Source organism: Phocoena phocoena, chromosome 11 (assembly GCF_963924675.1).
Source record: "Phocoena phocoena chromosome 11, mPhoPho1.1, whole genome shotgun sequence".
Classification (NCBI taxonomy): domain Eukaryota; kingdom Metazoa; phylum Chordata; class Mammalia; order Artiodactyla; family Phocoenidae; genus Phocoena; species Phocoena phocoena.
The window spans coordinates 18,567,087-18,710,088 of NC_089229.1; the positions used below are offsets into that span (position 1 = coordinate 18,567,087).

At 40.0% G+C, this 143,002-nt stretch overlaps 1 protein-coding gene and 1 pseudogene across 1 annotated transcript; both read left to right on the forward strand.

Annotated features, from left to right (window-relative positions):
* The first annotated feature begins 61,317 nt into the window (after positions 1-61,317).
* C11H12orf42 (chromosome 11 C12orf42 homolog) lies at positions 61,318-65,817 on the forward strand. Its single transcript, XM_065888146.1, has 2 exons — positions 61,318-61,723; positions 65,369-65,817. The coding sequence occupies exons 1-2, from the start codon at positions 61,318-61,320 to the stop codon at positions 65,815-65,817; spliced, it is 855 nt and encodes a 284-aa protein (XP_065744218.1).
* Positions 65,818-66,065: 248 nt separating this feature from the next.
* LOC136131332 (programmed cell death protein 10 pseudogene) lies at positions 66,066-111,449 on the forward strand (annotated as a pseudogene).
* The last annotated feature ends 31,553 nt before the right edge of the window (positions 111,450-143,002 follow it).

Here is a 143,002-nt window from a genome sequence, read left to right on the forward strand (position 1 = left end):
CTGTCTTTATTTATGACCTTATTTCATATTAATTCTTCAGTATCTTTTAATCTCTTTCTCCTCTTTATTTTTGGGTTTGGTTATTTCAGAGTGACAAAGCCCAACTTGAGAGCCCCCCTTCCCCAATCTTCTGATCCCCTCCCCTTCCCTATGCCCTGGGTCCCACCCTCTGACACACTAGTTGTGCTTGGGGTGATCCTCGCCCCAGAAATCACATGGCTACACCCGCTCTGCTTTAGAGTCTTTGCTTCAGTGTCACCCTGTCCAAGGAGATAGCTCTTACTTCTGTATATAAATCAGGACAGTATCCTCGACATTTTCCCATTCCCTTCACCTTGTCTTATTTTTCTACTGAGCAATAGAAAAATTACCATCTTATATATTATAGATATGTTTATTTATTTTTCTGTCACTGCTACTAGAATGTCAGTTTCATGAGGACAGAGACTTCATCTGTTGTATCCCCAGTTTCTAGAAGAATGTCTGGCATGTGGTATAATTCAATAAAAATTTGTTGAACAGATAAGTTAATTAGCCATTTTAAATATGGGAATGATGTACATGTATAGGTAACTGGAGTAGATTCAGTTGTCTTCGGGATCATTTCATTTAAAGAATAAAGAAAGAAACAAACAAAAAAACCCTTTTAAAATATCACTCATTTAGGGAAGTGAGAATGGCAGGTAGCATGGATTATGTAAATTAAGAAATAATCCCAAGAAAGATCAGAGTTTCTAGAGAAACTCTGGAATATGTATGGGTAAAAGCATAAAGACCTTTTTTTTTTAACATCTTTATTGGAGTATACTTGCTTTACAATGGTATGTTAGTTTCCGCTTTATAACAAAGTGAATCAGTTATACATATACTTATGTTCCCATATCTCTTCCCTCTTGCGTCTCCCTCCCTCCCACCCTCCCTATCCCACCTCTCTAGGTGGTCACAAAGCACCGAGCTGATCTCCCTGTGCTATGCGGCTGCTTCCCACTAGCTATCTATTTTACGTTTGGTAGTGTATATATGTCCATGCCACTCTCTCACTTTGTCCCAGCTTTCACTCCCCCCTCCCCATATCCTCAAGTCTGTTCTCTAGTAGGTCTGTGTCTTTATTCCCGTCTTACCCCTAGGTTCTTCATGACCTTTTTTTCCCTTAGATTCCATATGTATGTGTTAGCATACGGTATTTGTTTTTCTCTTTCTGACTTACTTCACTCTGTATGACAGACTCTAGGTCCATCCACCTCACTACAAATAACTCAATTTCGTTTTTAAGACAAGAAAAAAAAGAAAGAAAGAAAGAAGAGCATAATAATGGTGAAGCCTGGGGCTTCCCTGGTGGCGCAGTGGTTGAGAGTCCGCCTGCCGATGCAGGGGACACGGGTTCGTGCCCCTGTCCGGGAAGATCCCACATGCCGCGGAGTGGCTGGGCCCGTGAGCCATGGCCGCTGAGCCTGCGCGTCCGGAGCCTGTGCTCTGCAACGGGAGAGGCCACCAACAGTGAGAGGCCTGTGTACCGCATTAAAAAAAAATAAATAAAAATAAAAAAATAATAATAATAAAAAAATAATGGTGAAGCCTGAATCCAGCCATGCCTTGAGCCAGTCTACCCCCTTTGATTTATCAACTTCATAAACCAATGGATTCTCTCTTTTGTTGCTATTTTGAAACACAGTTTAAATGTTCTTTAAAAAGGTCTTTTTATGGCTGAGTACATGGAATATACAATGGAATATTGAATACAATGGAATATTATTCCAGGTTGACTTAATATTATCTCCATGTTGACTGAATTCTCATTTGGGGCTTATTTTCAGAATGGATAGCAATCATGGATCCCAGGAGCTGTATGATTTTTAAAATTATTTATTTATTTATTTATTTTTGGCCATGCTGCATGGCTTGCGGGATCTTGGTTCCCCTGAACCCTGGCCCCCTGCAGTGGAAGTGCGGAGTCCTAACCACTGGACTGCCAGGGAATTCCCTGCTCTGTGATTTTTAGACCTTGTAATCGCCAAAGTTAAAAAAAACCCTCTCTTGCTCTGCATTTGTAACAGTCTCCACCTCCTATCCTATTACTCTGGCCAAACTTGAGTCTCATATTCATTCCTGAAACAATCAGGATGTCTGGGAGAACAAAGCATACCAGTCAACCCCTGCATTTAACCCTGACAGCTGCATTTAAATTTCACAGAATATTTGTTTGTGTGTGTGTGTGTGTATCTGTGTGTGTACGTGTATATCTGTGTGTGTGTGTGTGTGTGTGTGTGTGTGTGTGTATGTGGTGGGGGAGGATAGGAGGGATGGATTCCCAAAACAAGTTGATATAGAGCAAGCAAAAAGTGTCATTTGTGCCAAGCCAAAATGATGTGTGGTAGCAATAGTTATATTTTGTACAATGATGGCACCATAGATTATGAGGACAACCTCAGATAATTTCCCTGACCTGAAAGGGTAAATGAATGTCCACTTTTCTACCCAAGAGAAAATAAAGTTTTTAGGATAATTGGTAAAGCAGATAACCACTACGCTTTTGTTTGGATGATTTATTATTTTAGAATGTATTTATTTATTTACTTGTATTTTAATAAAGCTTGTCACAGATGTAGATATCAGAGCCATTGAAAGGTTGTGTTGGTTTTACGATAGTCTCAAAGCCCTGGGGCAATGCAATTTTAATGCAGCTTTTTGAGAACCACATTGTGGTACCCACTCAAACTCTTCTTTCTTTACAAAAATTAAGAAACGAAGAGGGGCTAATACATTCACCTGATTCAAAACCCTGAAATATAAAGAGGTAAAGAGTGGAAAGTCTTGTTCCCACTTCTGCCCCAGTCCGCCTCATTCCCCTTCTTCCCACAGGAAAGCACTTTTTCTGGTTTCATGGGAATGCTTCCACATTTTCTCTGAGCAAATCCAAGTGTGTATATGAACGAATATAAGTGTGCAGGTGAGCAGAAGCATTCCACACTTTGCTGTCTTCACTTAGTGCCATGACTTGGAGCTCTGACCATAGCATTACATGGAGAGCTTCCTCATTCATTTTTCTTACAAGTTCATATAGTATATTTTATGGATATAGCTTAATTTATTTAGCCAGTTTCCTTTATTTATTTATTTAAAACATTTTTCCATGTGATGAGAACTTTTTTATTTTTGATGTGGATGATCTTTAAAATCTTTATTGAATTTGTTACAATATTGCTTCCATTTTATGTTCTTTTAAAAGTTAATTTATTTTATTTATTTATTTTTGGCTGCGTTGGGTCTTCGTTGCTGCATGTGGGCTTTCTCTAGTTGCGGTGAGCGGTGGCTACTCTTCATTGCGGTGCATGGGCTTCTCATTGCTGTGGCTTCTTTTGTTGCAGAGCACGGGCTCTAGGCACGCAGGCTTCAGTAGTTGTGGCTTGCGGGCCCTAGAGCGCAGACTCAGTAGTTGTGGTGCACAGGCTTAGTTGCTCTGTGGCATGTGGGATCTTCCTGGACCAGGGATCGAACCCTTGTCCCCTGCATTGGCAGGCGGATTCTTAACCATTGTGCCACCAGGGAAGCCCCCCATTTTATGTTTTCATTTTTTGGCCACGAGGCGTGTGGCTTCCTAGCTCCCCCACCAGGAATCGAACCTTCACCCCCTGCTTTGGAAGGTGAAGTCTTAACCACTGGACCGCCAGGGAAGTCCCAGCCAGTTTCCTTTAATGGATACTAGTGACTCCTCAAAAAGAATCAATGACATAGGTAGAATTTCACGGTTTAGAGCTTTGAATGCTCCTACTAAAAATTGTTAAAAATTTTGACCCAGTCCACTTTTGTCAGTTTATTAGGAAAAGAGTAATTTAGGCTTAGTTCCAGTCAACTGATGTAATTCAATAAAAGTAAATGCCAACCTCTTAATTCTTTTCAAAATACAATGGAGGAACAAAGAAAATAATTGCCACTATCAGGATCTGAAAAATGTATGGCTTCAGGGTTCTGTATACCAGGACCTTGAGAGGTGGGAGTGCGGGTTTAACTCTGAAGAGTGTCGTGGTTTATTAGTACGTGGATTGCTCTGATAGCTCTAAGTTCCTTGTCATGTGGATATTTATCTTAAATTTGGGAACACAAAGCCCTTAGGCATGCTGGGATTGAGGGGGCGTGGACGTGCTGTCCAGAGATGAGGGGCTCACTTTCTGGAGGTAGGACAGCAGCAGCAGCATTTTGGTTCTGGGAGTCATGTCTGGATAGGAACGAAGGGAGCCCTGGCAGTAGCAAAAGTGGGGTGGTTAGGGGTAGACACTGGGAGAAGAGCCCAGCTAGTTTGGTTTGGTTGCTAAGCAACAGGAACAATTGCCTATTTATTTATTTATTTATGGAGTGATGTAATTCACTTGTACCTAGCAGCAGTCAGAGACAGTGACTGAGGGGGCAAGACTGCTAATAGGGAAACTACTTTTGAGGCTATTACGTCGAAGTAGAAAACAATTCAGGGCAGAAACATGGCAGAGAAGATAGAGGAAAGGGGAAAGAGATATTTAAGAGGTAACATCCCTAAGTTGTGGTCATGAGTTACAGGGGAGGACTGAGGGAGAGGGCCAAGTTGAAGGGAATTAATGGGTGCAGTAAGTCAGGGGTCCCTGGGGCTGCGGACTGCTACCGGTCCGCTGCCTGTTAGGAACCAGGCCGCACAGCAGGAGGTGAGTGGCGAGAGGCTGAAGCTTCATCTGCCGCCCCGCATCTCTCCCCATCGCTCTCATTACCGCCTGGGCCATCCCTCTGCACGCCCCCCACCCACCCGAAGTCCGTGGAAAAATTGTCTTCCACGAAACCAGTCCCTGGTTCCAAAAAGGTTGGGGACCACTGCACTGTCATTCAACAAAGGATGGCTGAGCACCCATTTAGTGACTGGCACTATGCTAGTCTCTGGAGACACAAAAGTGAACATGACAGACAAGGTTCCTGCTCTCTTGGGATGTCCCTTTTGAGGAAGGCAACAGTTAATAAGTAAAGAAATAAATAAACCAGATTATTATGGATTTTAATAAAACCTATGAAGAAAATATGTGGCTGGATTGCCATGTGCCCCTTGACAGTCAGCTGCCCCTCCACCCCAGCCCCTGACAATCACTGGTTTGTTGTATGCCTCTATACTTCTGCCTTTTCTACAATGTCACATACTCAATTGTCATAGTGGTTACAAATCTGTATGTGTTTGAGAAAACTCATATAGCTGGACACTAAAAAGCTTGCATTTTATTCAGTATAAATTATACCTCAATAAACCTGACACTAAAAAAGCTTAGATCCAAAACTTTTAAAAATAAGAAAAATAATGGATTAATGAATGAGAGTAATCCAGGGATGGCAGAGGGTTGGAGGCTATTTGATATGGAGGTCAGGGAAGATGCCTTTGTATATATCTATATATCTATGTGTAGACCAGTGTGGCCAGAATATCATTAATAAATAAGAGAGTGGTGTGAGTTGAGATTAAGAGGCAAGCAGGGTCTAGATTATGGAGAGCCTTCTAGGTCACAACAGAGAGTTTTGGATTTTATCTTAAATGCAGTGGGAGGCCATCAGAGGTTTTAGGTGGTGCTATACCATCTTCTGATTTGCTTTTATGAAGGACCACTATGTTGTCTTTTGGATACTTAATTGTAGAGGGAACAAGTGAGGAAGCAGGGAGACCAATTAAGAGACTACAGAAAAAGTCCAAGTGAAAGATGAAAAAGAACCAGCTGATAGTAATGACAGTAAAGATGGAAATGAGTGGGTGGAAGTTAGAACTAAACTTTAGATGGATAAAACCAATATACCTTGCTAATGGTTATTGTATGGGGGATAAGGGAAAGATAGGAATCCAGGATGATTCTTGGTTTTTGGCTTGAACCAACTGGATGAGGATACTGCCATTTAGTGGGTTGGGGAATTATTCAGAGAGGACTAGTTTTAGAGAGGAAAGTCAAGAGTAGAATAAGACTCTATTTCCCCAATGGACTCAGTCACAAAGCTTGGGAGCTTTTTAAAGATTGCCATCTTGGTCAGGCTAGCCCAGTTGCTCTCATCCTTGAAATGGCTTCTCCCAAATGCTGCCTCTTGACCCACTGTTTCTTGAATAAGTCTAACAATCTCACATCCCTAGGATCTTTCTAGTTTCTATTCTTATGTCTTGACTGAGAAAAATACCATAACATTGCAAAAATGGCCACAATAATTCATTGCATCTTTGGAGGTAACCCCTTTGAAATGTGTATTTTCAATCCTCCTATCAAGAAGTAGAGTTTATTTCTCCACTCCTTGAATCTGTGCGTGGCCACATGACTTGTTTTGGCCACGTGGGACATGAGAAAATATGATGTAAATAGAGAATGGAAAAGTGCTCGTGCATAGGGCTTGCCCTCTCTCACTGTGGGAAACTCTTCATGCTATGAATGAGCCCAGGCTATCCTACTGGGTGATGAGGAACATGAGGTTGTCACGCCAGCTGACAGCAGACATGTGAGTGAGACCCCTCTAGACTAACTAGTCTGCCAGTTGTTAGACATGTGAGTGTGGTCATCTTAAAGTATCTGGCTCGAGCTGAGCTGGCTCAGTCCGGAAGAATTGCCCAGGTGACCCACAGAACCATGGGAAATACTATACGTTTTTGCAAGCCGGTAAGTTTTGGAATTGTTTATTATACAGCAAAAGCTAACTGATCCATGACCCAAAATTTTAGGGGTGGTTAGCAATCTCAGACTTACTTCTGGCTAAGTTTAGTCCATGGATAAGATCACCTGATCTTATCTGCAAATGGATTGTGGAATAAATACAGCACCTAGCCAAACTGGCCAGTGAAAGAGGTTGAAGCTGATTCACAAAAGAAAGAAACTTGCTGGAGTTTTTGGTCATGATCGACCCCATATTGCTCCATTATCAGTGGAGCATCAGCCTTTGATTTTTCATTTCTGACTATAATCATGCAGTCAGATGCCAGGCCCAGTATGATGGCAGTGGTCACAGAAGGAGTTTTTGGAGTCTCGACTGGCCTCCTGAGCAACTGGGATCTTGCCTTCAGCAGACAGGTGGAATGTTCCTCTTGCAACATGCCTAACCCTTCAGTTAAAAGGAACAAATATACCTTTAGTTAAACTAACAAGGAGGGATTAGTTTGCTATTTTTGCTTTAAATAAACCAAACTCAAGTGGCATGAGAAGAGAAACTGGAATATTATAAAGCTAAACCAAATTTCTTATCAGCTGAGCAGAGGTTAGCAAAGGAGACCATCTGTGCAATGGACCTGAGCAGATACAGACATTGAAGTGGGTGTGTACATAGAGGTTTTATTTGTTTGTGACTTAGAATAGAGGTTTTAATATAGAGGTTTGAGCTTGAGGAAAAGGTTATGGAGTCATTCGGGGGTTGTAAGGAAGTCTTGGGAGTGGATGAGATGATCAAGAGAGGGGAAAAGAAATGGGGGTTGGGACTGGAACTCAAAGGAAAACTTTATTTTTTTTAATGGGTATATATATTTTTAAAATATTTATTTATTTAGTTGCACCAGGTCTTAGTTGTGACAGGTGGGCTCCTTAGTTGAAGCTTGCGGGCTCCTTAGTTGTGGCATGCGAACTCTTAGTGGTGGCATGCATGTGGGATCTAGTTCGGTGACCAGGGATCGAACCCGGCCCCCCTGCATTGGGAGCGTGGAGTCTTATCCACTGCGCCATAAGGGAAGTCCCAGGAATACTATTAAAGGGGCATGAAAGGGAAGGAAACTGAGAAGGCACGTGAGCTAGAAAGGGGAGAGAGAGGCAGGAGCTGACAACTGTGGTGAGAAGTGCGCAGTCTGCAGGCAGATTTTTGAGTCTGAATTCCAAGCTAACCATCGACGAGTGGTGTGACCTCAGCCAAGCTACTCATCCTCTCTTCTCTTTCGTTTTCCTAAGTTCAAATGGGGACAATCACATGTCTAACTCCTAGAGTTCATTGTGGGGAATAAGTGTCACAAAATAAAGTTCTTGGAGTGGTGCCTGTCCCCCATCAAATGGCCAATAGCCATTAGCATTACTGTTAGCAACATTCAAAGGAGGTCATGGGTTTTAAAAGGAGAAAGAGTCCAGTTGGCATAAAATAGTAAAGAAAGACAAAATAAGAAAGAGAAACAAGAATGCTCATTTGATTTAACAACTAGGATGATTTGGTAACATTAGCAAAAGTAGTTTTTCAAGAGTCATAGAGCTCAAACTAGGCTGCTGAGACTCAAGGAGGTAAGAGGATGTGAGGCCCTGGCGCCATCATCTGCTGTGTGACTTTAGACAAGCTGCTTAACCTCTCTGGATCAGTCTCCTGAACTATAAAGCAAGAGAAGGAGGAGACTGGATGATCTATTCTCCATTTTTAAATATCTTTCAGTCAACCCATGAGAACCTGGAGGGTCAATCAGCAGAATGTTATAGAAATGATTTTTAAAAAAAATTTTTTCAGAGAGGAGGGTTGATGACCAGCCAAAATTTATGGCCTCCCACTTCTCATTTTCCTTGGTGCTGTTCCTTTCAGAGCCAGAGACATATACCAGTACAGATGTAAATGCAGACAAGAAAATGTGCACACACACATACACACACACATACACACGCAAACACGAGTCATGCTGTCCAGAGGCCCCTGTGACAAGACTGCATATAAGCAGATTGTGCCACAGACCACAGGTTCAACCGCCACTTGCTAAAAACCTACCATGTTCTGGGTGTTCTTCTAGGTATTGGGGGGGCATACAGACAATCTGTCAATGTGATTTTCCTTAAAGACATTATAAGTTCATAGAGGGATTGGGAATTTATCAAAGGACAAGGTAGCTGGCTGGTAATGAGTTCTATGACACAGTTCAACAAATATTTATTAAATGCCAACTCTGCACCAAGCACTGCACTGAGGACTGGGGACAGCAGTAAGAAAAGTCAGGGGAGGGCTTCCCTGGTGGCCCAGTGGTTGAGAGTCCACCTGCCGATGCAGGGGACACGGGTTCGTGCCCCGGTCCGGGAAGATCCCACATGCTGTGGAGTGGCTGGGCCTGTGAGCCATGGCCACTGAGCCTGCGCGTCCGGAGCCTGTGCTCCGCAACGGGAGAGGCCACAACAGTGAGAGGCCCGCGTACCGCAAAAAAAAAAAAAAAAAGAGAAAAGTCAGGGGAGTGTAAAATTATTTCTAACAGGAAGGCCTCATAAACTTTCAGCTTCTTTATGAACTGCAGTGACCGAGAGCGGCCCAGTGACCTTGGCATTCATCTTGGGAGGTCTCCCCCTGCTGACCTCAGTCTTTGCAGTAGGGTTAGGGATCATGGCCTGGAGAAATATGAGATGGGCCTGGGAGACAAGAGGGAGAGCTGGGATCTTGTTCTCCTGCACTCGCCCAGCTTCACTTGCAAGTCACAGTTCTATTTCTAGAACTGAGAGTCACCTGCTTCCCCGGTCCGTAAATGTGCCCCGGGAAGGTTTCCGTGATTGCTACCCCTCACCACCATTCTGCTGGCACTGGCACAGCCTCAGCACAATCCCCTGGCTGGAAAAGTCTCACCAAGGCCGGAGACCCCTGTAGTATAGACCCCAGAGGCTTCCTGGAGAAGACTCACTTTTGCTTCTCCCAAGTACAGTTAGAAGAGATGAAATGGCTTCAAAACGTCTTAGTTTGCTCAGACATACCTCATGTCGGTTTTCACAATTACCTTACAGCCAACTGAAGGTGGGTGAAGCCTGATTGGGCCTTGCCTGGATGACTTACTATTTCCCTGAGGCTTTCTTGCTCTTTTCTTTGCCATTTCCAAAGACTCTTATTCCTTTCACACTAGAACTTGTGAGAAAACTCTTGGATTCTGGCAGGAGTCTTTCAAGCTACTTACCCTCGTGAAGGAATGGTGGTTCCTTAAATGCTGGAACCTTAAATGCTTCTGTGCTGTTCTCGCTACTGTCTTGCAAAGAGCTTGGGGTGGAGTCTACCATCCACCCAGGCCTTGGTGAAAACCACTTTTCATGGGTTGACAGAAATCTGCACTGGGGGCAGGGGGACAATTTCCAGTTGTTTGGCTTTTGGAGGGAAATGATGCAAACACAAACCCAGGGTTTAGTTCTTGGGAAATTCAAGAAGCGTCTCCCAGAAGCGGTGGGGGAAGAAGGATGTTTGTCAAAGTGCCTGTGCTCCCCTGTCCTCACATAAATGAACTTTCTCCTTTGTTCCTACTGGACTCTGAAGAATACAGCTCTAGCACAAAGCCAAGGAGGCACTGGCAAGCGAAAGCAACAGTGTTTTCTAATCTCCCTGGATCAAAACCAGGCAAGTTTGGATTCTGTAAAGAATCTTCCTTAGCATGCTGGATTAATCAAATGGATTAATACGACACAGTCATCTTTACTCAGTGTGCCTCCTAGCCTTTGTACTTGCCACCCTCCCGACCCCCCCCCCCCAGCTTTTTAAAGGCTATGGAACTCTGAGGGAACAAAAGGACCAGCATTTTCTGTGAGTGCCACGGCCATTGGTCCCTTGGCCTAGACCCTCTGGAAGGTAGGCTCCCGGAATCTCTCAGTGTGCAAAGCTCTTGTTTGTACCCCTGTCTTGGGGAAAACTCACAGTGTCTTTTGGACCCTACATTCTGCGTGCTTTGCTGTGAGTGAAAAGTAGCACATTGCTGTCCTTTACATGTAAACCACAGCAAAGACTAAGTGAAAGCCAACTAGTACATGTTGAGGGGTATTAGATAAGGGCCTTGGTTAGATAGATACGCGTGTGTTGGTCTCAACTCTTTTTGGCCTGTTTAACTTTCATAAACTCTCACCTCCCTGTTTTCTGGGATGAGATCCATCTGCCTATGTCTGATTCAACAAAAGCCATAACAACAGCTAACACCTGAAGTATATAACAGCATAACACTTCACCTGAAGTACTCATTTCATCCTCATACAACCCTTATGGGGGCAGTGGTATTATCATCTCCGTTTTCTGACAGAGGAGGTGGCATCAGGGATGCTTAGTATCTGGACTGGGGCTTATGTCACTGCTCAGTGGAGGTGCTGAAACAGCTTAGTCCTGGCACTCTGCAGAGCCTGGGATCTAACCTTTGCTGCTGTTTCTTCTTCCTGGCCTAAAGCCAGTTTGTTTAAGTTTTCTTAACCTTTTTTTTTTTTTTTTTTTTTTGTACACGGGCCTCTCACTGTTGTGGCCTCTCCCGTTGCAGAGCACAGGCTCCGGACGCGCAGGCTCAGTGGCCATGGCTCACGGGCCTAGCCACTCTGCGGCATGTGGGATCTTCCCGGACCGGGGCACGAACCCGTGTCCCCGGCATCGGCAGGCGGACTCTCAACCACTGCGCCACCAGGGAAGCCCCAGTTTTCTTAACCTATTTAAACCATGCCTTCAGCGATGAGGTAGATACTTCTAGGTTGTGTTTTAAGTTTCTTAATGAATTATGCCTTCTTCAAAGTGAGGAAATAAAATGTCAGTTTCCTTTCTCAGCCCACAGTGCATAGTTCTTATCATTCATAAGTTGGAAAACCCTGATTGAAACCTTGTAGGGCAAAACAACATAGAGGGAGAAATGCATGAAGGACGAGGGAGTGGCTAATAAGGGGAGAAAAAGCAACGTCGTGAAATGCACCAACATGTACAGACACTTTGGCATCTTGTCCTTATCTGTCTGAGTGTCACTGTGATGGGGGAAGGGACTCAGTTTTGTCTTTCGTCATCTCTCTTCTGCGCGCCATCCTTCTCCCTCACCTTCCCTCCAGGATGAGCATCTTTTCTTTTGCCTCTGCCCACTTGGTCTCATCTTCAGACTGACCAGCAAGGAAGATTCTGCCCTCCCTAGTGAGCTCCTTGGCCTTGATATCAGAGAAGGGTAATAGGGGAGCGAAGAACCAGAAAAAAATGAAGAACCCAAAAAGTATGCAGAGCAAGAGTAGAAGAAACATAATAATGTCAATGGGGGCAAAGGGGAAAGGGTGAGGAGGGAGCCTGTGGTGCCAACCGGGGTGAAGGAGAGCTCTTGGGGGCTTGTTGGGGGGCGGTACATGGGGAGAAATGGGGGACTACTGTTATATAGGAGAGAGTGGGAGGGGAAGAGGAAGAAGGAGAAGGGGGAGGGCGGGGGAGAAAAGGAGGAAGGGAGTTGGAGAAAGAGGCTTCCAAGGAATTTGTTGTGTGTGTGAATCTAAACCCCATCACTAAAATACGTGGGACATGCCGGTTGTTTCTCTTTGGACATATATGGGATCTATTTATTCACTTTTTGTCCATAATGATGTTTGCAGAGTGCCTACTCTGTGCAAACCTGTAGTGAACAAGACACGGTCCCTGCCCTTTAAAGCTTCCAGGGGAGGAAGCAGAAAAGAAACCACTAAACATAGAACCACATCATTACAGATTGTGAAAAGAACTATAAAGGAGGTAAAGTTGGAGCAACTCCCTGCAAAAGCGACAGTTAAATCAGGATCGGAAACATAAGAAGGACCTAGTTATACGAAAGAGCTTTGGGAAGAAAAGTAGACACTTGCAAATGAAACTTCTGAAAACTCAAGATAAAATCGAGATATTCTGTTAGTTACCCTTAAGTGGCTGGTGTAAATTTTAAAAAGCGAAGATTTAGTGTTTCCAGGGCAGGGATAAAATATGATTGGAGAATTACATAGTGATAACTGGTTACATCAGTAGGATCTGGAAGGAAATATTTGGCACACTTACAAGGATCTCACAGAAAATAATTTAGTAAAGGGACAATACACAGAGAGATGGGCAGGGTTTCGGTTCTGTAAGGTGAGGCACACAGGACTTGTGATAAGCATGATGGGAGGCCGTGACTATTTCTAGGTGTTGTCACCAGCGCCTGGTGGAAATCGGAGCCGTCTGCTGACAGGAATTACAACACAGAAGAACGTGCTTGAACAGTGGTGAGACAAGGAGGGAGAATTACACTCCTTTCTCTTTCTCTCTTCCAGCGCTTTAGTCTCTCAGTGCCTCCCGTGATCCAGACCCATCTGGGAGCCAAAGGGAGAGGAAGACCAGGTAGCGCATTCAGTAGAGACAAGGCTTCTGGGCACAGATGTTGTCAGAGCAGAGAAGAGAGTAGGAGGGACAGTGGCAAATGGAGAATAACCAGCACCCTGTGTGTTGACTCAGGAGTGAGGCAGTGTGTTTTCACTATTAATCAGCTGTGGGACTTCGGGGAAGTCACCTGTATCCTTTGGGCTAAAATGTACTTCTCTGTTACATAAAGGCATGCGATTAGATAATCTTGAATATTATCTTTCAACTCTATGCAGTGTCCTCTGTAGACGTTCTGTGTCGATGCTGCTGGTACATGCCATCTGGGTTTCAGTTATTCCAGAACTGAAGTATTTAAGGCTTAAATACTCCCAGACTACAGTAACTATTCTCTTACAACCCCCAAATTAATTGACCCTCTACTTTCTCCAGGTTCACCAATGTTCTCTGTCTCCTTTATAGAACATTCTGACACCCACAGCGTATTGCTTCTGTGCTACTCTTCATTTTACCCATCCAATCCTATCACCATCGAGTACCGTTTGCCAAGTTGTCTATTCTCTACCCTGTTGATGCCAGTTGTACATGTATTATGATTATATAACAATTAAGTCTTATGTGAGGGCAAAGAGTTGTTTCTTTAAAAACTAAGTGCTTCAGAAATACAGTAGTTTTAAGTTAGGCTTAAAATTATTAATAGTTTTAAGAATTTAGGAGGAAATTACTAAATCTAGAATGAATTTGAATTCAGATCATTTTGGAAGCATCCCACTGTACTTCAGGAGTTGGAAACCAGAAACTGCAGGTAGGTGACTGCAGACATGTATTGTGAATGCAACGTATGCAAGAAAGGAAAGTCGGGCTTCCCTGGTGGCGCAGTGGTTGAGAGTCTGCCTGCCGATGCAGGGGATGTGGGTTCGTGCCCCGGTCCGGGAAGATCCCACATGCCGCGGAGCGGCTAGGCCCGTGAGCCATGGCCGCCGAGCCTGCGTGTCCGGAGCCTGTGCTCTGCAACGGGAGAGGCCACAGCAGTGAGAGGCCCGCGTACCGGAAAAAAAAAAAAGAAAGGAAAGTCGACACTCTTTCAGCTCTTAGGCCCATGCTCAAAGAAAAGGCCTTGGCCCTACATCAAAAGTTTGGTTAAAAATGTGCAGACGTATGTTTTACAGTAAAAAAAAAACAAAAAAACTTAAGATAAAGGAAGAATATTTTGATTCCTTGCTTTTTTTTGATTAACTGACCATTTGTTGGACATAATCAAATCGTGTAAGAAGGCTTGTACTATTCTTGAGCTTTCGCATGTTTTTCTTCTACAAGAAGTAACGGCTGCTAAGCTTGCTTCGTAACCCACTAAAAACAGCATCGTGTGCGTTAAGACTCCATAGCCTGTTAGGTAGTTGATAACTTCTGAGTCTGAGCTAGTATCTTGTTACATTAAACCTAAACCATTTTCTTTGGCACTAATGCATTATGTCTTAAGATTGTGAATCTGCGCTTATCCAGGAAATGCTGGGTGGCCTCGAGGTACAAGTTACTTATTCCTCAGAAACTTCTACGAAATGGAATGACATTTGCTATTGAACAACTTGCTGTTATCACCTGAGTTGAAATTCTCTGGCTTCCTTGACGGACATGTGCTTTTAAAAAGAACTCTTTTGAGGAATAGTCCTTAATTTATTTTCAGTGTGTATGAGAACTAAAGTCCTTTGATACCTGGTAGCTCATTTGGAGACATATCATTGCTTTGTCATGCCATTTGTCACTTCAAATGTCAAATACACTCTGCTATCTCCCTTGGAAGTTAATAGATGTTAGAAGATCTCTAAGACCTGTCTTTCCACAATGTAGACAATCAGAGACGATTGATGTAAAACTGGGTTTGATAGGGGACTGGAAGGGAGAGGGAGAATGTGGGAGAAGGAAAGAGCTGTGAGTAGTTCAGAAATTACAGTCATTGCTATTTATGGTTTTCTAAGAAACCCCATGTTCTGCAAAGTCATGTACAAAAATGGAAAAAATAATGTTGGGCTGATCACTCAAAGCATATGCAACTTTGAAAAGTTACAAAAATAATAACAATCCTAACAAAAATAGTGATGCTGTTAAAAGGATGTGTTGAATTCTTGATAAAGAACTAGAGCAGTAAATACAACTTTTTAAAAACCTTTTAACTTTTGTTTATTGTATTCCCAAAATACAGCAAATGACTTAAATGGCCAAAGAGTACAAAAAACATTTAGTTAAAAAAAAGCAAGTCTCCAGACCCACCAGCAAGGTAGTCCCTTTTAACAGCTTTTTGTGTCATTTTTACAGTTATTTTTTTATGAAAAACAAGCATACGTTTTATCTTTTCTCTCCTTTTCTAATGCAAAAGAGAGTAGATTGCACAAAGTGTCTGCATCTTGCATTTTTCAGTTAATAATCTATCTTGAAGATCTTTCCACATCAATACATACCCTCTTTATTGCTAAATATAGCTTTTTAAAAAATCTTAAGGTAGTTTAATGTAGAGAAATATAAGGAAGTGTGGAGGCTGCTAAGTTTTTTAGGCAAGGGCAAATGCATAAAGATTTAGGAGATTTGCACAATTAGCTTTGCAGGACCGAGCTTGGTCAGACTGAGTAAGAAGTGTGTGATGGTGAATCCTCTGTAACTTGCTGTGTTCAGCTATATCCTAACATAGCTGAAGTTGTATTCGGCTGCTCTTACCGATGGTTCAAACATGAACACACTGGGAAAATTAGGTATGAAAAAATGTGAGTTTCAAACAACTGCATTATATTGACCTCATCCCTTATTTACCAGTGACAAATGAGCTAATTTGCTTTACAGAAACGCACGTTGTAACAGGCCCTATTTGAAGAATTCGAGTGATATTTAAATGTTTACCACGATCCATCTGCTTCATAGATTATGCTTTTCAGGGAGAAATTAATTTCTTATTCTACAAGGTATTAATAGCAAAATAGTGTTATTACATTTTTTGGCCAACCTACATATTGGAGAATTCTTCACATAAAAGCAGAGGCTGTAAGCTACATCTGGTGGGTGACAATTTATTCCAGTATTGGAAAGCTTAGATAGAAGAAATAATAGGTAACATTTATCAAACATTTAATGGTGTCATTAACTCTGCTCAGCGCTTTGATATGTTATTTCCTTTAAACAACACCCATCTAGTCACACAACACACAACTGCAGAGCTAACTTTTCAAACTGGAGTTTGATCTCAAAACCGTCTCTCAACCAAACACTGTACTACTACCTTCAGCAAATGTGGCACATGATGTGCTCGACCATTCTGTACAGCCCCCAAAGACACTTAGCTTTTCAGAAGGATGTGATCAAGAAGACTTTATTCAAAATCCACAGTTCTCACATCTGGCAAATCTTGCCCATCTTGAGATCAATGATGCATTTATTTATCTTTTCTTTTAAAGGTAGGTACTAATCTCTTTGTAACTTTTCCTCCCACCATAACATGGGAATAATAATAAGGTCATTATCTTAGGGCTACCTTTAATATTTTCAAAAATATTTTTTGATCCATATTTGTATGTTCAGAAAATTTATGAAACAAATGTATTTTGACTCCTTCCTTTAGAAACAAGGAATTTAGCAAGCTATGCCTACTCACAGCGCCCTTAACTTCCCAATCTTTGTTTATGTAATTTAGAATTTGGGATGTTATTTTTAGTAAATATTTAATTTAATTAATCATAAATCAATTGACTTTAATTATTTAGCTCCTTTCATGTATTGGAATCACATTATTTACAACAATCATTTCAGGCTAATCTATGTTTAAATTTTTTCTGTGTTCACCACCAGCCTTTAATCATTTTATTTAAATTAATTAATTAATTATTTTTGGGCTGCGTTGGGTCTTTGTTGCTGCGCGCATGCTTTCTCTAGTTGCGGCGAGCGGGGTCTACTCTTCGTTGCAGTGCATGGGCTTCTCATTGCGGTGGCTTCTCTTGTTGTGGAGCACGGGCTCTAGGCACGGTGGGTTTCAGTAGCTGTGGCACGTTGGCTCAGTAATTGTGGTTCACGGGCTTAGTTGCTCTAGGGCATGTGGGATCTTCCCGGGCCAGAGATCGAACCCGTGTCCCCTGCATTGGCAGGCGGATTCTTAACCACTGCACCACCAGGGAAGTCCCCAGCCTTTAATCCTTACTAATCTTTCAGTTTATTAAGGACATTTTAAAGTAAAATTTTAAAGAAACACATTTACTTGGTGTATTTTCTGATCCCTTGCATATCTTAAGACAGCATTTTTCTGTTGTCGTCCCACGTGAATGAAAACTTAACTAGAAGTAAAATCACTTGGTGTTTGTAGACGTTGGCTCATTGTCATTGGTATTTAAAATTGTATAAAAAGAAGCAGATGCCAACTTTATTTATATACAGAGGTGGACATCCTTTCTTTTTCTACCCAAATACTTGCATGATTTTTCTTTATCCTTGAAAGGAAAACCAAAATTTGCTATTATAAACCTATGTAACACCCTTTCAAATTAATTTTACTTAAAATACGGTGAACGCTTTGGTTTGAATTATCAGGATATTTTCATCCCCTATCATTTTTCTTAAATTATATCTTTGCCATTGCTTGAATTTCAGTTGTTCTCTTTGTTTTTATCTGGACACTCCTGTATTTCTTAGGTTTAATTTGTTTTTACTTGTCCGTATCCTCCCTATTTTCTACTCTCTGTTGGTTTTCATTTCTTCGTCCATTTTTTTTCTTGAGAATGGGTGAACTTCTCACATTTGCCCGGCATATCAGGATTCTTTCAGATATCACTAAGAGAAGCCATGCCCAGTGTGGGGACCGTGCCTGCAAGTTAGTTTCCTTCATGTGAGCAAAGTAGCCTCACGTTCCGTAAGAGCAGTCTATCTGTGTGTTGTCACCTTCACGAGCAGACTCTTCGCAGAAGTCCCCAGCAGACTTCCCCTCAGGTTTCATTGAGTTTACCTAAGTCACACGCCCTCCCCTAAACCAGTCGTGGTAAAAGGAATGCGGTTCTCATTCACAGGGATTTCCCCCTTAACTGAGAATTGGGCTACTTCTCTGAGCTGCGGATACTTGAACAAATGGTGGCTTCTGTTTGCAGAAAATATAGTTTCTATTTGTACCAACAGTGTCTGCTGCATCTTCCTTACTGTTGATTTGATTTTCTTGCAGTGTTGCTTATTTTATTTACTCATACAAAGAAGATCTTGATATTGCTATCGGACATTTAATTTCCGTGGAATTGTTCCTTATCTCACCCTGCTCTGTTTCGTCTCTGCTTCTTGGTCTTTGCTGGTCATCCTGGTGTTTTTCAGTCCTCTAATGCTCTTGTCCTTTCATCTTATCCTGTTCTTTTGCAGGTTCCTTTTCGGTAAGGCTATGTCTTATATCCCGTTGAGGATGCCAAACTCTGTTTTCTAAAAGTCCCAAAATAATTGTTTGCGGGAGGTTTTTCTGAGCTTTCAGGACGAGGCACTCTCTTCCTCATTTTGCTCTCTGTGACTACATATCCGTTTATACATAGCATTATACAAGCTCATATTTGTCGTCTTTGAGCAGCAGTAGTAGTGTCTTTTCCTTGGGGCTTTCTAGAAAACACAGCAGCCATTGGTCTCTCTTCATTATCTGCTTGGAAGTTACTTGATCCTTTTCAGGACTGATGCTGGAAAGTAGGTCAATGGGTACAGGGCCAGACCTGCTCCCAGGGAATAACCTACATCCTAATCCCAACCCTAACCCTAACCCTAACCCTAACCCTAACCCTAACCCTAACCCTAACCCTACGCCTACCCCTACCCCACCTCCATTTGGTGCTGCTCTCCCCGATACGGTGGTCCCTCCCTCTCACTGCCTGACTACCTGGTACTCATGGATCACAAGAGGGGTTAAAACTCCATCAAGCATTGTTACCATGAAGCTTTTCTCTGACCTGACACTTGACATGTAGGGTCTGTATCTTCTGGGATAGACTGTACAACTGCCACCCTCCTCTCTCCCTGTGCATCCAGGCAGGGATCTAGGGCAGGGGGTGGAGTACATGCCTTGCCTCAAAAATCAGTGTGTGCAATACATAGAGGAGGCTCTGCTTTTTAAATTTTTCTGTTTCTATTTTTGGCCACAAACCCTTGTTCTCTGGGCCAGGAGATGGACCACTGGGTGGAGCAAAATGTCTACCTCCTATTTTCTGATCAGCTGGGACTCCTTTGTCAATTATCCATAGATTGGTATGGCACTGACGGCTGTTCTCATTCCGTCTGATCTGGATGTAAATGCCTCTTAGAATCCAGCCTAGGGTGTCTCTCAGGCTTAGAGTTTAACAAAAAGTGAGGAGAGGTCACACCTGGAATGATGGCTAGACATTCACATTATTCTTTTTTATTTGTTTATTTATTTATTTTTGACATTCACATTATTCTCTTAATGATGGATTTTCACATGGTATTTTTGAGATTATGGAATTTTGGCCATGTAACCTTACTTGTAGTTCACAGCATCCATAAAAGTGGTAATTACAAAACATGGTGCAGACTCTCAGTGATGCTTGGATGCCATCTCTGGGAGGGGCTGACCAAACCCTCATGTAATTAAGGAAAGTGATCACAGTCAAGCTTTGGAGGATCGTCATGTGCTTCCTCTGTGTTTAAAAACAGCAGGACCTGTTTTCTGTGACTTTTCTTATCCCTTAACATTGGAGTAATCTAATTAATAGGGTATGATGCAGTTATTATGAAACATTCGTTACAGAAGGTATGGCCAACGGAGTGAGAGTCCTCAGGTCCTCTAGCTTGACAAAGCTTATCGCTGCTTCAAAGAGTTATCTGGACTTTCCCCATGTATACAGGTATTATCACAGAGTTTCAATCATGGAATAGGTACAGTTTTATAATCTGCTTTAACTTACCACCACATCATCCTCTGTGTTGCTTCATAGGTCGTTCAGCAAGGCTCAACGGTATTATACCCAGCTGACTTACTTTGATCGAATTAGTCATTTCCCCCTTGTGAGACATTTAGGTTGCTTTTGCTTTTTTTTTTTTCCCATTCACAAATAACTTTGAAATGCTTGCCTAGATAAAATACAAGAATCACATTAAAACGAACTATCGTCACTCTTGCTGCATATTTAATAGGGGTGGTGCCAGTAAAAATAGCCCTAATAAAGCATCCAGGATTTACAAAGTTGTGCACAAAGGCAAACATAATTCCGTAATTTTCTGATTAACTAGCTTAATCTGCAAAAGTGATGACGTTAAAAGTGCTGCCAGGTCCTGCAAGGCACTGGGATGATAATCGTAGTAACATCATCATCATATCAACAGTAATAATAGAGATGATAATAGCAACCGAAATTTACTGAGCCCTTACTATGTACCAGGCACTCTTCTAAATGCTTTATGTGTATTAACTCATTTAATTCTCACAGCAACTCTATGAGTAAGATACTATTATTATCTCTATTTTATAGAAGAGGAAACATTCCTAGAAAGGTTAATAATTCTTTATTATTTCAGAGCTGATACTTCTTGGATGCCTTATGCTCTACATGCATCCTTTATTTAATTCTCCCAAAATCCTTATGAGGGAGTATGATTATTACTCTGATTTTACATGAGATGTATTTGAAGCCAAAGAGCCTTCAGGCAGGTGACTAAGTTCATGGGGCTTGCAAAGATCAGAGCACAGACTCAGACCCAACTCTGCCTGGGTGAAGTGGCTGAAGTCTTAAGATGAGCTGTACAGAAATCATGGAACCCAAATTGAGTGAAGTTGAAGATTTACCTAGAGCTACCTCAAGAGCAGTAGCCAATCCTAGACTGGAATCCATTTCCTTTCTCCTAGCCCAGTGCCCTTTCCAATGCGCTGTTGTACCTTTCTCTTTCTCTCTCCCTCTGGGTACCTGGTCCCCTTCTTACTCTACTATGTGCATCTCCTTCGCTCTTCTTTTCCTGTAAACCAGCTTCCTCTCTCTATTTGCCCTTGGACTATCATGGACCTCCCCAGATGTGCCCTCATCCCCTAGGTCCACCAGACTTTTCCAGCCATTTGATTTACTCCCTGTGTCCGGATTTCAGATTTCGGAGAATGGAGTGTCTGATTAGTCCAGTTTGGCCCCAGGGTTTATCCAATCACCTGTGTTGGGTGTGTGTGTGTGTGTGTGTGTGTGTGTGTGTGTGTGTGTGAGAGAGAGACATGGTACCAGGCTGTGGGTGGTCCCCTTTCTCTCTAAGTAGGGGATATAGGCAGTAATGCAGGGGTTGTCATATTTCTTATTGATTGGAACGAGATAGGCAAAAACCTGAGCTTTCCCAGTAGAGGAAAGGAACGGTGTGGTCCTTGCCACCTTCTAAAGCCTTGGATGATCAGCCCATGCACAGAATTCTTCAGAATTCTCAAGTAGAATTCTGCACGGAGAGATTCAGTGTCCACTGGCTACCCTTCTGGCATCATCATGGCCGTTTCAGCAGCTGCTCCCTTTGTGCCATGAAAACACAGCTTCAAGAAGTTTGAATTAGATTAACTTTCATGTTTGTGGATGAGTGAGGAAGACTTCTTTATCTTGATCCAAGATCCAGCTGCCCTCCCACTTTATTGTATAACAAAGATGAAAATGGCTGAAAACAACTTAATTTTACACAAATATAGCAAGGCTTTCAGATGCATGGCTTTTGCCTGTTTTGATCACATCAGCTGACATCTGGTAACATGCCTGAGCTTGGCTACTGCTTCTTGTCTGGGTTCAAAGATGACAAAGATAAAAATCTTTCCTTCTGGATATATACATTTAGGGCTCATGGATACACTAATTGGTAGCGCTTATTATGGGGCCGATTCAATAAATTTGTACCCTTAAAACTAGCAGCCCTGGAGAAAAACAATGGACTCTCTCCTCATGTTTCAATTCAAGCATTACTAAAAATTCTGGCTTTTGAAATGCCATTAAAAGGCATGTCAGGAGGTATCCCTCAGCTGACTTTATTGCTTCTTTTAAGGTTATTCAACTACGTAATTCCTTTTATAAATATTCTTTAGGAAATGGAGAACTGTGTCCACAGTCTAATTTTTTAAAAAATCTTTGATTTCAGCATGTTTCTCTTTTTAAAGCAATGCTTTAATTTCGCCGCCTTGAATTATGTTTTTCTCAGGGTAAAAAGAAGTCAAACTGAATTGATTTTTGTGATTCAAGTGCCTATGTAGAAACAAATTAAAAGAAGATATGAAATATCTCAATTTTTGTGGGAAGACATGTAGGGGAATCACTTTGTGTGTGCTTGGGTATAGAAGAGTTTTGCTTTCATTTGTGAACATTAGAATTTAAACATTTTGTTAAATCACACTGGCAGCAAACATTGATATTTTGAAAATGGATCATTCCATTTGGATTTGTACTAAAACTCTAACGTGTGCACATTTTCTTTTTTTCAATGTCACAACATCTCTGACAGGTCCTTACAACCCTCTGTGTCCTGGATGCAGAGTGTTAAGTTGTAAACAGGGTAAACAGGCAAAGGGTTCTTAAACAGTACCCTTGAATTTGCCCCCTGCACTTGTCTGGTTATTTTCTTTCTGACATCTGGGAGGGTAGCAGAGACCTGGTGACAGGACAATGAGGTTTTCCTATCAATGCTGATCCTCAGAAACCGACGTCATCTCTCTAATTTAATTCAGTCCAGTCGTCTGTGCGTGTTGTAGCTCCTGTCAAGGAGTTTTGTTTAAGGGTAGACTTGTTTTCATAGAAAGAGAGGGGGAAAATGCATATATAATCTTTAAATTTGGATTTTTTTTACCTTAAAAGAGTAGGATGTTTTCTCATTTACAAGCTCTCTGATTAACTTTGCTTAAAATTCTTAAGGCGTCTATATTATAAGGTCATTACACTACACTTGGACAGATTTGAGGACTAGAGATTGTGTCTATAGAATACCGAGTACAGTGCCTGGCACACCGTAGGAACTCAACGCACATTCATTTTCCCCTGCCACCTCTCTTTATGTGAACACTTTGTAATGGGATCCAATAAGGGGTCATTCCTTGCCTAGATCTCTATTAGAGTAGAATAACATGTCCCAGACTGAATGGGATGAGAGATAAAGTCTGTCAGTGTCAGTTGATATCTTTACAACACTTTTGGTCTTAGAAAGTTGGCTCTTCTGTTAAAAGGAAAAGGTTGAGGAGGCCCATCAAGTAGTTTGAGTATCTGCTGAGTCTTTGAGGCCCATCATGTGCCAGAGGTATCCCCCCCAGTACCCCTCTACCTTGGAGATCTGTAGAAGGGCAGACATGCCTGCAAAGTGATCAGCTTGGGTAAATACTCCATCCATCCATCCATCTGCCCCTGTCTTTCTTCTCCTTCTTCATCAACATCATCATCACCTATTTATTTATTTATTTGGAATATTGATTATACAACATACCCAATGGATGCATTGTAGGTAGAGAATATTATAGAACAGGAAAAAGCTGAGAGATGATGGGCCTATAACATCAAAGTACTTTCCCCCTAGTCTAAGGGATCTTCCTTTCATTTAAAAATGTAAAATAGACTTTAGCCAGGCAACTCTTTAATCAAGGCATAATAGGCATAAAATAAACCGCTCATATTTAAGGGCACAAATATAAGTTTTGACATACACATACACACCTATGAAACCTTCACCACATTCACGATATTGAACATATCCATCACCTCCCAAAGTTTCCTCATTATATTGTAAATAAGGTTGGTACAGACATTTGTGTACAAGGCTTCATATGGACATACGTTTTCATTTCTCTTGGATAAATACCTAAGATGGAAATGGTTAGATCACCCCATAGTTTAACTTTCTTCTTAACAACTTTAACTTTTTAAGAACCTGCCGAATTGTTTCCATTGTGGTTGGTCTGTTTTAAGTTCCCATCAGCAGTGTCTGAGAGTTCCATTTGCTCCCCATCTCGCCAACCGTTCAGTTGTTTTAATTAGCCATTCTGATAGGTGTGTAATGGTTTTAATTTGCATGTTAATGACCAATGTTGAGAATCTTTTTACATTCCAACTCGCTGTTGACATATCTTCTTTGGTGAAATGTCTGTTCACATCTTTTGCCAGGGTTCCACTTCCCTGCCGTGGCCTGGAAGGTCTTGGAAGGTGGGAAGCTAGACAATCTTAGTGATAACCTCATTCTCGCATCTCTCTAGGTTGACTGTCCTTTTTGATTTCCACGTTACTTCTTTCCTAGCAAATTTTAAGAAGTCTTCCCCTCTTTCCAAGAAACACTGTTAAATGCATTTCATAATAGTCTATTTTATTTAAATTCTGAGTGAATTATTTGAGTGCAGATGATCTGAATATCACCAAAAGTTCTGAAATACCATGACCTTACTAGAGTACAAGTGGCAAATAAATGAAATATGAATTCAAATATTTGAATTTACCCAATAATATATGTATCTTAATATGTCATCCTGCCTTAGAGACCCCAAATGCAAATACAGCTGACCCTTGAACTATTCAGGGTAAAGGGTGCCAACCCTTCCTCACAGTCTAAAATCCACGAACAACTTATAGTCAGCCCTCCGTATCCATGGTTCCTTCATATCCGCAGTTCCTAATCCACAGATTGAACCAACCAAGAACCGCGTAGTACTGCAATATTTACTGTAGAAAACATATTTGTGTGTAAGCGGACCCATGCAGTCCAAACTTGTGTTATTCAAGGGTCACCTGTAACGTTTATGTCTTGAATTGTTTTTATCGTGAAGGTTAAGAAAAGAGAAGTCTTCTAAATCTAATCTATTTGTAGTTTAAAAATCAGTCAAATGATGAACCATGGGCATGTTTATGTTGAATATGAATGAATATCCCGATGGTTTTTATAAAACTGTGCTTTTCTATGTATCTTTCCCACAAAAGAGAGGTAGGCTCATCCCTTGAGGCTAGGTGGCTGTCTGGACAGACTTGGATTTAGCTAATACGTTGGAAAAAGTACTGAAATCAGTCAGAATGCCTGCTGCCCTCCTCCCGCTGCACTGCTTCCCATTCGTACCCCTTTCTGCCAGTGCACGCATCGCCAGCATTTGTGAACCAAGAATCAGCTAGAGACTCCACAGAGCATCTCTCCTATTTGACAAATGTTGGGGATCTGGGAACTATAGGCAACAGGATGAAGCTGTGGTCTGAAAATTGAAAAGGATAAAAGTGTTGGGGGAAAAATAAAAACACTTTTGGAAGCTTGTACCTTGAGGAGGGGCTTTACAGAGAAATCTAGTCTGGGAGGAGAGGATTGTAAAGATTGAATACAACAGAGCCATTGCCAGTGACCAGGAAACACTCCTTTGGGCCTCCTTAGAAAAGCTTTTAGAAGCCAGATGTTGCTCTGAGCTTTCCCGGGATGACTTCTGTTTCCAGTGCATCAGTACAGCAGTAAAATGCAGAATCCCAAATGTCGAGTTCCAGGTGTTGGAGAAAGAACTGGTATCGATTTTCAAAAGGAACCTGGAAACACGGGTCTGTTTCTTTGCCCTGTGAATAAGCTTTGGTTATTCTCTGCATAGACAAGATAGGGAGAGCTCTGGGAGAGAGTGAGTTCCTTGAGAGAGGATGCACACAAGAAGAGACAGAACTTTATGGCTGCACTGCTTAATATGCTAGGCACCAGTCCCATGCAGCAACTCAAATGTAAATTAATTAAAATAAAATAAAATATTAAATTTAGTTCTTCAGTTGCACTAGCCACATTTCAAATATTTACTAGCTACATCTCGCTGGTGGCCACTGCCATAACACAAATATAGGACATTTCCATCTGTGCCAAAAGCTTTTGTCCAGTGCTGTTTACGGGGATGCTTACATTTTAGAGAGGTGGATGGTTAGGGATGGAAGGAGAACCAGTAGGCAGAAAGTAAGAAGATCAGAAATATGGATGGAGAGCCAGAGAGGGCAACGTCTAAAGAGACAAGAAGAGTTACGGAAGTAGGGAATATACGAAATCGGGAAATGCTTTCTGGTGGACAAGGTGGAAGAGGACACAGAGGCGGTCACTGGATTCAGTGCTTAAGGTTTGGTGATGACCGTCTGGGGAGCATTTTCAGTAGTGGAGGCAGAATTCGAATAGGAGGATTAAGGAGTAAGTTGGGGGCGAGAAAATGGAGGCAATCAGAGTAAACCATCCCCTGTTTTTCCAAAAGTCTGGCTGTAAAGGGAAAGAGAAAGATAAGATAGCAACATTAGAGCTAAAAGATCTGAGTCATTTACAGGTATAGAAGAAGAGATAGAAATTCCCAATAAAAACACGGACAATTAACACAATACGGTGTAGGGAGAAGTGGCAGGGGACAAAATGAAGAGGCCAGGTAGAGGTTGACTGAGACTTAACAAAGAAAAGAGGACAGGAAAGGGTTGGATGGGTGGAGACAGACAGAAGAGGCACACGATGGTGGATGGCTTTGTCTTCTCAGTGGTGTCAGGGTCATGCTGGGAATGGGTTCTGGGCTTGAGGAGATTGGAGAAGGTTCATATGTCTACCATGGCAAGTCCACAGAGGTGAAGAAGTGAATGCTAGAGAATTAATGTGGTATCCCCTTCCAAATACAACATAGGATTTTAAATGGAGAACTTCTGGAGACAACATCTTAACTCCAAACCATGACTTCAAGAAAGGATAAGAATTTCAGGGTAACCTAGTAAAGTCCTAAATTGGGAAAGGAGGGGAGACTCTGTAGCACACCTCAGCTCACCTCCCATGGGTAGGGGTCTACTCCGCCCTCCATAGACTTAACCCTGATTGTCACTTCCTGTTTGCCCAACCAGCTCATTTGAAGCAGGGCAGCTTTTTTCAGGGGGATATTTAGAGAATCATGTTAACAAAGCAGTCACTTAACCGTTGATTAGGGAGGCTGGGTAAGGTGAACATGGAAAGGAGGAGGAGAGCACTGTCTTAGCTTGGTACCAGGGTGCCAGGGTGTGTGTGGTGTATGAGGGGTTATCCAGCACGAGGGATATGGTCCCGAGTGATACGCCATGTCTTATTTTCAAGCTCCCTGCCCCTCCTAGTTTACTATAGGCTCCCCCTCACAGTCTCACACCCTTGTCCCCAGCCCTACAGCTGGGACTTACAAGCTGCCGGGGGGGAGCAAACTTTTCAGACGTGTACAGAGGGGTCGATGGCACTGGGACAGACCATTCCTGTAGGCAGTTACCTCTTCATTTACAACAGTTGACTTTTCCCTTTTGGCCTCTCGTTGAACATATGTCTTGACTATAGACCAATCAGAACAACAACTCTGCTTTAATATTGAGGTTTCCAGCTCATTTAACTGTAACTTTGTAGGAAATCATTTTTGGTTATGCAGCAGAAGTACTTCCCTTAAGAACAGTTTCTTGGTGAAGCACCCCCATCCTTCCCTCAAGGGCTACACCTTGGATCAGTTTTGATGCCCACCAGCAAGATGAAGGTAGGATGCCAGAGACCTGAGAATCCTTTTTCCCCTCAGAACAGGGAGCAAAAGGAAACTTGTTTCTAATACATAGTTTAAGCCAAGAAGAGAGTCACTTTAGGCTGTTTATTTTTCCGAGTGATGCATTTTTAGTGCTTTATTTTGAGCAAAAAAAGATTTCACTCAAAATAAGAGGGTAGATCCATAATCAGCTCCCCTCATGTTTCAGGTTAGTGTTTATTAATGGTTCCTTCAAATATGAAGCCCCAGGATTAAGTAGATTTGATACTTTGAGGGTTTAGTCATTGATTGTATCTAAGAATAACCACCTTTCGTAGATGATAAACTATGCGTTACGCACCATATTAGGCAGTTTGCACAACTTACTTTTTAATCCACAAAATGATGCAGAGGAAGTATTATCTTCTCCCTTTCTCTTCACCATTTATAAACACATAAGGAAACTGAGGCTTAAAGGAACTAAGCGGGAACTAGTCAGTGGTGAAAGCTGGCACGAAGCTCGAGATGTATGGCTTCCAAACTATACTGTTGCCCCTACATTTTCTGACCAAAAGTACACAGGAAACACCATAGCAGGTGCTCTTTGACCAAAAGTGGAACATGTTTTTCCTGCAATTGGAACTTTAGAGTAGAAAGACGAAAGACTATAATTATAGGCCAGCGGTAGTCAGAGGGATAATGCAAATTAGATGAAATGGAAGATTCCCCTAGGTGCTATGTTCAATATCAACCTCCAGTGCCTGCTGGCAGGGATTCTCAAACTATGATCAACCAAATGCTCATGGTTCCTAGGCTGCTTTTGTGTAATATTCAAGATTATTTAAAGTATTTACTCAACAAGTGCATGTTGAGAATTTATACCCTGTAGCTCGAAGCATCTAGTTGGTGCTGAGCTCTAGGTACTGAGGATATAGTGAAGAGCAAATAGAAGCCATCAGCGTCCTCCATGAGTTTATAGTCTAGAGGGTGACATAGGTATTATCCTAATTGACCACAAATATAAAAAGAAAATGACAGTTGTCATTTTATGGCACTGATTCACATTTTTTTTTTTTTTTCTTTTGCGGTACGCGGGCCTCTCACTGTTGTGGCTTCTCCCGTTGCGGAGCACAGGCTCCGGATGCGCAGGCTCAGTGGCCCTGGCTCACGAGCCCAGCCGCTCCGCGGCATGTGGGATCTTCCCGGACCGGGTCACAAACCCGTGTCCCCGGCATCCGCAGGCGGACTCTCAACCACTGCGCCACCAGGGAAGCCCTGATTCACATTTTGCTTGTGAGATTTCTTTTGACTGTCTCATTAAATTAACACCGCTCTGCTGATTTATTCTGGCGGGGCATTTCTTTTTCAGCCATAAATAAGAGGGAGGATCTTGGGGGACTTCTGCCATGATATGATGGTCTGCAAACTAAAGGTATTTGGGAACCACTGACCTATATAGAAAAGCTCTGAGAATTGTATTAGAGAATATTTCAATTCTCCATCTCTTTTCCTCAGGGTTCATATGTTCGTACACAACATGGAGACCAATGTCAGAAAGCAGTTCGATTTAAAACCTATCAGGAGCACATCAGTGTTGCCTTACCCTAGAAAATGCAAAAATGGATGCAAATTTAGGTATTTTTATCTTGTGCTGTATATGTGGAATAAATGTTTATTTTCTGACTACACAAAGATCTTTCCCTCTTTTAAGAGAAATGATCTGCTGATTAAGGCGTCTACTTTGGGGATAGTGAACTTGAAATCTCAACTGGGTTCTTAAATCTTCATGCTAAGAGCATCAAGTGTATTTTCTGTTGGAATGAGGAGGTCAGTGTTTATTTAAAGAGGCCAAAAAGTGCATCCTGCTTGAGACAGCGCTAATGATACTCACTATAAATTTATGCTCACCTCTTACACATCAAGGGCAGAGAGCCGTCCTGGTACTCGGCTTTGACGTACCATCTTCACATGGACTGAATTCATCATTGTGAGAAAAAGAAGATTAAAGCCATTTTATTAAAAGAAAGACATTGGGTTGTGAAAACTGGGCATCTCCCATTGGGTTGCAGCCTTTCATAAAAAGAAAAACAAAATTTACAGTTTTCTTTAAAATGCTCTGGACTCCCAGTCATCACCTATTTGAAAGGAGGCAAAGCAAAAGGGACAGAGCTTGAAGCTGGAAAAGAAAAAAAAAAAAACAACTCAACTTTTGTTAATGTATAGGCATTCAACTCCCACTGTTCATTAACACACATATTACTAACGTTTGGCAATGAAGCGGACATTTTTCTTGAGTGGGGTCGAAAAACTAATTATTCACCATATGGTGGTTAGTGCGGCAACAATCGCTGAAGTCGTGGAAGCAAAGGGAGGTTGGCCGAGCGATTTCTTTGGGCAGTTTGCACAGCTCTGACTCTCTTGACATATGCCATTCATGTGGCCTCTGGAGAACAGATGGGCCAGGGCTGGGAACCAGGGAGAAATAGTGGCTGGGATCTGGTGGCAGCCCCTGTCTCTTTATCCTTCAGAATGACTTGGAGTCACATGGCATGCGAAAATAACAAGTAGGGGATTGTACTCGGAGGATTTCCCTGCCTTCTTTTATAAAGCCACAGCGTAATTTTGACTGCCTTTTCGTATTTTGTTTATTAAAGGGATCAGGGTTTTAGATGAAAGGGATTCCTTGGTTGTGGGTAGGGTCTGGCCTATGCCAATGACACTTGCTCATTGTCAGCAGGAGAAATGCTGGCGGTTTGATAAGGGATAAGAAAATAGAGGGTTTTTTAAATTAAAATTTAAATTACTCCTTATTTGTTCTCGTCCCATTTGTAAATCTCACATAAGCAGGTTAAGATAAGAGCTGGTTCAGATTCAGGATCCTCAAACCTCCTGAAACGAGTTAGTGTGGGTTATTTTTTTTCCCCTTCAGAAGAGCCGATGCAGCAATGCTTGAGAGTAAGATGGACGTTGAATAGGCACAACTTGGGTGCTTTCTGGATCTTACATTGTCCAAAAGAAACAAGATAGAAGAAGGAGGGAAAAGTTACCAGGTAGACATAAGCTGGGCATTAATATGCATAAAAACAGATTAAGCTGAAATTGTTCACTTAGCAACTTCAATTTTAATTAAGAAGCACTTGCAGTTAGGGCCTACAAGTTACAGCCCTGGGAAGGTACTTAGCTGTCATTCTTGCTTTGCAATTATAGCCCTGGAACTCATACTAAATATGGGGCATTGTTCTTGGTCTTAATTCTGGAGATTGATTTCCAAAGCTGACTCCTCACAGAGAGAGACATCCTGAATGACAAGCACAGTGCTTTACATTTCGGAGCTTTTGAAAGCAAAATTGCTTGGTGATTTGAAATTAAAAGAATTACAGGACTTTTCTTCTTGTCTTTCTGTATTTTGAAACTTTATCATTGAAAATTTGCTCCTAGTACACCAAGACGATATTGAAAGAGGACCCTGAGAGTTTTTCATCTCATCTCAGATGTGATTTTTCTGAGTTTTTTAGAGCCAGACCACAGTTTACCGGCTAGCGCTGAAAAAGGAAAAATGGTTTTAATTCTTCTTTAGGTTTCTTTTTTCGTTCCTGAAATTTATTTTTAACTTTCGGTAAGGTATTAGGCAAAAGCCCATCACTCTGTTCTCAAGTTTGTGTAGTTTTCCTTTATTCCCTACGAGGCAAGCATGATCGACATTTTCTATTTTTATTCTTTCCCATCTGCAATTCCTCTCTTTGTGTACTGAGTCTTTGGCTTATGTGTTAGGTAGTTTGGAGTGGCTTCCTAAATTTTTCTTTGATTCTCAAAACAGAGAGGCAGACCTGTTAATCCAGAGTCAGCGGACGTTTTCTGTAAAGGTCAAGATAGTAAATACTTTAGGTTTTGCAGGATATAGGCGGGCCGGATATGGTCTGGGACAGTAGATGGCTGACTTATGCCGTGTTGCTGAACAAGTGTTCTGTTTATCTCAAGACAGGTGTTAACATATTTTCTAGTCAGGTCACTTTGCACCTCAGCCTCTGTTGGTTCTGTTGAATCTGTTCTTCAGCTTCTCTGAAAAGCCAGTGTTCTCTAGCCGATTGCTGCTCAGCGTGTGGTCTGAGGACCTGCAGCCTGTGTATCACTCGGGAGCTTGCTAGGAATGCAGAATCACAGGCCCCACCCCAGACCTCCTAAAACAGAATCTGCATTTTAAAGAAGAAACACTGGGCTAAACTACAGAGCTTGCTCAGAGCTCAGAGATGTCAAGTAACCACCCAGGGTCACACAGCCAGTAAGATACCAAGCCCAGATTCCCCACCGCCCCACCTCTGCCAGGTCTGTCTCATTCAGTGCCAAACCTATCTTTTTTTTTTTTTTTTTTGCTGTACGCGGGCCTCTCACTGTTGTGGCCTCTCCCGTTGCGGAGCACAGGCTCCGGATGTGCAGGCTCAGCGGCCATGGCTCACGGGCCCAGCCGCTCCACAGCATGCAGGATCTTCCCGGACCGGGGCACGAACCCGTGTCCCCTGCATCGGCAGGTGGACTCTCAACCACTGCGCCACCAGGGAAGCCCCGAACTTACCTTTAACCATGCTGGTATACTGCCGATAGGTCTAGAGCTCTAGAGCTTGACAATCTGCAGCAAGGATGTTGCCAAGTCAGAGTGAATTCTTCCAAGAATGACCTTTTCAGCTGACCAAATGGAAGCTCAAACTGGGTCATTCCTGACATCGAGTCCTACTGATGCTTCCCCACGAACCATAATCCTATTCTTTCCATCCATTTCCACTTTCAACTCTTACTGATTTAAACTTGTATCACCTCACACTTTATTCATTTAAAGGATATTCATTGGTGCAGCCACTATGGAAAACAGTATGGAGGTTCCTTAAAAAAACTAAAAATAGAGTTGTCATATGATCCAGCAATCCCACTCCTGGGCATATATCCAGACAAAACTATAATTCAAAAAGATACATGCACTCCTGTGTTCATAGCAGCGCTATTCATGATAGTCAAGACATGGAAACAACCTAAATGTCCATCCACAGATGAATGGATAAAGAAGATGTGGTACACATATGCAAGGGATGCTACTCAGCCATAAAAAAAGAATGAAATAGTGCCATTTGCAGCAATATGGATGGAAGTAGAGATTATCATACTAAGTGAATAAGTCAGAAAGAGAAAAAATACCATATGATACCACTTATATGTGGAATCTAAAATATGACACAAGTGAATATGTTTACGAAACAGAAATAGACTGACAGACATAGGAAACAAACTTATGGTTACCAAAGAGGAAAGGGAGTGAGGGAGGAATAAATTAGGAGTTTGTGATTAGCAGGTACAAACTGCTATATATAAAATAGATAAACGACAAGGTCCTACTCAATAGCACAGGGAACTGTATTCAATATCCTGTAATAAACCATAATGGAATATATATGTGTATAACTGAATCACCTTGCTGCACACCAGAAACTAACACATTTTAAATCAACTATATTTCAATAAATAAATAAATAGATAGATATTTGTTGAGCACTATATTTGTTTCTTAGGACTGCCATAAAAAAATACCACAAACCAGGTGGCTTAAACAACAGAAATTTATTTTCTCACAGTTCTGGAAGCTAGAAGTCTGAAATCAACCTGTCGGCAGGGCCACATTCTCTAAGGGAGGGTTCTCCCTTGCTCCTCCTGGTGTTTTTGGTATTTGTCAGCAATTCTTGGTGTTCTTAGTTTGCATCTGTGTCCTTCTTCCTAATCTCTGCTTCTGTCATCAGATGACCTCACTATGTGTTGCTGGGTCTCTTCTCTCTTTCTTTGTTTTGTTTTTTTTTTTTTTTCCTGCGGTACGCGGGCCTCTCACTGTTGTGGCCTCTCCCGTTGCGGAGCACAGGCTCGCACGCGCAGGCTCAGCGGCCATGGCTCACGGGCCCAGCCGCTCCGCGGCACGTGGGATCCCCCCGAGCCGGGGCACGAACCCGTGTCCCCTGCATCGGCAGGCGGACTCTCAACTTTTGCGCCACCAGGGAAGCCCTTCTCTCTTTCTTATAAGGACGTTGGTCATAGTAAATTAAGGGCCCACCCAACTCCAGTATGACCTCATCTTAACTTACATCTAAATTACATTCCTAAAGACTCTTTCAAATAGGTCACATTTACAGGTACCAGCAGTTAGGACTTTAACATATCTTTTTCTGGGGACAAAATTCAACCTACAACAGGTGCCTAGCATGGGACGGACATTGCTGAGGAGACAGTGATAACCAGATAGACACAATCCTCCCTCTAAGGAGGCTCCATGGAATAGACAGAAAGGCAAGCACATACAATATTTTCAGGTAGGGATGAGTGCTATTTAGAAAATCAAAGAGGATAACAATATGAAAACTCAGATGGCTTTTTTTAGCTGGGGAAGTCTGTTAAGGACTTCTTTTTTCCCTCAGATTTATTGAGATATGATTTAATAAATAAAAACTGTATATACTTATGAGGTACAAGATGATGTTTTGACACATGTACACATTGTGAAATGATTCCCAAATTCACGCTAATTAACATATTCATCACTTCACATAGTTACCATACGTTTATTTAGTTTTTTGTAGTGAGGGCACTTAAGACCTACTCCTGTAGCAAATTTCAAGTATACAATGCAATATTGTTAACTATAGTCACCATTAGGTCTCCATAATTTATTTATCTTATAACTAAAAGTTTGTACCCTTGGACCAACATCACCCCTTTTCTCCCACCCCGCAGCCCCTGAAACCACTTTTCTACTCTCTGTTTCTGTGAGTTCAACTTTTTAGATTCCATATGTGAGTGAGATCACGCAGTATTTGTCTTTCTGTATCCGGCTTATTTCAGCATAATGTTCTCCAGGCTTCCAGGTTCATCTGTGTTGCTGCAAATGGCAGATTTCCTTCTTTTTTAAGCTGAATCGTATTTATATCACTCATCTGTTGATGAACACTTGTTTCCATATTCTAGCTATTGTGAACAATGCTTCACTAAACCTGGGAGTGCAGATATCTCTTTGAGATAGTCATTTCATCATCTTTGGATATATACCCAGAAGTGGGATTGCTGGATCACATGGTAGTTCCATTTTTAATTTTTTTGAGGATCATCCATATTGTTTTCCATAACAGCCATATCAATTTACATTACCACCAACAGTGTTTAAGTGTTCCCTTTTCTCTGCATCCTTGCCAACACTTGTTATCTTTTGACTTTTTGATAATAGCCATACTACCAGGTGTGGGGTGATATCTCATTGTGGTTTTGATTTGCATTTTCCTGATGATCAGTGATATTGAGCACCTTTTCATATACCTGTTGGCCATTTATATGTCTTCTTTAGAAAAATATCTATTCAGGTCCTCTACCCAGTTTTTAATCAGATTTTTTTTTTTTTTTGCTGTTAAGTCATATCAGTTCCTTATACATATTAGATATTAGCCACTTTTCAGATATATGGTTTGCAAATATATTTTATCATTCTGTAGGTTACATTTTCATTTTGTTGATTGTTTCCTTTGCTATGCAGAGGTTTTTTGTTTGACATAGTCCAACTTGTTTATTTTTGCTTCTGTTGCCTGTGCTTCTCATGTAATATCCAAAAAATAATTGCCAAGGCCAATGTCAAGGAGCTTTTCCTGTTTTTTTTCTAGGAGTTTTATTGCTTCAGGTCTTAACATTTAAGTCTAATCAATGTTGAGTTGGTTTTTGTATATGGTGTAAAATATGGGTTCAATTTCATTCTTTTGCACTTGGGAATTCAGTTTTCCCAACACTATTTGTTGGAGAGACTTTCCTATCTCCATTGTGTATCCTGGTGCCTTTGTTGAAGGTAAATTGATTAGATGTGCATGGTTTTATTCCTTTCTGTGCTCTCAATTCTGTTTCATTGGCCTATATGTCTGTTTTATGCCAATACCATACTGTTTTGATTACTATAGCATTGTAATATAATTTGAAATTAGGAAATGCGATGCCTCCAGCTCTGTTCTTCTTGCTCAAGATCACTTTAACTCTGCAGGGTCTTTGGTAGTTCCATACAAATTTTAGGATTTTTTTTTCTATTTCTGTAAAAAATGCCATTGAACTTTTGATAGGGATTGCAGTGAATCTGAGGATCACTTTGGGTAATAAGGACATTTTGACAATATTAATTCTAAGCCATGAACATGGATATATCTTTTCATTTATTTGTGTCCTCTTTATTTTCTTTCATCAGTGTTTTATAGTTTTCAGTGTACAGATCTTTAACCTCCTTGGTTAAATTTATTCATAAGTATTTAATTTTTTAAATGCTTTTGTAAATGGGATTGCTTTCTTAATTTTTTTTTGGATAGTTCATTGTTAGTAAATAAGAACACAGTGGAATTTTGTATGTTGATCTTCTATCCTATAACTTTACTGAACTCATCTATTAGTTCTACCAGTTTTTTGGTGGAGCCTTTAGGATTGTTTATATAAGATCATATAATCTGCAAATGGAGACAATTTTACTTCTTTTCTGATTTGGATTCCTTTTATTTCTTTTTCTTGCCTAATTGTTGTGGCTAAAACTTCCAGTAGGCACTCTTGTCTTGTTCCTGATCTTAGAGGAAAAGCTGAAAGCCATTGTGTATGATGTTAGCTGTGGGTTTGTCATATATGGCCCCTGTTATGTTGAGGTACATTCCTTCTATACCTAATTTATTGAAAATTTTTATCATGAAAGAATGTTGAAGTTTGTCAGATCTTTTTTTCTGCATCTACTGAGATGATCATATGATTTTTATCCCTCTTTATGTTAACGTGGAATATCACATTTACTGATTTGTGCATGTTGAACCATCCTTGCATCCCAGGGCTACATCACATTTGATCATGGTGTATGATCCATTTAATGTGCTGTTGAATTCAGTTTGCTAGTATTTTTTGAGGATTTTTGCATCTGTGTTCATCAGGGATCTTGGCCTGTGATTTTCTTTTCCTGTAGTATCCTTGTCTGGTTTTGGTAACAGAGTAATGCTGGCTTCAAAAAACGAGTTTAGAAGTGTTTCCTCCTCCTCAATTTTTGGGAAGAGTTTGAGGAGGATTGGTATTAATTCTTTAAATGTTTGGTAGAATTCACCATCTGGTCTGGGGCTTTTCTTCACTGGGAGGTTTTTGATAGTTAAGGACTTTTAAATGGCTGTGTCAGCAACCTCCCAGTGCTATTCTTAGTCTTCCATTTCATTGTCTAAGGAATTTGCTCCAAACACTGTTTTCGCCACTCTGGCTTACTGCCTCTGGAATACATTGGTATAGTGGGTGAGCCACAGAGGCCACCACTTACTTTACGACCTCGATGAAAGTCACTTTAGAAGAAAAATTCAGTGTTGTTATCAGTGAAATGGGATTATTGTGAGAGTTAATTGAGCTAGTTTTGTGGACAGTACTAAGCTCAGAGCCCAGCACACAGATCCTTGATAAGCAATTGCTCCAATGTGTAGGGTTTTTCATTTTCTTCTTTTACTCCTCCTTTCTTTATACTTCTTTTGCACAAATTGCTTTCATCATCATTTGCTTCATTTCTACATCTATGTATTTCCTAGATCTCCCCCCTCCCAATTTCTGTTCATTGAAATCCTCATCATTTTCCAGAGCCCATTTAAAAGACTATGCATCTCCCCACTGCATAGAGTGGGAAGGTTAGAACCCATCCCCATTCAAACTCTCTGTAGGACTTCACCCCTTGAAGCCTATACTGCTATGCTATGTCCTAACCCGCCTCCCCTGGTTGGCAGGGACTATTTCTGCATCCAACTCATTTATTTAATTCCATGTGTTGAAGCTGCTGACACATTCGCCACAGCCCCGGATAATTTAAACCTGCTTCTCTCCACCAACATCCTTGTTTTCCAAGTCTCAGTCCCATGCTGTGCTCCCCTCACAATCCCACACCACTTCTCTTGTTTCAGTCTTTCACAGTGCAGTTTCTTCTATAATTTGACTGTTTTCCTCTTCTTGACACCCATGAACTGAGCCACTGGCTCCTGCTATGTTCCCTTTTATCTCCCTGGACTTATCTTATCCTCACGCTTTCCGTGAGAGTGGCTGTCTTTCCGCCATACTGTAAACAAGAGCAGAGACTTGGCACAGTTCCTGCCACGTAATAGTCACTCAAACATTTGATGGGAGAATGAAGAAATGATTGAATGTTTCCTTGCAGTTAAGGTAGCTGATGATTTTATCAGGGCTGGACATGAAGTATTATATCTTTTGCATTGAGAATTTGCTTGTTTTATTAAAAAAGAGCTACCAGTTAGCAGGTGTGAGCCTTAAATATCATTCTAGTTTCTTTATGTTTGGCTGTTCATACTTCTTTTCTAAGATCAATATTTATTTGATAATGGACTTGAATTTTATTAACCTCGTCTCAGATTTGCTGAGGGTTAGAACTGTATTTGAAACTGTGGGTTGGACATATGCTTATTCTCTTTTCCTAAGGAAGGCACGGTCTATGTCAGTGTCTTTACAGGCCAAATCTAGCCTTCAGGTATGCATGGTTTTCTCTGGAAAGTAGATTAAAAAGAAAGAAAGAAATAAGCCCCCCCCCCAAAAAAAAACACCAGAAAAAAATGTAAGTAGGTGGGTATTAAGGTTTTTTGTTTTTGCTTTCAGAACAAGAAACTTACATGTTTATGTTTGTGTTATCTACTTGGCTCTGTAGATATTTGAATTTGCAACACCTGGTCTACCGGTAGGGCCATGGTATTTATAAGGAACTTCCTTACACATTGTACTTGAATCTCATGTCAGGTTCCTGAAATAGAGGGAAATAGTTATCCTTGTTTTATGGGTGATATTACTAAGGTTCAAAGCATTTGATTTCCATTCACCTGTCGTGAATGAGCTAGTATTCATCCCCAAATCTTCTGTCTCTACGTTCAGTTGCACCTCTGTAGTTGTGGATAGAGACAGTGGGTTATTGTTCAAAACATTTGCTGCCCTGGATTATGGGAGGATTTTACTTCTCTGCCTCATTGACAGGAGGGTTGGCCATGTGACTTGTTTTGGCCAGTAAGGTATGAACAGAATTTTGTCACTTCTAAGCAGAAGCTGTGAGGGCCATGTCCTCTTTTCTTCTGCTATGATACAAGCAGTGTCCCACATATAGACTGCTCCTCTGCACGAGGTCCAGGATGAAGATGACGCGGAGCAGAGCTAATGCCAACCTGCAGGTGAACAGGAATTGAGAACGAGAATGATTCTTTGTCTTGTTAACCACTAAGATTAGGGGGTTGTTTGTTATTGCAGTGTAAGCTAGTTTTTTGTTGTTGTTGTTGTTGTTTTTTGCGGTACGCGGGCCTCTCTCTGTTGTGGCCTCTCCCGTTGCGGAGCACAGGCTCCGGACGCGCAGGCTCAGCGGCCATGGCTCACGGGCCCAGCCGCTCCGCGGCATGTGGGATCCTCCCCGACCGGGGCACGAACCCGTGTCCCCCCAATCGGCAGGCGGACTCTCAACCACTGCGCCCCCAGGGAAGCCCTAAGCTAGTTTTAAACTGACTCATAAATACAGCTTGAAATCAGGTGCTAGATGATCTCCCATCAGCAGTATGGCCTAGAAGAGTGGTTCATATAATCATAATATCTATATGGGCTGGAGCAATCAGTCGTAATCCTAAGGCAATAATGGATGACTTCTTTAATCATCTTAGCTTCCCTCCCCTTCTAGACTAAATGAGGTTCTATGATTCTGCAGAGCTGCCATGCTGTAGCAGAAACGCAATGGACCAGAGACTTTTCTGGCTGTAATTTTTTTCTTGTGCCATTTTAACCTTCAGTAACCTGGTGTTTCTGAGCCAGGTATCTCATCTGTAAAATGGGAATATTAGTGTCTGCTGACTCTACATCCCAGGGCTACTGCGAGATGCTCCTATCTCATCAGTGCAGGCTTCCATGACAGCTATTGTTACACTGTGTGGTGACAGTCTGTTTGCTTATCTTGCTCCTTCTGGACTGGAGCCTCTAGAAGGTGGAGATTGGGCTTCATTTATTTATTGCTGTAAGACCAGTGTTTAGCACGATGCCTTGCACAGAGTAGATGGTAACAGATGAGTTGTTCGGTGGAAATTGTAAGTCCTCTTTGAGAGTGAATGATGCATGGAGGAAAGGCCTTTCCAGGAGGTGGTGGGTGTGTCTCGTTGCACTTTCACTGAAGCATACCCAGCCATGTCTGCCGTTGTGCACTCCATAGGAATGAGGGTGCTGGAGGTTTGGAGGGAGGTAGCTGCTAACCCTTCCCCATCCAACTGAGAGTAGGCACAAGAAGGCAGAATAGAATCAGACCTCAATTTCACCAGCTGATGGTAAAGCTGGAGGGGAGGGTGTGGCAGTTTTGCTTGGTGTGCTCACAGAATGAGCATTGGAAGCACTAGGTGAGTGCGTCCTGCACAAGAGCAGGCGTGTGTGAACACAGGAGCGTGACAGAATGCATACATTCTGCTTTCCTGCTTTGGGGAACAGTGATTCCTATAGCTGATAACCTGGCCAGTCGTGTCCTGGGGAGAGGAGTAAGCTTGGGGGTGGGAGAAAGGACTGATGAGACCTGGACATTGAGTTCCTCCTACACTTAAATATAGATACATGGAAGCAAATAGATGAGGAATACATAGGCAGTCCTTGCAAACAAAGGAGTCCAGTAAGGAACACAGATAACTATAATTCAAGGTGATACAGGTGGTGAGAAATAAAGCCCAAGGGGGGTTAGAACAGAGAAAAAATGATGCAGAAGGATACAACTGGAAACAAAAGGTGAGGATTTAGGACCAGTAGTGATAGTGGACAAATGGCCTTCATCCTTCCCCACCGAGTCATGCTTGTCCTGGCCAACTATCTGAAATAAATTCAGACCCATATCGTGCCTCTGTTCTGTGGGCCTGAGCAGCCGACCACTTCAGGTTAAAGTTAACGGTTACAGGTTATCCAGACTTTGACACCAAGGGGTTTATTGACACTAATGGGTCTAATCCTATTAGAACTCCCTGTGCGTTCCTTGCAGTAATTCCTTCACCGCCAGTGGAACTACCTCCTCACCCTTGAATTTACAGAATAAGATAAGACAATCTGAAAATCATTAGTGACATTTAACACAGATGCAAGGCTGTAAAGTCAAGAGCCACATCCTCTGTATATAGCTCCATCTGCAATAGGATTGACTCGTTAAATTCTTTTAAATGGAGTATTAAAAGTAACTGATATTCATCCCAACCCAACACTATAAACAAAGCAGAGAATGCTTTGACGTTGGTCTGAATGTGAAGGAAGATATTATAAAATCACATGAGAGTTATTTGTTACATTTCATAATTGCTTCCATAATTCGAAAGGAGGTACAACAACATTTTACCTCCCTTAAAGTTTATGGCACTTGAATTTTCTTAAACTTTTGGAGTTGTAAATCTCAGTCTGTTTTGAAGTTTGACATCTTTGCCTGCCAAAACGAGTCATTTCACTTGACAATTTCTTTTTATTGCCTCTGTCAAAAAGGCTGTCCAAAAGGAACAGGGATATTCTCATACAGCAATATTATAGAGTCATAAAAAAGTCTTCAAAGAATATTAATTGGCACAGGAAATGTCTAACAGTGGGGGGTTAGGTTAAAAACACAATATGAAATTATCTGTATTGCTATAGGTGTTTTATATATAAATCTCCATGGATACACATATACATTACACATTTTACATATGTTACTACATATATATTACAATTATCTATTTGTCCATTTGTGGAGAGAGAAAGGAGAAAGACCAGAATAAAAATAGCACGAAAATGCTAATAGTGGTTGTATATCTTTTCCTTTTTTATGTCTTGCCAGATTTTGTACAATGAATATGGATGCTGTCATGATTAGTAAACTGAAAGTCTTTGTGTTTTGTAAAGAGCAGTGGCATTATTTAGTTTAGTCTCTTCTGGACTATCTTCATAACCGCTGAGAAAGCAAGGTGACAAACTGAAAGATGTTAAAAATTCTTACATACGGGCCTATGGCCCCTGTATTGTGAAAGGGTGGTAACAGGTTATCCTCCACGTGTCCCCGCTGCGTTAAGTGCCACCTCCTGTGCTGCCTTAGCCCCGAATGCTTCTCTGCCTCACTGTACTTGTCCCATCACTTCATGGTCTCCTCTGCATATTTGCTCCTTCCTCACTAGGTCAGGATATTCTGAAGGGCACGGACCATGCTTTAGCTGTCTTTGTATTCCTAGTTTGGGGCCTGGTAGCTAGAGCATACTAAGTGCTCAGTAACTCTTTTCAATTCAGAAATGGTCAAGGAATACTGAGGAGGCCCATCTCCCCTCTTTCCAAGGTCCTGAAGTCCTAGTGTTTGGAAGAGTCTTTGGCATTGACCTCCCCTCACCCAGGACAGGCTGCCTCTCCACGTTCTCTCAGTTCTGTCGGCGCCATGGCTTGTGGACTCCGGGGATGGGAAACCAGTGCTGCAAAGGGAACCCATTCCACCGTGGTCTGTCTGTATTTATTGAAAAGCTGGTCTCTCTAAAGAATTGAAATATTTTCGTCTCGAGAAATGTTTTCACTCAGTGGAACTGAATAGTGGGCAAAGGATTGGGTTTGGGGGAGGGGGAGAGAGGCAGCCTGCTATCGCTGAAGAAATAATGAAAGCATAGTTAGAAGAAGATGACTTTAATAAAAGCACATTGGCGTGTATGATACTGTTTATACAACTGGCACAGACTGAATTTGGAATATAGCACTCTCTGGTATTTTTATCTGCTCGGCATCTGATACCCCTTTTTCTCTGGGAGCATCACCCTCCTCCCCGAGTTGCAGTTCCTATAACTTGGGTGGGGCTGACCCTACTCCCAATTTCCAGGAATGAATGAATCTTTGATCTAAATGGGTCTCATCAGAACACTTAATTCTCCTGGGCACTGTGATACTGGTTTGGGGATTGGCATCTGACCCAAGGAGAGGCCATGACGTTGTATCCTTGTGATCTTGCTGAAACTGTTGAGAAAGAGGACTGCTTGCCCCCTGATGAGATCGCTAACCCATTAGGATATCGGCCTGGAGCCCAGGTGACGGCTTTATCACCTTGAAAGAGGAGGCTGCCGGAGAATGGAGTCAATGCAGGAAAAGTATTGGCAAGAGATGAATCTGAATCCTGAGAACATCATCTCTACACACCTGGATTCAGTCATTCCTGAGTCAGGATCCTCCTGGGTATTTTCTTTCAGTGCAAAGTAATAAGTTCTTTTTTTTTTTTTGCTTAAGGCCATTTGATTTGGATTCTAGTTATGTGCAACAAATGGAATCCCATCTAATACAGAGGTCTGTTCTCGTGCCTTCTGTGGGACTGAAGTCCTAGCATTGGAAGAGTCTTTGGAATTGATCTACCCTCACCCAGAAGAGACCACCTTTCTCAACATTCATTCAATTCTTTCAACAATGTGGCCTGCATACTCCTGGGGGTGGAAAACCAGTGCCGGGAGAGGTAAGCCATTCCACTGTTGCCCACCTGTATTTATTGGAAAGGTGACTTCAACATCTGGTCTTCATCTGTCCTCTAGAGTAACAGAGGCTAGAGGTCCTTTCCCTTCGGCTATTTGAATATCACTGCGAATCAGGTCCCTCTCTCAATCTAACTTACTTTCTTCAGACTAAATGTCATCTCTCCCTTTAATACAGGGTTTTTCTCTAAGTGTGGTCTGCAGTGTTTTCAGATAGAGTATATAGGACCCTCAGTTCATCCTTCAGATCATTTTTAGTAGCATAAGCACATCCCATGCAATATATATGTTGTTTATCTGAAATTCAGGCTTAACTCGACATCCTAGAGTTTTATTTGCTAAATGGGACAACCTTATCCACAGAGCATCTGGATCAGAATCACCTGGGGGCTCCCCACCCCAGAGGTCCTGACACAAAAGGTGTATACTTGTTCACTGAAGCTTGAGAACCACTTCTTTAACAATTTCTCACACTCCTGCTTGTCCTACTTCAGGCCTGCTCTTCTTGGATTATGTTCCACATTTTTGAAATGTTCAACAGTAAAGCAATCTTAAGCAACATCAAGGCTCTGGGATATCTTGTGAAATGTATCGAGTGCTTTTTATATGCCGGACACTGGTCTAGGCAGTGAACAAGAATACCTAGGGCCCTGCCTTATGGGATGTACATTCCAGTGGGAGAGCCAGGTAGTAAACAAGTAAACAAACAGATATGTCATTATTTCATTTCGGGCAGTGTAAGTCCTGTGAAGTTTTCTTCATGTCACATTTCTTCAAGTCAGGGTAGGGAAAGAGCAGTGAGATGGAGAGGTGCTATTTTAGATAAGGTGATCAAGGAAGGCCTCTCTGAGGAGGTGAGATATGTGCAGAGTCTGAAGGGGGCAAGAGGTTGAGCCAATGCCAACGTCTAGGGGAAATAACATTCTAAGCAGAGGTAAGAGCAAAGGCATGGAACCTGGGTGGGAACAAGCTTGGGGAGGTCAAGAGGCTGGAATGGAGTGAAAAAGATGGCGTGTAGTAAGGTGGTAGGTAGGTATGGAGGTAGGAAGGGAGTAGACCATGTCAGGCCTTGTGACCGTGATAAGAGGTTTTAATTTTTCTGTAAGTACAATGGGAAGTCATTGGAAGAGTTTGAACGAGGAAGCCGCAGAATCTGACTTAATCTTTAAAAGGATCTGTCTGGTGGCTCCACGGAGAATAGGCTGAAGAGCACAGGGATAGACACTGGACCCTGATGGTGAGGCTGTTGCAGAGTCTTGGTTCCTGCCTTTGACAATATGTTTTTTGTTTTTTTTTTCATCTTTATTGGATTATAATTGCTTTACAATGGTGTGTTAGTTTCTGCTTTATAACAAAGTGAATCAGTTATACATATACATATGTTCCCATATCTCTTCCCTCTTGCGTCTCCCTCCCTCCCACCCTCCCTATCCCACCCCTCTACGTGGTCACAAAGCACTGAGCTGATCTCCCTGTGCTATGCGGCTGCTTCCCACTAGCTATCTACCTTACGTTTGGTAGTGTATATATGTCCATGCCACTCTCTCACTTTGTCCCAGCTTACCCTTCCCCCTCCCCATATCCTCAAGTCCATTCTCTAGTAGGTCTGTGTCTTTATTCCTGTCTTACCCCTAGGTTCTTCATGACATCTTTTTTTTTTTTTCTTAGATTCCATATATATGTGTTAGCATATGGTACTTGTCTTTCTCTTTCTGACTTACTTCACTCTGTATGAGAGACTCTAGGTCCATCCACCTCACTACAAATACCTCAATTTCGTTTCTTTTTTATGGCTGAGTAATATTCCATTGTATATATGTGCCACATCTTCTTTATCCATTCATCCGATGATGGACACTTAGGTTGCTTCCATGTCCTGGCTATTGTAAATAGAGCTGCAGTGAACATTGTGGTACATGACTCTTTTTGAATTATGGTTTTCTCAGGGTATATGCCCAGTAGTGGGATTGCTGGGTCATATGGTAGTTCTATTTGTAGTTTCTTAAGGAATCTCCATACTGTTCTCCACAGTGGCTGTACCAATTCACATTCCCACCAGCAGTGCGAGAGGGTTCCCTTTTCTCCACAGCCTCTCCAGCATTTATTGTTTCTAGATTTTTTGATGATGGCCATTCTGACCAGTGTGAGATGATATCTCATTGTAGTTTTGATTTGCATTTCTCCAATCCAAAAATGGGCAGAAGACCTAAATAGGCATTTCTCCAAAGAAGACATACAGAATGCCAACAAGCACATGAGAGAATGCTCCTCAATGTGTTCTTGTCTTGCTGATTTTCTCCCAGTCCTTTCAAGAGCCCCATAGTATAATGGTGGAAGGATATGAGCTCTGAAGCCTAATGGCCTTGGCCAACTCTGCCAATTACTATGTGTGGGATATTGGCCAAGATTCTTAACTACCCAGGACCTTGTTTTCTTAATTTGAAGAAAATGAGGGTAATAATTACACCTACTTCATCAGGTTGTTGAGGGAAATTAAATTAGTAAATACAAGCGAACTGCTTTGAACAGTTTCTGGCATATCAGGAGTGCCCAATAAATGTTAGATACTGCTATTATTCAGCATCACATGCTCTTTCTTGCCTTAGGACAATATTGTCCATTTCCCCCTATTCATTAGGCTAATTTCTGCTCATCCTTTGTGCTTTAAATTGTCACAGGAAGCCTCCCCTATCACCTCTGCCCCACTTTGTCGGACAAAATAAGTCACAAGGCGAGCCCCGATTAATGTAGGGAAACACTCTATCTTGTGATGGGGCAAAGTTGCATTGCAAAGGAAGGGTGGAGAATTAGGGCCATTTTTGGAAGCTGCCATCACAGATGCCAAGAGAACCATTGCCACATGCTGCTAAACACACACACTTTGGGTCATTTAAGTACCCCAAGGACCCTGTTCCAAGACAGCTTCAGCCTCATGTTGTGATCTCCGCCGGTGGTATTACAAGAACCAGCTTCCCTGCCGTCCAGAGTGCTGGCTGTTCTCTTGGCTGTATTTGCTACCTTCTAAAGGAAAAGTGTTGCAAAAAGCAGTCTGGGCGGCTGAGAGTGTGATGAGGCACGTGGGGGAGGACCTGTACTCTAACACACACTTTGAGCCACTTAATGATTTCTCAGTGGAGACGACTGCAGTTGGATGCCAAAGCTTGGGGCCACGGGGCTTGAGGTCTGTAAACATCAGACGCTTTTAATGCCGCCCTTCTTGCTTTGCCACAGTGTTGCTCAAAAAAGGGAGTTCCCCACTCTGCCCATGAATAAGGCCTGCCTGCCAACACCAGTTCCAGCTGTGAACATGTAATCAGCTCTTCTATGGCCCCAAAAGGGGAGTCCCAGAGGCCTAAATTTAATTTTCATGCATATTTGTCATCTCCCTCTACTTTATGCAAACACAGTTTTGTCGCCAACACAGGCGCCAACTGTTTTGTTTGGATAATTGTTCCAAGTCAACCCCAAACTACAGGGAGTTTTCTTTTGCAGAAAGCACGTTTTGGTTAATTTTCCGTTAACCAAATTATATCTTCCTTCAGCACCTCCTTCAGGGTCTCAGCGACCATTTCTGTAAACATTTTCTCCCTTTGAAGCAGTTCACCACCAGTGTCAGGTTTATTATCCTCCACGCTGGGTTGGTTGGAAGGAGCAAAGAAACAGGAGCTCTGCAGCTCCACGGATCATCTGCGGCCGCTGTTTTCCTTCCAGATAATTCTCTATTCATCTTTTCACAATTGGCTGGTCCTAGAGTGGCTGCAATAACCCGAGTAGAGGTTTGTGACCATAATAGAGATGAGGGGAGAGAGGAAAATGAACTCTCGGAAAACAAAGGTCTTATTTTTATGGAAATGAATAGAAACTCTGAAATAAGGATGAGACATATGGAAAAGCATAAGATATGAACAGAACGTTTTAAAATAGAAGGTCCTCAGAAATGCTCCATATGTCCCAGCGGTATTTAAGGTAACAGAAAACAGTTCATGGCGCAGCTGCAAACGTTCATTCCTGGGGTTCAGGACTCAGTTCACGAAACTGTACTTTCCACTTTGTCTTGAAGAAGGCTTCCTTTGTCTCGTTCCTGGGGCTAATTCTTTTAGGGTTAGGAGGAGAGTTACATTAATAAGTTATTAATTAAGATCTTCAATTTTAATTAATTGTATTTCACTCATAATGAAGTGATACATTACTCCTAAGTCATCATCATTTCTCCTCCTTCCCTACTTAAAAGTCAATAGCTAATGAAATAGTTATGAGTCAATAGTTATGAAAACCTCATGCAGTTTTAGAGCCTGTTTAGAGCTTACGGACTCTAAATATTACAGCATAGGAATATTGCAGGGCTTGTAACTGAAACATCAATCTAAAAATGATACAGGACATTAAAAGGACATCTCCTAAAAGCACAGTTGACATACACCATTAATGCTAGCCAACAACTACTATCTAAAGAGTCAACCAGAAACGTTACACAACTTATAGAGGATGTTCAGATTTTTGCCATAGTGTTATAAATGACTTGGGGAAATCAGTGAACATCAAAGAAGTTTTGTTATTTAGAATTCTCCATAGATAGTATGCATCTCAATATGCTTTTTGCCCTGTAGAAAATGAAGATAATATTTGATTTATCAAATATGAAACTAAGCCACATGGAATGATCACATCAAAATCTGTCATATGCCAGACTGAGCAAAAGAGTGCTTCTTTTTCATATCCTGAGCTGGGGTATAACTCAGATCTTTGGACACCTGCTTTGTTTTTTCTAGATTTACATCTTAAACTTGAATTCTGAAAATGAAATAGCATCAAGAGGAAAGAGAGAGAGAGAAACATATAACCCCACACAAAATTAATGGATCTGTTTTAGTATGTTCAGTAGCACCTCTGTATTTCTGACATTGAGCATCAAAAATCTCCTCACTTACTCTCCCTTTTAAGTCTGTACTCTCCACCGGGACTTTTACCGTGCTGTTGTATTGACCTTCGTTTCCTCATTTCATTTTGTCTGCACAGTCCCGATCAACTAATTTCATTTTTCCTGTTGCTGAACTGTACTTTTTTTTTTTTGGCTCAATTGACTGGATGTTTGGCTTTGTGTAGACACAGCCTCACTGTAAGTTGGCCCCTAATTCAATAATTCACCATGAAGACTGGTTTTCATCCTCAGTGTGTTGAACAGGCATCTAATCAACCAATAATTTCCTTTTTGTTGGATGAACATAATAACTATTTCTGTCTTTCTTTCTGATGGGAAACAGAGGCAGAGAGGCTTAAGGGCTGCCCTAAGTCAGAGAGGGAGGTTGTAGAATTCAGCTTCAGGAATCCCTGTAGTATTCAGGATTGATGTGGTGAGATGAACCTAATAGCATTCTTATGAATTTAGACATTTGTGGTGGAGAGACAAGTTTAAACTTGTAAAGAAGTGCAGTTTCAGTTAATATAATACAATAATAGTGACTAGTTTTGACATCATGGAGATCAATCGGAATTACATTGGTCAGAAAGAGAGGCGTCTTATATATCTGAAATAAATGGAATTTGCGGTGAGTCGGGCCTCAGGGCAGTTCTGAACCAGGGGATATGAGCATCCTTAGGACCCTCCATCTTGTGCCTCTCCTCTCTGCAGTGTCACCTTTATTTTCTCAGAGCAGATTCTTCAATGAAAACTAAAAACATGGCCTCCAATAACTTTCAGTTCATATGTCACAGCATCCCCTCCGGAAAGGAACTGAGATGTAGTTTCTTAGGTCCTGAGGACAAAAATCCATTGAAAGAGTCTGATTGTCCAAGCTTGGGTCAGTTGCAGGAACCTGGACCCATCAATTGTGAACAGGAAGTAGGGTATCATCTTGAGTGATTTTCCCATTGTAGCTGAAGAAGCGAGAATCTAATAATCAGGAGGCTCTCATTCAAACCACTTAGAGTCACAGGATCATTGACTCAGGTGGTTGTCTAAGCAGACAGACTAAAACACAATTATTATCTATGTTTAATAAAGCATTGCCAACAGAGATTTTTCTTTTTGGAATTTGCTTAAATACTTAAATGATTATTTTTATATGTTAATGCATTTATTTCGAAAATAGTCATTGAACACCCACAGAGTGCAACGTGCTAGGCACTGGGTTGGATTCAGAAGAGTACAAATATACAGATTCTTCCCTCAAATAATTTACAATTTTTTTTGTTAAAAAATGCACACTCATCTGAGACTTTCAGCTGCAATGTGGTTCGTGTCCAGTGGGAATATGGGAAGAACTAGAGGTATTCAGAATTCCGGGAGAGGGTTGTGAGTATGAACAGCAGGAGAAGGCTGCATAAAAGGAGTGGCTCTTACCCTGGGCCTTGAAGGCTAATACGCTGTAGACAAGTGGACAGCATTCCAAGCGGAGGACATTCCAAGTGGAGTCAATGTACAGAGAGGGCAGAAGGAGTCAATGCCAAGACAAGTGGCTGAGTTGCCCCTGGTATGTTATGTATGCAGTTGTTTTGCCTAGCAAGCACCCTTTTCACAGGTGGTTGAAAACTGACTCCCTCCTATCTCTTACCGGGTTATGGCTTGCTCTGAAATAATAGAATATGAATTGGTGTAGCTGCATTATAGCTGCATTATACTGGCTTAGTACCTTCTCTACGGTACGATAAAGGCAAATTGCTCCAGTGCTGAATCCTTCCTTCATGTGCACAAGAATTTCTTTTATTTAACAGAAACTTGTTATAAGTCAAGTTTTGATCCAGTTTTATTATTGAAAGTTACTATTTATGTACAAAGGTTTATGGAGCACCTACAAGGATGAAACTGACATATCCCGTCTCTCTCCTCATGGAGTTTGGAGTAATTTAGAAGACAAGATGATTCAATAAGCAATTTCAAGTGTTGAGTGTCATGATAAAGCAAGTCCCAAAACCAGAAGGATCTAAGCAGTTCAGGGGCTTGGGAAAAAGAATGGAAGGAGTAGAAATTGGTCAGAGGAACGGGGCTGTGGGAAGTATGCCAGATAGAAAGAAACTGTCTAAACGTCAAGAGAGAGTTTGAGAGGATGAGGTATCCAAGGAACTGAACAGCATTCTCTCTCTTCTTTCTCTTTCCCTCTTTTATTCCCTCCCCAACCCCCTCCAGGACTACGACAGTAAGGTCGGAGTGAGGGAGCTGAGATACATGCTTATTCACTAATCATTCCATTGACTGTATTCTTTCTGGTCTCTTAAATCAAAATAAATTTCAACTTTTACTTTAAAATGCTGTTTAATAACAAGAACCCCATATTTCTAATACTGACCATAGAACTGCTTCTGATCAAGATCGTCAAGTAAGAAAGCTTGCTACCTGCTCTTAGGTTTAGTGTTAACTGCATGCGCTGCCATCTAGCTTCATTCAATTCTGCCATCATACTCTACTTTATGTACCCTTTAGCCAAGATGCAGTATGGTCTACAGACCCAGGCCTTTGAGTTCTTTTACACCAATTGTATTAAACCTTATTGATACAGTTGTCATGAACTTGTTGGTCTTTACCATTAAGAAGACCATTCAAGACTCTGAGCTGTTAAAATATGATTTCTCTTTTCAGTGTGGAAAGTTACGCCTATTAGAAGGAGATGCCATTTGGTCTAACGATTACATGTTATTAAATTAATATTTTAATTGGGTTGCCTGGTTATTCTCACCCACCGTGGCCTCGAGGTATATTCCTTAAACATGATCTCTAGCCATAATGTCTGCTCCTGCTTCAAAGAAGTGAAAGGATGTTTGATAAAAGAGGAGATCATCACTCAAGACCATTGCCTCGTTGGTGTCAGCTGTCAGGCTAATACATTTATTTGGACAACAGTAGGTTCTGACAGAACTTATAAAGTTCCCTTTCTCGGTTGTGGAATATGATGGATGTGCCATACCGGTGACCTTTACACAAGGCCACATGTTAATATTCAGTACCTCCCTTTTGTTGGCCTCAAACAATGGCTGTCATTAAGAAAGCTGGGTTTGCCAATATGCCCTCTGTTAGGATGCTGGACCACTCCTGATTGGTCACTAGGAAGTATCGTGTGCCTTTGATGGAAATGACATGGAAGATGTATGGTGGAAGTGCTGTGCCTAGCACCACTGCTGTGCAGGGGAGAAAACCACTATGACCCAAATAGCCCCGCACTCAAACAATGTCGCACCAACCAAAGACAACATATTGGGAAGAAAAATGCTTGTAAACTGCATGTGTTAGAAGATGTATTGGCCAGACGGCCATAGGGCAATCTTTGAACTATTGAAATCTTTAGAAATATTGTTTGGTTCTGAAACAATACTTACAAACCTAATTAATCAAGCATAGATGGTTCATTTTCAGGCTTTCCACAGTGTGTTGCTTTAAGGCAAGAATAGGGTCCGTTGGGTTCTTTTTGCTGTTTCACAGAGGCATGCAAAAACTCAGCATGGGCATTCATGTTCATACAAGTTGGAACTCTAAATTTCGAAATAATATCTACACAGATCTCTGGTGATCCCTTCAACAAAGGCCGGGGTTGGGGGTAGCCTGGATTCCTTTTTCAGTTGTTTCCGATTCTGTGTGTGACTCTTTCTTCCACCCTTCTCCTAAATTTTATTCATCAGCATCATTTAAGAAAGATCAGCATTCCTGTTGCATTCTCTATCTTGAAGGGAAAACACTTTTGATTTTTTTCTTATAGAATAAATATAATGAAGTGTTGCTTTCCTGAATATGTGCACTTGAATGATGTGATTTAAAATGTTTTCCAGTCTTAGTATCACATTTTAAAAGGGTGACTGAGAAACTACACGTCCTCAAGGCAGAAAGGTGAGCAGCTTGAAAACCATTTCGTGTAAGAAGGCTAAGTAAGGGGCCATCTGGAGTGATACTACAGGCAGGTAGTGGAAGCCCTTTGTGTCTCAAGCAAGCTGTGGTTGAAATAAGCTCATCATTCAGATGAAAGAATTGTCCAAGTACTTGGTTGCATGCAAAACAGTGCCTGGCCAGAGTTTTAGCAAGACATGAAATATAGCACTGGGTCATGGCAGTTGAATTGCGTGAGTACAATCCCCGAGGGTCAACTCCTGGTTATTTATTTAGAGGCAGATTATGGACTTTGTGGATTATCTAAGTGTTCCCCACTGTGTCCTCCAGGGCTGTGCCACTGTGTACCAGCTGGTTAGAATATGAAGGGCAGAAGAAAGGAAAGGGGTGGAAACTCAACCCATAATCACATAGCTTGTAAGCAATTCAGATTAAAGATGTGGTGGGAGGAGGGTTGTTAAGCTCATTATTTATTGGGAAAATGAAAAAATTAAAACCACAATGGAGTACTGTTTTATACCCACCAGAATGGCAAAAATTGAAAAACTCAGTCAAGTAATAGTAAGTGTTGGCAAGGATGTGGAATAACAGGAAGCCTTATACACTGCTGGTGGGAGTGTCAGTTGGTAAAAACACTCTGAAAAACAATGGATATTGTATAATATTGAAGACATGGATACCCTAGGACTTGGCTATTCCACTCCTAGAGAAAGTAGAGTACATGCAACAGAGGATGTGTACAAGAATGTTCATAGCACCTTGTTTGTAATATTAAAAAACAAAACGAAAATGGATTTCATGCACACTCCCATCAATAAGAGAATGGATGCATAATTTGTAGATATTCATGTAATGAAATTAGGTTGGTGTGTGGCTATTTGTTTCCTTTAAACAATGTGTATATGTCATCTATACTCTTATAAGCATCATATTAAGTTGTAACATGTGAAATTGCCTACATTTGACAGTTTTTGTCCTACAAAACAGCAATTTCATATGGTAACATAATGCTTCCAAAAATAAATAAGGTAATTAAATGAAAAATGTTTTGCACAATTAAAAAAAGTAACCTCAGAGACTCACAGGATTATTAGGGCTGGGGAATATTGTAGAGATCATTTAAATTCTTCCATAGATGAAGAAATCAAGGCCTTCAGACACTCATTCAGTGAATCCACCAGAAACCAAATACAGTGGCTCTCAAATTATAGCTCACGTTTAAAACAATTCACAGTCTAGTCAGGAAATTTAAAAACAAAACATTTCAATACACATCCATGTCCCTGGGCTGGAGACTTTCTGTGATTCAAATGCAACTGAGTAAGGCGGATGGTGTCATGGGGAAGAGGTGGTGTCATGGAAGGAGGGTGAAGTGCATCTGAATGCACCTGGGTTACCTTCTGGTGCCTGGTGAGACACCAACTCCATGTGTCCTTTTACTAGAGGACGGGAGGTGGTTGAGTAATATTGGAAGAAGGAACATCCCTCCCCCAGAGGCAGGGAAGTCACCCTCATACTTAGCAGAGTACCTGAGCTGGGACAAGTTCCTGCCCCTCTTGTGGCCACTTCATTCTCCCACATCCATGGCAGATATCAGTCATTTCCCCATGAACTGAGACACAGCCCTGGGACTCTTAAAAATTGATGTCCCAACGGGTACTGGTGTTCAAGAAGAAAGCTGTTTGCCATCCTTAGTAGGAGACAAGACATTAGAGCTGGAATGACTGATTATGGTGAACTGAGCAACATGGACTAATCCCTGAGGCAAGAGAAGTGGTTATCCCCAGGCAAGTCTGCAGAAAGGGAGGAGGGAGGGTATGAGGTGGACATGGAGAACGGTAAGCTATAATGCTGAAGAGCAGTCCTCCTGAGTTCTTCTTATTAAACTTATAGACACTTATTAAAAAGCGTTCCCTGCTTGTTTCTCAGCCCCCCAGGTTCTTTCAAGATTTTCTTTCTGTGTTTGGTTTTCTGTAATTTTAATATGCTATGCCTATAAGCAGTAGGTCTTTTGTTTTTGTTTTGTTTTTGCATTTATCTTGCCGTATGTTCTCTGAGCTGCCTGAATTTTTGGTTTGGAAAGTTCTCAGCCATTGTTACTTTAAACATCTCTTCTGCCCATTTTCTCTTTTTTCTTCTACTGGTATTCCAATTATGATGCATACGTTATATCTTATAAAATTGTCCCAGAGCTCTTGTATGTTTTGTTCTTTCTCCCCCCATTTCTTTCTCTCTTTGCATTTCAGTTGAGGAGTTTTTATCGACCTGTCTTCATGCTTCTGCTGATTCTTTCCTTGGCCATGTTCAGTTTATTGATGAGCCCGTCAAGGACATTCTTCATTTCTGTTACAGCGTTTTGCATTTCTAGCATTTTCGGATTGTGTTTTACTTTTAATAAAAATTGTATATATTTGAAGTGTACAACGTGATGATTTGATACACGTGTACACAGTGAAATGATTACTATAGTCAAACTGATTAACCTGTTATCTCCTCATGTAGTTTTTAACCATTTTTTGTGTGATGAGAGAACCTGAAGTCTACTCTCTAGCAAATTTCCAGTGTTCAGTACAGTATTATTTACTGCAGTCTTTATGCTGGAAATTAGATCTCTAGATTTATTCATCTTCCATAACTGCGACTTTGTACCCTTTGACTTAACACCTTCGCATTTCCCCCACCTCCCTGTCCGTGGTAACTCCTGTTCTACTCTCTGCTCCTATGTATTCATTTTAGATTCCACATGTAAGTGAAATCGTGGAGCATTTCTTTTTGATTCTTAGAGTTTCCATCTCTCTGCTTACCTTACTCAACTGTTCTTTCATGTTGTCTACTTTCTCCATTAACGCCCTTAGCATATTAATCACAGTATTTGAAATTCCTTCTCTGATAATTCTGATGTCTGTACCATAGCTGAGTTCTTATGCTTGCTTTGTCTCTTCAGATTGGGTTTTTTTTTTTTTTTTCTTGCCTTTTGACATGCCTCATAACTTTTTGTTGAAAGCCAAGCATGATACATCAGGTAATAGGAACTGAAGTAAACAGATCTTTGCTGTGGGTTTTTGTGTGGACCCGACTCGGTACTGGGATGTGTTTAATGTTTGTTGTAGCTGTAAGAACGAGAGGCTTCAGGTTTCTCCAGTGTTCTCACTTTTGTCCCCTTTCCAGACTTTGGGCTTCCCTGACTACTCCTCCTGAGAGAATCTGTATCTTGTAGCTCTCCCAGCTGGAATCCACTGTTATTATACTGGACACCTGTTGGTGTGCTGATAAGGTGTGGGGGAAGGGAAACATTCTATAATCTTATGATTAATCTCAGTCTTTTAGTGGGTCTGTGTCTCTGGCTGTGACCTTAACAAGTGTTTTTTAGCTTTTTTTTTTTTTTTTACTGCTCCTTAGGTGAGATGAGAAGGCTAAAGGAACTGGAGTGGGAAAAATGCCCTTCCCTTAGCTGGGATAAGGATATGCTTTTGTTATGGAGGATGCTCTGGGCATATTTTACTATGATTGTTTTTCCCATGCCTGTATCAGAGCTTTGAAGGGATCTTTTTCAGACTTTCACCTTGAGAAACTAGTGGAGTTCTTATAGACAAAATCCACTAAAGTGCAGGGGCCACCTAAAAACCTGCTGTCCTCAGGAGTTTCTAACTCTCAAGCTAGTCTACACCCAGCCTCCAGCAATTCATCAAAATGATCATTTAAATGTTCCTACCAGTGTAGGAACCAGTGTATTGTTCCAGAGGCTTCTACTCCAGGTAAACAGATCTTGGTTTGACTCTTTGGATTCACCTGTCTCTCCAGATTTTGGGGTGGCCTTTTGCCCTGCAAACTCAGTTCTCTGATGGGTCCAGGAAAAGTTGTTGTTTTTCACTTTCTTAAACTGTTTCTTGTTGTAAGGATAGGACTGTCAGTTTCCAAGCTGTTTCCATGTTGGAGCTAAAACTGGAAGTCCATTACATGTTATTTCTGCCAACACCTTCCCCCCAAAAAATGGGGATTATCATTATCTATCTATTTTACAGATGAAGAAAATCATGCCCAGACAGTCTGTCTCAACCACTATACACAACTCCCAGGCACATCCAAGTTGCCGTCACCGTTCACTTAGCTGACTGCTAACTGCCTTCTAACTGGCTTCTGTTCTCATCCTCTTCTGCCCAGTTTTCCTTAGAGAACTTTTTCAAGGGTAAGTGCTTCTGTCGTGACTCATCTATGGGAAAGTTTTAGTAGCTTTCCATCACACATTGTGTAACTTCTAGACCTCACCTGTCCCTTCTCTTTTGCTCACTTCCATTTAGCCATTGGGTGTAGCAATCTTAGGAATATATCTCAGTCCTTGTGAGGCTGGAATGCTGTTCCCCGCTCCTGCATGACTGACCTTTTCAACCTTCGGGTCAGTCCCAAATTAAATATTACCTTCCTAGGTCTCCACCCATGTTTCTCTGTCTCGCTCCCTTGCTTTTTCCTTGATATCACTCACTACAATTTGTAGTCACTTAGTGGCGGCTTGCTGTTGTCATCTTCTCCAGTTGGTTGTAAGCTCTGTGAGGGCAGGGACCACATTTGCCTTATGCTGTTGTATCCCCAGGGCCAAATACAGAGCAAGGCACATAGTAGGCATTTGATAAATATGTTTTTGAATGAAGGGATGAATAAAATGAGGCAAACTCTGGATGGGTGGAAAAGATATTATTTTCCACTTGAGTCCTTATTGCCAAAAGAAGCTATTCAGGAACTCTAGAGGGAGAGAGAACAATAACAACAGCTAAGCCTAACTGAGTGCTTCCTGTGTGTCGCATACTGCTCTAAACTCTCGTTTATTAACAAATAATCTGCACCTCAGCCCTGGGTGGTAGTGGCAATCATTACTGCCATTTTGTGAATGGGGAAATTGAGGCACAGAGCACTTAAGTAGCTTGACTTAGGTAACACTGCCAGGAGGAGGTGAACCAGATTTGATCCAAGCAGTCTGGGCTCAGGGCTTGATGCTTTCCAGACCCCTCCCATGGACTCAGCCCCACTAGCTTAAAAACTCTCATTCCCCTACGAGGAGAAGTGGTGAGACTGAGGTGGCAGACTCCGACTCCACTACGTGGTCTAAGAATCCTTTGAAAGTGTGTCATTGGGGTTTTCAGTATTAATTGAAGACCTATTTAAAGTTTAAGTTTGATTTTAGATATGCAGGAGATGATATTAATTAGCTTTAGCCTCTATTTATGCCTACGGTTAAGGGCAAGATGAGCTCTGGGGAATTAATTGTCTCTGGGTTTCATTTCTCCTTCTAGGACAGGTGCCTCTAGTTTTTTTGTAACATGAACATGCTGGAGTTAGAAGCCAGAGGGAGCAGAAGAGATAGGGCGGGGATCAAACACATAGAAGTTATACATTGAGGGAGAGCTGCCAGAAGCAGGTGTGATGGGGTGCACCGTCCTGCTCCCTGGTAGCCCAGAGGGGCTGAATATGCAGGGGTTACCATATTTGTCTTTTTCTAATGAATAGAAGATGAATAAATCTACATCTGTCATGATTTATCATGAGCTATTTTGCAGCTCAAGAGAAAGATAAATTGTTTTTGTGAAGTACATTCAGCTCTGAGGGTTATCTTATTGTTCCTTGAAATCTCCTGTCTGCCACAATATTATTTCAAAAGAAATTAGCGACAGATGGAAGACCTGTGCTGCAAAATAAGAGTCAGAGTTGTCTACACATTGAAAGAACCTGCAAAACTTGAATGTCAGGAAGAATTTCTTAAGATGAGAAACACCCGGGCTTCCCTGATGGGGCAGTGGTTGAGAGTCCGCCTGCCGATGCAGGGGACGCGGGTTCGTGCCCCGGTCCGGGAAGATCCCACATGCCGCGGAGCGGCTGGGCCCGTGAGCCATGGCCACTGAGCCTGCGCGTCTGCAGCCTTTGCTCCACAACGAGAGAGGCCACAACAGTGAGAGGTCCGCGTACCGCAAAAAAAAAAAAAAAAAAAAAAAGCTGAGAAACACCCAAAAACAGGTAGTTGAGAAAAGTTGGCCTGTTTGCATCGGTAAGTGAGCACTGGGAGAGGTTGTCTGGAGGCGGGGTTAGAATGTGGGCTTTCCTGTGAGCTGATGTCAGTCACTGGGCCTCAGGCAGAGTACGCAGTCTAAGGTGCCCTGTCTTCTGCACAATAGAAGTCATGCTGGTGGCACTGATGGCGGGCTAAGGCATGGCCAGGGGGGTGGTCAGCACCCACTCTTTGCTAGCTGTTGTTGTGGACATTGGCATCCCTCCCTTCATCAAGCCCAGTTCATGGTAGTCACACGTTTCTTTTGACGCCACTGGCATTGATTGGGCAGTAGAAAAACCAAACTCCTTCGAAATCTAAGACCTGAATCCAACCCCAGCTTCTCTGGTGCTTGATTCGTGGTGTGGACAGATGCTTACCCTCTGACCTCAGGCCCCTCCTGAGTGAATAAGCTGAAGGGTCGTGGTCTGGCTCAAGTGGGTTTACTGGTGTGAAAACAAATAAAATAAGGGGTAGACCAGTTGTCAAGTGGCTGGTATTGCTGGTATCTGAAATGAAGACTGTTCACAGAGAGATAATGCTTGGAGGAGAAAGACATACCTGAGGTCGTGGCTCTAGATTGTTCATGAGCGTTTGGACTACATACAATTTATAACAGAACCTGATATCTCTGATGAGTGAGTTAGACCAGTGTCTCCCTAATTACGCATCGTAATACCCGAGGGGCTTAACAAACTACAGAGACTGGGGCCCCGGGACCACGTGCCTGTATTTTTTCAAAGCCTGCCAGACATTGGTGAAGGTGTAGCCAAGAATGGGAAACACTGAAGTAGACTCAACAGCCTGGTAATGTAACAAAGAGCACTGGACTTTGAATCACGAGCAGTGGATTTGGGCTCAAGTTCTGCCACTGTCTTGGTGGGGAGATTTGAAAATTTGAAAAAAAAAAAAAGACTGAAAGCCATTGGAGATTGGAAACGGCCCTTGCATTTCTAACAACAGTCTCTGTTTGTTCTATTCAATTCAGGCAACCTGGCAGCTGTATCATAGAGGAAACCTGAAATCCATGCAGGGGTCTGTGAAACTGGGAGGCTCTTGGGTTGCTGTGCTGAATTCCATTTTGCCAAAAATCAGCTGGTCAATTTAGCCTCAAGATGATGGGTTCTGTTGATCTGAGTAAGATTTTGTCATTGTCATTGTTGCAGTACCTAGTATATGGTAGGAGCTTAATGAATATTGGTTGAATAACTAATAAGCAGACATAGTCACCAGCCGTCTCAACATCATATAAGGTGACCTTGATAAATATTACCTATATAAAGTATTACCTTTCTTTCTATCTACCTATCTAAATGTGCCTCTTATATGGCAATTACAAAGTTACCTATTTGCCTTTCTGATAAGCAGTGAAATCTCTGAGGCAGAGGTAGTGAGATTCAGGGCCCTGGAGGCATTTAAACAGAGATGGATGAAGAAGGTGGTGAGGGTCGGCCTCAGATGACCTTTAAGGTCTCTTTCAACCCGTAAGTTGTGGAATGTGAAGGTGTGTAAAGTGCCTTCAGCCCTTCCGTCCTGTTCTTGATATCTGAACAACAGAATGAAGGCACATCAAAGGCCATTGGTTCTAAGGCTGTAGACTTTCCTTTGGGACCAAGAGTCCCAGAGCTACTGTTTTGAAAGATTCTAGGAGTTTCTCTGCATTTGGGAAAGACTGATACAAATTCTGGGATTTATGATGAAAAGGGGCAGGCAGTTAAGATTAAAATGAAAAGCTCAGTCTTCCTAAAGTGCAGGAGGAAGACGAGACTTCTAGAACTCTGTAACCTGCTCATGCACAGAGCTTGCAAATACATCCCCATGACTCCAAGCAGAATACTTAAGAAAATCGTCTTCTGAGATGAAGATGGTATGAAAGGAGGTAAATGATAGTGTAACTTTTTTTTTTTTTTTTTTTTTTGCGGTACGCGGGCCTCTCACTGTTGTGGCCTCTCCTGTTGCGGAGCACAGGCTCCGGACGCGCAGGCTCAGCGGCCATGGCTCACGGGCCCAGCCACTCCATGGCATGTGGGATCTTCCCGGACCGGGGCACGAACCCGTGTCCCCTGCATCGGCAGGCGGACTCTCAACCACTGCGCCACCAGGGAAGCCCGGTAGTGTAACTTTTATAAGGCTGGCCATAGGCCAGAGATGCAAACTGGTGGCCCCTGGTGATTCAGAGAACAGATGTGTTTTGTGGCATCCATACCATAGATTTTTTTAAATCGAGTGAGTTACCAACATTTAAAAATTAGAAGTTTTTACATATATTGAAAAAACATATGTCTGCTTCTCCTGAGAATCCAGAAAAATCTGTCTTCATGGGGCCCACATCCCCTCAGGGCAATAAAAGAACTGAGTTGTGGCTGGCCCCTTCTGGTAGCTGCTTCTACTTGACCTCTTCTCTCATTTCTGTTATCTGTGGGGCCCCTGGAGGCATTTCTTTTGATTTCCCCTTCTGCAGGCAAAGCTGCGATTTAGGACTAGTGTGTCCTGTTACCTAACATGGCCGGCATCTTTGCCACTTGACTGAACCTTGACCGCAGGGAATACGAGTCTTGCTAAGAGTTGCTGCGTCCTGGCACGGTTTCTGCCACATAGTAGAACTCAAGAAATCCACTTCGTTCCTCCCCCCATTCCATACCTCCCCACCTCCTGGTTTTTCTTCTTTTCTATCCCCCAAGTCTGAACAATTTTTCTTTTAGTGAAAAGGGATACTGTTAATAACTATTCTGGGATAACATGTGTGAGTTTGAACCATTGTGGGTATATTAGTTTCCAAGGACTGTCATAACAAAGAACCCCAAACTGGATGCTTAAAACAAGACTATTATCTCACAGTTCTGGAGGCAGAAGTTGGAAATCCACGTATCAGCAGGATACTAAGTATCAGCAGGCTTGGCACCTTCTGGAGGTTCTAAGGGAGAGTTCATGCCTTTCTCTTAGCTTCTGGTGGGTGCTGCAGTCCGTGAGGTACCTTGGTTTGTAGATACATCACTCCACTCTCTGCCTCTGTCATCACATGTCATTCTTCCTGTGTGTCTGTGTCAGTTTTTTCTTCCTATAAGGACACTAGTCATATTGGACTAAGGCCTTACCCTAACAACCTCATCCTGACTTGACTGCAGTTACGAAGACCCTATTACCAAATAAGGTCACATTCACAGCTACAGAAGGTTAGGACTTCAACATATCTTCTTGGGGGACACAGCTCAACCCATAAGCTTCAAACTAGCTTTCTGACCTGAAAAGATGGAGATAATAATTCTATTTGTTAGATGAGGTTCCCGTGAGAACTAAATGACCAACGTATCTGGGCCCTCACACGGTGCCTGCAATATAGCTTGAACTCAACAAAAGCATTTCCAGCCCTTTCCCTCCCCTTCCACACCTTTTTCCTCCTCTTCTTCTCCTACTTGGGCACCCGCGTCCTTGACTTCTCTGTCATTTTGTTCGCTCAGGATAGAAACATGAAACAAACAAAAACATCCATCCGTTGCCTGATTTTATCCTTCCTGCCATTAATTTCGTAGGTGATATTTAAGTCCCTTCCTTCAAAATAATGTGTTTACCTTATACAGTATTTCCAGAAAGGATTCAGACTCCAGTGACATATAGAAGACTGCTCTGTGCTCTCCAGTCCAGCATCCCCAGGCCTCCTGCTGTAAGTATAGCTTCTTTCGATAAAGAAAGCCACGGAGAAGCAAATCCCTCTCCAACACCATCCAGTGAATGGGAAGAGACCCCACTGATCTTCACGGTCAGACAAGAAATGAATATGGGAGCCAGAGGATCACCCAGGCAGGCCTGGGGCAGTTCATTTCTGGAACAGGAAATGACAAAAATGCCTATTCAGGTCCACTCAGTAAATCCTGTGCACCTGGAGGCCATAGGCACACATATCAACAGGCACTTGAGATTTCAGAGCCAGCCCCCTTGTAATTCCAAGGGAGATTCTGTCCCATCTGGTGAGTACCACTTTGTGGTTCCTAACTCTTTCTTCCTCTTTTCAATTGGCCACATTTCATTTTTAACTTCAATAGAAACAGCAAAATTATTTGACCCAACGGTAAGTCCTATTCTAGAACATTCTATAAGAACTGTAGTTGTCAGTCTTTAATGGAAGTCTGCTTGTTGCTTTGTATTGTATTGGAGGAGAGCACAGGTGTGAGCTGATGACAAGAGTTTAATGATTCAGGTATTGCACCTGATAATAATAATAATGACAAGTATTGTCATTAGCATCCCAACCCCCATTTATGATGCTCTCAGATACTGTGCTGAGCACTTTGTTTTATGAAATCCTCATAGAACCCTCTTAGGCAGATAATGTTATTATCCCCATTAAGGAAGGTGTGAATTCATAGCACAGAATAATGTGTATAAAAATGAAGTATCTCAAAACTGTGTAACAGGAGGAATGGTTTAAAGGTAAGAAGATGGACCAGAAGGGATGAGCTTTGACATCAGGGAAACCCAAGCCCAGAACCAGAAATACTTGGGCTCAAATTTCTGCTTTCTGCTGTTTCATTGAGTTCTGTCGCCATGATCAAGTTCCATAAATGTTCTTTGAGCCCAGTATTTTCTGTAAACTGACAATTACTACCTTGAAGAGATGTTGTTGATATAAAATTCCCTGAACACAGCAGGGCCGACTAAATGGCGGTTGTGATGATGGTGTTTATGGTGCTGATATTCTGACTGCAGGAGAGGAAATGTCAGGAGACAATGCATACCTCCAAATATTCTAGGAAGTGTCATGTAGAAGGAGAAGGATTAGACTGATTTGATGCTTTTATTTTTTTTAGGTAAGTTTTTGGGTAGATTTTGTTGCACATATTTATACAGTTTGTTGGAATTGACCAATAGAAGGAAGAGAAATTTTGACACAGTCCAAAGGAGAACCTTCTTTGAACTAGAGGATAATGTCCTGCCTGGACTGTAAATGGTAAAGTAGAGGCTGGGAGACTTTCTGCCAAAGATGCTGAGTCAGAGATTCTTCTTTGCTGGGAGGATGGGCTTGATGATGGCATGCTGAGGATGCTGGCAGGTTAACACATTTTGAGTCTTATGTATAAGGCAATGTGCTAAAATCTGAACATACATCTTCAATTATGGTCCATACGGCTACCTTCTGAGACAAGAACTGTTATCTTCCCATGGTTTAGATGACGATTTGGTGGCCCACAGAGATTCTGTAACTTTAGGGACGGAGCGAGGATTCGAGCCTCCATTCTGACTCCAGGTCAGAGCATTCCTATATTAAGATTCCAGATATGACAATAATAGCTCATAGGTACTGAGCACTTATTATGTACGAGATGCTTTACATTTTATTATGTTCTTCCCTCAGATACTTGCTTAGTTTGCTTTTACGCTTCCTTCAGGTCTTTACTGAAATGTCACCTACACGGTTGGGCTTTCCTAACCGTTCTCACTTTATTTTCCTCCTTAAGATTTATTACCAGCTGACACTTATACATTTCTTTGTTTGCTTATCTGTTAGCCTGCTTTCTCTTCCATTCCCTCTCTTCCCAACTCGAATGCATGCTCCATAAGTGCAGGGATATTGCAGCTTTATTCCTTTCTGTATTCCCAATGTCTAGAATACTGCCAGACACATAACAGGCACTCAAATATTAATGAATGAAGAAAACGAATGGACAGATTTAATCCCACTAGCAACCCTGTGAAGTAGGTAATACAATCCTCATGTTTCAGGTAAGGACAAAGAGACTTAGGCCAGGTGATATGCTGGGATATAAATCTATGATGGTCTGCCCCCAAAGCCTGTTTATTCCCTTACACCAAACTGTCCCTCTAAGACAGTTTGTTACAAAAGGCATCATTATTGAATTACATTCAGGGAAGGAATTCCTATTCTTTGTCCCAAGACAGAGGACAGCATATTCTGTCTAGGTTGTATTCTGTTTCTCGAAATTCCAGAGTCACATCTATGATCTTAGGTGGAATCGTCTTGCAATGAATGGGTCATATGCCAGGGCTGTAAATCTAAATCACCAAACAGTTATTAAGCATCTATCTGTTTTTCACAAAGCAATGTGTTTGGCTCTCTGAAAGCTTTTATTTACCTGGCCATATTGAAATGCCATTCTACCTTTATTTCCAGGAAATAAGTCTCACGTTGGAGAAATCAGGATCACTAAAAATTTTGCACAGTTTGACTTGGTTATGTTAAGTGTGTAGTGGGAGCTGCCCAGTACATACCAAACATAGAACAGTGTGTGATGAACTAAATTGAAATACTTAGTGTTATACCATTTGACACCCACTGTTAGGAAGGCAATGTGCATTTGAAACCTTCTACATATTTTTTGAGTTTGCCAGTGATCCCTTGGGTGGCTCCAAATATTTCAGACATCTGCATGCTATTCAAAGCCCTTTAAAAGTTTACAGAAAGTGATTTAAATCATCTAAGTTATCTTAATACACTACTGAAGAATTACACTTTAATTTTGCGTAGGTCAGTGGGCAGGATTTCTTACCTAAAAACGATTTTTTTTTGGGGGGGGCCACAGGGCGCGGGGCATGCGGGATCTTAATTCCTTGACCAGGGATCAAACCTGTGCCCCCTGCAGTGGAAGTGCAGAGTCTTAACCACTGGATTGCCAGGGAAGTACCCCCCAAACGATTTTATACATACGATATATATCAAGATTTTATATATATATATATATATATAAATACATACTTATATATAAATGCATGTGGAATATATATATATATATATGTCTTTTGTATATCTTTTACATGAAACAATGATTTCATGATCGGGCAAAGAAAGAAAAAACATCAAATCTATTATTAGTGTGTATGTATGTGTTGTGTAGAGCCAACATCAGATTAAAACACTGATTGTTTTCATTTTCACCCAGTTTGACATTTCTAATAAAAGTCATGAAATAATTGCCTCCTGGAGTTTTAAATTGTCAGCAGTGTGTCTAATTGCGCCGCGGATCTGTTTGTTTTTCCAGATCTGAATAATTTCCATTCACAAATTTTCCCCAGATTTCCAATTCGAGGATTTATTTTAGTCACCCATTCTTCTGTTTCCCTCTCTTTAAAAGTTTTGAACTGTTTGTCTTGAAATTAAAAGTTTTATGAGGATTGGGCTTCCCTGGTGGCGCAGTGGTTGAGAGTCCACCTGCCGATGCAGGGGACATGGGTTCATGCCCCTGTCCGGGAAGATCCCACATGCCGCGGAGTGGCTGGGCCCGTGAGCCATGGCCGCTGAGCCTGCGCGTCCGGAGCCTGTGCTCCGCAACGGGAGGGGCCACAACAGTGAGAGGCCCGCGTACCGCAAAAAAAAAAAAAAAAAAAAAAGTTTTATGAGGATTCTGTAAAAGTTATTTTGGGGGGAGGAGGTGCTTTCAAACAATAGGAAAAGAATCGATAGCGTTTTATTTTCTTAAAAGAAATATGGGAAGCACGTGAGGATAATGTCAGGGGATTTAAAATTTTTTCTCAGCACGTTACAAACATCGATTTCTCAAACATCCACTTACCAGGAGATTTTTTTTTTTTTTAAGTCCCAGTGGGGCAGGTAAATTCCACACACTTGAGCACAACCCTGGCTTTTCTTTGCCTTCCAGGTCTTACTCTGAGGCTATACACTGCCGTCGGCCTCAACGGGAGAAGCCAGACCCCCTTTGCCTCGTCCAGGGTCTCCTGGAGTTTGTCAGAGCTTGAGCTGGAAGAGAGGATGACACCCGCAGTAGGCGCACCGGCAAACCCAGATTCCCAAAGCTGGCTCCTGGGTGCATTCGGGAATTCAGTGGGAAGGGGCACAGTTGCCATGGCACCAGAGATGCTCCCCAGGCATCCTCATCCTCCCGGGAAAAGGGGGCCCGGGGCAGACGCCTCTCTCCCCGGCGGTCTGGCAGGAGCGTCCCTTCCTGTGCTTGCCTGTGGTCCCACCCATCTCCCCTCCAAGAGGTTAACCAAGGTTTGCTCCTCTCCGCCCTCCCGCCAACCCCTGCGTTTCCATACGGTTTGTTCACAGGCCCCTCCTAGGCCGGGGGTGAATGCTCACTTACACTGACCACTGCGAGGGAATTGTTCCGTGAGCGCTGCCCGTCTTCCAATCAATGCCTGCCCTGAACAACAGAAAGGGCCTCAGATGTACTGGTTTCCACAGAACCATTGTTAGGCTTCACAGAAGCAGTTTTGAACCTAATAAATAATGTCAAAAGTCTCTATCGCAGCCAAAAAATGTTCCTTTTGAAGGATTTCTAATAGTATTTTTGTTCTGCGGTGTCTCCCAGTGTCACAAAGAATTTGTGCCTCACAATGGGGATGGGGTACCTCGCGTGCCACTTCGCAATGTGCCGACGTCAGGGATGGCCAGGACCCCGCTTTGCTTTGCTCTCGCAGGTAAACGGTTTCACTTGCCAACTTGGGCTTTAGTTTAAGGATGTTTTCTAAGGGCCTTCTGAGTCTCTAAACAGAGGTTTTGAAAACATAATTGAATGTCTGTAATTTAATAGTTAACATGAAATTTGATTACTCCCAATGTGCCTAGGGGAATTTTCTTCAGGCTATATTAAGGTTTTTATGTCAGAAACCTGAAGCTGGATCCTCTCTGGAGGCTCTGAAACACATGGAACTAAGTTTAATGCAATAGAGATGCTTAAGGAATGTTTTATCAAACTGGTGGTTTTAGGCAGTATTTTTGATTTTGGCTAATGTCAGTTAAACATGGCAGCTTTTCGCTGTGAGGCGATGCAGAGACTGATTTATCAAATGATTTTATGGGTTTAGTTATTTTTTTTTCTTTTTAATGTGTTATTTTTTTCAACATTCAGAGAGAAACACAAATCAATGTGACCAAGTCATTCATGTGCAGTTTTGCACTCAAGTTTCTTGCAATTTTCCCACAGGCTTGGATTCATAGAATTTGATCCATGTAAAATCCTACTGCACTTTCCCCTTCAGTTCGAGATTTATATATATATATATATATAAAATGCCTATATACTACTATGTGTATACTATATGTAGTATGTCTATATTTAAGATGTCCTCCTGTCTAAAGTCCAAATGTAAGTTTCAAAGTTTCAATCGAAATGAAATGTTATACCTGATAGTTGCTTAACATTTAGAAGTCTGTTTAATCCTTTGAGGACGATTTGATTGTTTTTGAATATTATTCCCTAGGAGTAATGCACTTAAAAAATGTATCCCCAGGGCTTCCCTGGTGGCGCAGTGGTTGAGAGTCCGCCTGCCGATACAGGGGACACGGGTTTGTGTCCTGGTCCGGGAAGATCCCACGTGCCGCGGAGCGGTTGGGCCCGTGAGCCATGGCCGCTGGGCCTGCGCGTCCAGAGCCTGTGCTCTGCAATGGGAGAGGCCACAACAGTTAGAGGCTCGCATACCGCAAAAAAAAAAAAGAAAAAAAAAATGTATCCTCAAACTAGCGCTTTTGTTCCAGATTAATATGGTTTTATAATAAATACGCTTTTTTATTTTTATTAGCCTGATTTTAGATAAAAGAATGTACGGGTTATCAATGGTGGTTGCTATGGTTTCCTGAGGATATAATGGCATCTGCTCACCAGAGTTCTTGCGACAACCGTAAGTTCAACTTCATGTCATTTGGTTAGGGAGAAGTGGGTGGGCACACTCGTGGGTTTTATGTAAAATTTTGATTCTGGGATATGTTAGTTATGAGTTAGCACAATTGATTTTTTTTTAAGGTCAAGAGAGCATTGCTTTAAGTGATTATAAAACAACCAAAATTTTATAATGGTCAAATGCAGGAATGGAAAATGTTTTTGATATATAGTAAGTGGATTTCCTCACCTGTGGAAATACAAAATAGTGAATTTACTAAAAAAATACAGTACAGAAGAAGCAATTCTGCTCAGATTTGAGAAAAGGGATACAAGCAACAGATATAAAATATGTGATACATGATATTCTAAAGCAATTTCCCAAAGTGTGTTCTATGGAACACTAGAATTAGAAAGATGCTTTGTGACATGGAGAAGCTATAGATGAGTATGTCTGGGAGATGTGGCCATGATGCTCCCACTTAGAAAGTCATGGTAATATATTAAGGATCCCCCAAAATCCCATGGCAAAAAATCTGATAAACTCTGTTTAACCCAGTGTATCCCAGTTTTATGTGATCAGGGAACACCGACATGTGTGTGTATGTGTGTGTGTGTGTGTGTGTGTGTGTACACATATATGTATTTTAAAAATATAACGCCTATCAATACCTTGCAGCACTAGTGTCCTGTGGAACACAGTTGAGAAAACATTGCTCAAAACTCTATTCTTAATATACTAGAATCCATGTAAACTGGTAGGGTTCAAGGTAAGGATTTCTTTTCAAAAAAGTGAAGTAAGAATCAGAGCTAAAGAAAGCAGCCCTTCATAAATACCTCCAGGAGCCCATTCTTCCTTGGAGGAATGTAAAGAGCTATCTTAATTTTCCTCATTTTGGGTGCACATGGTTGGGAGTTTAGTTGGTCTAACCATGACCATAGCTTAGATAGTGATGGATGAAGAGCTTTTTCGGCTTTGACTGTCATAGTTATGGGCTACAGGTGTCCAAGTGTTTCTGAATGACACTAGAACTTAGACACAAATGTACCAAGGTAAACATAGTTAAATCTTTCCCAATGTCATTATTTCTGAAAATAGTGCTGATTTAAGCAGTTATAATTGGGTACACATCAATTTTAGGAAATAAATAATATGTGTGTGTGCTTGAGGACTAGAACGAGGTCTTATGGTATAAAATAATTGTTGCTAAGGTTCTGAACTACAGTTTGTTTTTATTTCTTCAGGGATGTGTGGTTTGACTTAAGGGACATTTATTACCACATACTACAACAGTTTTCTAAGGAAGATAATGTGTCATTTTAGGGAAAAAAAATGTTTCTCTGAAAGTTGCACTGGAAACTAGTGATAAATTAAAAAAATTAGTACATTGAAGAAATGAAATATTTAGGAGAGTCTCTAGTGAATAATGTTTACAAATGAGGAACTCTGTAAAATAATAATTATGGCAGATAACATTTACTGAGTATGTATTTTATGTTAGGGACTGTTCTAAGCATTTAGAATATATTAATTCATTTAGTCCTCATAATGGCTTCATGAAGTAGTTACTGATATCATTATCGCTACTTCACAGATGAGAAAGCTTTATTTTGAACAATTTTATATACACATGTATATATTGAAGCTTATAATTATATATACATAAGTTACAAACTATATTGTTATATATTATACAATATTGTTTGTGTATAAAGCTGTGTTATTACGTTCTGTATCATGAGAGCTAATATATGTACATGTGAATGTGTGTATTCCACCTCATACAGATATCATATATAAATCAGTTTTTATTCCATGCCATTGGTGCCTAAGTGAGGTCAATATAGAAACTCTACTTATAGCCGTCTCCTCCTTATAATGAAGTGGAGAGTAGGAGGTGATAGCTGGGAGTTGATGACATATGATATGTTCGAACACTTTGAAGAGCAGAGTGGGGTCAGAGATGATCATCACATCGTTCTTTTTGTTTGAAGCAACATCCTCGCTGTGAATGAAGTCTCAGAAACTCAAGAAAGGGAAGGTGGTTTTGAGGTTTTACTAAAGACGGAAGCACTTTCCAAGGTTATTGGAGCTGACCCACATCAGCCTTGCGGAAGGGATGGAAGGCTGTAGCGGGAGAGCTAATGAAGAGCTAAGGTGCTGGGGCTGACCTGGGTCTGAAGAGCCAAGAATTTGTTCCTGTAAGCGTGACCCGAACTTAGTGTCACTCCATCCTTTGGCTGCAGTTTCTTCACTGTTAAATTGGGATAACGTGTTTCGTTTACTGCAAAGGATACTTGGGGAACAAGTCTGCTATCAAATCAAAGCATTTGAAAAGCAAGATCACTATGCAGATGCAAATAATTATTTTGATGTTAATATCAACAGCAATTAGCATAAATATTACCATCAGTTATGCAGGGCTAATTTCAGGCTTATAGATCCAGCTGCCTTACACTGACAGTGAATATTATTTCTGGTAACCAGGTGATCATGTCTCTCTGAGAAGTTTTATGTACCATATTCTTCACCTTCATCACAGCATTATGAGGCACGTAGTACAGCAGTATCCCATTTACTGACAAGGAAACAAACACAGAGAGACAAAGCAATTTGTTCAGTGATTGCCCCCAGCACACAAGCTCACAGTCATTCTCTATTAAAAACAATGTAGACAGTTGACAGCTCAACAAAATATTCCATTTAGAACCCCCAGTTTAGAAGAGTTCAGCGTAGAGTATAGAATGACAGTGGGCAGTGTCTACTATCCCATGTAATCTTTTATCCCGACTATCTATAAAAGTCTGAAACTACCCAGACAAGGCAGCGGGGGCGGGGAGGCGTAAAGCAATGTTGTAAATACCATCGTGATGTTGAGGATTCTGTCATGTAGAGACCCAGGAAAGAAGTTGTTTTCAGCAGACTACTTTTCCTTAAGAAAAATGCTCCAGAATTCTTAAGGTATATGGCTTCCCTATTGCACAGTCCAAGGTCTTTTCACCTGCATCAATACTTTTCCCACAACAATTTTTTGCCATGTCTAGGCTCCTTCTCTTACTACTCACCTCCGTATCCTGCAACTGGTGTTTCCCCTGCACTACGGGAATCAATCTGATTTTGTAAGTCAGTGATATTGGGATCAACATCCTAGGTAGTCATTGTGGGAGACTGGAGAAGTGTGATTCAACTCAACCAGCGTGCGTTGAGTATTCACCATGTGCCAGACACTCTGGGCGCCAGCATGCATTGTGAATGTCAACTGAAAAGGACACAATCCTTCCCCTTGACAAGCTCAACCTCGTATAAAACGTAGTTCTTTCATTGATTCATTCATTCTATCAAATGTGTTAAACACCCACTTATATGCCAGACACCTTCCACTGGGGATATAATGGTGAAGAGCCGTTTTGGTCAAGTAAAACCTAACTGATGAGACATGAAATAATAACACAATAACGTTCAAGTCTATGATCCTTTAGCCATAATTCCAAAATCCAAAATCTCTGAAAGTTCGTTTCTAACTCATTTGGTGTTAGTATCACCCAAACTGAAGTGAGGCTATTTATAGCCTTTAACTCTGAAGATGTGTTAATATAATTGACTATGGGGTGTTACTCGGGATCCTGATGGGACAGTGTTATGTAATACATGATTTATGCACCGTTACATAATATATAGCTTGTGCACAATAATATACAAAAGAAAACTTAATTGACCTGGAGAGTTTTGGCAGAAGGATTTTGAAGTTGTCTAGTGAATAAGTGCAGCAAAAACTTAGAGAAAGACGTCAGTTTGGGTTGGAGTAATCGTAGACGGCCTCCCGTAGGACTTAAACTTGACTTTGGAGAGGTAGGATTTGAAAGGACAAAGTAACGGGTAGTGCAGGAGGTAGCAACCAGGGACAGATCAAACTTTGTGGAGCCTGAGCGTATATATTTTGAGGGGGCCTCTTTAAGAAAAAGAATACAAAATTATGAACGTAGGTAGAGGGCCTTGGGAGGGTCTTTGCAGATAGGAGCCCTGAAGCTTAAATTTCATTAGTTTCTTAGTAAATTCACCTTTGAGCAAGGCCAAAGGCATGGATAATTTATAAAGTGAAACGTACCTGTAGATCTATAAATAGACACATATGTTGACACATGGAAGGAGAGAAGAGTTGGGTTCTTGTGGGGCATAGGAGTGAATCTACCATTTTTATCTTTTTGAATTGTTTGAGATTTTGAAAATTGACAACAGCTATTTCTTTTTAATCTAGGCATAATATGTGTGGCCTTTGGAAAATAGACCAAAGATTTTTTTTAAAGAATGATTTCAATTGTAAGTGTATTTCAGAATGAATGAACGTTCTCACTTTTCTGATGTTTGATTCTGTAGCTAGTCAGTTTCTAAAGCTTAAAGAAGATCTGACAATCATAAATAATTTAATGTACTTAAATATCAAACTCTTTAAGGAAGAGAAAAAGCTGCATTGTATTTCGAAATTTACCTTTTGAATAGACTACTGAGGAATAGATTGTCTTTGGATTTCAGGGAATAAGGTTGAATTTTGAAAAATCTTTAAAGATGAATGTTTTAAGATTAAAATGGAAATTTCAGTCTTACCATTAGTCACACTACGTAACAGTACTCTTTTCCAGAGCTTTCCCAAAACTCTTCACAATGATTTATACTTACTCTCAAAAAGAATTACTGATGCTCAGTGTTTATTGAGTACTTACTCTGTGCCAAGCACTGTTCTGATTGCTTTATTGTAGTATCTCTCCCCCATCCTTTAAAAAAAGTATTTTGTTTTATTTTTTGCCACAAAGATTTGTCCATCATTCTTGATTGGTTTGTTTTATTTATTTTTAGCAACTTTATTGAGATATAATTTACATACTATACAAGTCATCCATTTAAAGTATACAATATACTGGTTTTTAGCATATTCACAGATATGTACAGCCATCACCACAGTAACTTTTACATTTCACCCACTCAAATAGAAACTCTATACCCTTTAGCTATCTATCTATCACCTTTCTATCCTCCCCTTCTTCTCCACCCCTCAGCCCATTCGAACAATCACTAATTTACTTTCTGTCTCCATGGATTTCCCTATTCTGGGCATTTAATATGAATGGAATTATATAATATGTGGTCTTTTGCGACTGGATTCCTCCCCTTAACATGGTTTTTCAAGATTCATCCATGTTGTATCATGTCAGTATTTTATTCCTTTTTATGGCAGAATAATATTCCATTGTGTGGCTAGACCAGACTTTGTTTATCCATTGGGGTTGTTTCCACTATTTGGCTCTCATGAATAATGCCGTGATAATCTCGCGTGTACAAGTTTTCGTGTAGACACGCATTTTCATTTCTCCTGGATGCAGTCTCTCCTTTAATCCTCCCGACACTCCTGCTGGCCTGTTGTTGTTATCCCCTTTTACACAGGTGCTGACCGACAGGAGTGAGGTTAAGGTGCTTGTCCAGAGTCACGTGGCCTGAACAAGGCAGACCCAGACTGTAAACCTAGGCATCTAGGTGGGCTGACACAGATTTGCCTTGTTGCTTCTCTCTAGATCAGCTTTTCTCAGAGGGATTTTGAGACTTGCCTTTTAAAGGTATCTAAGAAATTGCACAAAAGAAATAACTACTGTTTAAATATACCCACCCACCCAGCCACTTACCTATCAACTGACTAGATGCCACACATAGTTCCCGAAGCACATCCAGAAAATTAAACTTAACAAATGTAATAGCCAGCATAGAATTAATACCACTTGCATTTACATCATTTTTAGAAAAGTCACGTTTTTCTCACTTTGCCTTAAATTACACTTATCTTTCTCATACATAGTGTGGGTGCGTGTTTGGGATGGCAGAGATCATCCCCAAACTGTCTATTAATTAATCCTCTTGGGGTAGATCCCCTCCCCTCCTAATTCTTCTTTGGGATGAAATCACTATTGCCTGTTACTTCCTTCCTTCCCACACCTCTTCTAGATTAAAGTTAAATTCTTTGAGATCGAGATTTTTTTCATTTGTGACTTGAACAATGTCCTCTTCACATGTCCTTGCTCAGGCCCAACAATTGCTTGTTGACCCATTTTAACCTCTTTTGAGCGTCATCTTCAAAGTGTAACTGTCCTTGACAATGAAAGAGACCTTCCTATTGTCTGGTCCTTCCAGGCAAGCTTTAGCATGGAGCTAAATGGCTTTCAGATGGAGGAGTTGGCCAGAGGAAGGAGACAAAGTAAGCTGTTGTTCCTGAGTGACTTTGCGAAAGTTTCCCTTTTCTCTCTTAGAATGGTGAATTTCTATAGAAGATGACAGACGTTTTGACAGGTGCAATATGCTTTGAACTGTTGTGTCCAATAATTCTTTTGTCTTGGGTTTTCCCAGTAGAGTGGTATATCTTGGGATGCTGATATGCATATTGTTTGCCTTTCATTTAGTGTGGCGAAGCCTTCCTTCTCACTTGCCCTCCGCCTCTCTTTTTAGCCCTTTACACGCATGTCACTAACCCAGATGGGATGGCAGGCATTGGTGCAGGAACCTCTCGTTAACCTTCCCCCCAGCCTTTTTTTTTCCTCAAAATGGAAATCACTTCTTGTATAGTTTTCTCATGATTGTCAAAAGAAAAGGAAATTACTTAGAAGGGGACAAAACACATCAGAGGCAATGGCTGATAAAGCTGAAACCCTAATATGAATAATACCTAATACACATGGACCTTATGTATTCAGATATTATGCTAAAACCTTGACGTGAATTGTCTATTGTGGAAAAAGTGAAAATTGTCTATGGCCTAATAAACCCAAAGACAACCATTGCTTACATTTTGGAGCATATCCTTTAAATACGTTTTTCTTAGCGCATTACATCTTTGCACTTCGTGCAAAAATGAGCTCGTACTGCATACGTGGTTCTATAAGCTGATTTTCCCCCCATCACACTGAACTGTGGACATCTTTGTAATATCAATAAATAGGGATCTTCATTACCAATTCAAATACCTACAGAGAACTTCACTGCAGCATCATCGTGCAATTCTCCTGTCCATTATTTTGGGACATTTTAGTGACTTGCGGATTTCACTACTAGCAAGTCTTTTTCTAATGAACATGATGAATATATTTTACATGTTCTCATTTGTACTCTTTTGATTATTTTTATAATATAAATTCCTAGACGTGGAAGGCTGGTCAAAATGCATGTAAGATTTAACTTTTGCTTCTCTTTTGCCCTTGTCAGAAAGATTCCTAAATGTTTCATTGGAATGCTCTCTGACTTCCAGAACTTAAAGAATTGGTAATATTAGAAAAGATTTAGCATAAACTAAAAATACACACCAGAGATCCTAAACGGATTCATTTTGCTTCTTCATCTTTTGTGGTAAATTAGATCCGCACAGATTTTTCTGCCTTGGTACAAATGTGGGTAAGTTTTTATTTGACAAATTAGAGGACTTCTCTTACTTCAGGAACTAAAACTGGGGGCTTCCAAGCACTAACTCTTCCATATCTAAATGGATATGGAAGGAGAACATTAACACAGCCCAATTTGTTTCTCTGGATCGCCTTTCGTGTATTTCTGTTAAATGTGGTTTATGCCCAGCGTCTTGTCCCAAGTATGACTAAAAAGAACAGGCTGAACCAAGATAGGAGAGAATTGTTTATAAAATAAAATTGTCCTGCTCTCTGTAATAAGTGATTTTACTTTTTGTTTTAATTTATATTTTTCCGTAATACCAAGAAAGTTCTAGAATCAGAGGAAGAATGAACGAACAGAGAAGGGGTTTTGCATTTTGCTAAGAAATAGTTAAAGGCGGTGTTGAGATGTTTATTTATCTACCTTTCGAAACCATCTAAAGATACAAAGAGTTAGCACATAAGCAGTAACAAACAAATCAAAGAAGGGCAAGATCTGTCACACGTCTGACATAATGGGAGCTGGTTTACAGAGCATCTGAAAAATCAAAGTACCTTGTTCTGTGGTTTAGATCAAAAAAAGGACAAGATTAAATTTCAATGCATATTGAAAATAATGGGTAACAGTACCTGCAATTTTCAAATAAGGACACATTAAGTTAAACTGGATAATGTGCTAAATGTGATTTTTATTTCCAATTTGTTTTTCTTGTAAACTATGTGGCCAACTTATCTTGTTTACTTGGTGACATCGCCCCTCTCAACACACACACACACACACACACACACACACACACACACACACACACACTACCACCCACCTCTGGGTTTTCGACTTTATTCAGTGACTCTCCACACTCTGAACTGAGCCCTGGCTATGAAAAACCAGCATAGGTTGTGAATTCGGCTAAGTGGGGATAGTTACAAAGTCACTTCTGCTTTGTTTAAGCAGCAGGATGCGGGCCGTTTGGCCTGCGGTGGGTCATGTGATCCATTGACCTCTATCTGGGTTCCATGACTCTGCCTAGTAACAATTGATTAATGGTGTATGGTAACTTTGAGAGCAGATCTCATCAGTTCCCCTGAGTTTGAAGACTTCCTCATTATCTTAGACCTTTCACTACTGCCCTTAGGAAATTTTACTCACAAATTAGGTGGAACAAAATCTTCTCAAAGAAAATTATTTTCGGTGTTTGGTCATCGGGAAGCAGAAGGCTTGATGGTCATTTACTGCACTGAAAAGGGGGGGCGGGGGAGGCAAGTGGTGGTTATAGAACCCAGACAGCATTCAGGCTTCCTTCCTCTATGCTCCAGGACTGGGTTTTTAGAAGAAGCGAAGTAAAAAAACTATCACTTGAGTGACAAGTTGACCTTAAACATTTTTTTGGCGGGGGGCGGTGGGGGGGTGGGGTGGAATATCTGATGTTCATGCTGGCATAGAGGTTATGAGCACATTTATTTCTTGAGCTTTAACGTCCAATAGCCACCTGGATTTGTGACAGGCACTGCTGGTTGTCTACCCAATATCCATTCTCTGCTTCTCTGTAACAGAACCCCAGTTTTATTTAGGGTAACAATATGGTAGGTTAAAAATATTCACATGTCCATACTTCCTTGTAGCTAGAATGGCTGTGTTAACCTGTCCTGGTCAACTAGTTTATAAATGGAGTTCCACTGGAAAAGCTATCATTTTCTTGATAAAAGGAACAGATTCGGCTAGCATGTCCTTTGTCCCTTGCTTTCCTGCTTCTTTCTGCTTCACTACAGATGCAGTGCCTGTATCTGTGGTTACAGATACAGGGCTGCTCTGTGGAGCAGCCCTCTCCTGACAACAGCCGCAAGCTAAGGGTGGTGCCTATGGAAGCGAGAAGGCAACTGGGTCTTTGAGTCTTTGAAGACTTCCTGAGCTGATGTATGAGCCCTCAGTTCTCTATGCTTGGATTTCTTGGTGTGTAAGAAAAATTAAACCCTTATTTGGTTAAGCCACTGAAGTCTGGTTCCTATTGCATACAACTGAATGCAGCTCTGATCAGTGCTGTTCAAATCCTGGCTTCATCATTTTCCACTTGGGTGATGCTCTCTGAACCTGTTTCTTTATCTACCAAGTGAGAGTTGACAATAGCTGTCCCTACCTCAGAGGGTTGCTGTGAGGATTAAATGCAACAGGCAATGCATGTCAAAGTCTTAGCGTAACATCTGACATGTGGAAGGTGTCGATATAAATTAGGTATTACTGTTAGTAAGGATTTAGCTCTGACTGCCATCGCCTCTGATGTGCCACTGTGTTTGGTCTCTCTGATGTTTGTGTTAACCCCATCTTTTTAAGGTCCAAAAGACGATCAGATATCTATGTATTAGTGTTGGGATAGCATTTGACACATACTTATTTCCCATCTGTTGCATATGTACCCAGTCCATAGACAAATTGCTAAATCAAGAAACAAAGTAAGATATAAATTGTTCAGTATCATGGGATTATGACTGGAGTGGCTGTTTCTATTTCCAGAGGGACAAAGAAACTGGACTTTTTTTTTTTAACTGAAGTATAGTTGATTTACAATGTGTTAGTTTTGGGTATATAACAAAGTATATATTTATATATACATATGTACATATATTTATATGTATGTATTCTTTTTCAGATTATTTTCCATTATAGGTTATTACAAGATATTGAATATAGTTCCCTGTGCTATACAGCAGGTCATTGTTGTTTATTTTATATATAGTAGTTTGTATTTGTTAATCCCAAACTCCTAATTTATCCCTCCCTCCCCCCTTTCCCCTTTGTTAACCATAAGTGTGTTTTCTATGTCTGTGAGTCTGTTTCTGAGAAACTGAACTTTTCCAAGGGACACACGCCATGATTTGAACCCAGATCACTTGTTTGATTGCTGAAATAGAGATATCTCTTTGTTTCCAGGGGCAAGGAATCAAAAGTTCAGCTTATAACTAAGCACACACTATAGATTATGAAATCTTTTGAAAGCAGGGTTTGACCGTCAGGCTTTTGTGCCATTCAGCTAACCAAGGAATCTTTGGAATTCTCTGTTGTTTGTAACCAGAAAACTCTTATTTATTAACTCTTTTTATGCCAGGATGGAAGGGTAAAATTATAGCAGACAGACAGCAATTGATTCCACAAATAATTAGAGTCTATTTTAGGCATTTCTTTCTGTTACCCTTAGAGTGCGTTTTTGTAACAAAAATTTTTTTAAAATCGTAGGCTTTAGGAGACCTGAGTTCTAACTGAATTTCTGAATAAATAATTTAACTTCTCTGGGCCCTGGTTTCCTCATTTGGGGGATGAGAAGGACTTTCAGAGCTCATGCTTTATGATTCCATGCTTTCTCCAACTTTACCAACCTCCCTAGTGTAAACACCACATCCTATTTCATCTACTTCCGTTTATCCGTGACCATCCTTCCTTTTTGCTATCCCAAACAGTAACTTTACTTAGTCCAATTCGCTTCCGTATTCTGTGATCCATTTCTTTATCTTCATGTCAGACCTTAGAAAAGAGGGACACGTGGGTCCAGAAGTTGAGAGACGTCTTGATTATAAGGCAAAAGTACATATGTTTTGCCTCTCTGTTGCATCATCACCACCGTCATCACCATCACCATCACCATCACCATCCTCATCCTCATCCTCATCATCATTATCATCACCACCATCATCATCACGATCATTGTCATCTAATGGCTAAATTGTACTGACTAGTTAGTATGTACCAGGCCCTGTACTAAGCACTTTATACATACTATACTTCTGGCCAGTGGAGTATAAAAGAAAGTCTGTTGGGCTTCTTAGGAAAGATGTACCTACTGCTGTCAAGAGAGAGGCACTTGAGAAGTCCCTGATCAGAGCAATGGCAGCCATTTTTACACTGTGAAGTCAGGTCAAGAGAATTCCAGAGATGCTGGACCAGATCCCCATCATTGCTAAACAGTTCAGTGGATAGCCCACCCCCAGGCTGCTTGTTAACAGAACAATAAATCCATGATTTAAGTCACTACTGGTCAGGTTTCCTGTCCCTTGTAAGCAAAAACATTCCAACTGATATAAATAATCACATGCCAGACACTGAGTTAAGCCCTTTATGGTCATTATCCCATTTAATCTCACAGCAATTCTAAGAGGTAAGTACTGTCATTTTCCTAATTTTAGAGATGAGGAAACAGGTTGAAAGAGCTCATGTACCACGCCCAAATCACAGACTGTTAGTAACTCTCTGATGATGACCCATCTTCCCTAGGAGGCCTTGAGCTACCTGTAGTCGAGGAGTGTCAGTCTTGTATCCTAGTAGCTCTAAGAAGCAGGTGGGCCTTCATAAAGCTGGTGGAATGATTACTGAGTGAATGCTCTGCTTTTCACTGCCAGTTTATTCTACCCCCTTTTTCATGTTGGCCTCAAGCCAGTACAAGAATCATCATCAAGGGATGGTGCTTGTTAACAAAACATTCTGTCTTTTGATGTTTCCCAATAGTCATGATGAATAAGAAATAAAAAACTCCAAATAATTATTTATATCGATAGCAGTTTTGAAATTTCAAAAATGTAAGAAGCCCTTGCCATTTCATTTAATGTTCTTGGGGGACCAGTTTGATTAAGAGCACTCAGGTGTCAGGACTCAGGAGAGATTCATAAATTCTGTCTCAAGTCTTTGACAAGATTCTGCCACTCAAAAGTTCTTTCTCATCCCCAGAGTTACCTAAATGGTGTCTTAGGCGAATCTGGAACAAAGCTTTCAGTCTAACTTTTTTTGCCTCCTGATAACTAGAATGGACATTTAACAAAGTATGTATTGTATTAGAAAATTCTTTAAGTTACTCATTCACTCTCAGCCTTAGTTTTCTGGACTTGAAAGATGAACTTTTCACTAGCTCATTCTCGTGTCATTTACAAAACATTTATTGAGCAGCTTCTATGTGTTCAGGGAAGGTGTTAGGCAGGCATCAGGAACAGACAGAAAGAAGACATTACCTTTCTCCTTAAGAAGCTTAGTGCCAGTGGATTAGAGAAATATAATGTCAGAATGTCATATAGGAGAAAATTGACTTATTAGGGGGTCTAAACAAAAATAAGGGTAAAAGGAAGAATGTTTAAGTAGGAGAATCGGTTGTTCTAAGTCTATGGAGAGGAAACAGACTAGCAGGCTTGAGGCCATGTGTCTGGAGCACAGAGAGTGAGAAGACTGTGGTCAGAGAGGAGGTTGCGTGAACTGGTGGAGGTCAGACCACAAGGGCCGGGAGGCCTTGCTAAAGATTTTGATTTTCTACTGATAGTGATGAAAAGTCATGGAAGGGTTTACAGTAGTGGGATACACTCTGAACACAGAGCGAAGAGTAGATCAGAGTGGAAGCAAGCAGTCCAGCTTGGAGGCCGTAAAACTGTGGTCCAGGAAAAGGATGGTGGTAACTTGGACTAAGATAGCAGTTGTGGAAATGGAAAAGTGGACAGATTCCGCTAGTATCAGACGCCAGCTCTCGTGTTCTTTGTCAGCACCTCACTCCGTGCCCACGTGGTATGCTGATTGCAGGTCAAGGCACAGGCTAAAATGCTAGGGGACTTTTTCAATTCCAGATGGCAATTTAAAGCATTATTTTATGTTAAATAAAAGATAATATGAAATCAAATGAAATATTCATATGACATTTTAAAACCCAATCAGTAGACTTGGAAGACATTTTCTACTTAGGCCAGGATCCTTTGGGCTCTATCTCCTGGTTTCCCTGGGTATATGTGTGTGCACTTGGCATTTGTCTCTGAGAAAAGAGGTACTTCTATGGAATAACTTGAAAAATATGGTCTTAAGGTGTTACTAAGCCCTCCCCCAGGGTGGTTTCCCCATGTAGAGCCTCTGTGACATGTCTACATTGCTACAGTGAACAGACAAAGAGGGGCATGTTCTGTTTTTTCATCAGTAAGGACACCTAGTATGCCTGCTCTTTCATGTGACAGATGAGATAGGGCAGCTCACCCATATGCTGACTGACAGATGCAGGGTGCCAGTCAGAGCCCAGCATGTGGACAGAGGTTAGTCATCCACATCTGATCCCAGCATCATTCATCAAAACTGTCCCTTCCTTCCATATGACTTCCTTCCATATGTGATTTGTCAAGGTCTGAAGGTAGAGCTCATCTTGACAAATCGCATAATGCTTGGTCTGTGATATTATGTTCTTGGGCTTTTTTGTTTCTCTTTTTTCTGAGTGGAGAAAAAAGTTGATTTTTGAAAAGCATATTTTTATCTAGTGGAGGAAAAAATGATTTCTAGAAACATATTTTGAAGTGAGCTAGTTTCATTCTCCTTTACCATAGAAAAAGACCCAATCAATAATCAAAAATGCTTCTGAGGCTTACCATAGAAAGTTTTCCCATTTTTGTTCTTTTGTAAACAAATGTATCATCTAGCCAAGGGTGCATTCCAGTGAAACGAATGAGAGACACCTGAGAAGCTGACTTAAACCTAAGGTGTATCCTGGGTACAAGTCCAGAGTCAAGTCCAGCTGAACTCAGCCACGCCCAGCAGACCCACAATCCAATCTATAAGCTGGAGAGTGAAAAATAAATACTTATTGTTGTAAAACATTGTGAGCGGGGTCGTTTGTTACCCAGAATTGTCACAGTAAACCTGACTAATACATGGGCTGAAGTGGGGTTTATTTTTGATGACTTTGACCAACTTGAGGAATATTGGTCAGGCTTTTTGTAGACTATCCCCCCGTTAGGGTTTGTGTGATGTTTTTGTTCATGATTAGACTGGGGTTGTGGGTTTTGAGGAGGAAGATCACAGAGGTAAAGTCCCATTCTCATCACATCATGTCAAGAATAGATGCTGTCGCCATGACTTATCAATGTGGAGGTTGACCTTGATCACTCAGCTGAGGTAGTGTTTGTCAGGGGTCTCCACTGTGAAGTTATTCTTTTCATCCCCCTTTTTGTACTGTACCCTTTGGAAAGAAGTCACTATGGGCAGCCCACACATTCAAGCATTAAATAATTGAATACATGATAAAGAGATGGGAATTTATGGTCCACTGTTTTGGGATGATTGTCATTTTTATGTTTTTACTGGTGTAAGTTACTGATGTTTTAATTGATTTTATATGCAACAACCTGTTTGAAATTTATGAGTTCTAGTAGTTTTTGAATGTATTGGGTTTTTATCATAAATCATATCATCTAATTATGAATTTTTTGCCTTTTCTCTTGCAGCCCTTATATCTAATTTTTTAAAATGCTCTTGTTGGATAAGACCTTCAGGACTGTATTGGTCAGCTCTCATCACGTTACGATATGATAAGAAACGCTCTCAAATCTCAGAGGTTTCCAAGATCAAGTCTTAACTTCTTAATTGCACCTACACATTGGTGACAGTTGACTATGGTTGGCTGCAGTCCTATCTCCTTTCTTCTGCGATCCAGTGGAAGAAGCAGCCCCTGTCTGAGAAATGGCCTTCTGATGGCAGAAGGAAAAGAGCAATTGCAGAACCACATGGTAACTCTTAGAGCTTCTGTTGGATATGGCATGGGCAAACTTGATAGCCATGACCTGGGAAGTCTACTCTGCTAAGGAGAGGGTCCCAGGGGAGAGCTGTCTAGAGATGGACTTAGTACAGAGGACAGGGGATAATTAGGAAAGGTATTATAAGCTTCCACAGACACTAGGGAGAATGATAATGAGAGTAGTCACCCTTGTCTTTTTCCAACATTTAAGAAAATGACTGAAATTTATTTTCATTAAATATCATGCTTGCTATAGGTTTTTGGTAGGTAGCTTGTTACCATGTTACAGAAGTTCTCTCCTATTTGTAGTTTTAACTTTTTTAAAATATTGGCTTGGTATTGAAATTCATTAAATTTTTTTCTAATATATACTGAGGTGAACCTGTAATTTTTCTCCTGTAGTCCATTAACATGAATGGAATGGATTTTTTAAATGTCTGTTTATCTTCACTTTTGGAAAAAAAAACTACTTGATCATGATGTATATATATATATATTTTTTTTTTGTGTGTGGTACGTGGGCCTCTCACTGCTGTGGCCTCTCCCATTGCGGAGCACAGGCTCCGGACGCGCAGGCTCAGCGGCCATGGCTCACGGGCCCAGCCGCTCCGCGGCATGTGGGATCTTCCTGGACCGGGCACGAACCCGTGTCCCCTGCATTGGCAGGCGGACTCTCAACCACTGCGTCACCAGGGAAGCCCATGATACATTTTTTATTTTTTAACATTTTTATTATTTGGGATTTTTGCATCTATCTTATTAAATAAAATTAATTTTTTTCTTCTTCTATGTCTTTACCTCATTTTTGGTATAAACTCATAGCCTCACGAAACGAATTGGGCTCCTTTCCATATTGTTTTGTGCTTTGGAACAGTTTATTTAAGATCAGGATTATTGATTCTCTTGAAGTTTGGCATAAAACTCTCTGAGCTTAGGGCTGTTTTGTAGGGGAGGGAAAGGATCTTAGGCATATAATTTCAATATCTTTAACATGTTGGTGCATTAGTTTTCTTTTTCTTCTTGCATCAGTATTTGCTCTTTACATTATTTTCCAAAAAACTTAATGTGTTTAATATGGTTTCAAAATTATTGGTATATGGTTATTCATGATATTCTTGTATAGTTTGAAAGATATGTCTTCTTTTCTAATTCTGTTAACTTGTTTTCTTTCTTTTTTGTCAAACTTTCCAATGCAATAATTATTCCTGAAGCTTCTGGATGAAATAATCATAGAAACAAGTTTCTTCTTTTTGGATTTTCAGCCACAGGAAAATGGAAATGTAGAAGATGCTGATAAAAATATAGAGTTGGAATTTAAGGATTGAAATCCAAATGAACTTAGGTAAGGCATTTACTTTAAATTAAAAAAAATAAACTATAGATGGGAAAAAAGTGATTATTCTTTCTCCAGAGATCATCTCTTTTCACATGAAAGAAAACTCTAAAATATGCTAAATGGAACAGAGCAGTTAATTTAGAACCGAGCAGTTAAGATATCAGGAGGAAAGAGAGTTCAATCTTGGTGTATCAATTAGGAGCTTGGAAACTAAAGGAGACCAGTTTCAAACTGAGCATAAAGTGTTTGGCTAGATGGAAAGAATAGCAGCTGGAAACTTCCGTTTATCAGATTTGAAAAGGCTCTAATTCTGTTTTTTCAGACCGCAAATGCTAAACCTTGAGAAGGATTCATTTACTCCATCCAGATGAATATATGGTTTGAAACAAGCTCGTGCGCACACACACACACACACACACACACACACACACACACACACACACACCAGGAAAACAAACATCTTTTTCTATGCCCAGAAGAACGAATATATGAAAAACCAGCTTCCAGATCAGCCACAATGAGAAAGGGTAGCAAATGGCACACAAGAAGAATGATAGCTCTGTAAGCTGGGAAATGGAGAGCCCTAACTTGAGCATCTTAGGGGAAAGAAAAAAAGTATCGAGCCCTTCGTATATACCAGGTATTAAACAAATTTAATACTCACTACAACCCAGGGAGGTAGGATTTTTTGGTCCTCAGTTTAAAGATAAGACTCAGTCTAAATGAATCCGAGATTAACTATCTCATATGTAAAGGACACAAGAGCATCTCATTGGAGACAGTCGAGTATGTGCTTACCAGCCCAGACATTGCAAGTTCTCTAAGCTAGAATCCTGCTCTGTTTGACAGCTGTGTGGCCGTGGGTATATTACTTAATATCCCTGTGTCTCAAATTATGTTCCTATAAAATAGGACTACTAACACTACCTACCTCCTAGGGTCCTTGTGAGCATTAAATAATTGAATACATGATAAAGCATGTAGAGTGTTTTCTGGCCCTGAGTAAACTGTGAGGAATATCTTATCCTGAGTCTGGGAGGATTTTTCTTGACCCTGGACAGCATACTGAATACTCACCATGAGGGTGTATAAAATATCATTTCTTTCTGCTTTCCAGACTTTAACTTTCCTAGTTCAAAGAGCCAGTATCCGGAGGAATTCTGCAAGTGTGTTAGTCTGAAACTGCAGATATATTAATGCTGCTTCAGACCCATGACATTATCATGTAGGACACAAGGGCTTCTCTTCTCCTTCCCCTTCCCCCTCCCCTCCTCATTTTCTTTCTTCTTCTTTTCCCTCATTTCTGGTTCCTTAAAGTAATTTAATTATCCTATTCCCATACCACCTCCTTATTCTTAGTCTTAGACCTTTAGACACAGCATCCTGTATATTAATAAACTAGACAGATTTTTAGTCATGACATTAGGTATCAAGGAATCCAGACTTTTCATAGAGGAGAAAATGTGCCAGGAGAGTTAAATGACGTGCTTAAGATTGCAGGGTTGGTGATGGAGTTCAAATTACAGTTAGGATGTGTCCTCTAGCAGAGTGACATACTCTCCATTACAGCAGAGTACGCCCAATATGTAATGCGGTGTTTATTTTTAAACTATTAAAAGCAATCATTGATGTCCATTAAATATTCATAGTTTTAGTTAGATAGTATATTATGTACACAAAGCACATTCTTATTCTTCTGTTAGTGCCTCTGTTTTACACCTTAGTGACCCTAAGTGGAAGAGGAGAGTCATACTCTTTCTCTTATCAAACTGAACCTGGGCAAGGCTTCCCAGTGGTCACCCAATGGGTCGCTGGTGGATCTAAGCTGGAAACATGAATTCCAGCTCCCAGATGGTCAGAGACTGAGTCACACCAGCACAGAAGGAATGACTAATGTCCTAACAGCTAAACATCATCAGGTGTTAGAGGTGGAGCAAAACAACCTGTGTTAAAAATATTCCTCTGCTTCCTGTCTGCTGGGAACACGTAGGTAGCATAAAAATACACTGGAACAAATGAGCAAACGAGACTTTACGTGTGCATATAATGAACTTGTGATTTATTGGAAGCAGAGAGCCTGGAAAAGTACTTAAAGAGAAGGCACGCTTGGGTGACAGTCAGGAGACGGAGAAGGCAGGTCACACGCTAAGCTGGTCAGGAGGCCTGCACCGTCCTTCTCACTGTGGCCTCTCATTAGCTGTGTCCGCGAAACTAAGTTACTTACCTCCCTGGGCTTTACTTTTCTCCTGTATGTAAGGAGGAGTTCAGACTCACGGGTCTCTAAACTCTCTTTAGAGAAAGAGACCTTCAGTGATTCAAGGTCTGCAGTTCTATCTCGTCTTGACCTTACATTATTTCCTATGAGTCGATTTGCTGTAGGAAAATGAACCCCACTGCATGCAGTCTCTGTGTCAGGTGTCAGAGGCAGTGCGTTAGAATATAAGGGTGCTTTTTATTGAAAATGCATTAAATGAGATCACGTTTTCAGAACAGTTTCTCACGAGGGGCAGTTCAACCTAATGGCTGGCTGCACAGGCCTCAGAGGCAGACGCCTGGGATCGTTGCTGACGAGCTGCGTGATCTTTAGGAATGTGAGAGATGGCTCCTGGGCCTGTTTGTCCAGTGGGCTGCTGTGGGGGTGAAATGATTCAGCACAGCACTCGGCACATAGTAAGCACTCTGTTCTTGGCAACCCCTTCCTTGGTTTAAACGTGGTTAAACTGAGCAGACTGGCTGTGTCTCTTTTAAGGTCAACACAGTTATGAGGCTGGGAAACTAGATATAGCACAGTCACGGTCAGTGTTTTGTCCCAGAAGAGTGTGTTCCTCTTCCTGCCTGTGTTTGTTCCACGGCACTGTCTAAAGCCATGCTCAAATGAGTCGTCCTATTCCCATACCACCTCCTATTCTCACCTCTTAGATTTCTAGACACTGCCTCCTGGATATTAATAAGTTCAACAGAGGTACAATCATGAAATTAGAGAGTCCACACCTTTCACTTCACAGGTGGGAGAATGTACCAAGACAGTTAAGTGACGAGCCCAGAACAACACAGACTTGCTGGTGGGGCTGAAACCATGTTGTTAAGACGTGCCCTCCAGCATCAGGGTGGCAGGTATAGCACCGTGTGGCCAGTATTCAGTGCTGTGTTTATTGAAAGAATTATTTTGAAAAAGTTATCAAAAGGTATTGGCATGGTGGAAACAAATCAGACCATTGCAATGCACGTCCTGGTGTTGAGTGTCAGGCACAGAATTTGAGTGGGGATCCATAGGTCGTGAATGCCCACATCCTCCAGTGTCCTTTCTCTTCATCGTGGTCAGAGCAATCCAGCCCCGTGGTCATTCTATTAGAGCTTCAGTTTACTTAACCCTTTCTAAGCACTAGTCACAGTTCTAAGTGCTTTACTTACTCTATCTCCTTTTCTCTCATAAAAATCCAGTGAAATAGGCATTATTGTCTCCATCTTACAGATGAGTAAACCAAGGCTCAGAGATAGTGTCTTTCTGGAGTCACCCAAGTGGTAAGGGGCAGACCTAGCTGCCCAGCAGATGGGTCTCTTTCCTCTCTGTTGCACTTTTCTGTTCTCACTCTGATTCAAAGCCACAGTCTAGGGCTGACACAAGGGAAATGTAAAGAGTGGATTTGGTCTCACCTCTGTGGGAAATTACATCTAAACATTGTATCTTCCCAAGAACGACTATTTCAATGTGGCTTATCTGTCTGGTTGTTGTCGTTAATCTATGGTTGTACTTAAAGTGTGGCAACAACTGATTATCAATTTAGAGTGCAAATGACAGGTGTAGGTGCTGAACCCCAAATGGAGAGGAGCCCACCCAGCACCCAGCCTTTCAGGGCAGGCCACTGTGGCTTGCATAAAGTTACATAGCTCTTCTGTGACACATAATAAGGTGCCGTCCTGCTGTTTAGAGCTGAGAAAGAAAACGAACAAACAGATAAAGATTTCCAGAATTACTGCTTTGTCCCTGGCCAAGCAAGTAATACAAATCATATTTCTGGGTCCTTGTTTTTGTCTTCTGTTTCATAATTCTTTGTTACCTTGCTCTGGGAAACTGTCAAAATTATCTCACTCAGATATTGCCATAACTGAAGAATGGTAACAAGTTTAGTTTTGATAAAGTGAGAAATGGTTACAACTCCTTTTATTTATCATCTGACATGTTTTGGATTTCTTTTCATTGGTAAGATCTAGATGTTGCTAAATGATTATTAACAGAAAACTGATAATCAAAATCTAATCTGAGGTTCTCTTTAAGTTTTCAAAACTCTGTTGAAATTTTTTTCTTTTTCTCTCTCTTATTTTTCTTGTTCTTTCTCTCCTTTTCTCTTTCTTTTTCTCTTTCTTTCCTTCTCTCTCTGTCAATCTCTCCCCCACCACTGTCATCTAGTAGAGATGCTATCTATTCCCTTTTTGTATGGTGAACTCCTACTGATCCTCTAAAACCCATCTTGGACTTAACCCAATCCATACCCACAGTGAAGAGCTGCTTTTCTGTGTTCGCATAGTACTTAGATCATGTTTCTGTCAGAGTGCCCACCACATTGTATTGTAAACATTTGTTGCCAAATGCTAATGGATCACACGGCTCCCCTGGTCAGAGTCCTTTAGGGATATCTCATTAATTTCAGAATAAATTCCAAACTCCTTAATCTGAAATCCAGAATCCTTTGTGGAGAGCCTCTCCTGAGAACCTCTAGCTTCACATCTTGCCATCCACACTTTCATTCAGAAAACTGGAGTGTTGAAAAGGGCTATGTTGCTCACCTCTACATCTCTAGCTCATTCTTTCCCCAGTGCCTCGAGTAACTACCCACCTCCGACTCTTTCCCAGTTCAGATGTCACCACTCCTGGAAGCCCTTTCCTGAGCCTGCCTGGCTCCCCAGGGGACCTCCATTACACTCCCTGTATCATTACCATATTGCTGAGCCCACTGCCCTGGATTTGTTTCTCCCCAACTAGACCATGACTTCAGAGGGGCTGGGTCTTCTATCTGTATATCTGTAACACCCAGCTGAGTGCCAGGGACTTTTCAGTTGCTCAGTAAATCCTGGATGAATTTCATAAATTAAGAACAGCCATGGCCAATGGTGATTCCAGTTGTCATTGCGTGAATATTAAACACTGAATTATAAACTTGGATAGCAGAAAAGATAACCTGTAGGCAGGAGATGTTCACGGAACAGACTTATTCCAAAAACCGTGATTATGATCATTACTATTGTTAGTTTTTAATTCTTCAGAGTTTTGGAGGGTGAAACACAATCCGAGCACACCTCTGTTCAGTTTGGCTTGGGGAAGAATGCTTCCTGGGAGTTCAGCCCGAAGTTATGCTACGAAGTTCAGGTCCCTCCCAAACAAAGCTGCAGCCACACTGCACCTTTGCGTTACCATGTCATTTGTCTACTTAGGCCATTTATTTGCTTCCACTGATCAGTTCACCCTCAACTACGATTTAGTATTTGACCTCAGCAGGTGTAATATAATATTTTGAGGTTGTGTACGGTTGTTTTAAAACAGCACTTCATGTTGCAGTTTACAAAACTAACAGAGACCCTTAGAATACCACCAAGATAATGAGGACAAAAAGTAAACACCTCTGAAGTTGTAGTCAGAAGTCATTTCCCTCCGCGTTTCTGGTTACTCTCCCTCTTAATTCCTGGCAGCCCTGCAATCGTAGAGCTCTGGTCGCCAGCACCAATGGTAATTTATCATCTTTCTTGGCAGGCTTCCTGCTTCATCCTGCACCTGCCTTCTTGAAAGAAAACAAGACATCAGATACTTATTCAAATAATGGAATAGCTGATCAACTAGGTCTCCGCACAATGGTGAGTTATCCATGATAAAAGAACAACTTTTTCATGCATTATATGTGACATATGCATCCTTTCTCTTAAGATTTATGAACCCATGACTATTAGTATTGTTACTATAATCAAACCTTTTACAACCTCACTCTGAAGCTTAAACTTATTATCAATTGGCTGCTAGAGGGGAGTCAATCAATTTCATAAGTGCTTAAACACCTGCACTCTCTTTGGATCAAGGCGGAAAAAAATCAATACCAAGTCCTCATTTTTCTCCAAGTATAATGCAACCAAATCTTGCTTACAAGTTCAGGAGGACTTGTAATTCAGACAACCACACTTAAAAGACATTGTGACTTGATCGTGAGTGGTGGTGTTTCTTTTTAAAATTACTTCTTTTTTTAAATTACTGAATCCTAATGAAAGAGCAGGACACTAAAAAATAAATGAAATAGGTACTGCTACTACCATTTAGAATTAAGTCCCCTGTGTGTGTGTGTGTGTGTGTGTGTGTGTGTGTGTTCTGTAGCAAACAGTTATTATGTACCTGTTAGATGTGATGCCAGTCCCTGAAATATGCAAGGGTGACTGAGACAAGGGCCCTGCCGTCAGGACACTCTAATCTATGAAAGGATGAAGACATTTAAACAACTTGCTCTAACTGTTATATAAGATAAAAGGATAATTTAGAATAATTTCATTGCTGAGTATAGGGGAAAAGAGAAGAAAAAAAAAAGCAAAGGAAAAGAACAAAAAAGAAAATAAAAGGAATGGATAGTTTATACATGCTTGTTGCTACTATTAGGCTAGAGTCTCCACTTCGATGATCACATTTGATTTTTGTAATGTCATGAAAACAGAGGGGAGTATAAATATTCTTAAAGACTATTAGTTCCTTTTTTGTTGCATATTTCTCCTTTGTTTTTTTGAAAAGATACTTCAAAATGCAGAAAAGCAGAGTCTAATAGAGGAAAAACTGTTTATTCATCAGAAAGAATTAATTAAAGTTCACCTTTTGCCCCTTCTACCTTGTATTTTATTTAAATAACATAAATAGAATGTTGCAGATAAACTTAAAGTCACCTCAGTTCCCTTTTCCCACCCTACTCCTTACCTTCCTGGATCTCTAAAGGTAACAACCCCTTCCTGAACTTAGTGTTTCTAGTTCAGTTCACGTGTTTCTAAGTATACCCCACTCGCTTACTCCTTGGGCTTTTGTCATCTGTAAAATAACGTCATTAAAACTAGCTGTCCTTCCTATACCATGGGGCTTTTTTTTTTTTTTTTTTTTTTGCGGTGCGCGGGCCTCTCACTGTTGTGTCCTCTCCCGTTGCCGAGCACAGGCTCCGGATGCGCAGGCTCAGCGGCCATGGCTCACGGGCCCAGCCGCTCCGCGGCATGTGGGATCTTCCCAGACCGGGGCACGAACCCGTGTCCCCTGCCTTGGCAGGTGGACTTTCAACCACTGCGCCACCAGGGAAGCCCTATTTTTCCACTTTTTACACCTGGTGTGCTGTTTGATAGTGTGACACCTGGTGACTAGAATTTTCTAGCTCTCCACCTGCTCACAAAATATGGTATTTCTTTAAACTAAAAATACTCTACTCTTCTTTTAAGATGTAGAAAAGAAAAAAAAACAAATTAAAAAGTTTAAATAGTCAAATTAAGCAAGCAACATTCAAGATTAAGCTGGGCTCCATCTGACGGCTGCTTTTGTTCACCGCCAGATCTAGAGAGGAGATGGAAGCGACAGCCCCTGCTTTTGCACATGCTTATCTTGACCAAGTCGACACTCCCTTGCTTTGGTGTTTTTTTTTTGTTTGTTTTTCTGTTATTTCTTTGGATATCTTCAGAATTTAAAAACCACAAAGGAATACAAATATCGCTCCTTTAACCGAAGAGGAAAAAAGTCTTGCATAAGGGGCTGATCAGACTAGATAACCTAGTAGAAATCTCCCACTCTGACTTACTGGGGAGCAGAGTGCCTACACGTCCTCTTGAATGGTAGCCCTCGGCTGAACAGTCCAGGGCTGGGCCAGTTGCCTAATATAAAGATACAGACATAAATACAATCAGTCCTGAGGATTTTGTTTCATGGGATTTCCTCCTTCTGTTTTGGGTATCTAGTGTTCAGGGCTTTGGTATCCTTTCCAAATGAAAATATATTCTTCTGTGTAATTATCGTGATTTGATCTTAAAGAGACCTCTTCAATAATGCACTTGTTTAATGCTCTTAGAAGCTTTTCATAGAAGTTCATAAAAGGAAGCCACAGTGTCTGTATTTGAGGTGTGTAAACACTACTGCAGGTGATGTTGGTAAATTTGACTGGGCAAAGATCGTGTCCTTTGCTTGCAAGGCTGGTAAGTTACCTGGTGAGAGAGGTGTTCCCACCAAATGCCAGTGAGAAGGATATCTGTTTAAGATGACCACGGTAGCCTTGATCAACAGACCTCCCAAGGCAAGAGGTTCAGGCATGGTGATAAATAAAACTGTTGCAGCAGCATGTGTCCTGTAAAAGTCAAAAATGAACAAATAAACCAGCCTAAGAGATTTCCAGACAGTGATGGTGGGTAGTGTATGGACTGTCTTTTCTCCACTGGATGCTAGCTCGTGCTCTCTGTCCCAGGTTCCCCACCCCATGTGAGTCTCAGTCCCTTAGGAATAATGTCCGCTAATGTCATTACATTCAGTGTCTTGACGGTGTCATCTGTAAAATAACATCAGTTAAAACTAGTCCCCTTTTCCTACCCCATAGAGCTTTTTTTTTAAATTTGAAGTATAGTTGATTTACAATGTTGTGTTAATTTCTGCTGTACAGCAAATTGATTCAGTTATACATACATATACATTATTTTTTTAAAATATTCTTTTCTATTATGGTTCATGACAGAATATAGTTCCCTTTGCTATACTGTAGAACCTTATTGTTATCCATTCTATATGTAATAGTTTGCCTCCGTTAACCCCAAACTCCCACTCCATCCCTCCCCCGTGGCAACCACAAGTCTGTTCTCTATGTCTGCGAATCTGTTTCTATTTCATAGGTAAGTTCATTTGTGTCATATTTTAGATTTCACATATAATTGATATCATATGATATTTGTCTTTCTCTTTCTGGCTTACTTCGCTTAGTATGATAATCTCTAGTTCCATCCATATTGCTGCAAATGGCACTATTTCATTCTTTTTTATGGCTGAGTAGCATTCCTTGCATATGTGTACCACATCTTCTTTATCCATTCATCTGTGGATGGACATTTAGGTTGTTTCCATGTCTTGACTATTATGAATAGTGGTGCTATGAACATAGGAGCGCATGTATCTTTTTGAATTATAGTTTCGTCTGGATATATGCCCAGTAGTGGGATTGCTGGGTCATATGGTAGTTCTATTTTTAGTTTTTTCAGGAACCTCCATACTGTTCTTCATAGTGGCTGTACCAATTTACATTCCCACCAACAGTGTAGGAGGATTCCCTTTTCTCTACACCCTCCCATGGAGCTTTTTCTGAGCATCAAATAAAATACTGGTTGTGAAAATACTTTGTTAATTAAAAATTACTACTGAAATAATATTTGTTATTATTTTATTATGTAAGTCTAAGTCTATTAGAATAGAATAGAATGAAATAGAATCAAAATATATAAGGCCCTTACCTGCCACTTTGGTAGAAGGCATACAGGGCAGGGACATTATCAATCTTGTTTGTGCTAGTCTAGCACCTAGCATAGTGCACAGCACATAGTAGGCACTAGATAAATACTTGCTGAAGGAAAACAAATGTTTCAAAGAATGAGTGACAGTGTTGCTTGGAGCCGTTTGCATAGGTAGCCGCATAAATAAGAGGGGGGCAGGAGAAACCATAGGAGATGAAACTAATCATCCAATCAAACAAAAGCCCTATATGATCAGAGTGTGCTTTAGCTTCAGACTTTAATTTTGGAGTTATAAATAAACTTTTTTTTTTTTGCTCTTAAGTCCACTCGTTTTCTATTTTTCTATGGGTCAGGCCCTACAAATTCCAGTCTTTAAGTAAACCAGTCAAATCAAAAGATCAGATAACATGATAAGTTGTGGATTGTTGAATGGGAAATGTCAGGCTACAGGAATTTATAGGCTAAACTAGTTTGGAATGTGTGGAATGGCATTAAAAGCCATTAGTCAGTCAGCTAATAAATATGTACAGAGGGTCTACTCTGTGCCTGGACGGTGCTGGGGACTGCGGCTGCCACAGTCCATAGGGCTTTTCCGTTGTCCTAACTGGATGGTGGCTCATTTCCTTCCTTAACCCTCTAGGACACAGTAGTCAAATGGGCAGTGCACTCTGAATTAAACCTCTCTCTCTTCTGACCATTTCAGCAGCATCTATGGAGAACATTTGGTTCCTTTTACAATGGATACCAATGACAATTCACTTTACAGCTGCAGTGCCGCAGCACATCTGGGACTTAAAGCCAGGTGAACCTTTCAGGTGTGGGTTAACTCTGGGTATACGTTTTAGAAGCATCATCAGTCTCAGGTCTGAAGCTAACAAAGCAGAACATTAAATAAATATATTTCCAAGATAGGGTATGTTCTGGTGGTATGAGCTTCAGAAAAACTGGCTTTCATGGAGAAGGGGAGGACAATGTTTTGCAAGCGAAAAACACATGTGAGGACATGTAACCCACTTCACGCCAGGTGGTAGAGGATGGGAGAGAAATTCCCATTCCTCCCTAACAAGGAATGGCCCCAGGAGACAGGTTTCAGTTCAAGGACAAAGTGAAGGAGATGCTGGAAGAAGAGGTTGGCCATGTAGAATATTTTGCTGCTGACCAAGCAGCCTCCCCACCAGGCTGCAGTGGAAGGGTTTGGAGCCGTGAAGGGGTGTGAGAGATTGGGTCAGACTAGGGGGTGTACAGAGACACATAGGGAGCAGAGTCTGGATTATATGGGATGACCTGGGATTATAAATAGTTATGTAGGGGCATGATGGGGTTCACCTTATGATCTCAAATGCAGGTTAGGGTGGTAAGGCTGAGAGTGTGTGGCAGGGGACTCCTTGCTAGGAATATGTGAGTAGACTACCAAGGGTGTTCAAGTTCAGTCCAGAAAAGAATGATAACTGTGGCAAACCAGAAGTGAAGGGATCATTAAAAAGTTTAAAATAGAGTGGTAATTGACAATTGGAGAGGTGGTGCATGTGTAGGGACAGAGGGTAGATGGAAATTCTCTGTACTTTCTGCTCAATTTTGCTGTGAACCTAAAATGTTCTAAAAAATAAAGTTTACTAACTTTTTAAAAAGTAAAAAAAAAAAAAAAATAGAGAGGTATTATGGATTCACTTAAATCAACTTTTTTTTTTTTCTCCCTGTCAGTGTCTGTTCAGTTTGGCCACCTGCTGGGCCTACCTTGACTAGAGGTATTCTTTTTATGACAGTACTCCTTTTCACTCTCCTTAGTATACATGCATACAAATTTGTTTTATAAAATTGGATATGCAGAAAAAGTAACAAAAGAAAATTAAAATCACTGATAATCTTATTACTCCAAAATAACCACAGTTATGAGTTTAAGTCTATTTTGTTCAGACTAGAATGCACTACATCTAATTTCATTTTACTAAACTGAAATTAGACTGTGTGAAATTTTACCTTTTTAAAACTTAACATTATACTAAGTTTTGTTGCATGACTACACATCCTTTGAAGCTGTATAATATTCTTCCATGAGGCGTCAGGTAGTTTATGGTTAGACTTTTGATAAAAAGCCTGAAGTAGAGTCTTGTACCTGAATCTTTGTTTGTATCTCTGATGATTTCCCCAGGATAAATCCTTAAAAGTAGAATTATTGAATCAAAGGGTACAAATACTTTTATGTTTCTTGACTGTGATTATAAACGTTCTTAATATAGGCTCATTTCTCTTCTATTACAGTAGGGTCACTGGGACAAGCAGCGACCAGTAACCATTTTCAGGTACAATAAATGGCACATTCCGATGAATTTCTCATCTATAAACATACTAGAAAATTTAAAAGTAACTTCTGACAAGGGAAAGTCCTGGCACCAAAGTCAAGAGACCTGGGTGTTACTTCCCACTGAGGCACCAACCAGCTATTTTCCTTAGGTCTGACACTACTTTTGCAAACTCTCGAAAAATTCCCTCATCGTCTCTAAAATCAGTGTATTGAATTAGTAACCCTCAAGGCTCCTTCTGGCTGTCAAATTCTATGATCTTATTCTGTGGAAAAAAATTGTTTTAAGAGAAATATAGTAATAATATGTTTCTGGCACATAGTACAAATCAATACATATTTGTTGAGTGAGGGGAAAAATTAAAGTTACAAAATATGGTATATAAAGTAGAGTAAAATCTTTAAAATTTTTAATTAAACAAATTTAATTTTGCTCAAAGAATAAATTACTGCCTGTCTCCTCTGGGTAATAATCCATGTTAAATTTTATGGGAGACAAGAAATACAAACAGAAAAACTTTGTAGAACTTTTACATGAAGAATCACTTATGAATTTTGATGGGAGAATTTAAAAATAAATAGGAATTACTATAGCACTTACTCTTAAGGTGATTGTAATCTCATAGAGATAGTTTGTGGACCCAGGTGACATAGCTCAAATAAAATGGTTAAGAAAAAGTTAAAGGTGTAAATGATACAGCTAAGAAATTGTGTAAGAAAGTGTTATGCTTATCCCAAGTGCAATTCTTAAATTTCTTGAAGGCAGATATCAGAAGAAATAATATTCTATTTTTAGGAAAACTACCCACAGTTTTGTTAAGGTAAGAGAGTTCAGGGGACCACTAAGACAAATACAGAAAATACCTGAGTTTGGCAGTGTTACTAAGACCAAAGACATGCCTTCAAATTTACCACTCTAGTAAGGTGGCAAAACTCACCTTAACTTCTTGGAAATGGTTTCTGAAAAAGCCATGCAAAGGCAGATATGCATTTGGGTACTTTGCCTAATCGCTCTCTTCATATTTTGGCAAGGCTCTGAAGATCTCTTTGTTCACATTTAGTGAGAACCACATGATATTCAGCAAATTAATCTCCTGGATCTTGTTATTTGGGCTCTTGTCGCTTAATATTATTATTGTTAAGTTTTAATTTGCTCGGTCACCTTGTACTCTCCGCCACTGGTTAGCATATCCTCATTTTCCCAAAGAACACTGGTGTAAAAAAAACACTTACTTAAGACAGCCTTAATGCCCGTGACTTAGAAGGTTCATTCAAAAGCCAAAAGAGCAGAACTAATATACAAAGCTTGGTGTATCTGGTTGCCTGGGCAAGTCGACTTGCCTTGCATATGTGAAGATATTAAATTTCTAACCAGTTAATTAAAAGAGCTTCTTCATGTGTCAGTGTAAGACCTGGTCCATAAACGGGGCATTAGGAGTTGACTCTTGTTTCAGGAAACAGCATCCTCTCCAAGTTTCTCACACTTTTAAAATTTTGTTTGTTTTTTAGCAGTGCCTGCTTGTCACCTGTGCATTTCTTGTCAGAAGACTAAAAATTATATTAGAAAATAAGGTTGACTTAGTTCTGTAAAGATGTTTTGGGGAGAGATGATTGGTTGGTTTTAATTAATTCAGATTATGCAGTTTTCCCTTTACTCTGATTTTAAGACTGAAAATGTACCAGTTCAGTTTCAAACAGGGCGATGACAATATTTTACAGAAAGACTGTGGAGGAGTAACTAAGAGACCAGGTGCTGCTGTTCAACAGACATAGATATAAGTCCCAGCTCCATTACTTCCCAGCTAATTGACCTTGATCTTGGATAAATTATTTAATTCCTCCTACCCTCAATGTGCCAACCATAAAATGAGGATGATAACTGCACTTTCTTCATAAGGTTGTTTCGAGGATTAACTAGTATAATTCATATAACATGTTCATTAGAGTGTCTGGATCATGATAAAGCCTCCAACAGCTATTATTATTACATTTGGCCCTGAGACAGAGGGATACCTGAGAATTTTTGAAGTGCTTTTGTGAATATTATTGCATTTTATCCTCAAATGAGAAAAGAAAGGTGGAGTTGCTAAAAATGAGCCACTGACAAAGAACAACACTGCAATTAACATCTGCCTTCTATGCCAACATTTTTCTACTCTGCCTTAATGGATAGTCTTTAAAAAGCCTATATGGAAACTGAACAGTCTGAAATTTAAATTTATCGTATGTATAACAAGGTTATGATTCCAGGAGAATAGATCCAATTCCAGTTCAAGATCTTACAGTAGTGAAATCTGAGTCCTGACAAAATACTTGATTCCAGACTCTAGAACAGAATCGACTAAAACAGTTATGACTCAGGGTTCAAATTCTCATCTACGTGTTCCTGTTTCTGGATTCTTTGACCTATTTAATTGGTCTCTTGGTCTGTCCTGCTACCAAAACGACGCTATCCTAATTGCTACAACTTTCTTAGGAATCTTGATGTCTGCTAGGGTGAGGATACTATCTTGTTTTTCAAAATTGCTTGGCCATTTGATCTCTCAAGTGAATTTTAGGATCAGCTTCTTGTCAGGTTTGAATTGAAATTATGTCAAATTTATAGATTAATTTGAGGAGATGATATTTTTATGATGTTGAATCTTCTCATCCATGAACATAGTATATCTCTCCTTTTATTTCAATCACTTTTTGGGTCTTTGAACAAAGTTTTATGATTTTTTTCTTCATTAAATCCTTGCATATTTTCACTTATATTTGTTCCTAGGTATCATATAGGTTTCAATGCTATCTTCAAAGGTATCTTGAAAAAATTATATATTCTATTGTTTTTGTTGATATATGGAAACACAAATTTTTTGAATATTGATTTTTATATCCAGAACTTTCTGCATCCTTATTAGTTCTAATAGTTTATTATCACCTCTTAGACTATCACGTCTGAATTATAACATTTTTCTTACTTTTCAATTAGTATATTTCTTTCCCTTGCACTTTGTACTGGCTTGGAACACTGATATAATGTTGAATAGAAGTGGTGATGGGACATCTTTGACTTGTTCATAATTTTAAATTGAATGCTTGATCACGAAATATACATTTGCTCTAGGTTTTTGATACATAACATATCTCAATCTGAATCCATATCATACTTTAAAAGTAGTTTACAATGTTTACATTATCAGAACATTTATCTACTACACGTTGTAGTCTTTCCTTCAAGCTTTTATTTAATTTTAGTCATTTTTTCATTTCAGTTGCTTGAAACTTACTCTCTAGTAAGTTCCTCAGGAAAGGCCCAGTATGATGTTTCAATAGGTACTTTCAAATCTTCTTCTTCTACTTTTTTTTTTAATTTTAAGGAAGTTTTCTGTTCTGTTTCTTGGCTTTGGTTTTATTCCTAAGGGACTCCTAATATCTGTATGTTAGATTATCTTTGCCCATCTTTGTATTTGTCACTTTCTCTTGAAACTTTAAAAAAAAGCCCATATTTCCTTTGATTAAAAAAAATTCCTGACGGAGGAACCAAAATGACACAGTAGAAGGACGTGCTCTCACTCCCTATTGTGAGGACACCAGAATCACAACTAGCTGCTGGACAACCATCGACAGGGAGACACTGGAACTCACCAAAAAAGATATCCCATATCCAAAGACAAAGGAGAAGCCACAGTGAGACGGTAGGAGGGGCGCAATCACAGTAAAATCAAATCCCATAACAGCTGGGTGGGTGACTCACAGACTGAAGAACACTTATACCACAGAACTCCACCCACTGGAGTGAAGGTTCTGAGCTCCACGTCAGGCTTCCCAACCTGTGGGTCCTGCAATGGGAGGAGGAATTCCTAGAGAATCAGACTTTGAAGCCTAGTGGGATTTGATTGCAGGACTTCGACAGGACTGGGGGAAACAGAGACTCCACTCTTGGAGGGCACACACAAAGTAGTGTGTGCATCGGGACCCAGGGGAAGGAGCAGTGACCCCAGGAGAGACAGAACCAGACCTACCTGCCAGTGGTGGAGGGTCTCCTGCAGAGGCAGGGGGTGACTGTGGCTCACTGTGGGGACAAGGACATTGGCAGCAGAAGTTCTGGGAAGTACTCCTTGGCATGAGCCCTCCCAGAGTCTGTCATTAGCCCCACCAAAGAGCCCAGGTAGGCTCCAGTGTTGGGTTGCCTCAGGCCAAACAACCAACAGGGAGCGAACCCAGCCCCACCCATCAGCAGTCAAGCGGATTAAAGTTTTACTGAGCTCTGCCCACCAGAGCAACAGTTAGCTCTACCTACCACCAGTCCCTCCCATCAGGAAACTTACACAAGCCTCTTAGATAGCCTCATCCACCAGAGGGCAGACATCAGAAGCAAGAAGAACTACAATCCTGCAGCCTGTGGAGCAAAAACCACATTCACAGAAAGACAGACAAGATGAAAAGGCAGAGGGCTATGTACCAGATGAAGCAACAAGATAAAACCCCAGAAAAACAACTAAATGATGAAGTGGAGACAGGCAACCTTCCAGAAAAAGAATTCAGAATAATGATAGTGAAGATTATCCAGGACCTTGGAAAAAGAATGGAGGCAAAGATCAAGAAAGATGCAAGAAATGTTTAACAAAGACCTAGAAGAATTAAAGAACAAACAAACAGAGATGAACAATACAATAACTGAAATGAAAACTAAACTAGAAAGAATCAGTAGCAGAATAACTGAGGCAGAAGAATGGATAAGTGACCTGGAAGAGAGAATGGTGGAATTCACTGCTGTGGAACAGAATAAAGAAAAAAGAATGAAAAGAAATGAAGACAGCCTAAGAGACCTCTGGGACAACATTAAACACAGCAACATTCACATTATACGGGTCCCAGAAGGAGAAGAGAGAGAGAAAGGACCAGAGAAAATATTTGAACAGATTATAGTAGAAAACTTCCCTAACATGGGAAAGGAAATAGCCATCCGAGTCCGGGAAGTGCAGCGAGTCCCATACAAGATAAACCCAAGGAGAAACATGCCAAGACACATAGTAATCAAATTGGCAAAAATTAAAGACTAAGAAAAATTACTGAAAGCAGCAAGGGAAAAATGACAAATAACATACAAGGGAACTCCCATAAGGTTAACAGCTGATTTCTCAGCAGAAACTCTACAAGCCAGAAGGGAGTGGAATGATATACTTAAAGTGATGAAAGGGAAGAACCTACAACCAAGATTACTATACCCAGCAAGGATCTCATTCAGATTCAATGGAGAAATCAAAAGCTTTACAGACAAGCAGAAGCTCAGAGAATTCAGCACCACCAAACCAGCTCTACAACAAATGCTAAAGGAACTTCTCTAAGTGGGAAACACAAGAGAAGAAAAGGACTTACAAAAACAAACCCAAAACAATTAAGGAAATGGTCATAGGAACATACATATTGATAATTACCTTAAATGTGAATGGATTAAATGCTCCAACCAAAAGACACAGATTGGCCGAATGGATACAAAAACAAGACCCATATATATGCTGTCTACAAGAGACCCACTTCAGACCTAGGGACACATACAGACTGAAAATGAGGGGTTGGAAAAAGGTATTCCATGCAAATGGAAATCAAAAGAGAGCTGGAGTAGCAATACTCATATCTGATAAAATAGACTTTAAAATAAAGAATGTTACAAGTGACAAGGAAGGACACTACATAATGATCAAGGGATCAATCCAAGAAGATACAACAATTATATATGCAGCCAACATAGGAGCACCTCAATACATAAGGCAACTGCTAACAGCTATAAAAGAGGAAATCGACAGTAACACAATAATAGTGGGGGACTTTAACATCTCACTTACAGCAATGGACAGATCATCCAAAATGAAAATAAATAAGGAAACAGAAACTTTAAATGACACAATAGACCAGATAGATTTAATTGATATTTATAGGACATTCCATCCAAAAACAGCAGTTTACACTTTCTTCTCAAGTGCACATGGAACATTCTCCAGGATATATCATATCTTGGGTCACAAACCAAGCCTCAGCAAATTTAAGAAAATTGAAATCATATCAAGCATCTTTTCTGACCACAACATTATGAGATTAGAAGTGAATTACAGGGAAAAAAACATAAAAAAAACAAACACATGGAGGCTAAACAATACATTACTAAATAACCAAGAGATCACTAAAGATATCAAAGAGGAGATCAAAAAATACCTAGAGACAAATGACAACGAAAACACGATGATCCAAAACCTATGGGATGCAGCAAAAGCAGTTCTAAGAGGGAAGTTTATAGCTCTACAAACCTACTTCAAGACACAAGAAAAATCTCAAACAATCTAACCTTACACCTAAAGGAACTAGAGAAAGAGGAACAAACAAAACCCAAAGTTAGCAGAAGGAAAGAAATCATAAAGATCAGAGCAGAAATAAATGAAAAAGAAATGAAGGAAACAATAGCAAAGATCAATAAAACTAAGAGCTGGTTCTTTGAGAAGAGAAACAAAATTGATAAACCATTACCCAGACTCATCAAGAAAAAGAGGGAGAGGACTCAAATCAAAATTAGAAATGGAAAAGGAGAAGTTACAACAGACACCGCAGAAACACAAAGCATCCTAAGAGACTACTACAAGCAACTCTATGCCAATAATATGGACAACCTGGAAGAAATGGACAAATTCTTAGAAAGGTATAACCTTCCAAGACTGAACCAGGAAGAAATAGAAAATATGAACAGACCAATCACAAGTAATGAAATTGAAACTGTGATTAAAAATTTTCCGACAAACAAAAGTCCAGGACCAGATGGCTTCACAGGTGAATTCTATCAAACATGTAGACAAGAGCTGACACCCATCCATCTCAAACTCTTCCAAAAAATTGCAGAGAAAGGAACACTCCCAAACTCATTCTATGAGGCCACCATCACCCTGATACCAAAAACCAGACAAAGATACTACAAACAAAGAAAATTACAGACCAATATCACTGATTAATATAGATGCAAAAATCCTCAAGAAAATACTAGCAAACAGAATCCAACAACACATTAAAAGGATCATACACCATGATCAAGTGGGATTTATCCCAGGGATGCAAGGATTCTTCAATATACACAAATCAATCATTGTGATACACCATATTAACAAATTGAAGAAGAAAAACCATATGATCATCTCAATAGATGCAGAAAAAGCTTTTGACAAAATTCAACAGCCATTTATGATAAAAACTCTTCAGAAAGTGGGCATAGAGGGAACTTACCTCAACATAATAAAGGCCATATATGACAAACCCACAGCAATCATCATTTCTCAGTGGTGAGAAACTGAAAGCATTTCCTCTAAGATCAGGAACAAGACAAGGATGTCCACTCTCACCACTATTATTTAACATAGTTTTGGAAGTCCTAGCCATGGCAATCAGAGAAGAAAAAGAAAAGAAATACAAATTGGAAAAGAAGAAGTAAAACTGTCACTGTGTGCAGATGACATGATACTATACATAGAGAATCCTAAAAATGCCACCAGAAAACTACTAGAGCTAATCAATGAATTTGGTAAAGTTGCAGGATACAAAATTAATGCACAGAAATCTCTTGCATTCCTATGCACTAATGATGAAAAATCTGAAAGAGAAATTAAGGAAACACTCTCATTTACCATTGTGACAAAAAGAATAAAATACCTAGGAATAAACCTACCTAAGGAGACAAAAGACCTGTATGCAGAAACCTATAAGACACTGATGAAAGAAATTAAAGGTGATACCAACAGATGGAGAGATATACCATGTTCTTGGATTGGAAGAATCAATATTGTGAAAATGACTATACTACCCAAAGTAATCTACAGATTCACTGCAATCCCTATCAAATTACCCATGGAATTTTTTTACAGAACTGGAACAAAAATTCTTAAAATTTTTATGGAGACACAAAGGACCCCAAATAGCCAAAGCAGTCTTGAGGGAAATAAACGGAGCTGGAGGAATCAGACTCCCTGACTTCAGACTATACTACAAAGCTACAGTAATCAAGATCATATGGTACTGGCACAAAAACCAGAAACATATATCAATGGAACAAGATAGAAAGCCCAGAGGTAAACCCACGCACCTATGGTCAACTAATGTATGACAAAGGAGGCAAGGATATACAATGGAGAAAAGACAGTCTCTTCAATAAGTAGTGCTGGGAAAACTGGGCAGCTACATGTAAAAGAATGAAATTAGAACACTTCCTAACATCATACACAAAAATAAGCTCAAAATGGATTTGAGACCTAAATGTAAGATTGGACACTATAAAACTCTTAGAGGAAAACATAGGAAGAGCAGTCTTTGACATTAATCACAGCAAGATCTTTTTTGATCCACCTCTTAGAGTAATGGAAATAAAAACAAAAATAAACAAATGGTACCTAATGAAACTAAAAGCTTTTGCACAGCAAAGGAAACAGTAAACAAGACGAAAAGACAACCCTCAGAATGGGAGAAAATATTTGCAAACGAATCAATGGACAAAGGATTAATATCCAAAATATATAAACTGCTCATGCAGCTCAATATTAAAGAAAGAAACAACCCAATCCAAAAATGGGCAGAAGAGCTAAATAGATATTTCTCCAAAGAAGACATACAGATGGCCAAGAAGCACATGAAAAGCTGCTCAACATTACTAATTATTAGAGAAGTGCAAATCAAAACTACAATGAGGTATCACCTCACACCAGTTAGAATGGGCATCATCAGAAAATCTACAATCAACAGATACTGGAGAGAGTGTGGAGAAAAGGGAACCCTCTTGCACTGTTGGTGGGAATGTAAATTCATACAGCCACTATGGAGAACAGTATGGAGGTTCCTTAAAAAACTAAAAATAGAATTGCCATATAATCCAGCAATCCCACTACTGGGCATATACCCAGAGAAAACCATAATTCAGAAAGACACATGCACCCCAATGTTCACTGCAGCACTATTTACAATAGCCAGGTCATGGAAGCAACCTAAATGCCCATCGACAGATGAATGGATAAAGAAGACGTGGCGCATATATACAGTGGAATATTACTCGGCCATAAAAAGGAATGAAATTGGGTCATTTGTTGAGACGTGGATGGATCTAGAGACTGTCATACAGAGTGAAGTAAGTCAGAAAGAGAAAAACAAATATTGTGTATTAACACATATATGTGGAACCTAGAAAAATGGTACAGATGAACCGGTTTGCAGGGCAGAAGTTGAGACACAGATGTAGAGAACAAACGTATGGACACCAAGGGGGGAAAGCTGTGGGGGGTTGGGGATGGTGGTGTGATGAATTGGGTGATTGGGATTGACCTGTATACCCTGACGTGTATAAAATTGATGACTAATAACAGCCTGCTATATAAAAAAATAAATAAAATTCAAGAAAAAAAGAAACTAATAGGAAACTTTCTTTGGGTTATTTGTATGGAAATATATTAATATAAATGTTTCAGACATTACATGAAATTCGTAAGCATCTTATATGTTCTGGTATAATGTTATAAGTCATAATTCTCATTATTATTTTAAAATGTATATCTCAGAAATAACTAAATTTCCTTGTCAGTTTCATTATTATGAACTTTCATCAAATCTTTAACCATGGTCATTTTTAAGTCTTTTGTCATTTACAGACAGTTCTGGGTGTACTCTGATGCTTTTGCAAAAATGTTCCTATAAAAGGGTTTCTTCTTCAAGGAATTCATGGAAAAGACTCTGACAAGTACAGGTTTCTGGTAGCTGACTATACTGCTGAACTGAATGAATAAGCATTTTCAGAACTCTAATGGAAAACTGATGAATTCATAAAAGTGCTAACAAAAGATCAACATGAAAAAAATTAATTCCATGGGACTGAGTGAACTGATGAGGATGATTATAATTTTTGTGACTTCTTGTTTGAATAAAAAAAAAATTCCTTTTCCACCTTCTATCCTTTAGCTCGTTAGCTGAGTGTTTTTTCCACACTGTATCCTTCTATTTTTGTCTTGATTTCTTAAAGGATATTTTATTTCTAATTCTTTTCTGAGTTCTAGAATTTAAGTTCCCAGCTTTAAAAATTTTGATATATGTTATTTTTTCATATTCTGTGTAACATTCTTAATGTCTTTTAACTAATTTTTATTTTAAAATTAAAAAAAAATTTTTGACATGAAACATTTTTCTTTTTAATTTGGAATGGAGTCAATAAGTGACGTGGATTCGTTTTGATTATAAGGCATTAAGCCCCACAAACTTGATGGGCGCTGAAAGAACAGAGGTGAATCTTGAGGGCTGCATCTGGCTTCACTAGTTCTTTAATATTCAAAATAGGCTGCCTGCTACACTCCTCAGTTCATGTCCTCTTCTTTACAGGCAGGATGATAACAGGTATCACTACAGCATGATGCCTGTCTGATGCTAAGTGCAAGCTCTCTTCTTCTAAATTGTGTCCAGTACAGGTATCCTGGTAGGATGTCATAACTAATTTTTAAATAGTAAGTTGCATTTTGGTCTGTTTGTGGGCATACTTTTCTGGGATGCTTTCATCCTCTCTAAAAATATTACCATGCTCCCTGTTACTTCATTTCTTATTATAACTTCATATGAGATTTGAACTTGATGCTTCTCTGTTGCTCACTTTTATGTGAAATTAGTTTTCCTGACCTTTTAGATCGAGGCAGGATTTAGTAAAGCTTTTCTAATGTCACAAAGCTCCTTTTTCTGTTATTTTTATGTAATGTTTAAAAATATGGCCACTTGCTTCCCAAGATTTCCTGACTGTCTTCCTTTCGCCACTTGGGTGGGAATCTTCTCTTTTTTAATCTTACTTTTCCCTAATTGCTCAATTTTATTCTCCTTCTAGTAGTTTCTTCACAGTATGGTTCCTTAATTGGAAGAAAATCCGTTTAAGTTTTGAGAGTTCATAAGGATTAAACTGCTTCAACCCTTTCAGTCCTTACTTCGTGCTCCTTGAACTCACTTGGTATTAGAGAGAGAATTCATTCTCAGTTTCATCTGATGTACTCAAATTGACCCACTGTGCTCCCCAGTAAATAACTATTGGCTCTTTTGGGGTTCTTTTCACCAGTTGACACAACCCTGTGTACTTCCCTCTACTTTCTCCTGCACAGATGCCAATACCATGTGAGTCTCATGGCTGTTGCTGGTTTGTCCCCATGTGCTTATACTAGGGGAGATACCTTGTTGCCTAGTTTTGTGGTAAATGTTGTCCATGGATCTTTGGTTTTGCTATTTAATTGCTGTGTTTGCTTTAATGTGGGGATTCACTAAGATGGAAAGCTACAATGTCACTGTCACTACTATCTTCCTAGAATCTCTAGATTGGACTTTAAAAGCAAAAATGACAACCACAACAACAAATTCAGTAATATTTTTTTTATAATAGGTATACCTGAGACATATTTATAAGGAATTTTTTTAACATAAAAGGATAGAAAAAGATATACCATGCAGTTATAAATCAAAATATAACTGATATAATGATATTACTTTAAATTAAATAACCCTTAAGACAAAAAGCATTATTAGCAAAGAAAACAAAAAAACAAAACAGTATCATTACATAGAAAATATTCACCAGGAATATATAATCAGAAACCTGTATTCTTTTAAGAAAAGAATTCTCAAAAATACAGAGAGTAAAAACTGAATGAATTACAAGGAGAAATTGACCAATATGTAATTTAAATGGGAATTTGTAACATATTACTCCCATATACAAAGCAATGATGAAGTTGATCTGATGAAAATATTGATATATTTAGAATCATGCATAAAACAATTACGAAATACATTTTTTCCCAAAGATACATGGAAATTTACAAAATCAGAGTCTGTTGAAGGTCACAAATGAAAACTCAGTAAATACCAGAACTGAAATTACACAGACCACATTCTTCAACCACAAAGCAAAATAATTAGAAAAAAAGATTCTCTCTCTCCCCAGATCTGCATGCTTGGAAATTTTAGAAACTCCCATAGTGTGTTATGAAACAAGGAAGAAATCTAATGAAAGTTTAAAATATTTAGAACTTGAGAAGGAAAACTTATTTCAAAACTTACAGGATGCAGCTAAAGCTGTAATCTGAAATGCATACATCCAAAAGAAAGAGAAAATTAATGAACTAAGTGTTCAACTCAAGAAGTTAAAAAAGAGAACCACAGAGTGAACTCAAGAAGGAAAAAGAGAATATTTTGACAATAATACATAGTCACAAAATAGAAAAAACGGGAGTAAGTTTTAAAAAGATAAAAGATATTTCTTTGAGGAGAATTATCAAGTGGCCAAAACCTAGCAAGACCATAATTCTTGTAGAGTTCACACACTCTGCTGTACCTTTTAAAGATTTTATTTTGTACCTACTGTACCACAATGTAGAAAAATCCATGGCAGTTCTTTGAGACCTTTTGATGCTTTACTTCCCTCAAGGCTGCATTTCTCTTGCACAAAGATTTCCTTACATGCATTTACTTCTTCTGCTATCAGGAAAACAAATATTACATGCGTAACGCATGACAATTTTTAGAAAGAGAGTGCAGCCAAACGTAACATGGGACAGTCCAGTTTCTGATTAATAATAAGTTATTCTCTAATGGATTCTTGGTTCTGCAAATGCATTCACAAGTTAATGCCCTTAAGTAGCAAGTTCCCCTAGTATTTTTAAGCTATAGTTCAATTTTTAAAACTTTTGAGGAATACAACTTGTCTAGAAAATAAACTACTCTTCTATAAACTGGACACGCAGCAGTAATTCAAATGCTGAAATCCTATCCCTGCAGCTTTTCTTCTTAAAGCCATGGACAGATGTCCGCCTGAGTGCTTTCTTCAGTTTTGAGCTCTATGGACCTCGCTCTTTTCATCTTCGTCCTGGTTTGGGATACATCTTCCTCTTTTCTGAAGCCGCTCTTAACCTGTGGTATAGTCAGCCAGGGAGCAGGGGGAGTAGTTGCATCTGCTGAGTACAGTCTCGAAGGTGGTACCTTTCAACCATTTTTCATGGCCGTACGTGAGTCTGATGAATGTGGTGTGGAGACCTGGAGGACGCAGTGTGAAGGCAGGGGGCGTCCCGCAGCATGTGATGCGACATCGGTGCCAGGCTGTGATGCTTGCTTTGACGTTTGCTAACACAGATACACTCTTAAGTGTTTAAACACATTGACTCATTTAATCCTCACAATATTACAAGAGTGATTCTCTTATTATCCCATCTTACAACTTGTTCAAGGTCACAAAGCTACTATGCATCAGAGCCAGGATTGGCACACAAGCAGTCTGTGTTCTCAAACCCACTGGCCAAAAGGTAGAGTCTATTCCATGCTCCACTAACCAGAGTTGCAGGGCCTACAGCCAAGCTGGGTGTTAGAAACTGGTCACCCTTACCTAGAAATCTGAGGTCCACCTTGAGCTCCATTGTCTAGAGCTGAGTCAAGTGTTTCTCAGGGCCCAACCCCATGACATCTCCCAGTGGGAGGTTGTGTGGCCTCTTATTTATCCACGTATGCCCTCCCCTATCAGGTCAGCCCAGGAACATGTTGATTCTGTCTTTTCAGTGCTGGGGAAAGTCAGCTCACTCCTGTGCACCTTGCCATGCTCTGTATCACCAGGGACCAATACTGTGCTAACACCAAGCAGGGCTCAGTAAAGATCTTCTGATGAATGAATGAGTTGACAGGGTACCAGTGTGCTAGGCACTGTGCTTTGGGGAGTGATAAAGGTTGTAAAGGTTAGTAAGACCCCACCTGTCTCCTTCAAGAGCTCATATTCTAGTGAGGAGCTTTTGAAAGTTCATCAATCTCTCAAACTACTCCAGGACATGGATTTTGAGATCAGATCTGATTCACCTGACTGGCTGTGTGGCCTCTGACAAGTTATTTTACTCCTTTTATTCTCCACTTATTCATCTGTAGAATCGGTATGATACTGTGACCTGCCTCATAGATGTGTTACGAGGATTAAATGAGATAATGCTTGAAAAATTGCTGTGTCCCCAAAGGGAGCTGCCTCTGGTTTTATTCATTGCTGAGGACCCGCAGGGACACCATGGGAACTCTCTTTGGCTGGATGGACCCCTGAAGTCAGCAGGCAGTGTGTCCCACTCAAGCGTCTGGCATGTCCACCATCCCCTGTTGTGTGAGCCTGGATGCTTGGGGGAATAAAACACCCATCATTAAGAATAGAAGTTACCTGTGTTGGGTAACTTCGGGGACATTGTCGCCTGCAATTATTCCTATAGGCTGAAGTTTCTCTGTGTCTCTCCTTTAGGAATTCCTTTGGCTGAAAAAGGCAGTGAGCCCATGACCTGTTTCTTTCCAGCGTTTGCCAGGACCTTTGCCCCACCTCTTACATTCTGGAAATATTTCTCAGGCACCCCTCTCTCCCCAACATCCAGATGCCCCTCTTTAGCTTGGGAGCCGGGAAGGTCAGGCATTGCTGTCGTCAGTTGCTTAGACTCTTCAGTGCGAAGCTCGCCTGTGGAATGTACAGGGCCGCTCCTGCTCTGGGCTCTGCTTTGACACAGGGAAAAGGTTGGCTAACCCTTCTTTAGCTCTGGAGAGTTCTCCCCATCATCAGAGGCTGCAGGGGCTCTAGCCAAAAGAGGGGATGTGGAGTCAAGTATGTCTGGGGTAGAGCCTAAGCTTGTGACCTCAGACCCATCTCGGCAGCTCAAGTAAGATAAACTTGTATCTGACTCTATGATCTCAAATTGCCCCTCTTTTTAGCCTCAATTTCCCTATCTCTCTATAAATACTAATATGACAGCTAGAGAGTCTCTGTTCCTTGAACTACAAAAAAAAATTAGCTCAAACATAAAAGTTTCAGATCCTCCCCTGGCTTTCTGAGAATCCCTTAAGATGCTTCTTCCTCATGGTCTCATCAGTGAGGTTTCCCTGAATGCCCTTTCTACATTTAAACTTCACCCCCCATGCCCATGTACACCCATTTTCTTGACCATCTCTCTCTGTTTTCCTTGGGTTCCTGCTGATAGCCAAGCTTCTGGGATTCCAACTTCTATTCCCAGTTGTTTATCAAGATATTCCCCTTTTCCTCCCAAGACAATTTTTGTCCTAAAAGGCATTTTGATGGCCACTGTTTTAAAAATGTACATTTTTATTTCATCACAAGAGAAAACTTTAGTCATTGCATTGTGAGGATCAGATAGGCTAATAAAGGTCCAGTACAGTGCTGTGTACCCAGTAGGGAGCAGATAAACATCAACAGTGGAAGTTATGAAGATTAATTGATATATATAAAAGCACTTAAAAACTGTAACACACTGTACATGTGAAGGATTCTCATTATCAATGCTAGTACCCTAAGTCCTAGTAGATGTTATACTATTCAGACCATGTTCAAAAGTAGTTGGGACAGTACATGGTCAAGCTCCTATTTCTTTGTTTGAGGAACCTTTCCTTTCTAAAGAGGGTAGAGTAGGAGGTATAACACAAACTAAAGTAAAATCCTTGGGCTCAGCACAAAGACTGCACATATCAGGACAGGAAGAAAATACAGGTTTCACATAAGACGTCATTATGAAACTTTTAGAGGAAAACAGTGTAGAAGTTAACTTCACTAAGTCCCTCCTTCGAATGGCAGCTGCTGATGTGGAAGAGTATGTGATTAAACAACCAGAGGCAGAATTCCAGGACCCAACTGAAAAGGCAGGAGCGCCTAAACAAAGTCCCAGTAAGATCCCAGCGGAGGTCAATACCAGAGTGAGATTCCTGCAAGCAATCAAGGATATCCCTAGTACAATTAAAGAATTCTTTGATGCAGTGAGTAATGTGTTCAAGAAATACTAATACCAGAACCGCATAGCACTTGAGTGCCAAAAATAAAGAATTTTTAAGGTATTCCAAAAGTTTCAGACATACTCTGAAAAGCTATTTTGAAATGACAGGGCAATCAATGTATTCCTAAGTGCCAACTGACTAAATCATCAAACCAACTTGGTATTTCAGACCTTCAAAACTGTGCCCTCAAGGCTGTACACGTTAAGAGATGTGCTTCTCAGTGGCAGTGTTGAACTACCTTTATCTGTAAATTTTCAAGTTTGACTGCATAAATTATGAGTCTCTCCTGAAGGGATCTAACCCAGGATGTTGAGTGGTATTATTGCCACTTTGTGTTTTTGTAAAATGTCTCTTAATCACAATCTCGCACTGAAGATTTTATTTGCTATTATCATTTATTTAAGAATTATAAGCCAAAAAACTTACAGTCTAATGTCTCATATAACATTCCTTAAAAGAATTGTAAATATTCGTATTTGTTTCTGACATTTTAACTTGGAAGCGATATGCTGCCAGATGATGTATTTAGCAATATTTGGTGGCAAATATTCAATAAATAGTTTACATCTGTTTTAAAAAAGCAGAACACTATATGAATAATATGGATTAAGGAATATGTTATAAGCATGGACTACACAGTGTGGAAAGAGCTGGGGCTTGAAGGTCTATAAAGGGGAATTGGAGGCTTAGAGCAGAGACACTAATCAGCCATCATAAAGCACAGGTGCCATGGACAAATCAAAGCTTGCAGAGAACCCTGGAAGCTCGGTATGCCCGCTCCGTGAGTTTGAAGCCAGGTGTCTGGTGATGGGCTTAGGTTTGCCTTTGGTCAGCAAACCAAGCTGTCTGAAAGAAAAGAACGCAGACTGGTTAAGAGGCGAACAAACTGGAATTTGCTGATACCTGTGTAACTGTGTTTCACCACCTCTAACCACAATGACCTTCACGAATATAGAGGTTGGGCTTCCCTGGTGGCGCAGTGGTTGGGAATCCGCCTGCCAATGCAGGGGACGCGGGTTCGTGCCCCGGTCCGGGAGGATCCCACATGCCGCGGAGCGGCCGGGCCCGTGGGCCGCGGCTTCTGAGCCTGCGCGTCTGGAGCCTGTGCTCCGCAGCGGGAGAGACCGCGATGGTGAGAGCCCTGCGCAAAAAAAAAAAAAAAAAAGAGAGAGAAAAAAGAATATAGTGGTTACTGCCTCATTTCTACCCACAAGTTCCTTTTTGACCATCTCTAACCCAGAACCATATAGAAAAGCTATCCTGAGAAATGTAATTCCGGCTTTGCCAAGTTGATGCAATACAAAACCACCATACTGCATAGTGGACATGTGGTCTTAACCTGATGTGAAGTGCTTACCAAAAATACTACTTTAATCCAGTGGAGGTCATGGTACAGCAGATATCTTTATTTATGTATTCATTCATTTATTCATTTTGTATTTAATGATAATCTGCTGTGTTCCAAGCACTGTTTTTTTGGCTAGGGAATAGAGAAAACTATGACCCATGATACTGAGTAAAGTCCTATTTCTACAAAAGTGGGTTAATGGGTACATGCAAAGGGTCTTGGAGGTAGAAAGGGAGAAAGGCAGAATGAATTGCGAAGATGACTCCAGGCGTTAGGAATAGCATGTGAGAGAGTGTATTAAATTCAAGGAGCCTAAAGTTCACTGAAGTGTATAGCACATAGGGAGCAATAATGGTAGGAGGTATTCAGGAAATGAAAACCAATAGGATTTAGTGAACGGTAGGAGAAGAGGAGAGGCAAGAGCGAAGCTGCCAGTGTGAGGGATTACGTAGTTGGTGATTTCACTAACGTGACGTGGAGTACAGAACATGATTTGGGGAGAATATGTTGAATTAGAATCTGTAGATATTGAGGTACTGCAAATCATGGAGGTGGAAGCATCCAGTAAGCAGTTCACAGTGTGGGTCCAGAGACCACCAGTCTATCCTGTTCTTCTCTTTTCTTAGCATTAATTACATTTGCAATTACTCATTTTAGCACCTACCCTCCATGCCAGAATGACTACTCTTTGAGGGCTGGAACCACGCCTTGCTTGTGCTTTGTTGTTACCCTAGCATATCAAGCAGTGAATGGCATGTTGCAGGTGCTTGATAAATATTAGGTTAATGCAACTTAAGAGACCAAGAAAGGGGTGCTTTTGGGAGCACCAAAGAGGGGTCAGAATTTGAGATGTGGATCTGAATAGTGCTTGAAGCCATGAAGTAGATGGACTTATTCAGGGATATATACACAGTGATGAAAGAATCCCCAGGGCAGGCCCTGAAAGGACACTCACACTCAAAGGAATGGCAGAGAAGAAAAAGCTGGTGAAGGATTCTGAGAAGTGATTAGAGGAAAAGATAACCATGAAAAAGTTTGAGGTAAAAAGGGCGGAAGGCAGGATGAGTTGTGAAGATGATTCTGGGCATTAGGAATCCATGTGAGCACGGGAGAAAGCAGGAAAGACAGCATTTTAAAATACAGCTTGCTGGGACTTCCCTGGCAGAACAGTGGTTAAGACTCTGTGCTCCCAATGCAGGGGGCACGGGTTCGATCCCTGGTCGGGGAACTAAGGTCCCACATGCCGCGCAACCTAAAAAGTGTAAAATAAATAAATAAATATAGCTTGTTATTGAAGTAATGTGATCATCTGCTATAAATCAACATCTACAGGGATGGTGACCCTCTCTCTCACCTAACATCCCTTGAAGACCAGCTTGATTTGCTTTTAGTCTCCCCCTTTTCTCCTTTGGAAAACTCTTGAGCCATATTTCATGAACAGAAACACTATTTATTATTGGCCTCTCGCTTCCCTGAATTATCAACATATTGCATTTCTGTGGCCGTAATGATTGGTTTCTTCCGGGATGGGTACAGTCCATATCTATACCAATTGGATCGTATCTCAGAAGCTTAGGTAGGTGCTCTTGGGAAAAAGCCTTGCCTTTCCTACTGCATGTGAAGGCGAGATGTGTGGAAAAGAGAAGAAAGGAGAGACAGGAAAACCAGGGCCTGGTGACCTTTGAGCCCCTAACTGCGGTGTGTCTAAAGCAAGCCCTGTTTCTCTTCTGTGAGCTGGTAAACCTCTTTGCATCTTTATCTCAAAGACTCTTAAACTGACATTCTAAGAAGTTAACTATGAATCCTTTATAAAATTAAGCACACATACATTTAGATGTATTTGATTTTTGTAAAAGTAGGGAAAATTTTTCATTTACCTCAACCCCAGATTATGACCCTAACTATGCAGAAGCTGATGTTCTATAGGGAATATTGTCACAGCTTGAACAAAAACCTTAGTGGGTGTAACACGACTTTCTTTCTAAATAGCAACCAGCCCCGCTGAGTCAATGTTGACATATGTAACTCTTTCCTGGAAGGCAAGAAAATCTGAAGGTTGACTGGTTTGCTCACTCACCCTGCCTTTTGTTTCCTAACGAACAGGTAATATTAGTCTTTCAGTATGATAACATAAAGCCGACCGATTTGCATCACGGGGTATTGTCCACCCTGTGTGTTTCAGTTTGTTCTTCTCTTATTTAATAGGAGCTGTACTGAAACTGGGTAGTCTCTATTTGTTCAGCAACCTCTTACGAGTGCCTGCCTTCTCTCCTGGATTGAGTTGGACCAGGGAAATGATAGACGCAGGATAATGTGAGGAGGTTTTCTTAGCAAAATGGACATTCCCAAACTTTTCACCACTCCAGGGACCTCCAATAGGACCTTTGATATCTTTAGAAATCTAGTCACTCCAGCCTGGAATAGAGTTGATGTTAGTCTCTTGCTTCACTTATGTTGAGATTCTGGCCCAGCTGGTCTTAGTCAACGACGCTCTTTTGCTGTGTCTTTTTTTTTTTTTTTTTTTTTTGCGGCACGCGGACCTCTCACTGTTGTGGCCTCTCCCGTTGCGGAGCACAGGCTCCGGACGCGCAGGCTCAGCGGCCATGGCTCACGGGCCCAGCCGCTCCGTGGCACGTGGGATCCTCCCGGACCGGGGCACGAACCCGTGTCCCCTGCATCGGCAGGCGGACTCTCAACCACTGCGCCACCAGGGAAGCCCTTTTGCTGTGTCTTTGAATCATGGTATCATATGATTGTCATCCTTATTTATTCTCTGGTATTCATGCTCATAAACATTGGTAAGCACTCTCTAGGCTCTGCTGTTTCATCACCTGAAAAATGGGAATATTCATATGTAACTTGCAGGTTTGTTGTGAGGTTGAATTCCCCCACAGAAAAAAATTATAGAACCTCACTGTCAATCTCCACGAGTATTTACCAGACTGTATCACGCTCCCACAAAGGGCTCCCTTAAGCCCATCCCCCCATCAGCCCCCACCCCAACCTGGTCCTCTCTCCAGTCTGTGCTTATTTTGGTTCAGCACAAGGTATGTTGTGTTTATTTGTAAGTTTTCTGATCATTTTTATCCACTAAACTGTGGACTGTTTTGGAGGCTCAGCTGTCTTCCAACTCTGTATTCCCAAGGGATGAACCATGTCTAGAACATTAGTAGGGGCTCAGTAAGTGCATGTAAAAATGTTAAAAGAGAGAAAAGGAACTAACTTTTTTAAAGTCAGCTTTGTACTGAACACTGTTAGACACTTTCACACACATAATTACATTTAATTCTTTCAATACATCATTTTCACAGATGGAGATATTAAGAGATAAAGAAGTTAAGTGGTTTGTGTAAGATCCCACAACTAGAGGGTGTCAGACCAGAATCCCATTCCATTTATATTTGCCTCCAAAGAGGTTGCCTCAAAGCAGTTGAAAATTCACCTCCTTCATGACTTCCTTAATCTTTGAAATTTTCTAGATCACTCTTACATACTTATGTTTCTCAAAGGGATGAGGAGACCCCTTACATGTATCAAAATATGTATATATGTACATCTGAAACATGTATATGTCTGTATATAAACATTTGTAAGACAATTTGATTTTCAACTTAAAAATGCTTTGTTCATATGGAGCCCTTAAATGAATAATTGCCTTGCCTTGGCTTGAATTATCATTTAGCTATGAAGACTCTGCCAGAAAGAGTTTAAATCAAATTATTTTGGGTACCTCATTGTTTACTTACTGTAATATCAGATCATGATGTTTGAATAGTGAGTGTAAAACATCGTCATGTTGATTTCCATAGATGTAAATGAACAGTGGTAGTAGTGTATGCTGAAAATTCATTATATAATGGTTAAACATTTGATAAGAAAAACCAGCACTTTGTTTTAAAATGACAGCGAAGTTGTTTTCTTCTCATAAATACTTCTTATAAATTCTGAATTTACATCTCAAAGGAGTTTTAGCTCTTAAACATAGGATAAAACCCTAAGGAAAGGGCTTCCCTGGTGGCACAGTGGTTGAGAGTCCGCCTGCCGATGCAGGGGACACGGGTTCGCGCCCCGGTCCGGGAGGAACCCACATGCCGCGGAGCGGCTGGGCCCGTGAGCCATGGCCGCTGAGCCTGCGCGTCCGGAGCCTGTGCTCCGCAACGGGAGAGGCCACAACAGTGAGAGGCCCGCGTACCGCAAAAACAAAAAAAAAAACAAACAAAAAAACAAAACCCTAAGGAAAGAATGTACACCATAGCAATTAAAAGAACAGATTTTGAAGTCAGAAAGACCTGGGTTGAAGTGCTCTCTCACCGCAGATTACTTGCAGTATGACCTTGGGAATATTACTTAAATTTTTTCAAGGCTCAGTCACCTTATCTATAAGATGGGGCTAATAATAGTGCATGCCAGAGAGAATTGTTGGGAGACTGGAATGATGATACACATAAAAGGGCTGAACACAGAGCCTGGAACCCAATGAACACTTAAGAGCTATTAGCTATTTTTCCTCTTTTAAACTGTCTTGTTTAGTTCAGTTATAGCTACATGATCATTTTAACACAAGCTTTACATTTCTAACTGGTATAGTCAAATCCAACTGCTAGAGAGAGATATATACAGGTGGTGAAGAAGCTTGGCCCAGCTGGACTAGAGGCAATCAGGGAAGGTCCCATAGAGAAAGTGATGGGTTAGATTAATCTTAAAGTGGGGGAAACTCATGGGAAAGGAGAAAAGGATTGGGATGGGTGTCAGGAGGACAAACTGGCCTGGGACTATTCATAGGAAGTGGAGGGTCAGAGTTTCACTTCTGCTTTTCTCATTTCAAACTCATAGCATTCAAACATTTTATCCCTGAATGGAATAATGAATAGTTAAATTTTGGAATTGTACAAGAAATATTGATTTTATAAATTATAGGCTCATAACATAAAATTTTCTTTGACATAAAGTGAATAGAATATTAGGCAGATTGCTTCACCAGGGCCCAAATTGTTATATGGTGTCTAGAACAAATGAAATGTCTAATTTTTGCTTTACTTTTCAAGCAAGAATGAGTCTGAGAAACTGCAAGTCACCTAGCTCTGTTATGTTGTGTTTCAGTACTTACATTTCTAATATATTTTCTCATTGTCATTTGATTAAATATTAACTCAAAATATCAGCATGATGAGACTGTTGATAACAGTTTTTTTGTGGGTGTAGAAAATGGTACTTGTTACAGTGAAAAAGAGGCCTTAATTTGACCAAATTAAGAAGTCATGACTTGAAATTGCTATCAAATATTGATTTTATAGTTGGTTCTTTTTTAAAGATCACGATTTTTTTGTTTCTTGCAAAGCATAGTTTTACCAAGATAAAATATGAAAGGAACTGAAATAAATTATTGAAAATAGAGCAAAATATGATAATCTTATCGTATTGACTTACCAAAATATGATAGTCTTATCAAACTTAATTCAGTTTTTACAAAATTAACTATGCATAGTAAAACTTGAGCAAACATATTGATGAATGAAAAATACAGACTGAGAAATTTCAGACCCAGAGGATTTTTGTGTTTTCTTACACTTGTAATAATGAGCCTCTGGGCTCACACTGAGTAGGGAAGAAGGTTTTTTAAAACATTGTCTAAGTGGTCATTTTAAGCTCTGCATTTTTATTCTTCTCTGCTTCCTCTTCCCCAGATTCAAAGCCTCCATCTGTTGGGCCCAAAAATGGGTTGTTTACTTTGACTGTATGAACAGATAATCCCTTTCTCCCAGGTCTATGTCTTTAAAAAGATATTAAATCTTTGCATGGTTGAACTACTTTTATGACTTCATTTCCAATAGTTGGAATGTTTAGGTTCCAAGGGTTATATCCACACTGTTGGCAAACAATGACATCTTTTTTAAAAAATCAGTTTAATTAAGTTTGGTCACATATGGTACAGAGTCATATGGCATAAAATCATTAGAATATACTCTGATATTCTTCCAAATCCTTTAAATCCTGCCCTCTTAACATAGAATTAATTGCTAAAGAGGTAAGTTAATGTATGGCAAATGTTTATCCAGTGAAATTTCCCTCAGTAAAATCACTCCAACTTCCAGTTATGTTCTCTGAAAAGAAACTGACAAACTGATTTCATCTGATATGGAGCAAGCTGATATCCTCAATCACATGGCATCTTTCTACCTCGGTGTTCTTAAGTGACCATTTCTTAAAGTTACAAGGAATGCTTCCACGTTTTGGCTTTTAAAATACTAGCTTATTTTGAATTTACTTTGACTGACTCTGTAAGCTTGAAATCAAATTGATCATTTTAGAATGGCTCACGGTGATTGGTTAGCAATTGGATTACCGCTGATCATTTCTGTTCTGTCAAAAATATTGCCAAATTAAGTAAACTCTGTCCATTATTTTGGCTGCTTTATTGACTGATTCCCATCTGTCCCACCTGGATGTCCTTCACTCACATTTTGTCCCATGCGGCTCCTTCAAGATCCGACTCAAAGACCGCCGCTTTCCCTCTAGTCTCCGAATTGCTCTAGCTGGACTCCTACTGTCTTAAAGAACTTGATCTGGGCAGATGTTAGGCACTGAGCTGTCAACATACTGCCTGATCCAATAGTTGTTTTTATATGTGCCCTATGTCTCATCTAAATTACTGATCGAGGGCAATGTTTATTTTTATAGATTTCTCTACAGTGGCTTCTATGCATCAAGGCTCAATAAATATTTATGGAACAAATTAGGAATTTGGGGCTCAGTATTTGGCTCTTACAATTACTGATTTCAGCAGTGATTCCAACTTTATGAGAAATAATCAGCTCTTATCAATTTCAAAGTGCTTAGACTGCTCCCAGCATTTAACTAGGCTCTTAATTCATGCTATCTCATTAACCTTTTATATAACTCTCTACATTAGGGATTGTTTTTGCTCTTTTTTTCATGTGAAAAATGTGAAGCTCAGAAAGGTTAATTAACTTGGCTATGATTGCTCAGCTACTATTTGACAGAGTGGAATTCAATGACACATCTTTCTGACTCCATAGCTTGTGCTCTTCTGTGAAGCAAGTATGTCCTTGAGAAATTATTATCATTGGACAGGTAAGAACACTGGAGTTAAGAGAGTTTAATAATCTTGCCTAAGGCTATATAACAAATAACCACTGCTGAAATTTCTCTAGTAGGTGGGTGTTCCAATGTCTGTTTCTGATTAATTTTTCTTATCTCAAGGTAATAGTATTAGACGCTTTTTATATTGTTGGAGTAGGGTTCAAGTTTCGAAAAACACACTTTTTATCAATCCTCTGGGATTACTTAAACAATTCTGTTCATTTCAGACATTTACTGATTACATTTTTCCCTGACATTTGGTGGAAATAGGATAATACAATAATACCACTTTCCTTTCTTTTCTTTTCTTCTGTTTACTGCTTACCATTAAATATGTTCTTTTAAGAGATGAAATAATATATTAACTTCTGAAATCACCTCAAATAAAGACCTGCAGAGATGTCCATGTATTTTGGAATGATCGTTGCTTATTTAGCAGGAATATTAGTTTAAAGATGGTATATCCTGACTCACTGGATAAATCTCTAGAAGTAAATGGAGAGATTGTTAATGACATGAAAGGGGATGGGGAGGGAAGTCAGAAAAGAAAGTGAAAAGTAAATTATGTCCAAGTCAAAAATAAGTTACATTTATAGCCTTGGAGTCAAGGTGACAAAGTAGGACATTTTGTGTGAAGTTATTTATAGTGCCGTTGTTGATCAATTCTGGCTTGACACTAACTTAGGGATTTTTCACTTCTATTTTCTTCTTTCATAGAATGCCAGGCACTGCTTAGGTGAAGAGATATACAGTTGACCCTTGAACAACAGGCATTTAAGTTGCACAGGTCCACTTATACATGATTTTTTTTCACTCAGAAATACTACAGCACTACACGATCCCTGGTGTGTTGAATCTGCTGATGTGGAATGGCAGATGAGGAGGAACCAAATATATGGAGGGCTGACTATAAATTATGCCTGGAATTTGGGCTATTTGGAGGGTTGGTGCCCCTAACACCCCTCCCTCCCATCCCGAATGTTCAAGGGTCAACTGTACTAGAATTGACAGACAGTTATCAGAGCAAGTCTTCAGGGGCTGAGAATAAACGTATGGGAAGATTCCTGTATAGTCTGTGGAATGAATACCATTCCCACACTTGTCTAAGCATCTGTACATGAGCCAAGCTACCCATGGACCGAGCCACACTAAACGATGACCTCAGAGGGGGTGCCATGCTTCTGGTGTGGGTGCTTGGAGCAGAGTCCTCATCTTCTCAGAGGGCATCAGCTCTTTCCTGGAAGAGCCCTTCTTAGGTTGACATCAGCCCAAACACCCCGCAGGCCAGCAACTGGGTCCCTTGCCTGCTATGAAACTACACCTTTCAAGATCAAAACATTTAGGTGGCTGAATGTTTCATTTGATAACATCATAGATGTGATCTACTGGAAATGAGAGATACGAAGACAATCTGAGCTTAGATTCTTTCCTCCTCTTCTCTGTTCTGTAGCCCCAGTTCTTACCTTGGCTGCATGTTGGAATCAACTCCGGGAGCTTTAGCGAATACTGATAATTGGGCTGTACCCCCAGAGATTCTGATTTACAGGTATCCCTCTTTCATTGTGCTTCACTTTATGGTGCTTCATAGATACTGAGTTTTTTATAAATTAAAGGCTAGTGGCAACACTGCATTGAGCGAGTCTATCGGTGCCATTTTTCAAACAGCATTTGCTCACTTCATGTCTCTATGTCCCATTTTGGTAATTCGAGCAATATTTCAAGCTTTTTCAATATTATTACATTTGTTATGGTGACCTGTGATCAGTGATCCTCGATGTTACCATTGTAATTGTTTGGGGGTGCCATGAACTTCACCCATATAAGACAGTGAACTTAATCAATGAATGCTGTGTATGTGCTGACTGTTCCACTGACTGGCCATCTCCCCTCTCTGTCCCTCTCCTTGGGCTCCCCTCTTCCCTGAGACACAACAATATTGAAATCAGGCCAGTGGATAACCCTACAATGGCCTCTAAGTGTTCAAGTGAAAGGAAGAGTCACCCATCTCTCACTTTAAAGCAAAACCTAGAAATGATTAAGCTTAGTGAGGAAGGCATGTTGAAAGCTGACATAAGCCAAAAGCTAGGCCTCTTGCACCAGTTAGCCAAGTTGTGAATGTAAAGAAAGTTTCTTGAAGGAAATTAAAAGTGTTCACACGCATGACAAGAAAGTGAAACAACTTCACTGCCGATATGGAGAAAGTTTGAGTGGTCTGGATGGAAGATCAAACCAGCCACAACAGTCCCTTAACTCAAAGACTAATCCAGGGTACGATCCTAATTCTTTCCAATTCTGTGAAGCCTAAGAGAGGGGAGGAAGCTGTAGAAGAAAAGTTTGAAACTAGCAGAGGTTGGTTCATGAGGTTGAAGGAAAGAAGCCGTCTCCATAACATCAAAGTGCAAGGGGAAGCAGCAAGTGCAAATGTAGAAGCTTCAGCAAGTTATCCGGAAGATCCAGCCAAGATAATTAATGAAGGCGGGTACAATAAATAACAGATTTTCAGTGTAGACAAAACAGCCTTCTGTTGGAAGGAGGTGCCAGCTAAGACTTCCATCACTAGAGAGTAGAAATCATGCCTGGTTTCAAAGGACAGGCTGACCCTTTAAGTTGAAACCAATGTTCATTTACCATTCTGAAAAATCTTAGGGCCCTTAAGAATTACATTAAGTCTACTCTTCCTGTGTTCTATTAATGGAACAACAAAGCCTGAATGGTAGCACATCTATTGACAACATGGTTTACTGAATATTTTAAGACCATGGTTGAGATCTACTGCTCAGAAAAAAAGATTTCCTTCAAAATATTACTGCTCGTTGACAATACACCTGTCACCCAAGAGCTCTGATGGAGGTGTACAATGAGATGAATGTTGTTTTCATGCCTGCTAATAAAACATCCATTCTGTGTCCCATGGATCAATGAGTGATTTCAAATTTCAGGTCTTATTATTTACGAAATACATTTTGCAAGGCTATAGGTGCCATAGATGGTGATTTCTCTGATGGATCTGGGTAGAGTAAATTAAAAGTCATCGGGAAAGGAAAAAAATTCACCATTCTAAGTGCCATTAAGAATATCTGTGTGTGATTCATGGTAAAAGGTCAAAATATCAACATTAACAGGAGTTTGGAAGAAGTTGATTCCAACCCTCATGGATGACTTTAAGGGGTTCAAGACTTCAGTATAGGAAGGAACTGAAGATGTGGTAGAAGTAGCAAGAGAACCAGAATTAGAAGTGGAGCCTAAAGATACGACTGAACAGCTACAATGTCATGATAAAACTTTAACAGATGAGGAGTTGCTTCTTATGGATGAGCAAAGAAAGTGGTTTCTTGGGATGGAATCTACTCCTGGTGAAGATGCTGCAAAGATTGTTGAAATGACAACAAAGGATTTAGAATATTACATAAACTTAGTTGATAAAGCAGTGCCAGGGTTTGAGAAGACTCCAATTTTGAAAGAAGTTCTGTGAATAAAAAGCTATCAAACAGCACTGCCTGCTACAGAGAAATTGTTCATGGAAGAAGAGTCAACTGATGGGGCAAACTTCACTGTTGTCTTATGTTAAGAAATTGTCACGGCCACCCCAGCCTTCATCACCCACCACCCTGATCAGTCAGCAGCCACCAATATAGAAGTGAGACCCTCCACCAGCAAAAAGATTCTGACTCACCGAACGCTCAGATGTTAGCATTTTTTAGCAATGAAGTATTTTTAAATTAAGGTACACACATTTTTTCAACATACTGCTATTGCACACTTAATAGACCACAGTGTAGTGTAAACCTGACTTTTTTTTTTTTTTTTTTTTTTTTGGTACACGGGCCTCTCACTGTTGTGGCCTCTCCCGTTGCGGAGCACAGGCTCTGGACGTGCAGGCTCAGCGGCCATGGCTCACAGGCCCAGCCATTCCGCGGCACGTGGGATCCTCCCGGACCGGGGCACGAACCCGTGTCCCCTGCATCGGCAGGCGGACTCCCAACCACCGCGCCACCAGGGAGGCCCTAAACCTGACTTTTATATGCATTGGGAAACCCCAAAACTCGTGTGCAATAATGCAGATATTGCTTTATTGCAGTGATCTGGAAATGAACCCACAATATCTCTAATTGGAATAAATGTAGCCTATGGAATGGGATTTTTAAAAGCTTCCCAGGTAATTCTGTTGTACAACCAACATTGAAAGACTCTGCTCTAAAGTACCCCTTTCTTGCTGCTATAATGTCTTTATTTTACTTCTTTATCTGGCACTGCCATAGGTAACATCCATGTTTCTAACAAAACACTGGTAACTTCACCTTGTCCTCTATAGCTGTGAAAAAGGGATAAGCCTAAGTACTTTCATAGAATTTAATCTAGTGACTGAGAATAATTACCAATATATTGTTAAGCTTATCGTGGCTAGAGTTTTGCTAACAAAAAGAAACATTTCCTATTTATCAGAAGGGCATGATAAATCATTAAATGTGTAATTATGATATTAATATGCCTTGCAGGCAGATTTTTAACTTGCAGATGGTAGGACACTGAATAAAACAGGGCATTTTTTCCTGAACATCTAATTGGAATTATTTTAATGATTACAAAAGATATTGTGAACATTTTCGCAGAGATTGGGGCATGTACAGCACGGGGACATTTGCCAACTACTTGTCTTTTTAAAAATTTTATTTCCTCATCTTTACTTAATTTCAAATACATAATGAAGTAAGATTTTTCATAACATTCAGAGACTTAATGATTTCCCATTGAAATCCAGAGTTTAATTATGATTATATGCCGGTAAATGATAAGTAGTAAAGTAAGAGTGTTATAATGTAATAATGCCAGAGATCATGATTTCCATAATAGATGAGTGCCACTCAAATTGGATGTAAGTAGAATTTATATTAATAAACTTTCTTTCAATGTATTAGAAAAATTTAATATTAAATGTAACTTTATGGTGAATCTTTTTGTAAAGTGAATTTTCACAAATATATTTTTGGTATGTATTTGGATTTCCATATGTTGGTTTTTTTCCAAAGTAGTTACTAAAATATTGTTTTTCATTTCTTAAAAAAGATGTTTAGTCACCTAACCCAAATTGATTGCCATGTATTTCTACTCCAAATGTTAGGGTGGCAATAGCTTGTGAGTCCACATCTGATGCTTGCTTTATTGCAGATGGTTAGTGGGATAAAATGACTTCACAGAAATTAGAATTTTGGTGTTTAGTGACTTTTTAAGACTTTTTTTTTAGCAGAAAAAAGAAGTAATTTGGAAACTGTCATAAACAACATTTTAAAGACAAAGTATGGCGATATATTAAAAGTAATATTTCATAGGCTATTTGATTAACTTTTCTGTGCAAACTACTGTAAAAAAAGATATGGCCATGGTTATATCCGTGTAGAAAACACAACCTAGCTATTTTCTAAAGTTTCTGCTTTAAAAATTAAGACTGCTAGGAAGTCTGGAGAAATACTTCATACCGCAACTGAGAGGAAATAAATTTAGGTTAAGCACAAGCGCAATCTACAGTGTCCTTACATTTTCCCATCCCAGAACAGGTGGGTCTCAGAGCTGAGTTCCAGTGCTGAATTTGAAAGGCTCCTGAGAAGGTTAACAGTTAGTTCGTTTGTTGGCTTATTGGAGTCAAGAGGTTGGAGAATCTGTGTGATTCAAATTCTAGGACATGGAATAGTAGTTCAACTCCATGAGCCAAGTGAAGGAGAAGGACGAGAAAAAACACATCCACCAAGAGAATGTGTTTCCCTCACTTCTGGCTTTCATCTTTAATTGTCCTTGGAAGAGCTTTCCAGATTACTTAAGATTCAGCAGGTGTTTAGTTAAGTAAATATATAAGTATACATCTGTAGGACTTAATCATGAAGACCATTCCTTGAAAAGGATTTATAACATAGGCTAACTAGCCTTGAAAGAAATAGCTTAGCACATGTTTCAGGCTTGTTTTTGATCCTGTGTGAACGCTCCTGTTAGTTTCAAGCCCTGACGGCAGAAGCCATGCTGTCTGCACCTGCCTGTCCCCACGATGCCATGCAGAGTGCCTCACTCAGAGTGGAGCTTGAGTGAACATTTATTAAATGAGTGAATATAGAATTTCAAGATGGGAAAGACTTTTTGAGGTAACTTGGTCCAACCCTCTCTTTAAAGACCAGGAAAGTGAGACCCAGAGAGGAAAGTGATCAGCCAACGGTCACATTGCTCTGAAGATCAAAGCCCTGGCGGGGACCGAGATTCCCAGACTTATGTTCCAGTGCTCTTCCCACCCCACCTTCATCAGGTAGAGAAATCTGCTAGATGTTTTTCAAATTGCGTGTGGAAAGTGGTCCAAATGGCAGGTGCAGCCACCGGAAGTGGTCGCTTGATCTGTTCAGTTGTATTTACTTTTCAGTATGTTTGCTTTCCGAGCTAGAGAGGCCAGATCCATTAGGTGAGTGACTAATCCACTAAAATGGAATCTAAATAAATGAAGTGGCATCTCAGTGCTGGGTGATGTCAAGAGGTGGGGAAAGGGAAAGCTGGGACAAGGGAAGGAGGACACAGGAAGAAACACCTAATAAAAATTTTTAAAGCAAAACATCTATGTTTTTCAAAGAGATTTAAAAACAGTGCCATTGTACATGACTATTAATTTTATATTGTCAGAGTCTAAAATATAATTGCTATCCAATAATTAGGGTAAATTAAATTTTTAAGGATATAAAAGACTTCTGAAATGGACCTAGTTTTTTTATATACATTTTATCTCAGAACTTTTTTCTGAAATAACTGATTAAAAAGCAAAAAAAAAAAAAAACCCCAGAAAACTAGGAGTTTCTAGTTAACGAAAACAGAAGGTACTTTTCTATTTTTCACACTGCATTGATTGGTACATTAACTAAATTCCCAAATAATTTAAAAATAATTCTTTCAAAAAAATTTTCAGAATACAAAAAAGAAGCTAACAGTATATGAAATGTAAGTAACCTCTGTGTTGGAAATATCTCCCCATGTATATATCCTTTCAGTAAACCAGTTTATCCTCCTGCATATCAGGAAAGATTAACACCCACTCATGTGACAAATATATGTATTCATGTTGAATTCGTAAAAAAAAACAACAAAAATGCCATTGTGTATTTCGAGGACAAATTATTTTTATAATCTTTCTTGCCAATAAATTTGATCGCTGTTTCCAAAAGTGTAATAGAATGTAATAATAAGTAGGTGAATAAATAATACATAAATAATAAATAAATGTAATAGAAATCTTATTAGATATGTTTTTTAAGTGACTTTGTCTCTTCACAATGATTAAATGATGCAAGAACAGCATTCTGCCGTGAGCAATTGGTTATGTCAGCCATTCATTCATTCTTTCAACAACTCAGCAGCATGTATAAGGCATCTGCTCTGTCCCAAATGTTATATTAGATACTCCAGACACAGAGTCAAAAAAAGCTATAATCCTTGACATCAAGGAGCTCACTGTCTTCCTGGAGAAATGTACGTATACGTAATTTCAATGCAATGTAAGAAATGCTTTGATAGAGCTGTGTACAAAGTGCTCCTGTACCAAGGAAGACGTGACTCTCGTGTGTATGGAGCAGGGTGGGGAAACTCAGGAAAGGCTGCAAGCAGAGAGTTATGTTTGGAGTGAATCCTGAAGTAGGAACTGATTAGCATTCCTGTTAAATCAGTGGTCCTGGCATTGAATAAAAACTCCTGCTGTACGCCTCTACACAGTCCATCTACTACTGTACCTGGCGGATGTACCATTACTTCAACTCTGGTTAATTCAGGAACATGTGTTACTCTTCTGAGCTCCAGATTTTGTAGGTAAGGATATGAGAACTCTGGAATTAGATGCCCCGTTTCAAATACCTGGCACCCAGACTTCCCAGCATGTCTTTCATTCTGGGTCTTAGTTTTCCATTTACTAATGGTGATAATAACAGAAGCTACATCTAGAGGTGATGTTAAACCCTGCATGGTCTTACCAGTTGTTTCTGGTTGGCATCTGTTCAGATTGCTTTGTGTCTGGGCCACAGAGGCTGCAAGGCATTTTGAGGGTCTATCTGACCCAGAGTTGTGAGATCTAAATAGGAAATGCATCTTTAGGACTTATCTTAGTGCCCGGCACAAGGTAACACCAAGTAAATGTTGATTCTTTTATAATAATTATAATGATTATTATTTTATGTAACATGTTACATAGTAAATGCCGAGTGGTGCTGGATAAGTTTGAATAAGGAAGTATCTCAATAAGGGCTTTTGCACATGATGGAAGATCCATAACTGTGGGTTGAATGCCTAGTTTTCGGAGCTGTATTTACTCGTAATATAGCCTCTTCTTTACTTCTCCGGATTTCTTTCCGCAGTTCCTCCGAGCTGGAACCTCAACCAGCATCCCATTGGAAGTTCAGGCGCATTTTGTCTCCAGTTCCAGTTGGCAGTGTAGCTGATGGTGAGGGCTGTCCCTTAGCATGGCAAGCCAAGGATATTTGCACTTCACAGCTACCTGGGACCCTGATGATGTTTTGGTCCTGTTCTGATGATGATGATGACAGTAATGATGATAATATATAGCATTTCTCAAGCATTTTGTTTGCCTTAAGCGATATTTTAAGCATTTATATGAAATAACTCAGTGCTCACAAGAAATTCACAAGGAAGGTTTTATTTTATTACACTTTTATAGGGTGCACATTTGTAGCCTCATAGAAGCCCTTCATGTGCACTTATTCTCATCCAGATATTTTTGAGAAAAAAGCTAAAAGCTTAAGGAGACAACTAGAGCAGGGACTCCACCACGCTCCCAACTGCAAGCACAGCAGCCCAGTCTCAATCGCCCTCTAGATCTCAGCCAGCCATGCCCAACATCTGCAGTAACTAGGGCTGGTCCCTGAATTGCCTGCCTCCTTTATCCCTCCTTGACTCCATCTAGCTTACAGCACTGGCTTCTACCACACTGACTCAGTCCATGCTTCTAACTATTCTCAGGTCCCTCTTTTTCTGGTCTCCAGAAATCAGAGTCTAGTTCCAACTAGCTGATTTGACTGGGGCACCCCATAGCCTCATCCTCACCAGTCTGCACTCATGGGATATCCACGCTGCTTTGTATCCCTGGATCAAGGATGTATCGCTGCCAAAGATGGACAGAACTCCTGGAACCAGCGTAGCAGCCAACTTGGCTCCCAAATAAGCAACAGTTGCTGGGCTTTACAACTGGAGCCTGTCTCTTCAAGAGCTATCACTGGGACCCTTATGCTCAAGCTGTGTCTAAGCAGTTGAGCTGCTCTCTAGCCCAGCATTGCTCAAACGTTACTGTGCATTACCTGGGGAATCGTGTTAAAATGTAGATTCTGATACAGTAAACCTGAGATTCTGCATTTCTGACAAGCTCTCAGGTGATGCCAAATCTGCTGGCCCACAAACATTTGGAATAGCAAAGCTCTAGAGCAGAATTTTTTGGTAAAGAACTTGAGAGTAGGACTCTGTAGGCCATGTCATTTGTACTGCAGGTACTTAACTATGCTGTTGTAGTATGAAAATACGGTAGACAATGTCAACAAATGGGTGTGGCTGTATCCCTATTGAATTTTATTTACAAAAACAAGCAGTAGCCACCCCCCTCCCTAGATTTGTCTCTCTAGAGCTATAGTCACAATCTAGCACATGCCTACTGTAGTATATTGATTACATTGATGGCCTCAATTAATGGTCTTCCTAAGCCCTTTGCAATATAACTTTTCAGATCCTTTTTTTCAAGAGGTGGAATTTATTTCCCCTTTCCTTGAATTTAGGCTTTCCGCATGACTTGCTTTGGTCGATGGAACATGATGGAAGTAACATGTGTTATAAGCTCAGTTCTCAAGAGACCTTCTGTATTTCTGCTCTCTTGTAGCCCTGCCTCTACCAAAGGAACAAGTCTCTGCTAAACAATGGAGGTGGAGAAAGCATGAGGAGGAGAGCCAAGTCACCCTGAAAATGGCAGAGGCAGAGCTGTTGGCAGATGCATGGGAGGGGGTCCAGCCAAGACCAGGATGGCCCAGCTAAGCCAGGTGAAATTGCTGAGTTTGGATTGCTTTGTTACACAGTGACAACTAACAGACACCTGCTGTGGGCTAAACACATACATTATCAAGAATACTTCCAACTACCACATGAATTAAGCATCATGTCCATTTTACAAATAAGGAACCAAGGTTCAGCTAGTGAACCTTTCCAAGGGAGCACAGTGGGTAAGAGACAAAGCTGGGATTGGAACTGGTTCCAGGACCTGGGCTCTTGTCACTGTACCAGCGTTGTCTGTCATCTCAGTTTGGTTTGATCCCCCCTTTCATCTCCACCCAAAACCCCAACATCTACACACACACACGTGTACACGCAGCATTGTAAAAGACTTGACATTTGAAATTCATGTCCAGCCCACCGGGAAACACCAGCTAACATGCTTGCTGTGGGGGTTCTGTCACAACAACTCTATGGCCTGTGTGATTGCTCTCAGGACAAGTTGCATGTGTTGCACTTCAGAGCACACAAGATTTAACTCCAAATATATCCAAACCCACAAGCCAACAAGCTACTTAAGGAATATTGACATCGGTGCACCTGTTGCAAACTAAAAATTGTATGGTATTTGCTTAGAAGAAATAATGTACATTTTGCAGCATGTGGGCATTGGATGAGGAGTGACGTGTCCCTGGACGCTCTACATTGGACATGCTACTGCGTCTTCCAGGTCTGTAGCCCTTTTGGTAAGCATGATTTTTGGTCTCATAGATTTAATGAAAGATTGATTTTCTTCCTTCCTGGACAAAGATAAACCTCATGAAATGGTGATTTAATTCACAACACAAAAGCATGAAAGCCCTCCTTAAAATTAAAAGGAGTCTTCACAAACAAAAAAGAGCAGGTTCATTCACAGTAATAGACCACTTTATTATTTTTTTTAAGGCAATAGAACTTTGCTAATTCTCACTAATGACAGAGGAGGCCCATTGTAGAAGAACCAATTTTACTGATTACTGAATCGTATAAAATATTCTGAGAAAGAAATGAAATCTTGGTCATTCAAGACCCTGTCGCGGCTCCATGTATCTTGCTGAGAAATAGGCAACCACTGCTGTTTTAATTGGGAGAATAATCAGGTTTGCAGTTTAGTGAACTGAGATAATCACAGATACCATCCAAGTGCAAATGTACATTTCAACCATTATTAAAGAAGACACTTTCAGGTGATAAAAAAAAAATCCAGCAGATCCCATGGGGCAAATCAACAACTCACGGACTTCAGGGTAAGTTGTCAGAGGCGTGTTCAATTTTTCAAGCCGTCAGAGGAGCTAGGTTTCCAGTTGTACTTGAAAGTGTCTACTCAGCTGGCAAAATCTGACGCAGTAATTTATTATCTCAGTGTACACTGAGAATCCCCATACTAAAATAGCATTGACATGAAAGGGTAAAACCAGATGTGGAGTTAGAATACAGACCCGGCTCACAAATGCATAAAATGGTTGACTAAGTTGTTGCAAAGTGGTGGTTAATTTAAATGTTTAAATCAAATGCATTTGTTCATAAAATGAAGAAAAGCAATAAAACACTTGGAAAATACAGGATTTCATAACGTATAATCTCAGAGCCCTTCAACAATGGCAACTGGGAGGTGGATACTTCCAGAGAAACTGTCTTGCATTTGACCGAAAAGAGTTTTCTTACTCTGTTTCGAGGGCCACCAGGAGCATTTCTGAACTGCTTTGCTGACATAAGGCACCACCAGAATTGGCAAGAATTTTAAACAAATTATTCCAAACAAATTATTATTAGTGCATATATATATATTTTAAGTTCGAATTTCTTCATTGCTGTATTTTTTTTAAAAAAGCACATAGATTTGTCATGTAAATGAGAGGCAGTTGTAGCTGGATCTCCATGCACAATGTTAATATTATAGGAATTCACTAGCCATGTGTGAAAGGCATTCCTCTAGAAGCTTTGTGTGTACGAACTCTCTTAATGCTTGCATCAACACTGTTAGACAAGTACTAGGATTAAAGCCACCTTAATGATGAGGAAATTGAAGTACAGGGAAGTTACATAACTTGCTCAAGAGCCCATGCTACTAAGTGGTGAAGTTAGAATTTAGACCCAGGTACTGTGACTCACCCTGTACTCAGACGTCTACTGCCTCGATACTATTAAAAGGTGCACCTGTCTACCTAGACTTCTGCAGAAAAAAAGGTTCTCCTGAAAATTGTTATAAACATAATTTTGTCTAAAGAAATGTCATCTTAATTATTAACAGTTCCATGAAAAGTTCAAATTTGAAAGCAACTTCTAAAATAATCGGTGTCTTTTGGTTTTATTGACCCTCACATTGAGCCTCTCTTGATGCTTCTACTTTTAGCCATTCAAGTTACCATATTGGAGAAAATGGGAACAAATCCAACTAAGTAGGGAATGTGATGTGACTTGTCACAAAGCCTGCCAGGGGTGTGAAATGGGCTGCCAAATTGATTCAAGTTGTTTTAGTACAACAAGTCTGGAACATCTGGGTCTTGAATTACACAACAATTAGTGCAAGAATGTCAGTAGTATTTATGGAAGTGTATTCAGATCCTATAATTAGTTTGCTCTATCCCAGAACATTTATGATGTTTAGGCAGACAGATTCTTTCAAACTGATTTTTAATTAGTGAAGTTATAGCCATGAAAGTTCCTGCATTTGAAAGCATGTTCTTTCAGTATTTACATATTGATTCCTTCCTAGGTAGTGTTGGGCTACAAAAGTGACCAAGATTAAGTTCTAGACTTCAAGCTCCTTAGTGATCCAGTGGGAGAAAGAATGTTCGCGAAATATATCATGCAATACAAAATAGGACAATTCATGATGGAGAAATAGTGTCAGTGCTATAGAGGTTCACAGGAAGGAGGAGTCTGAGAAGGTTCTTAAAGGACATAGGGGGTTTATTTTATTATTTTTGATTAAAGTATAGTCGGTTTGCAACATTATATTAGGATAGGTGTATAGCATAGTGTATAACATAGTGTATAGAATATTGATTCGGTATTTTTTCAGATTATACTCCATTATAAATTATTACAAGATAATGGCTATAATTCCCTGTGCTATATAGTAAAACCTTGTTGCTTATATATTTTATACATAGTAGTTTGTATCTGTTAATCCCTTACTCCTAATTTGTCCCTCCCCTCCTCCTCTCCCCTTTGGTAACCACAAGTTTGTTTTCCATATCTGTGAGTCTGTTTCTGTTTTGCATATACATTCATTTGTATTATTTTTTTCATTCCATGTGTAAGTGATATCATGAGGTTTTGTCTTTCTCTCTCTGACTTATTTCACTGAGCATAATATTGTCTAGGTCCATCCATATTGCTGTAAATGGCATAATTTCATTCTTTTTTATGGCTGGGTAATATTTCATTGTATATATACATACCACCTCTTATTAATCCAATTGTCTGTTGATGGGCATTGCTTCCATGTCTTGGCTATTGTAAAGAGTGCTGCTATAAACATTGGGGTGCATGTATATTTTTGAATTCGTGTTTTTGTTTTCCCAGATTTACTACCCAGGAGTGGAATTGCTGGATCATACGTTAGTTCTATTTTTAATTTTTTGAGGAACCTCCATACTGTTTTCCATAGTGGCTGCACCAATTTACATCCCCACCATGTACAAGGGTTCCTTTTTTTCTACATCCTTTTCAGCATTTGTTATTTGTAGACTTTTTGATGATAGCCATTGTGACAGGTGTGAGGTGATATCTCATTGCTTTGATTTATATTTCTCTAATAATTTGTGATGTTGAACATCTTTTCATGTGCCTGTTAGCCCTCTGTATGTCTTCTTTGCAAAAATTTCTATTCAGATCTTCTGCCCAGTTTTTGATTGGGTTGTTTGGGGGGTTTTTTGATATTGAATTATAAGAGCTGTTTATATAATTTGGATATTAACTCTTATTAGTCACATCATTTGCAAGTATTTTCTCCCATAACATAAGCTTTAAGTTTAATTAGGCCCCATTTGTTTATTTTTGCTTTTATTTCTTTTGCCTTAGGACACTGATCCAAAAAAATATTGCTATGGCTTATGTCAAATTACGTTCTATGTTCTCTTCAAGGATTTTATGTTTTCCAGTCTTACATGTAGGTCTTTAAAGCATTTTGAGTTAATTTTTGTATATGATGTAAGGGAATTTCTAATATCATTGTTTTACATGTGGCTTTTCAGTTTTCCCAGCACCACTTGTTGAAAAAACTGTCTTTTCTTCATTGTATATATTCTTGCCTCGTTTCTTCTAGGTTAGTTGACCATAGGTGCGTGGGTTTATTTCTGTGCTCTCTATTCTGTTCCGTTGATCTATGTGTCTGTTTTTGTGCCTATACCATGCTGTTTTGATTACTGTAGCTTTGTAGTATAGTCTGAAGTCTTGGAGGATTATACCTCCAGCTTTGTTCTTTTTCTCAAGATTGCTTTGGCAATTCAGGGTCTTTTGTGGTTCTGTATGAATTTTAGGATTATTTGTTTTAGTTCTGTGAAAAATATCCTGGGTGTTTTGATAGGGATTGCATTAAATCTTTAGTTTGCTTTGGGGAGCATGGCTATTTTAACAATATTAATTTTTCCAATTCCAGAGCACAGTATATCTTTCCATTTCTTTGTATCATCTTCAGTTTCCTTCATCAGTGTATTATAGTTTTCAGAGTATATGTCTTTCAGCTTCTTGCTCAAGTTTATTCCTAGGTATTCTTTTTGGTGAAATTTTAAACAGGATTTTTTTTTTAATTTCTTTTTCTAATATATCATTGTTAGGTACAGAAACACAACAGATTTCTGTACGTTAATATTGTATCCTGCAACATTGCTGAATTCATTTTTAGGTCTGATAGTTTTTGGTTGGAGACTTTAGAGTTTTCTATATAATGTGTCAAGGGACGTGGGGATTTTAATATGTGTATGTGGGTTGAGGAAGGTCATTCTAAGAGGAGGGAACAGCAGGAGCGAAGGCAAGCCATGGCAGGGAAATAAATTAAGTGATCTAATGTTTCAGCAGTATTAAATGCATGAGAGATTTGGGGGAAAGGTTCAAGAAAATAAATTAAATGTAGAGTTGTACAGAGACTGTGATCTTCTAGCACACCAAGCAATAAGTGGGATGTCATGTACCACACACACACATCACAGGGTGATATAAGCATAACATCAAGTACTCTTTCCTCAGTCTTACCATGTCCTCAACAGCCACAGTCCACAAAACCTTACCATGACAATCTCTCTAGAACAGTAACAAACACAAAAATTATATAGAAGATTTGAAGAATAAAACTAATGAGCTTATTCTGATAGGCAGGTATGGAACACTGACTAAGCACATGAAAGTTATAAAGATGGACCACATATATCATAAAGAATGCATCAACAAATTTAAGAAGCAGTGTATATAAGGCACAATTAAATTAAGGATTGATATTGAAAAGATAATTTTTAAAAACTCATACATTTGGAAATTTAAAGCATATATCTAAATGATTCATGAATTATAGAAGATATTATACTGGGAATTATACTATAAATATGTGAATAATTTAAAAATTACTTATAAACTTGTGGGACACAGCCAGGGACATTCATAGCCTTGAATGCTTATATCTAGGGAAAAAAAGGCCAAAAGCTAATGAAGTAAATACCTAACTTAAGTTATGAAAAGAACAGCATAAGAAATCCAAAGAAATTACAAAAGAAAACTGATACATTAATATAACAGCAAAAATAAATGAAAAATCAAATAAACATAGAACAGGGAAATCAACAGAGCTAAAAGTTAATTATTTTAGAATACCAATATTTTTGCCTCTGGCAGAATCAATAGAGGAAGTTAGAGAAGAAAACTTCAGTGATATTAGGAATGAAAACAGGGACATAATTATAAACACAATAGAAATTTAAAAGATAATAAGAGAACATTACAAATATCTTTATACCAAATATTTTGAAAACAAATCCCTAGAAAATTATTACAAATAACCAAAGTAGACTCAAAATTATGTAGAAGTCTGAGTAGTCCTATAACCATTAGAGAAATTATATCCATAACTTAAAATCTTCCCACAGTAAAAACACCATGCCCAGATGATTTCTATAGGCTCTAGAAAATAGTCAACAAATAGCTAATCCCAATCTTAAATTTTTCCCCAAGGGAAAAAGTAAAAGGTTTTACTCCCCAGCTTATTTTAGGAGCTAGTGTAAGCTTGATACCAACAGGTAAGGAAACTATGAGAGAGGAAAATTAAGTATAAGTTACTCATGAATGTAGATAAAAAATAACAAAAATTATTAGCAAAGCTAATTAGAAATGAACTACATAATTTGAGCTTATTCCAGAAATGGATGTAATGGATCAACATTAGAAAATCTGTTATTGTAATTCATCATGTAAAGAGATACAGAAAAATTAATACAATTAAAGCACATTTACAAAAAACAACTCTTAGCAAACTGGAATTAGAAGAAATATGCTTCACCTGGCAATATCTAATAAACATTTCCTACAAACACTAAAATCATTCCCTTTAAACTGTGAAATAAGGCAAAGATACTTACTATCACCACTTCTAATCAATTCTATATCAGAGGCTCTAGACAGAGCAATAAGACAAGAAAAAGAATTGAAATTATAAAAATGGGAAAGGAGGGCTTCCCTGGTGGCTCAGTGGTTGAGAGTCCGCCTGCCGATGCAGGGGACACGGGTTCGTGCCCCAGTCCGGGAGGATCCCACATGCCGCAGAGCAGCTAGGCCCGTGAGCCATGGCCGCTGAGCCTACGCGTCTGGAGCCCATGCTCCGCAACGGGAGAGGCCACAACAGTGAGAGGCCCACATACTGCAAAAAAAAAAAAAAAAAAAAAAAAAATGGGAAAGGAAAAACATATTATTCCTAGATAGTATTTAAATAAAATCCAAAATAAGTTACAATTTATGAATGAATGAATAAAAATAAGTTGAATATGTTTGTAGACTGAATGGAAGAAGACGCAGAGAAGGAGACTGGTGGTACAGGAGATGAGAGAAATGATGAGAGAGAAGCAGGAGAGGTAAGTCTCCTGGGCTTGATCTAGCCCCCTCCTTGTACCTCACACAAGGTAAGTTTACTATTGTGTTCCTGATTTGAGGTGGAACATCCAGGTAGGGACAGGAAATAGATCCACACAGGGGTGGGAGAACTTGTCCTTGCAGGCAAAATATACAAGGGAAATGGGTAAAGTTTCATTTACATAGCTAGTATTTCAAGCTCTGCCAAGGTTGTGGCCTTCCCTTCATCCCCAGTCCCACTTCCTGTAGTACATTATTACCTGGAAGCCCCTGATGGATTATACCCTCCTGTCTGCAAGCCCCATGGCACTGATGGCTGCTGGTTGCCTCAAAAATTACCATATATAAAGTTGGGTCTGCTGTAGGTCTTTCTATAGCTTGAGCCCTAGGACCTTGCTTAAGCTACCCTAGTTGCTTTCTGTTTCACAGACTCTTGGTGTGGATTTCAAGTATGTCAATCTTTACTGCAGGAGACTGTGTCCTTGGGGATTCAATGAGAGAGATAAATTCTGCCCTCAAGTTGCTTAAAATCAGATAAGGACCCTTAAACCCTGCTAGTCAGTCTCCTTGTCGCAAGGTCAAGGAATCACAGACACTGGCATTGTAAAAGATGATGGAAAGGGGTTTCCCTCATTACAAATGCAGAAAGCCAAAAGGACATATTGATTAAGGGGTTTGTCTATGTCCACACACAAAATCAATGAGAGCCAGAGCCTCTGACTCTTGATTAGTGCCTTTCCCTATACCGTGATGCTACCTTGAGAAACTGCTATTTGGAAGATAATTGTGAAGTGTAGTAGGGGATGTGGAGGATGAAGGCATAGTCCTTGACCTTCAAGGCTGCATAAATAACATAGCAGGGTCTCAGATAATTATATTATTGAGGATTTTTTAGTGATTAAAGTGTATAGAAGTGAATGCAAAAGACAATTCTTGAAAACTGGGAGTGGATTTTATTCATTTTACTTCTTCCTATTCCAGTACAGTACCCGGCACATAGTAAGTGTTCAGAAAATGAATGCTACATCGATTTTGAACCACAAAATATTTAATGAGTTGTTGTGTTTTTTTTTTTGTAAATGTTCTTGTGTGTAAATGTGTTTGAATTAAACATTTCCTAGAGTCTGGGACGTAAACTGGATGTTTTAGAGACTTTTCTTTGAGATAGGAGGTTGCTGGTATGTAATATTTTTCAAAATCATGGCTGCATTAAAAAAAAAAGAAATGCAAATGTCAATAGAGTTCTCATTCTGTCCATGTTAAGCGTGGAATCCTCTCTATATGGTACTTTTCCCCCAGTTTATTTCAAGCATTCATATGGCTTTGGTCAAAATAAGACCAGTATTTCCTGAATCATTTGACGTTCAGCTGTTGCTGAAGATGTTAAAACTACAGGCAAACCTGCTAATCGTTGGCAACAAAGCAGCTTAATCCTGGCTGACCAGCAATTTGTTTTGGAGCCTTTGGAGCAACAGAGAGATTCAAATTTATAAAAAGAGGTAAATAGTCGGTTAGAGATTAGAAGCAAAAAAAGGAAAAGACTTCTTTCCCCCAGACCACACACTGATAGGGAATCTTCCTTGAGCAATTGTTTGAGAATGTTTCATGTTTCTTCCCCCTCCCCTCCCCTTGGCTTCACTGCCCATTCCTCCCCCTTCCTCAGCCACAGAAGGTTTGATTGACACTTGTCACCACTGATAGAGAAAGATGCTTCAGGAAAAAGGGAGGGGGCAGGGGGAAGCAGCCTCGTCAAAAGCAGCGGTAGTCAAAAGATGATTCCTTCTTTCTGTGTGTGTTTTGTCTCTCTCTAAATTATTCAAATCTGGGTGGCATCGAGGATAACTGGCATTTTGACACAGCTTAAGGGATTGTCTCACTAACACTATTGAACTGAAGCTGCCACCCTTTAAAAAAATGTATAAAGAGCTCTTTGGTATAATCTGATGTGTCTATAAATGAAAAGCAGTTTCATGTAAAAGGCCTTAAATATTTTTGAACAATTATATTTATTTTTGACTTATCATTTTGTTCCATCCATCTATAAGAGTACAGTTTATTAGCTTAAGAAAGGGCAAAACTCTTACTTGGATTTCTTTAAAGAATATGCATAATAGCTTGGTGGATGTTGGTTGGTTACACAGCTGAGGCAGCTGGTTGAGAAGGTAGACATGGAATTTTCTGTGCCAGAAAATGTTTGCCTTTGTCAGAAATATCTTTAGTGAGGGGGTGTGGAAGGAGCATTGGGAACCTAGGGTGGTCTGGTTATAGCCCCAGATATGCCACTGCCAATTGTAAGGTCTTATATAAGCCATGGAAGCACTCTGGGCCACATTTCCCCCCACACCCCCAGGGAATGAGGCAGTAGAAAGGTGGTCCTTACCTCCTTTCAGCTTTAGGATCATGTAATTATTGACTTATTTTTTAATTTACTCTTTTTAGTAGCATTTTGCCCTTCATGGTCTTTTATGAATGGAGACACTTGGAATTTTAAAACTTTAGTTCAATTCAACAACTGATTATGGGTGCTTTTGTGGAAGGCACCATGCTGGGTACCTCATGGTGTATGTGTGTGTCTGTGTGCGTGTGAATAGGTGGCACAGATACTAAGGTGAGTTCCTGCTTCCTATTCTCAAGGACTTTGTATTTTTCATGTCTCTTGTTGGCTTACTTTCTTATTTCCTATTAGTAAGATGCTCTGAATGTACAGTTGCTGGATTTAGCAAATAAAAACACAGGATGCCCACTTACATATGAAATTCAGAACAATAACTAATAATTATGCAATATTTTGAATATACTTAGACTAAAAAAATTACTCATTTTTTATCTGAGGTTCACATTTAACCAGGCATCCTGTGTGTTATCTGGCCACCCTGAATTGAAATCACCCCCTGAACTCTTCCTTCAGATGTCAGGAAAGTATAGCTCTTACCACATTTTTTTCAGCCTTGAATAAAACAGAGTCCAAGAGAAAATGAGAGTTATACATACTTTATCTGGTAGGACTGGTTTATTCATGCATTTAACAAATGTGTCTTGAGGGCCTACAAAGTGCTGGGAAATAGGCGAGGTCCTGGGGATACAAGCAGAAGAAAATAGACACAGCCCATGTGCTCATGAAGGTTATGGTGTATCAGGAGGGACAGAGACACTGACATATACACACTACTATATATAAAATAGACAACTAATAAGGACCTACTGTATAGCATAGGAACTCTACTCAGTACTCTATAATGACCTATGTGGGGAAAGAATCTTAAAAAAAGAGTTCATATATGTATACGTATAACTGATTCACTTTGCTGTACAGCAGAAATTAACACAACATTATAAATCAACTATACTGCAATAAAAATATTTTGAAAAAGCAATCACAGGTAATAAGTACTTAACTCCCATTGTCATAAGGCACGTGAAGGAAAATGTAGGATGTAATGAGAATGTTCAACAGAGGTGCCTAATATCATCTTGGGGGTCAGACTAGGCATCTTTGAGGAAGTGACGTTTAACCTGAAACAGCTGGGTTCTGGAGAAGAGTGTTCTGTACAGAGGAACAACTAAGGAGGTTTTGTTGCTCCCTTGTGGGAATAAGTTCAAGTCCAAGGGAAATTAAAAATAACAGTGCGTAGATTTCATTTTATTTTTTTTTTAGTATAAAGCAAGAGCAGCTGTTAACCTCAAGAAGAATCACATTTCTAGAATCAAGTGTTAGTGTTGCCATCGACCGTAACAAAGGCTCAGATCAGAGGGAAGGAGGAGAAACAGAGAAAAATGTCTTGATGTCTGCCAGGATGCCAGTGAGTCCGTGCTTGTCACTTAGAGCCCATGATCTGTGAACTTAAAACACAACTGGGAGAACTCTCCCAACAAGAGATTAACTCAACAGCATTTTTGTCACTTTGGCATGGTAGGTGGTATATGAGCTTGCTAGGGCTGCCATAACAAAATAAACAAAGTACAAAGGCTAGGTGGCTTAATTAAACAACAGAAAATTATTTCCTCACAGTTCTGGAGGTTAGAAGTTCAAAACAAAGGTATTGGCAGGGTTGGTTTCTCCTGAGGCCTCTCGCCTTGGCTCGCAGATGGCTGTCTTCTTGTGCTTTCACATGGCCTTCCCTCTGCACATGAATGTCTGAGTCCAAATTTCCTCTTGTTATAAGGACACCAGTCATATTGGATCTGAGGCCTCCCTAATGACCTCATTTAACTTAATTATCTCTATAAAGTCCTCATCTCCAAATGTAGTTACATTCTGAGGTACTGAAAGTTAGAACTTCAGCATATGAATTTGTGAGGGACACAGTTCAGTCCATAACAGGTTGTATGGAAGGAAGGACTCTTTTTATTACCTCCTCTGTCAGAGGGAGGCTTTTGAGATATTTGTCGTCTTAACGAAATTTAGAAATTTTCAGTGTAGACAGTTCCAGTCCCAAATCGGTCTTTTTTTTCCCATCCAACATGTTCAAAACCTCTAATTTCCATTTCTCTTTTGAGTCCTGTGTTCCAGGTCTTGGGTATTTTCGTCATGCTCCAGAGTGGACATGAAAACATCAACTTCGTGGTGGATAGAGCTTGGTTGGAGGGGTCACATAGCTAGGTCGTCAAATGGGCCAACTTGCTCTCTGTACCACCAGCCCTCAAATGCAGGCCTTTAGATGGGACCTGAAGGACGTTGGGTTCTATAGACACTCTTATCCAGGATTACTGCCTCTTGTGGGCAATGCTTGGACAGACAGAGATGAAAAAAAAAAGACTAAATCTCTAGGGATTACAGCCTTTTAATTGATCAGTGGCTGCTACTCATCTGTTAGGTTACTCGTTCCTTCTCCACGGAGAGGAATAGGTAAGGGAGACATTAAGAAGCCAGGAGTTCTACTCTACTGGAGATCCCTCCATGTGGATTAAAACCTGAGAAATGTTTCAGTATTAATATCAGCATTTGCATTAGTATTGGTACCAGTAGATAGTATTTGTATTAGTATTTGCACGAGTATCGGTGTCAACATTACCAGTATCAGTGTTTGTGTTTTTGTTTTGTTTTTATTTATTTTGTTTTTTTTTTTCTTTTTTTTTTGTTTTTTTATTTTTGTTTTTTCTGTTTTTTTTGTTTTTTTATTTTTTTTTTTTTTTTGTTTTTGTTTTTTTGTATTGTTTTGTTGTTTTTTGTTTTGTTTTTTGTTTTTTTTTTTTTGTTAGTTTTTTTTTGTTTTTTTTTGTTTTTTGTTTTTTGTTGTTTGGTTTTTTTTTTTTTTTATTTTTTTGTTTGTTGTTTTTTATTTTTTTTTGTTGTTTTATTTTTTGTTTTTTTTTTTTTTTTTGTTTTTGTTTTTTTTTTTTTTTTCTTTTATTTTTTTGTTTGTTTTTATTTTTTTTTGTTTTGTTTTTTTTTGTTTTTTTTTGTTTTGTTTTTTTTTCTTGTTTTTTTTTTTGCTTGTTTTTGTTTTTTTATTTTTGTTTTGTTTTTTTTATTGTATGTATTTGTTTTTTCTTTTTTTTTTTGTTTTTTTTTTGGTTTATTTTCTTTTTTTTTTGTGTTTTTTTTTTTTTGTTTGTTTTTTTTTTTTTTGTTTTTTGTTTTATTGTTTTTGTTTTATTTTTTTTTTTTTAGTTTGTTTTTTTTTGTCTTGTTTTTGGTTTTTTTTCTTTTTTTTTTTGTTTTTGTTTTTTGATTTTTTTTTTGTTGTTTTTTTTTGTTCTTTTATTGTTTTTATTTTGTTTTTTTTGTTTTTTTTTTTTTTTTGTTTTTTTTATTTTTTTTGATTTTGTTTTTGTTTTTTATTTATTTTGTTTGTTTTTTTGTTTTGTTTTCTTGTTTTTTTTTTTGTTTATTGTTTTGGTTTTGGTGTTTGTCAGTGTTAACACTGGTATTGGTGTTAGTATTAATATAATAAAATATCTAGGACCATGTCTTGCACAAGTAGGGTCAGAAAGGTTTATTTCCTTCACCTTCACTCTTCCTTCACTGAAATTTCTCCTTTTGTTCTGGAGAAAGATTGATAAATACTTATTGAGAAACATTTTATGGAGTCAAATGAACTGTCACTGCAGAGTATTGACTTTGGTGTATAGAGATTTTTGGTTGAGAAGAACTTTGAATAGTAGATTCATTCTTGGGGAGTATGGAGGGAGCCCCCGATGGAGAAGAGACCCTCTTTGACAGTTTCTGTAAGGTTTGGTCTGGGAGAGATCATTGAGAGGTCGGGGTCGTGGGTGGCAGGCACGAACTTGGACTCCTTCTCCCTAGTGGCCAGCCTCTGCAGAGACAGTA

What these genes read in the sequence shown, in the direction of transcription:
- C11H12orf42 (XM_065888146.1), top strand. Translation starts at nt 61,318, where the DNA reads ATGTGTTTACCTTATACAGTATTTCCAGAAAGGATTCAGACTCCAGTG. An exon ending in GGGAGATTCTGTCCCATCTG is followed by an intron (nt 61,724 to 65,368) that starts GTGAGTACCACT and finishes TTTGCCTTCCAG; the next exon opens with GTCTTACTCTGAGGCTATAC.